Below are 144,179 nucleotides of genomic sequence, written 5' to 3'. Positions count from 1 at the left end.
CTGTTTTCTAAGCACTGGGGTAGATACGTGGTAATCAGGATGTCCCACGTGGGGCTCACAGTCTTCATCCCCATTTTCCAGATGAGGTGACTGAGGCACAGAGAAGTTCATTCATTCATTCAATCATATTTATGGAGCGCTTACTGTGTGCAGAACACTGTACTAAGCACTTGGGAAGTACAAGTTGGCAACATATAGAGACGGTCCCTACCCAACAGTGGGCTCACAGTCTAGGGGGGAAGACAGAGAACAAAACAAAACATATTAACAGAATAAAATAAATAGAATAAATATGTACAAATAAAATAAATAGAGTAATAAATACATACAAACATATATACAGGTGCTGTGGGGAGGGGAAGGAGGTAAGGGGGGTGTGGGGAGAGGAAGGAGGGGGCTCAGTCTGGGAAAGCCTCCTAGAAGTTAATTGACTTGCCCAAAGTCACACAGCTGATAAGTGGCGGAGCTGGGATTAGAACCCACGACCTCTGACTCCCAAGCCTGTGCTCTTCCCACTGAGCCATGCTGCTTCTCAAGTGCTGTGCTCTGTGCATAATAAGCACCCAATAAATATGATTGAATCAATGAATGAGTTAAATTCTCACGGTGCAGCTGGGCCAGGGCACGATGGCAAGAGACATCTCACACACACACAGAGACGCACAGAGCCACAATGGGAAGGCAGGAGAGTTCTCGCTGGAATCGCTCAGTCTTCTAGGGTCAATTGACTGAAAGCCTCTCAGGTCAAGAAGCTCTTCATATGACAAATCTAGTAACATTTTAGATTCTGCATCTTTTCTTCCTGTATTCTGATTGGCTTGTGTCAGGCTAAATTATTCGATGTCATCACTGTTGTCAAAGAAAAGTACCTTTTTTTTGGCTTGTTTCTATATTGATTGAATCTAACTGGAAACTTGATATGTCTGATTTAGATTCTGGATGTTTCATTCATTCGTTCATTGGTCATTCGTCTCTGTTATATCATACTCTCCCAAGTGCTTAGTGCAGTGCTCTGCACACAGTAAGTGCTCAATAAATATGACAAATTTATCGACCGTCTTTTAATAATAATAATAATAATAATGATGACACTTGTTAAGCGCTTACTATGTGCAAAGCACTGTTCTAAGCACTGGGGGGATACAAGGTGATAAGGTTGTCCCACGTGGGGCTCACAGTCTTAATCCCCATTTTACAGACGAGGTCACTGAGGCTCAGAGATGTTAAGTGACTTGCCCAAGGTCACACAGCAGACATGTGGTGGAGCCGGGATTTGAACCCATGACCTTTGACTCCAAAGCCTGTGCTCTTTCCACTGAGCCACGCTGCTTCTCCACCATGTACATATGTTGCCAGTGATTTCCCCATCAAAGCTGTCATCTTCATAGATGGGCAGACTCTGTATCGATTTTTGAATCCATCTTGATTGAGAAAGGGTGCTGGCAAAGCTTTAAAGGCATCTGAAAATAATAATAATAATAATAATAATAATAATAATAATAAGAATAATAATGTCGTTCATTAAGTGTTTACTATGTGCACAGCACTATTCTAAGCACTGGGGAGGCTACAAGGTGATCAGGTTGTCCCACGGGTGGCTCAGTCTTAATCCCCATTTTACAGATGAGGTAACTGAGGCACAGAGAAGTGGACTTGCCCAAAGTCACACAGCTGACAATTGGCAGAGCCAGGAGTTGAACCCCTGACCTCTGACTCCAAAGCCTGTGCTCTTTCCACTGAGCCACGCTGCTTCTCAAGTTCACCACCTCTATTCCCCCTGCTTCCAGGAAGCATTTCACTGAAATCTTACCTAAAGGAGACATGTCAGTGAAAATGTCCCAAGAAAGAATCTTCCCCTTACCTTCTTTATGTCATACAAGCCTCTCAGGTCAAGAAGCTCTTCATATGACAAATCTAGTTTTTTCCAGTCTAGTAACATTTTATATTCTAGACTGTGAGCCCGTTGTTGGGTAGGGACCGTCTCTATATGTTGCTGACTTGTACTTCCCAAATGCTTAGAACAGTGCTCTGCACACAGTAAGCGCTCAATAAATACGATTGAATAAATGAATGAATTCAGCAACTTTTCTTCTTGTATTCTGATAGGCTTGTTTAGGGCTAAATTTCTTGATGTCGACTATGTTGTCAAAGAAAAGTGACTTTTTTTGGCTTATTGCTATATTGATTGAATCTAACTGGAAACTTGATATGTCTGGTTCAGATTCTGGATGTTTCAATCAACTTAGTGCTAAGCCCTGAACTCTGCATTTGAGACAGTTCAAAAGATGCAAACTGCACATTTCTTGCCTTCAAAGGATGGAGAAAAAACATTTACAAATCCTGAAAGCATAATGTGGCTCAGTGGAAAGAGCCTGGGCTTTGGAGTCAGAGTTCATGGGTTCAAATCCCAGCTCTGCCACTTGTCAGCTGTGTGACTTTGGGCAAGTCACTTAACTTCTCTGGGCCTCATTTGCCTCATCTGAAAAATGGGAATTAAGACTGTGATGCCCCTGTGGGACAACTTGATCACCTTGTAACCTCCCCAGTGCTTAGAACAGTGCATTGCACATAGTAAGCACTTAATAAATGTGAAATGTCTGAATAAATAATTGAATGTGCAATTAAAATTGAATTGAAGCAGCCTGACCTTGTGGAAAGAGCACAAGTCTGGGAGTTCAAGGACGCAAGTTTTAATCCCGGCTCCACCGCATTTCTGCTGTGTGACCTTGGGCAAGTCATTTAACTTCTCCATGCCTCAGTTGCCTCATCTGTAAAATGAGGATTAAGACTGTAGCCCCATGTGGGACAGGGACCTTGTCCAACCTGATTACATTGTATCTAACCTGGTGCTTAGATCAGTGCTTGGTACTCAGTAAGTACTTAATGAATATCATTATTATTAGTATCACTATTATTGATCATAACAATATACATGTGCAAATAAGTAAAGAGGACAGGAATGAAATTAGTCAGAGCTAAGAATGGTTAATAGGTTAATTCATTTCATTCATTCATTCATTCAATCGTATTTCTTGAGCCCTTACTGTGTGTAGAGCACTGTACTAAGCGCTTGGGAAGTACAAGTTGGCAACATATAGAGATGGTCCCTGACCAACAACGGGCTCACAGTCTTGAAGTGGGAGACATACAACAAAACAAAACATGTGGACAGGTTAATCTTATGCGGGTGTTGTGAATTAACATGTAAAGCTTCCTAAAGAAGCATTGCCTTCATACTTAAATTTTTCTGCTGGTCCCCAATGAATCGAATCTAAAATCTTTTTATTATTGTTATCATCAAATTTTTTAAGTGGTTATTTTGTGTCAAGCACTGTTCTGAGTGCTGGGGTAAGCACAAGTTAATTTGGTTGGACGCAGGCCCTGTCCCACATGGGGGTCACAGTATAAGTAGGAGGAAGCAGGATTTAATTCCCTTTTTACAGTTGAGGAAACCTAGGTACTGAGAAGTTAAGTGACTTGTTCAAGGTCACACAGGAATGGATTGGCCATCACAGGATTAGAACCTATGTTTTATGACTCAGTCATTCATTGGAGAAGCAGCGTGGCTCAATGGAAAGAGCACGGGTTTTGGAGTCAGAGGTCAGGGGTTCAAATCCCGGCTCCAGCACTTGTCAGCTATGTGACTTTGGGCAGGTCACTTAACTTCTCTGGGCCTCAGTTCCCTCATCTGTAAAATGGAGATTAAGACTGTGAGCCCCTTGGGACAACCTGATAACCTTGTAACCTCCCCAGCGCTTAGAACAGTGCTTTGCACATAGTAAGCACTTAAAAAATGTCATTATTATTATTATTATTATTATTCATTCAATCGTATTTATTGAGCGCTTACTGTGTGCAGAGCACTACACTAAGCACTTGGGAAGTACAAGTCGGCAACATATAGAGACAGTCCCTACCCAACAACAGGCTCACAGTCTAGAGGGGGAGACAGACAACAAAACAAAACATGGAGACAGGTGTCAAAATCGTCAGAACAAATAGAATTATGGCTAGATGCACATCATTAACAAAATAAATAGAATGGTAAATATGTACAAGTAAAACAAATAGAGTAATAAATCTGTACAAATATATACAAGTGCTGTGGGGAGGGGAAGGAGGTAGGGCAGGGGGGATGGGGAGGAGGAAAGGAAAATGGGGGCTCACTGTGGGAAGGCCTCCTGGAGGAGGTGAGCTCTCAGTAGGGCTTTGAAGGGAGGAAGAGAGCTAATTTGGTGGATGTGCGGAGGGAGGGCATTTCAGGCCAGGGGAAGAACGTGGGCCGGGGGTCGACGGCAGGACAGGTGAGAACAGGCAGGACAGACTCCCAGGCTCCTGTTCTTTCCACTAGGCCAAGCTGCGTCTTAATGACCCTGTTCATGCCTTTCCTTGTCCGGTCTTTTGAAACAATTCTTGAGTAAACTACTGTGCTAGTGGAATAACCCATTGCTGTAGAAAAGGAGTGTTTCTGAAATGGAAAACTCAGTGTTAGCCACCTTGAAACTATGGGAATTACCTATTATAAGTGGTTTCCCTGTGCTGACAACTGGAATATTACTAGGAATAAATAGCAAGATTGAACCAGTAGTAGTATCATAGTATTTATTAGGGACTTTGAGTTTTGGCTAGTCACAAATCTAGACTTTACCCAATTGCTGATTATAGTGCCAGTTTCAAACCTAGGTTGAGTATTGGTCTGTACTGGGAAGCAGAGGGAACTAGTGGAAAGGCCACTGGTTTGGGAATCGGAGGAGCTGGGTCCTAATTCCAGCTCTGTCACTAGCCTCTAGTATGACCCTGGACAAGTCACGACTTCTTTGTGCCTCTGTTTCCTCATCTTTAAAATAGGGATTAACTACCTATTCTCCCTTCTCCCTAGACTGTGATCCCCATGTGGGACAGGAACTGTATCGAAGCAGATTATATTGCATCTACCCCAGAGTTTAGCAAATTGAGTATTTAACAAATACCATTATTATGATTATTAATTATTATTATCATTATTATTAGCCTGTTGGATCATAACACTGGAGCATGTCCTAGAGTTAATAGTCTTCTCCCTCTTGTGATTACCATAGACCCCTGGGCAAAATCCTAATCCTAATCCTCCTCTACCTCTCAGCTGCCTTTGAAACTGTGGACCACCGCTTCTCCTTGTGAGAGCAGCATGGCTTAAGTGGAAAGAACACGGGTCATGGATTCTAATCCCAGTTTCTCCACTTATCAGCTGTGTGACTCTGGGCAAGTCACTTAACTTCTCTGCACCTCAGTCACCTCATCTGTAAAATGGGGATTGACTGTGCTTAGAACAGTTCTTGGCACAAAATAAGCACTTAACAAATACCATCATCATCATTCTCATGGAAACATTAATCAACCTTGCCTTCACTGGCTCTGTCCTCTCCTGGTTCTCCTCATCTCTCTGGCCTTTCATTCTCAGTCTTCTTTGCGGGCTCCTCCTCCCCCTTCCATCCCCTAACTGTGGGGTCCCTCAAGGTTCAGTTCTGGGTCCCCTTCTATTCTCCATCTACACCCACTCCCTTGGAGAACTCATTCACTCCCTTGGCTTCAACTACCACATCTATGCTGATGATATCCAAATCTATAACTCCAGCCCTGATCTCTTTCCCTCTCTGCAGTCTCATATATCCTCTTGCCTTCAAGACATTTCTACTTGAATGTCCTCCTGTCACCTCAAGCTTAACACGTCCAAAACAGAACTCCTTATATTCCACCCAAACTCTCTCTCTCCCTCCCCCCTTACTTTCTCATCACTGTAAATGGCACTACCACCCTTCGTCTCCTCTCTCTCTTTCAACCCACATATTCAATCTGTCTCTAAGTCCTGTCTGTCCCACCTTCACAGCATCATTAAAATCCGCCCTTTCCTCTCCACCCAAACTGCTACCACATTAATGCAATCACTCATCCTATCCCACCTGGATTACTGCATCAGCCTCCTTGCTCACCTCCCAGCCTCCTATCTCGCCTCACTCCAGACCATACTTCACTCTGCTGCCCAGCTCATTTTTCTACAAAAACATTCAGGACATGTCACCTCACTCCTCAGAAAACTCCAGTGGTTGCTCATCCTCCTCCGCAACAATCAAAATCTCTTCACATTTGGCTTTAAAGCACTCCATCATACTGCCCCTCAAAATTCTCCTTGATTCTCTCCTATTACAACCCAATCCACACTCTTTGATCCTCTAATGCTAAGCTTCTCACTATGCCGTGATCTCACCAATCTCACCACCGACCCCTCACCCATGTCCTACCTCTGGCCTGGAATGCTTTCCCTCCTCAAATCCGACAATTACTCTCCCTTTCTTCTAAGCCTTATTTAAGGCCCACCTCTTCCAGGATGCCTTTTCTGACTAAGCCCCCCACCCCCTTCTTTTTCCTCTTCTCCCACACTCTTCTGTGTCATCCTGACTTGTTCCCTTTGTTCTTCCCCCTTCCCAATCCCACAGCATTTATGTATATATCTGTAATTTATTTCTTTATATTAACGACTGTCTTACCCCCCTCTAAATTATAAACTCACCATGGGGAGGGAATGTGTCTGTTTATTGTTGTAATGTATTCTCCCAAGCATTTGGGGTAAGCAGCGTGGCTCAGTGGAAAGAGCCCAGGCTTGGAGTCAGAGGTCATGGGTTCAAATCCCGGCTCTGCCAAATGTCAGCTGTGTGACTTTGGGCAAGTCACTTCACTTCTCTGGGCCTCAGATACCTCATCTGTAAAATGGGGATGAAGACTGTGAGCCCTCCGTGGGACAACCTGATCACCTTGTAACCTCCCCAGTGCTTAGAACACTGCTTTGCACATAGTAAGTGCTTAATAAATGCCATTATTATTATTATTATTTAGAAAAGTGCTCTGCACATTAAGTACTCAATAAATTTGACTGAACAAATAATAATAATAATGGCATTTGTTAAGCACTGTTCTAAGCTCTGGGGAGGATACAAGGTGATCAGGTTGTCCCACGGGGCACTCACATTCTTAATCCCCTTTTTACAAATGAGCGATCAGTGGCACAGAGAAGTGCAGTGACTTGCCCAAAGTCACACAGCTGACAAGCAGTGGAGCAGGGATTTGAACCCATGACCTCTGACTCCCAAGCCCATGCTCTTTCCATTGAGCCACGCTGCTTCTCTCCATCTCTGACCACGGAATGTTAATTTATTTTATTCTCCACTGTTTGACTTCCTGGCAGCAGGGGTCTTGGATAAGGATGAAGGTTCATGGGTTTACCCTGGGTCATGGGTTCTAATCTCGGCTCCGCCGCTTGTCAGCTGTGTCACCTTGGGCAAGTCACTTAACTCTTCTGGGCCTCAGTTACCTCATCTGTAAAATGGGGATGAAGACTGTGAGCCCCATGTGGGACAACCTGATTACCTTATATCTACCCCAGCACTTAGAACAGTGCTTGACACATAGTAAGTGCTTAACAAATACCTACATTATGATTATTATTATTATCATTATTATTATGAAAGAGCAGTGGCCGGGATGGGGCCCTAAGACCCCTACCACACCCCCAGTGTTGCCTCTGTGAAGATGGGGGATGCAGATAATAATAATAATAGTAATAATAATAATAATAGCATTTATTAAGTGCTTACTATGTGCAAAGCACTGTTCTAAGCACTGGGGAGGTTACAAGGTGATCAGGTTGTCCCACGGGGGGCTCACAGTCTTAATCCCCATTTTACAGATGAGGGAACTGAGGCCCAGAGAAGTTAAGTGACTTGCCCAAAGTCACAAATCTGACTATTGGCGGAGCCAGAGTTTGAACCCATGACCTCTGACTCCAAAGCCCGGGTATTTTCCACTGAGCCACGCTGCTTCTAGAGCAAAGTGCTTGATGATAAGACCTTATTTACTATTCAGAAGAGCAGAACTCTGCACTTTTAAAAACAGTGATTGCACGCTGTTATTCCCTCACCATTTAAGTCTCAAAGTTACAAAATTGGTTTGGGATTTTGGGTGTGGGTGAGCCACCCTCCTGAAAGCAAATTAATAACTAAAGCATCGGATTTATTGACTTCTGAAGCTTAAAGTTGCATTTTGATCAGTGGAAGGAAACCTGTGGGCTGATTTGCTTTGAATACAGAGAAAGAAATACCATATTCCGTACAGTGTAAGCTCCTTAATAATAATAATAATAATAATAATAATAATAATAATAATAATGATAGTATTTGTTAAGTGCTATGTGCAAAGCACTGTTCTAAGCGCTGGGGGAGTACAAGTTGATCAGGTTGTCCCACGGGGGGCTCACAGTCTTCATCCCTATTTGACAGATGAGGGAACTGAGGCACAGAGAGATGAAGTGACTTGCCCAAAGTCACGCAGCTGACAATTGGTGGAGCCAGAATTTGAACCCATGACCTCCGGCTCCAAAGCCCGTGCTCTTTCCACTGAGCCACGCTGCTTCTCCTTGTGGGCAGGGGGTGTGTTGACTAACTCTATTGCATTGTACTTTCTCACATTCTTAGTACAGTGCTCTGCATACAGTCTTGTCTTATATTATGCCGTCGAGTTACTGTACCTGTTTTGTTTTGTTGTCTATCTCCCCCTTCTAGACTATGAGCCCATTGTTGGGTAGGAACCGTCTCTATATGTTGCCAACTTGTACTTCCCAAGTGCTTAGTACAGTGCTCTGCACACAGTAAACGCTCAATAAATACAAATGAATGAATGAACCCATAACAACACCAAGGACACATCTCTCCCAGAACGACCCACTCTCCATCTGCAATCGTTCTGGTAATGTATCCTTAGGGGGCTGCATACAATAAGCACCCAATAAATGCCATTGATTGATTGATATCCAGTAACACAAGTTTTCACATCCCATCCTAGGTATGGATACCTGAACTTTTTCCGTATAGATTCTCTGAGGAACTTTCTAATGAATAACTGATATCTTCTATGGGTGGCTTGACCACCTCCGTTTGGAAAATGCATATTTGTCACGTATAGGGAATGTATTCTCCAACCTATTCTGGGCTATCAGGATTATATGTGCTCTACTAAGGACAGACTAATCCAGCAGAGGAGAGAGGTCTGAAGTTCATTTTGGTTTATTGGGCACTTTTACCAAAAGAGAATTTGTTGAGTAAACAATTTTAGAAGATTTTAGTTGCAGTACCTCACCGGTCATTTTGTGCTCTGGAGAAAACAGACCTCTGACCCATTTGGAAGAATTAAGCGGGAAAGAGAAAAGAAAAATCAAGGCTCTATGTCGGATTCTATTTTCAGGCATTTAGCCTGCATCAGCATTGAAATTTCCCACTCCACATGCATGTGTAAGCACAAATCTGAACTTTTCAAGGTACCAAGCGGTACATATTCTACCTCTGAGACTACAATCTGGCTTTCTGCTTACCTGAGACACTCCTGAGTGATGTACACCAAGCTCTCTGCCATATGTTCCCTTTTGTAATGTTGAAAAAAGGGGCCAAAAAGGAAATCTCCCAAATCTGCATTGCTAATGAACCTGGAGGTCTAGTGGGGGGTGCATTTGGGGAGTGGAAAGCCTAATTAAGAAAGAAACGGGAGGAAGGGTGAATGAAGAGCACAGGGGTGGGGAAGAAGCTGGAATGCTACAAGACTGAAGACCCCTGCCTAGGCACTGGGAATTCACGGAGCAAATGGAGTTGGTGGGTATTGGGCTTGGGATCAATCAATGTGTATTTCTGTAGCATTTACCGTGTGCAGAGCACTGTACTAAGTGCTTGGGAGAGTGTCCCCTTTCCCACGATGAGCTTACAGTTCAGACGGATCATAGTCATGAGATGATGTCTCTGTAAAAGACTGTCCTCTAGAATGTAAGCAAATTAATTCACTCAATTGTATTTACTGAGGGCTTACTGTGTGCAGAGCACTGTGCTAAGTGCTTGGGAGAGTGTCCCCTGCCCACGATAAGTTTACAGTCTAGACGGATCATAGTCATGAGATGATGTCACTGGAACAGACTGTTCTCTAGACTGTAAGCTCATTCATTCATTCAATTGTAATTATTGAACTCTTACTGTGTGCAGAGCACTGTACTAAGTGCTTGGGAAGTACAATTCAGCAACAAATAGAGACAATGTTTGCCCACATGGGCTCACAGTCTAGAAGCTCATTGTGGACAGCTAATGTGCCTGTTATATTGTTATATGCGTCCAAGCACTTAGCATCTTAATAATAATGGTATTTGTTAAGTGCTCACTCTGCGCCAGTCATTGCACTAAGCACTAGACTACTATATCAGCCTCCTCTCAGATCTCCCATCCTCTTGTCTCTCCCCACTTCAATCCATACTTCACGCCACTGCCCGGATTGTCTTTGTCCAGAAATGCTCTGGGCATGTTACTCCCCTCCTCAAAAATCTCCAGTGGCTACCAATCAATCTGCACATCAAGCAGAAACTCCTCACCCTGGGCTTCAAGGCTGTCCATCACCTCGCCCCTCCTACCTCACCTCCCTTCTCTCCTTCTCCAGCCCAGCCCGCACCCTCCACTCCTCTGCCATTGCTAACCTCCTCACTGTGCCTCGTTCTCACCTGTCCCACCGTCGACCCCTGGCCCACATCATCCCCCTGGCCTGGAATGCCCTCCCTCTGCCCATTCGCCAAGCTAGCTCTCTTCCTCCCTTCAAGGCCCTACTGAGAGCTCACTTCCTCCAGGAAGCCTTCCCAGACTGAGCCCCCTCCTTCCTCCCCCCCTCCTCCCCCACCTTACCTCCTTCCCTTCCCCACAGCACCTGTATATATGTATACATGATTGTACATATTTATTACTCTATTTTACTTGTACATATCTATTCTATTTTATTTTGTTAATATGTTTTGTTTTGTTCTCTGTCTCCCCCTTCTAGACTGTGAGCCCACTGTTGGGTAGGGACCGTCTCTATATGTTGCCAACTTGTACTTTCCAAGCACTTAGTGCAGTGCTCTGCACACAGTAAGTGCTCAATAAATGCGATTGATTGATTGATTGGGGTGGATATAGGCAAATCGAGTTGGACACAGTCCCTGTCCCACATGGGGCTCACCATCTCAATCCCCATTTTACGGGTGAAGTAACTGAGGCCCAAAGAAGTGACGTGACTTGCCTAAGGTCACAGAGCAGACAAGTGGTGGACGGGATTAGAACCCATGACCTTCTGACTCCCAAGCCTATGCTCTGTCCATTACAACGTGCTGCTTCTTTGCTCAGTAAGCAGTCAGCACTCAATAAATACAATTGACTGACTTACAGTAGGTTTGTTTCACTCCTCCAAGGTGGGTTCATGCATCAAAAGAGATACAAAAACGCCCACCTTTCAAAACCTGTGTTTACAGTGAAGCAGTTTGCTCTGGTTAAAAGTGAATGTGCTTAGTACAGTGCTTTATACACAGGAAGTGCTCAATAAATACCGTCAATCGATTGACTGGTGGTCTGGGAATAGATGGATGACTACCCACTATGGAAATACTGCAGTTTGGGACGCATCACCCTTTTACATGATGATGAATTCTTCTCATCCCTGTCTCAGCCAACGTCATTCAGTCAATCAATGGTATTTATTGTGCGCTTACTATGTGTGGAGCATTGTACTAAGCACTTGGGAGAGTACAGTACAATGGATTTAGCAGATACGTTCCCTGACCAGAACAGGCTTAGTTGCTCACCTCCTGTATCCTCCTTCTCTTCACATCTCCAAATCAAGGGAGCCAACTTGAGATCTTCAGCCTTGAAGAACTTTTCACCACTCATATCTTCTCTTGGCAAGCTTCTTAACAGAAGTACCAAGTAAACACAAGCATGTACTTTTAAGGAATATGTGTCTTCTCTGGATAGAAGTTGTCCTCATAGTAGTAGTAATGTACATTGAGCTTCACGTTCATTCATTCAATCGTATTTATTGAGCACTTACTGTGTGCAGAGCACTGTACTAAGCGCTTGGGAAGTACAAGTCGGCAACATACAGAGACGGTCCCTACCCAACAACGGGCTCACAGTCTGTGGCATGAAGCTGTATACTAGGTACTTGAGAAGTACCAAAAAGTAGAATGATAATGTCCCCTGCCCATAAGGAACTTTACAGTTCAGTGGGAGAAAAATATTGAATGATTTACAACTTAAGCAGCCAGAAATTCTATCGCCGGTAAGCAGAAGTCACTCAAAGCAAGAGTGAATTAATCAAGCCAAGATACATACTCGAAACCTTTCACCAAGATCCTATCATATTTATTTTTTAGCCTTCTTTTGGAAACAACTCTCTGGTCCATCTTTACAGCTCAAATCTTAGACTAGATGCTCATTAATCACACCTGGACTACTGTAATGTCCTTCCAAAGGGGTTCAATCTTTAAGGTCTTTCTCCTCATCAATCAGCACATGCTGCTGCAGTGAGCACCTGAATAATAATGGTAATAATTATGCTATTTCTCAAGCACGTACCATATGCTAACCACTGTGCTCTGTAATGGGAGAGATACAACACAATCTAATCAGACACAGTCTCTGTCCACCTTTAATCTTAAGGGGAGGGAAAATGGGCATTTAATCACCATTTTCAGATGAGGAAATTGAGGCACAGATAAGTGATTTTCCCAGATCTACGGATTCCCATTACTGAGCTCCTTCCCCTAGGCTGGGAAAACCCTTTCTCCCTTAGCACAGTGTTTTGCACCCAGTAGCATCCCAGACTGAGCTTTCTCCTTCCTCTCCCCCTCCCCATCCCCCCGCCTTACCTCCTTCCCCTCCCTACAGCACCTGTAGATATGTTCGTACAGATTTAATACTCTATTTATTATACCTGTACATATTTACTATTCCATTTATTTTATTTTGTTAATATGTTTTGTAGTCCGTCTTCCCCTTCTTGACTGTGAACCCATTGTTCGGTAAATACCATCTCTATATGTTGCCAACTTCTACTTCCCAAAGCAGTTAGTACAGTGCTCTGCACACAGTAAGTGCTCAATAAATACGATTCAATGAATGAATGAATGACTAGAATTGATTGATTGCTCTGGTACTTGCTGTTTAGCAGTTATTTCAGAACAAACTCTCAGTGGGAGTTTCCATGTTTAACACAACATTACAATCTCCCTAATTATACAGTCCTAGCCAGAAGTTGAAAGAGCTAGTTTCCCCCTCTTCACATCCCAGGTACTAAACTAAACCTATTCTACTCTAAACCTTAGTGTTCAAGAGGGATTGATGGAGCGCAGGACTGCTACATATCGAAAAAGACCCTTGGGGGGATTGGGCGGGGGGGGAGGTCAACGTTGGGAAGTAGCATAATGTAGTGGATGTAAGTGCTCAATAAATACTATTGAATGAATGAATTGAATGAATAGAACACCAGCCTGGAAGTCAGAAGGTCATAAGTACTAATCCCAGCTCCACCACTTGTCTGCTGGGTGACCTCGGTCAGTTCACTTCCCTACTCTGGTCCTCGGTTACCTCATCTGGAAAATGGGGATTGAGACTGTGAACCCCATGTGGGACAGGGACACTGTCCAACCCAATTTGCTTGTATCCGCCCCAGTGCTTAGGACAGTGCTTGGCACATAGTAAGTGCTTAACAAATACAGTTATTATAACCCTCTCACTGTGCCTTGTTCTCGCTTGTCCCACCATCGACCCCTGTACCACATCCTACCTCTGGCCTGGAATGCCTTCCCTCCTCAAATCCTCCAAACAATCACACTTCCACCCTTCAAAGCCCTACTGAAGGCTCACCTCCTCCAAGAGGCCTTCCCGGACTTAGCTCACTTTTCTTCAGCCCTTTCCCCATCACCCCAACTCACCCCCTTTGATTTACCCCACCTCCCCCAACACTGTACTTGTGAATATATTCATTCATTAATTAAATCGCATTTATTGAGCACTTACTGTGTGCAGAGCACTATACTAAGCGCTTGGGAAGTACAAGTCGGCAACATAATAGATATATATGCATATCTATAATTCTGTTTATATTAATACCTGTTTACTTGTTTTGATGTGATATATCTATAATCCTTTTTATTTATATTGATGCCATTGATGCCTGTTTACCTGTTTTGATGTCTGTCTCCCGCCTTCTAGACTGTAAGCCCATTGTGGGTAGGGATTGTCTCTCTTTATTGCTGAATTATAGTTTCCAAGTGCATAGTACAGTGTTTTGCACACAGAAAGCGCTCAATAAACATGACTGAATGAATGAACCAAGGCACTAGGGAGATGAGTCATTTGGACTTCAGCCAGTGGGAAAATTTGGATTGAGTCCGGCCTGTGGGTCATTCTGAGTGGAATGCCAACCAAAGCCTATTGGCAACGATCCCAATTTCCTTGAGGGAGATGGAGAAATGGTGGAGGGGAGGGGGGTGTCAGATTCTCCAGGGTTCCCGAGATTGGAGACTTCTGGCATTGGTTCCCAGGGATTTTGCTCCCCTCTTTCCCTTCCTCCCCATCTTCCCTTCCAAATGCCCCACACATGCTCCTCCAACCCATCAAATGAAGCCCTTTTTCAATTGTTTCGCATCCCAGATGATGTCATCTTTAGGATAAAGAAGCAAGTAAGGGGTTGACAAAGTGGGAATTTCCCTCACAGTCTCCTCTTTCCTTCACCTCTGACTCTTTACTAAAGTTTGCTACACCAACCACTGGCTCTAATCAATTCTTCTGTCAGGGTCTTAGTCCTGAGGTTTCCTGAGTGGATCTTGCCCATCTCAAGTTACAAGAGATTCCACCTTCTTTATTTAATAAATCCCTGTATTAATAATAATAATAATAATAATAATAATAATAGTGGCATTTATTAAGCACTTACTATGTGCAAAGCACTGTTCTAAGTGCTGGGGGGATACAAGGTGATGAGGTTGTCCCACGTGGGGCTCACAGTCTTCATCCCCATTTTACAGATGAGGGAACTGAGGCCCAGAGAAGTTAAGTGACTTGCCCAAAGTCACACAGCTGACAAGTGGCGGAGCCGGGATTTGAACCCATGACCTCTGACTCCAAAGCCCGTGCTCTTTCCCACTGAGCCACGCTGCTTCTCTGTTAATAATAATAATATATTATTAATAATAATTATAATTATAATGGTATTTGTTAGGAGCTTACTATGTGCCAAGCACTGTTCGAAGCCCTGGGGGAGATACAAGGTTATCAGGTTCTCCCAGGTGGGGCTCACAGTCCTAATCCCCATTTTACAGATGAGGTAACTGAGGCACAGAGAAGTCATGTGACTTGCCCAAAGTCACACAGCTGACAAGTGGCAGAGCCGGAATTAGAACCCACAACCTCTGACTCCCAAGCTCGTGCTCTTTCCACTAAGCAAATCTGTCATCTTCCCAGAAAGGAGCTGATCTACTGGGGACATCTACAGCATAATCTCTTAATGAAGATTTAAATGAATTAGTTATATTTTTGTGAGTGGCAACTGTGAGTTTGATCATTTTGATTCCTCTACATAGTGTTGATTTCATGAGGGAAGAATAGTAGGGCATCTCAGCTCTCAGAAAACTGACCAAAGGCAATTTTTATGATAATTTAATCCTTCAGAAAGGCAGCAAACTGACAGAGGTGAAGACCAAAGTCTTTTATTTTCTAGTTCAAGTGGAGTCCAAGCTGCCATCCTTCCCTTCCTTTCATTGTTTGGTGGTGGACAAAGCTCCCTTGGGAAAGGGACAGCCGTGTGAAATGCCTGCAAGCTCCACTCTAATGCCGACTGCTCACTGTACTTTGGTCTTGTCTATCTCAACACCAATCCTCTGTCCATACCCCACCTCTGGCCTGCAGCTCCCTCCCCTTTCATATAATAATAATAACGATGGCATTTGTTAAGCCCTTACTATGTGCAGGGCACTGTTCTAAGCGCTGGAGACAAGGTGATCAAGTTGTCCCACATGGGGCTCACAGTCTTAATCCCCATTTTACAGATGAGGTAACTGAGGCTCAGAGAAGTTAAGTGACTTGCCCGAGGTCACACAGCAGACATGTGGCAGAGTCGGTATTCGAACCCATGACCTCTGACTCCAAAGCCCGTGCTCTTTTCCACTGAGCCACACCAGATGGGTCCTCACCCCCCCACCATCAAAGCCTAATTAAAATCACCTCTTCCAACTTCTCCAACATCTCTTCCATCTTCTCCAACTGAGCCCTCATTTTCTCTATTCATTAATTTGATCGTATTTATTGAGTGCTTACTGTGTGTAGAGCACTGTACTAATCAATCAATCAATAAATCGTATTTATTGAGTGCTTACTGTGTGCAGAGCACTGTACTAAGCACTTGGGAAGTACAAGTTGGCAACATATAGAGACAGTCCCTACCCAACAATGGGCTCACAGTCTAGAAGGGGGACAGACAACAAAATAAAACACATAGACAGGTGCCAAAACCCTACTCCCTCTCCCTTCTGCATTGTCTATGCACTTGAATCTTTACCCTGTATTCATCTGCCCGCCTCAGCCCCACAGCACTTATGTACGTAACTGTAATTTATTTTAATCTCTGTCTCCCCCTATAAACTAGAAACACTTAGTGAGTATGGTATGCAACTATCAACTCTGCTGTATTGTATTCTCCCAATCACTTCCTATAGTGCTCTGCACAAAGTAAATGCTCAGTAAATACCACTGATTGATTCTAAGAGGGAATTTCAGACAGATGTGGTTTTTCCAAGCCATAGTTGATTTGCATATACCTTTTATCAAGTATGCGTCATTTGAGGCTTGCCTATTGAAATTATATCTCCTCCAAGAAATCATCCCTAACTAATCTCTCATTCTATCTACCCACTGAATTGCACTCTCTCAAACACTTAGTACGGTGCTCTGCACAAACTATGTGTTCAGTAAATACCATTGATGAATTGATTGTGAGCCCCCCTTCTACACTGTGAGCCCGTTGTTGGGTAGGGACCGTCTCTATATGTTGCTGACTTGTACTTTCCAAGCGCTTAGTATAGTGCTCTGCACACAGTAAGTGCTCAATAAATACGACTGAATGAATGAATGAGTGATTGACATGCATTCATTCATTCAATCGTATTTATTTGACACCTGTCAACATGTTTTGTTTTGTTGTCTGTCTTCTGCTTCTAGACTGTGAGCACATTGTTGGGTAGGGACCGCCTCTATATGTTGCCGACTTGTACTTCCCAAGTGCTTAGTACAGTGCTCTGCACACAGTAAGCGCTCAATAAATACGATTGAATCAATGAATGAGTGATTGACCTATGCATTCATTCATTCAATCCTATTTATTTGACACCTGTCCATATGTTTTGTTTTGTTGTCTGTCTCCCCCTTCTAGACTGTGAGCCTGTTGTTGGGTAGGGACCGTCTCTATATGTTGCCAACTTGTACTTCCAGAGCGCTTAATACAGTGCTCTGCACACAGTAAGCGCTCAATAAATATGATTGAATGAATGAATGAATGCATTGAGCGCTTACTGTGTGCAGAGCATGGCAAACCATTCATCATAAACTAATTCTTTCTCTTACCACAAGCGCTCTTACTTTTTCCATCAACTCTGGGTGAGCCTGTGTGAATCATCCGCTTCTTCACTTCTGGTTCTCTTTCCTCCTGCCTCATTTTTAACCCGTCTATTCCTCATTAGCAATCAGCCAGTAAATCTTATTTATTGACTGCTTTCTCTGTGCAGAGTGCTGTACTAAGCCCTTGGAAAAGTATAATATAACAATGAAGACACATTCTCTGCTCATAGTAAGCTGGCCTCAACTAAGTGTTATGGAGATGGCAGGGAGAGGAAAAGGGAAAAAATGGAAGTGAATCCATTTAGCTTCTTGCTAAAAGATCTGCTATGCCACCGAACAAACTGATATCTGTGGAACTTGAGGTTAATCTATAGATTTCACTTGTCCTACCTTCCATTTTTCATTCCACTGACCACTGAATTGCCAATAGACAAGTCTGTTGGGTCTTTGATGAAAGGGACCGTGTTTTTTTACTTGCATTGGACACTTCTGATCACAGAGTACAGTCCTCTGAACCGAATAAGTGCTTGACTATTACTGATTTTTTTTTAAGATTAGATAAACTTTGTTGCAAGATTTGTCTTTCAGCACGTTAAGAACTCTGGAAAGAGCATTTGCAAAATTTATAGAATAGCCTTTGGGACTGTGATCAGCGCAGTGCTACTCCATGGAATATATTTAAATTACTAGCTAAAGTTCAATTGTTGTATGTGCTAAATTTTTAATAATATGCTATAATATGCTGAATCATTATTTTAACCTATTTCTGATGCTTAAAGAGAACGAAGCTATACTTTGAAATGCATTAATCCAATCCTGGTGTCATTTCTTTAGTTGAAAAGATTTTGCTTATTGCTCAAATCTAGCCAATTTCCTATATGTGTGTGAATGTGTGCGTGTGTGTGTTGAAGCATCCTCTTTCGAATCTCTCTACTTCTGGTTTCTCAGAATAAAATGATAGAAATCATCCACATGGTTAATAGTGAAGGTGAATAATAATAATAATAATAATGATGATGGCATTTGTTAAGCGCTTACAGTGTGTGATGCATTGTTCTAAGTTCTGGGGGGGGCTACAAGGTGATCATGTTGTCCCACGGGGGGCTCACAGTCTTAATCCCCATTTTACAGATGAGGTCACTGAGGCTCAGAGAAGTTAAGTGGTTTGCCCAAAGTCACACAGCTGACAAGTGGCAGAGCCAGAATTAGAACCCATGACCTCTGACTCCCAAGTCCTGGCTCTTTCCACTGAGCCACGCTGCTTCTCTAAATCAGTCCAGATTAATGGTGGAGGATCCATAGGAAAAAAAAAAATCCAGTAACACTCAAATCACTTGAAGTGACAGGAATTTAGTTTTTATTGAAGAAAGAGAAAAAAGAGAGAAATTAGAGTTTATTTTTTTTGTTCCAGTAGTTACACAAGGTCAATAATTTCATAGCTTTTATTCTTTTCACCACACAGGCTTTCTAGGGCCTAAACACATAACAAGTTTTTATTGAATCCACATGTACAGAGTTGGATGCCAGATGCTTGGCGAATGTACAAAAGAAGTAAAAGACATGATTCCTTTTTGTTTGTTTGTTTTTATGGTATTTGTTAAGCGCTTACTATGTGCTCCCAGAAGGCAGTGTGGTCTAATGGATAGAGCATGGGCCTCGGGGGCAGAAGGACCTGGGTTCTAATACTGGCTCTGCCACTTGTCTGCTTGGTGACCTTGGGCAAGTCATTTCCCCTTTTTGTGCCCCAGTTACCTCATCTGTCAAATGGGGATTGAGACTGTGAGCCCCATGCGGGATGGGGACTGTGTCTAATCTGATTACTTTGCATCTACCCCAGCACTTAGAACAGTACTTAGTACATAGTAAGCATTTAATAAACATTATTATTATTATTATTATTATTATTATTATTATTATTATTATTATTATTATTATTATTATTATCATTTCAATAGAATAGGATTAGGAGACATGATCCTGGCCTTCAAAGAGCTTTCATTCATTCATTCATTCATTCATTCATTCAATCGAATTTATTGAGTGCTTACTGTGTGCAGAGCACTGTACTAAGCGCTTGGGAGGTACAAGTTAGCAACATATAGAGACGGTCCTTATCTAACAGTGGGCTTACAGTCTAGAAGGGGTTGTGGGGGGGGACTGGGTTTGGAGGAGTAATGTGGGATTTTTTTGTTGTTTTTTAAAGAACTCTCAAACCAGCTCATCTTCCTTTCCCCCCTAAACCAACCAGACTCCAACCCTTTCTACCTTCAGAGCCCTTCTTCAATCCCATCTCCTCGACCAAGTCTTTCCCTCCTAAATATCTGTACCTCAGTCCTTCAGCCACCTTATAAAATTATATAATTATCTCTCAACCAGACTCCAACCATTTCTACCTTCAGAGCCCTTCTTCAATCCCATCTCCTCGACCAAGTCTTTCCCCCCTAAATATCTGTACCTCAGTCCTTCAGCCACCTTATAAAATTATATAATTATCTCTCTCCTCAGCATTTGTGAGGACATATTTATTTCAGCCAATCAATTGTATGTATTGAGTGCTTACTGTGTGAAGAACACTGATCTATGGGCTTGAATGTTCAGTTTCCATTGCTGCTAATAGATCGTGAACTCCGTGTAGGCGGGAAACAAGTCTTTTAATAATAAAAGTATCTGAGTACCCACTGGATAGAATGCACTGTACTCAGGTCTAGGGAAAGTACAAAGAAGCATGACAAATATTCCCTGCCCACAAGGAACTTAACTGCACTTCCCCTATAATTTTCAAGCACTTAGTGCCACACATTACACATATTCATTCAATCATATTCATTCAATCATATTTATTGAGTGTTTACTGTGTGCAGAGCACTGTACTAAGCGCTTACACTTATTCATTCAATCATATTCATTCAATCATATTCATTCAATCATATTTATTGAGTGTTTACTGTGTGCAGAGCACTGTACTAAGCGCTTACACTCAATAGACAGTAATAAATACTGTTACTACAGTGAACAGCAAATTGACCAGCTCACTGGTGTGCAATCAGGAGATAAGTAGCCCTCCCTCAGCAAAGGCTTCAGGAAGATTGAGAGTTCAGTAAGCAGACTCACCATGCAAATTCAACAGGCGTCAAATGCCAACATTTTAAAAGGGAATGCACATAGTTGTGTTGGTTTGGCTTTTGTTCATCCACACAAGCCCATTAATAGGACCTTAACAGTAAGGTTTTCTTGCTGGATGATGTACTCATTCTCTCTCTCTCTCTCTGAATATGTATGTTATGAATATATATAAAAGTGGTATATAGTGTCTGTAGACATACCTATACACATGAACAATCTGTTCTATCCAGGAATCAAAAATGAAACTAGTAGACTAACTCTGATTTACTTATTGGGAAGCAGCATGGAGTAGAGGATAGAGCACAGGCTGGGAGTCAGGTCATGAGTTTTAATCCCAGCTCCACCACTTTTCTGCTGTGTGACCTTGGGCAAGTCACTTCACTTCTCTGGGCCTCAGTGACCTCATCTGTAAAATGGAGACTGGGACTGTGAGCCCCATGTGGGACAGGAGACTGTGTCCAGCTAGATTTGCTTGTAAACACCCCAGCACTTAGTGCAGTGCCTGGCACACTGTAAGCACTGAACAAATGTTATTATTATTATTATTATTATTTATCTTTGCCACTTCTCCCCCAGGGTCAATTGCTTTCTTCTCTAAGTGAACTTTCACCAAAGAGCTGATTTAGTGGATTGTGAGTACTTAACAAATACCATTAGAGGATACTTCACAATCTCATCTGGTCTTGGGATATTTCATTCCTTTCATTACCCTGTTCCATTATACAATCTCTTCTGCCCCAAACAGTTCTCCCTCACACTGGACCCTGGAGGACAAAGCATCGATTCTCCTAGCTAGGTCGTTTTTTTTTTTTAATATACTGATTCAGGCCCGTGGTGGTGTTCAGCTTCTCAGAAGCCTGCTGTGGAAGTTCAGCAGTGTTAATATACTAAGCAAGCAATTGTGATGAGATCTGACCTCTGTCCTGCTGGGCTTGTCGTTCGTGTGTGATGAATTGGCCACGGTGGTTTCCAAAGATGTCCCAAACTTTCTAAACCGAGTTTGCAACTCCACAGTGCATTGAAAACATTGTTAAAGAAAATAGCAAAACGGGCCCCTCTACCCATCATATTAACATAGATGTGTGTTACCTCATTGACATCAACACATCAAAATTCTGTTTTCAATCCATCTGCACCAGAATCCTGAAAGATGTAGCCAGCAAAAGCGATTCATTGCCCCTACGCATTGAACAGCTTACCGTGGATCAGCTTCTCTCTGAAGTTTATAAAGGGGAAAGAATGCAGAGAAAGGAATGTTAAAATGCTCTCTCCTTCACAATTGCCGCATAAAACGAAGAGGCTGTTGAAATGGGTAATTTTAGCAAATCGCGGTGGATTAAATAGAGGCAATCACAGAGTAAGTGCCTCTCCTTTGTGTATGTGAAACTCTGACAACAATTTGGAGTTAAAGATTGCATTCTTATGGAAGTCGTTTTTAGCTCTTAAACCCAGCTAATTTATTAAGAAGCTTTCAGATCATCATCTTCATAACCATCTGAAAGATGAGGCGTTGGTAGGGGCTTTACAAAGCCTTGACAATATATCTGAGGATTCTTACAACCTTAGGTTTTTCTTTTAAATATAAGAAAATACATTCCTAAACACTAATTGTACAGTAGAAACAACGCCAACAGATTTAACCCACCATCTGGTGTAATTATTCATGCCTGCTAAAAATAGGGGGCTCACGAATGTGCAGAGACACTTCCCAATAAATATCAAAAGTTTGAATGAATTTTACCCCTAAACAAACCTACAAAATAGATTTTAAAAATCAGCTTGTTTTCATATAGACCACTGGGCAAATCACTTAACTTCTCTGCGCCTCAAGTACCTGCACTGAAAAATGAGGATTAAACCTGTGAACCCCATGTGGGACAGGGACTGTGTCCAATACAACAGGCTTGTATTTGCCCCAGTGCTTAGAACAGTGCTTAGCATACAGTAAGCCCCTAACATATACCCCAAATGTCATTATTGTTATTATTATTATTTTTATGTGACTTTAAAAGTGAGCGAAGTCCTTTATGTTTGAATTGGTTCTCAAGTCCTGAGGGCATAATTCCATTAAATGTACCTCTGGTGAGCTGAAAGAGCTAATACCCCTTCTAAAGTTATTGACTGGCACGCTGTCAAAAAATAACTAGGCACCTGATGTGTTTCAGAGAAAATGTTTGATTTACAGCAGATATGTCAATAAATCTTCCCCGGGAACGATAACCATTTCTTATTGATGCAATTTCACCTGAATTTTTTTAAAACTACTTCTAAGTAGATGCAGTTGGGATTTGATTTTAGCTTAGTCATTCTTGGTTCCAAGCAAACCTTTCGCTCCCGCCAAAAGTTTGTGGCACCTATAATCATGTAATAAAATGCCAATGTCCCCAGATAAGACACACTGTCAAAAAGTGAACAGTGACATCACTGAGTGGCACCCCATGAATAACAATTATAAATTAGTTTATTTAAAACGCATTAATATAGATGTCCTAGAATTTCATGAATATGGGGGAAGACTCAATCTATCCATCAATGGTATTTACTGAGTGCTTACTATGTGCAGAGCACTGTACTAAATGTTTGGCAGAGTACAATGCGTAGCTCAGTGGAAAGAGCCCGGGCTTTGGAGTCAGAGGTCATGGGTTCAAATCCTGACTCTGCCAATTGCCTGCTGTGTGACCTTGGGCAAGTCACTTAACTTCTCTGTGCCTCAGTTCCTTCATATGTAAAATGGGGGTTAAGACTGTGAGCCCCCCATGGGATAACCTGATCACCTTGTAACCTCCCCAGCACTTAGAACAGTGCTTTGCACATAGTAAGCACTTAATAAATGTCATTATTATTATTATTATTACTATTATTATTATTATTATTATTACAATGCAACTAGCAAAAATGTTCCCTGCCCACAACGAGCTTACACATTCATTCATGCAATGAATGAATTACATTCATTACATTACAATGAATTACATTCATTCATAAGCAGCATGGCTCAGTGGAAAGAGCATTGGCTTTGGAGTCAGAGGTCATGGGTTCAAATCCCGGCTCCGCCAATTGTCAGCTGTGTGACTTTGGGCAAGTCACTTAACTTCTTTGTGCCTCAGTGACCTCAACTGTAAAGTGGGGATTAAGACTGTGAGTCCCCTGTGGGATAACCTGATCACCTTGTAACCTCCCCAGAGCTTAGAACAGTGCTTTGCACATAGTAAGTGCTTAATAAATGCCATCATTATTATTATTATTATTATTCATTCAGTCAATCATATTTATTGAGCACTTACTGTGTGCAGAGCACACAATGCAACAGAATGTTTCCTGCCCACAATGAGCATACACATTCATTCATTCAATCATATTTATCAAGCGCTTACTGTGTGCAGAGCACTGTACTAAGCACTTGGGAAGCACATCATCTGAGCTATGGAACTACCTGAAAAGGAGGGCTTCCAGTTATATGAGAAACAGTCAGGATCTTGCCTGAGGTAGTTTGAAATTATCAGAGTTGTGGAATTTCCATCCACACTTTGGGATTATGATTCTAGAATCCAATAATCATTTTTCTCAGTTTTTTACCAGTCCTCAGTTTGAGATCTCCCATTCATTCAGAAATGGATTCTGTTATTTCTAGTTCATAACCATTTGGAGTATCTCTTAGAGTCTTCTTTCATTCTTGAGATTTACAAGAGTTATCTGAAACAATCATGGCCAAAACTGTTTTGTTCTGGGTTTTTTTCTGTACAGATTGGATAACTTTATTGCTGTGGGTATCATCCACCTCTTGACCATGTTTCTTGTGGAACAGGCAAGAGTTCAATATGACTCAATTAATGGATCCCTTTCATACATATTAAGTAAATTGTAACCGCTTTAGAGTTAAACTTAATAGACACAGTTTTTGCAAACAACCTTTGAATGACTCAGCTTATTCTTTTCTAGGAATTGAAGTAGGACCAGTCAGATCAGTCACGGTCCCTGTCCCACAGTCTGAGGGAGATAGAACAGGTATTTGATGATGAGGAAACTGAGGCACAGAGATGTTGGTGACTTGCCCAGAGTCACACAGCAGGCAAGTTGTGAGTCAGAATTAGAGCTCAGGTTCTCTGACTTCCAATCATGTGGTCTTTCTACCAGACCAGCTATTTCAACTACAGTGCTTATGTATTTTAATGCTATATCAGAACTTATATACATGTGTAGATGTATATAATAAGGATGGCACTTATTAAGCGCTTACTATGTGCAAAGCACTGTTCTAAGCGCTGGGGAGGTTATAAGGTGATCAGGTTGTCCCACGGGGGGCTCATAGTCTTCATCCCCATTTTACAGATGAGGTCACTGAGGCACAGAGAAGTTAAGTGACATGCCCAGAGTCACACAGCTGACAATTGGCAGAGCTGGGATTTGAAACCATGACCTCTGACTCCAAAGCCCGTGCTCTTTTCACTGAGCCATGCTTGTATATAAAAGCCCTTGTAGAATTAAAATATAAAAGTTCTATATATCATATCCTATACCATATATATCATGTCACACATACACACACACAGTGCTTTGCACCCAGTAAGTGCTCAATAAATATGGTTGAATGAATATACATTCTATATATATATAGTTCATTAAGACTCTCATTTTAATTGTTTACATATTCTATTTCACCCTAATACAGTTGAAATGTTTCCAGTTATATTTGTCAGTAATCTTTGTTTTATTAGATCATTAACTCCTTGAAGGCAGGGAATGTGTGTTTTACCACTGTTGCATTTTCATTAGTGTGTTCTGTCTCCTCCTTCTAGACCGTGAGTCCGTTGTTGGGTAGGGACCGTTTCTATATGTTGCCAACTTGTACTTCCCAAGTGCTTAGTACAGTGCTCTGCACACAGTCAGCGCTCAATAAATACGATTGAATGAATGAATGAATTATCACTTAGTATGGTGCTTTGCATTCAGTGATACCACTTACTGATTAATTTCACACTTTAGCTAATAACAAGCTTATCAGTAAAGGTTAAATTCAAGTGGTGTTATTCCACTGTGAAATTCCATTTAAAATTTCCCTTCCCCTCTTTGCTTCCTTTTACAGTTTGAGTTAATCCCTTCATTATCCATCCCCTGCATGGATCATACCTCCACTTTGGTACTTTGCGTGCTTTTGGACTTTCTAAGCTCTATATAGGTCTTAGCTTGCGCCCCTATGGAAGAGGAAGCTCTTTAAGGTTAAGCGTGAAGAACATGGGTGATAGAAATACATGGAGAAGTGATTTTTTTTTTTCAAAGATACTCCAGGTGTCTGTTTAAATGCAAGGAATGTGGTCAGGGCCCGGGGTGCTCAGCAAAAAATGTGTTTCCTCGGCCGTTGAAATCTAGTAGTCCAGAAAAGCACTGTTTCTTAGCTCTGCATCCCTTTAGAGAGCTAAACTGTAATAAAGAGGTCATTTCTATTTTGAAGTAGTTCCTCAGGTCTAAAAGTAAACAGGGTCCCTTTGGGAATGGAGGATTTGGAAGGAAATGAAGGGCAGCTTCCATTTGGCATAGTGAAATATTGTAGAGGGTGTAAAGAGTTGGACAAACGAAAGGGCCACATGAATGACAAGTTTATGCTTTTAGTCATCTCCCCACAAAATGACAGGGGAAAACTAGAAGATCATATCTTAGGCAAAGATGATTAAACGTAATGTTTGCAATCCCTGAGGGACTTGGAGGTCCCCATTTAAGTACATACTACCACCTGACCCTATCTACTTCACAGGAGTGTTTCTAAAATGTGAGGCTCTGAATTTCAGTGCTTAGAACAGTGCTTGGCACATAGTAAGCGATAAACAAAAACCATCATTATTATTTCCCCTTTTTGAAGACAGGCACAGCATAGTATAAGATGACAATGCTGGATGAGGTCATTGAGCAGTGACTTCAGTTTTGAGTTCTACAACAGACAAGTTACACAGACCTCCGGGGCCTTTTAAGAACAATTATAATGGAGATACCTATGCTTGCTATTATGCCAATAACTATTCCTCACACTGGGGTAGAGGTGAGATAGATTGGACAGAGTCCATGTCCCACATGGGTACACAGTCTCAAGGGAAGGGACAGCAGGTGTTTCATTCTCATTTTACAGAAGAGGACACAGAGGCATGGACATTTTAAATGACTTGTCCAAGGTCACAGGGCAGACAAGTGGCAGAGCTAGGATTAGAACTCGGGTCCCCTGACTCCCACTCAATCAACCAATGTTATTTATTTAGTGTTTTCTGTGTGCAGTCTCGCCTTTTATTCATTCATTCATTCATTCATTCAATCGTATTTATTGAATGCTTACTGTGTGCAGAGCACTGGACTAAGTGCTTGGGAAGTACAAGTTGGCAAAATATAGAGACAGTTCCTACCCAACAGTGGGCTCACAGTCTAGAAGGGGGTGACAGAGAACAAAACAAAAAGTATTAACAAAATAAAATAAGTAGAATAAATACGTACAAGTAGAATAAATAAATAAATAGGGTAATAAATATGTACAAACATATATACATTTATACAGGTGCTTTGGGGAGGGGAAGGAGGTAAGGCGGGGGGATGGAAAGGGGGTTTGCCATTGGCATTGAATGTGTGTGCCAACTCTGTTATATTGTACTCCCTCAAACGCTTAGTACGGTGCTCTTCCAGACTGTGAGCCCACTGTTGGGTAGGGACCATCTCTATATGTTGCCGACTTGTACTTCCTAAGTGCTTTGTACAGTGCTCTGCACACAGCAGGTGCTCAATAAATGCAATTGAATGAATGAGTGAATGCTCTGCACACAATAAGTGATTGATAAATACGATTGACTGATTGCAGAGTCCTGGGACTTGGACTTGGGACAGTCCAATACAACCTGTTCCAGATCTCCAGGGAGCTGACCTTCTCGAGACAGTACAATCTCTACAGTCTAGTCCTTTGTTCTTTCTACTGAGTGGTGGAAACGTGATTTCCCAAGGTATTTGTTAATGTCCATCCAAGTTGCGGGAAAATATTACTGCCAGTGGCCCCTTTACCATTATGTGACCTCATTTTCTGCCATTACTCTGGGCTGAGCTAATCTTATTCTTGCAATTTTGCATCCGAGGTTTTTTGGCACAATTTCAAATTGTCCATCGTGGAATTAATGACAAATATGAGAGGAGCCACTGCTCCTCTTTGATGGTGGTTAATCCTGAATATGCCTTCTAGACTGTGGGCCCGCTGTGGACAGGGATTGTTGCTATCTGTTGCTGAATTGTACTTCCCAAGAGCTTAGTACAGTGCTCCGCACAGAGTAAGTGCTCAATAAACACAATTGAATGAATAATCATATGTTTGCATGGTTTTCTGTGTGGCTGAGTGGGTATGATACATATATATGTGTACATAAATTATATAATTATGTGTATGTGTCTGTGTAGTAGTGCAGGGATAGTAGAGAAGCATTGTGGTTTAGTGGCTAGAGCAAAGGCCTAGGAATGAGAAGGACATGGGTTCTAATCCCAGCTCTGCCACTTGTCTGCTGTGTCCTTGGGCAAATCACTTTACTTCTCTGTGCCTCAGTGACCTCATCTGGAAAATGGGGATTAAGGCTGCGATCCCCTTGTGGGGCAGGGACTGTGTCCAATTGGATGAGCTTGTATCCACCCCGAAGCTTAGTACAGGACCTGGCACATAGTAAACCCTTAACAAATACCACAGTTATTATTATTCTTACTACTGCATTCAAAAACTGATCTAAGCTCTCGAGAGATTTCATGAGAAGCAAAAAACGCAGGCCCTGCCCTTTAGTGACTTGTTACGTAACTGGAGGGGCTTGCAACAGAAAATACTATTTGACAATTCAGAAAATGGAAAAGATTTGGTCAAGATAGAAAAATGTGAGCCATCATAAGAAAAATAAACAGTGCTTGACGCATAGTTAACACGATCCATATCAGAATACATAACGAACAATAGTCTGCAACTTGTTTCAGAGATGATGCTACAATGGTGAAAAACTATCTGTGGGTCAGGAAGGGCTCTGGGAAATTGATAATAATAATGATAATAATTGTGGTATTTGTTAAGCATTTAATACACGCCAGACACTGTACTGAACACTGGGGTAGATACAGATAATCATTCATTCATTCAATCGTATTTCAATCATATTTCTGATGTCCAATAATCCGATTGGACACAGTCCCTGGCCCACATACGGCTCAAGTGTTCATTCCCATTTTACAGATGAGGGAACTGAGGCATAGAGAAGTTGAATGATTTACCCAAGGTAACAGAGCAAACCAATCATAGAGCTGGGATTAGAACACAGGTCTTTTAGGCCATGTTGCTTCATATTTTCCTTCCCTCCCTCGAGGTGGCCTTTCCTGATGAATTTCTCCTCTTCCCATCCTGTTTCACCCCCTAATGACACCTCGGCATGTCCACATCTCCTGACCACTTAGCTACTTCCATTTAATAATAAATATAGTACCTGTTAAGCGCTTCCTATGGGTGAAGAACTCTTCTCAGTGTGGGGTCAACAGAGGATAATCAAGTTGGACACAGTCCCCATCCCACATAGGGCTCACAGACTAAATAGGAAGGAGTAGGATGTAATCCCCATTTTGCAGATGAGGAAACTGAGGCACAGAGAAGTTAAGTAACTTGCCCAAGGTCACACAGCAGACATGTGGTGGAGCAAGGATTAGACCCAGGTCCTCTGATTCCCATTAGGCCACTCTGCTCCTCCTGCTGCACTTACATGATTTTTATGGTATTTGTAAGGTACTTACTAATTGCTAAATACTGGGGTACTACTAATAATGATGGCCTTTATTAAGCGCTTACTATGTTCAAAGCACTGTTCTATGCGCTGGGGAGGTTACAAGGTGATCAGGTTGTCCCACAGGAGATCACAGTCTAATCCCCATTTTCCAGATGAGGTAACTGAGGCCCAGAGAAGTTAAGTGATTTGCCCAAAGTCCCACAGCTGACAACTGGTGGGGCCAGGATTTGAACCCATGACCTCTGACTCCAAAGCCCCTGCTCTTTCCACTGAGCCACATAATCAGCGTGAACACAGTCCCCGTCCCAAATGGTTTTAATCTCCATTTTACAGTTGAGGGAACTGAGGCACCGATGAGTTAAATGACTTGCCCAATGTCACAAAGCAGAAGAGTGGCAGAGACAGGATTAGAACCCAGGTCCTTCAGACTCCCAGGCCTGTCCTCTCCACTAGGCCATGCTGCCCTCAGCTGTATTCCATTTGAAAGTCAATCTCCCCTTCTAGATTGTAAACTGCTGGAGGACGGGGATCACATCTATTTGAGAAGCACCATGGCTCAGTGGAAAGAGCTCGGGCTTGGGTGTCTGAGATCATGAGTTTTAATTCTGGCTCTGCCGCTTGTCAGCTGTGTGACTTTGGTCAAGTCACTTCACTTCTCTGGGCCTCAGTTACCTCACCTGTAAAATGGGGATTGACTGTGAGCCCCACGTGGGACAACCTGATCACCTTGTATACCCCCCGAGCGCTTAGAACAGTGTTTTGCACATAGCAAGCACTTAACAAATGCCATTATTACTATTATTATTATCATTATTATTATTATTATTATTATCATTATTATCCATTAACTTTATTGACCTTGCCCAAGCACTTAGGGATCTGCACATATTAGGTACTCAGTGTCATGGATTGACTGTAATGGCAACCTAATCTTCCTGATCATGAGACCATGGGATCAGGGAAGCAGTGTCTGGACGTCAGAAGGTCATAGCTTCTAATCCAGCCACTTATCTGCTCTGTGATCTTGGGTAAGTCACTATTTTCCTCTGTGCCTCAGTTAACTCATCTGTAAAATGGGGATTGAGGCTGTGAGCCCTTCTAAACATGAGGCCGATCTTGTCCATTTCGTTTGTTCTTTCCTGCCTTAACTCCGCCCACTTCTCTGCCCAGAGAAACTATTTCTCTTGCCTTATTGACACATATGCCCATCACCCTCACCAGTTGTTCCAGATATTTAACTCCCTCCTCAGGCTCCCTGTCTCTCCCTGCCCTGCCCGCCAAACAATCTGGCCATCTACTTTATTAAGAAAATCAACACCATCAAGTGCGAGCTTCCCCCAAACACCCTACCCCCTCCTCAGTCCCCCTCCTCTCAGTCCCCTCTTCAGCTTTCCCCTCCTTCCCAGCAGTATCTCCAGAGGAGCTTTCCTGCCTCCTCTCAAGGGCCACTCCTTCCACATGCACAACGGACCCCATTCCTTAGCACCTTATAAAAACTCTCATCCCTTCCCTCCTTAACTGCTATCTTCAACCACTCACTCTCCAATGGCTTCTTCCCCACTGCCTTCAAACATGCCCAAATCTCCCCCAACCTAAAATAAAAAATCCCTTGACACTACAGCCCCCTCCAGTTATCACTCTGACTCTCTCTTACCCTTCCTCTCCAAACTCCTTGAGTGAGTCTAAACTCACTGCCTCAAATTCCTCTCCTCCACCTCTCTCCTGGTCCCCTGTCCAATCTAGCTTTCATCCCCTTCACTCTACTGAAACCACCCTCTCAAAGGTCACCAGTGACCTCCTTCTTGCCAAATTCAATGGCTCCTTCTCCATCCTAATCCTCCTCGACCTCTCAGCTGCCTTTGACACTGTGGACCATCCCCTTCCCCTGGAAACATTATTCAACCTTGGCTTCACTGATTCTGTCCACTCCTGATTCTCCTCTTAACACTCTGGCTGTTCATTCTCAGTCTCCTTCACGGGCTCCTCCTCCCCCTCCTATCCCCTTACTGTAGGGGTTCCTCAAGGGTCAGTTCTTGGTCCCCTTCTATTCTCCATCTATACTCTCTTGGAGAACTCATTCACTCTCATGGTTTCAACTATCATATGTATGCAGATGACACCCAAATCTCTATCTCCTCCCCTGTTCTCTCACCCTCCCTCCAGGCTCACATCTCCTCCTGCCTTCAGGGTATCTCTTCATGGATGTCCTCCCACTACCTCAAACTCAGCATGTCCACGATTGAACTCCTTACCTTCCCTCTCAACTCCTGTCCTCTCCCAAACTTTCCCGTCACTGTAGACGGCACAACCATTCTTCCCATCTCTCAAGCCTGCAACCTTGGTGTCACCCTTGACTCTGCCCTCTCCTTCACCCACATAGCCAATCTGTGACCAAATCCTGTCACTCTCACCTTCACAACATCACCAAGATCCGCCCTTTCCTCTCCATCCAAACCACTACCACGTTAGTATAATCACTCATCCTATCCCGACTGGATTACTGCATCAGCCTCCTTGCTGACCTCCCAGCCTCCAGCCTCTCCCCACTTCAGTCCATACTTCACTCCGCTGCCCAGATTATCTTTCTCCAGAAAGGTTAAAGGCACATCACCCTCCCTCCTAAAAAATCTCCAGTGGTTGCCTATCCACCTCCATATCATTCATTCATTCATTCAATCATATTTATTGAGTGCTTACTGTGTGTAGAGCACTGTATTAAGCGCTTGGACAGTACAATTCAGAAACAGAGACAATCCCTACCCAACAACAGGCTCACAATCTAGAAGTGGGGAGACAAACATCAAAACAAAACATGTAAACAGGCATCAATAGCATCAAAATAGACAAATAGAATTATACATATATATACGTCATTAATAAAATAGAGTAATAAATACGTACATGTATACACAAGTGCTGTGGGGTGGAGGGGTGGAGCAGAGGGAGGGAGTAGGGGCGATGGGGAGGGGAGGAGGAGCAGAGGAAAAGGGGGGCTCAGTCTGGGAAGGCCTCCTGGAGGAGGTGAGCTCTCAGTAGGGCTTTGAAGGAGGGAAGTGTGCTAGTTTGGTGGATGTGAGGAGGGAGGGCATTCCTGGTCAGAGGTAGGACGTGGACCAGGGGTCGACAGTGGGACAGGCGAGAACGAGGCACAGTGAGGCAGAGGAGCGGAGTGTGCGGGCTGGGCTGTAGAAGGAGAGAAGGGAGGTGAGGTAGAAGGAGGCGAGATGATGGAGAACTTTGAAGCCAATAGTGAGGAGTTTATGCTTGATACGGAGGTTGAAAGGCAACCACTGGAGATTTTTGAGGAGGGGGCTGACATGCAAAGAACGTTTCAGTAGAAAGATAATCCAGGCAGCAGAGTGAAGTATAGAATGAAGTGAGGAGAGGCAGGAGGTTGGAAGATCAGAAAGGAGGCTGATGCAGTAACAAAAACCCCTCACGATCGGCTTTATAGCTCTCCATCACCTTGCCCCTTTTTTACCTCACCTCCCTTCTCTCCTTCTCCATCCCAGCCCACTCACTCCCCTCTTCTGGTGTCGTTAGCCTTCTCTCCGTGCTTCGATCTCACCTGTCCTGCTGTCAACCCCTGGCCCACGTCCTACCTCTGGCCTGGAACACCCTCCCTCCTCAATTCTGCCAGATAATCATTCTTCCCCCCTTCAAAGCCCTACTAAAGGCACACCTCCTCCAAACGGTCTTCCCAGTCTAAGCCCCACTTTTCCTCAGCTCCCCCTCCCTTCTATGTCACCACAACTCGCTCCCTTTGCTCTCCCCCCTCACCACCCCACAGCACTGATGTATATATTTATATATCTATAATTCTATTTATTTATATCAATGCCTGTTTACTTATATTGATGTTTGTCTCCCCCACCAGACTGTGAGCCCATTGCGGTCAGGGATTGTCTCTATCCGTTGCTGAATTATACTTTACAAACGCTTAGTAAGTGCTCTGCGTACAGTAAGTGCTCAATAAATATGATTAAATAATAATAATAACGATGGTATTTGTTAAGCACTTACTATGTGCAAAGCACTGTTCTAAGCACCGGGGACGTTACAAGGTGATCAGGTTGTCCCACGTGGAGCTTACAGTCTTAATCCCCATTTTACAGATGAGGTAACTGAGGCCCAGAGAAGTTAAGTGGCTTGCTCAAGGTCACATAGCTGACAAGTGGCTGAGCAGGGATTTGAACCCATGACCTCTGACTCTCAAGCCCACGCTGTTTCCACTGAGCCATGCTAAATTGAATGAATAAGTAAACTGAATAAATTGGACTTGCTTATATCCACACTAGCAAGTAGTACAGTGCCTGGCATGTAGTAAGCATTTAACAAATAGCATAATCATTATTATTATGACACTAACACTTTTTTATCCATCTATTTACTACTCATTCATCTACTTTTCTTTTTATCTCTTGCATCTGTGCTCTAACTCTTTTCCCTACGTGTGTTTGGATATTTTCATCTTTCCATGTGTCTAGTAGACCGTTTGACAGGTTTGTGCTCAATAAACGCTGTTGACAGTGATGACCGTTGATGTTCCCTGACAGTCACTCAGCGTTCTTTCTGAGGAGGAATTGCCGTTCCATATCCCTATCGATTAGGTTCCCATCTTGCCTCCAGTTTTCCACGGGAATGCCAAGAGATCATAGTGCTTTCTCATTTGCCATGCTGTTGAATGTGGAAGTTACCTCCTCACACTTAGCATTAAGGTCATGCTAGACCATTTTAACTGATTTTCTATGCTTTGAGGGATCTCTGTCTCAATGGAGGAGAGCAGGTTTGGCTGTAAATAGAATCAGAAGCAAAACAAATGGCTGTGGGAGAAAAAGAAGAAGAGATGTAGAGGGTACTGAAGAGTCAGAGTCAATCGTATCTAGGGAGCACTTAAAGTTTACAGAGCACAGTACTAAGCACTTGGGAAAGTGCAATATAACAATAAACAGACGCATTCCCTGTCCACAGTGAGCATACAGTCTATAGGGGGGAGACAGGCATTAATATAAATGATAAATGACAGCTATGTACATTAGTGTTGTAGGGCTGGGAGCTGCTCTGACACCCCCCCCACCCCGTCCCACAGCACTTATTTATATAAGTACATATTTATTATTTTATTATTCTATTTATTTTATTAATGATGTGTATATATCTCTAATTCTATTTATATTGACGCTATTGATGCCTGTCTACTTGTTTTGTTTGTTTGTCTGACTTCCCCTTTCTAGATTGTGAGACCGTTGTTGGATAGGGATTGTCTCTATTTGTTGCCAAATTGTGCTTTCCACGTGCTTAGTACACAGTGAGTGCTCAATAAATACAATTGAATGAATGAATGAATAAAGGGAGCAAGTTAGGTCGAAGACGAAAGGAGGGCTCAGTCAGGGAAGACCACTTGGAGGAGATGCGACTTCAATAAGACTCTGAAGTAGGGGAGAGTTGGGATTATATAGTTTGTGGGTTCGTTCTACCCACATTTGTGATTGTCAGATTCCTTTTCTGTCTTTATGAAGAATGTTTAAGAAACTCAGGGATTAGATGTATCATGCTTGCAATTTGATTTTACTAAGAATGGAGGAACGTTGTTCTGTTCAGCAGTACTATTAAATCGTTAATATTATTAAAGCATGAGACTTGTCATTTGAATAGATTGTATGCTCCCTCACTAAATTGTAAACCCCATCATTACACTGTAAGATCCTTGAGGGCAAGAATCGTGTCCATGCCCTCTATATTCTCTCCCCAAGCTATTAGTAGAGTGTCCCACACACATTAATTGTTCCATAAATTCCATCAGTGGATAAACTAGCCTTTATGTGTTTGAAGAGGGTTCTAATTATTAATCTTACCACCCTTTCTACTATCTCTGCTTCACAAATGGGGTATTCGACTGTTTTTGATAAAATCCAAATGTATTTGGTTTTACCAGTGGAGATGTGTTTGAACTCCAACTTTTAAATTTTTCAATGAAAGTCTGTTTGTCTCTCATGCGTGTTTACTTTGAGTATAGGGCGAATGGTTTATTAATTTACTTCTAGCTGGGGATTTGAAGGGCTCCCAGATTATATTTCTACCTTGGAATTCACCATTTCTCTTTCAGGCTCTGAGCCAAATTTAGTATCTTGAAGTAAATTAGAATTGAGCTTCTTTCTCCTGGCAGGTGTTCTAGATATCCCTAAACATATAAATTTAGGGAACAGTGGGCCCAATCCATAATCAGAAAGTAACCTAAATGGTAATGATTTGGAGGCCGAGAAAGATCAGGGTGGTTGATCTCAAAACCTAGAGGAGTACTTACTTCTTTTAGGCAAAACTCTGCAAATTTGGAAAGGCTTTGAACTCATGGAGTCAAAAAGTTGTATTTTGGAAGAATTGGAATTTTGACTGGAGTTGTGACCTCAGAAGCCAACAATTTCTTCTTTACACATTTATTGAATCCTGTAGGCTTTGTATTGCTCTGTACTAATCACTGAAGAAAAGAAACATTTGAGCCCGAAGCTTCAACATCTAACCATAGAATTCCCATAATTAAGTATTCTGCACTACCACCCATGACGGTGTTGTAGATCAGGTACTACTACAATTATTCTGATCATCTTTCAGTGGAATAAAGGGTATCAGCCACATTCCAGCTGTAACAGTAAGAACACTACAATAGTAGATATAAAGCATTATTTCCATCTTTTGTGTCTACAGCAGGTGAACCAAGTCTTCAGAGAAATGATCCTTGGCTGACTTTCAAGACTTTGAAGTGCATAGATCGAATTTCTTACCAGACAGTGGACATTTTTCTATTCTTTTAAAGTAAGTGAAATTATTTTCTCCTAGAACCGAAGCCACAAATCCCACGTGTTTCAATCCACAATCTCCTTTCCACCCCCTACACATTATTTTAAAACTTTATTTAGATGAATTATACCAATATCAGAAATTGTGCCTAGAAGCCTGATATAGAGAAACAGTATTATTATTTTCTTGTTTGTGTCCCCAGTGCAATATCCATCATCGTTTGTCTCTATCAGAAAATGTGTAGTGTGTGCAAGAAAGCTTTGAAATCTGAGAATATCATTTCTTTCCACTAAAATATTATGGCCAGGATTAACATTTTTCTTTTATGCTAATAATCTTGCATTTCAAAGAAATCTTTCAGCACCATAGGACAGGAGGAATAACACAACACTAAAAGGAGCAAGAATGAATGACTTTACCACTGGGTTCAGTTAAATAACAAATCAGCCAGCAGAACAAGGACAGTTCATTGTAATACTCCCCTGGCTGTATAAGAAAGCCAAAATGCTGTGAAGCCCCTTCCACATAATTTAGATCCATGTTAGAGTGCTGACATGTAATGGGCAGAGAGATATAAAACAAGGTAATAACAAGGGATCACTAACAATAAACGAGTCTGGGGAAATATCTTTGGAAAGCTTGTCAGGCCACTTTTCAGCTCAATACTAAGTGATTTCCTTGGATGTAATTTCAAGGGCTTTTAAAGAAAACAAGTCTCAAATCACAGAGCCTGAGGAGATGGGTTGATGGGAGGGAGATACCCGACTACGGACATTTGCTTAAATGAGGAAACTGCTTCGTGACACTAGGTTGAAAGTTTAAATCTCTGCACATTCAGTCCCGCTTGGCGTTTTCCAATACTCTGATACCAAATGGAGAAATGGCATCTAGAGATCTCAGAGAAAGGTCAGAGTCCTACAACCCAACGCCAACCTGCTTATGATACTTTGAAATCCATCTGCCCTTCACCTATGGTTAGTAAATGTCGGTCATACCACTGGAGGTCAATGTGAGGGAAGACAATGGAATCGCCAGTCACCGTCTCTGGTTCAGGGATGTCTCGACCTCCATATCAGCTCTGTTTCGGGGCCACAAATCCCCACAGTCCATAACCCAACTGGGATTTGCCATTCTACTGGTTCGTGGTAAATGTTTCCATATTTAATGCAAATGTCCTAGAAGCTGAAAGCCGGATATCTTGTTGGGGGCTCATCACTGATTTGCCCACTGATCTCTGCTTAAATCATTTTATCTTTCCGTGTTTCAGGTGGTCTAGTTATAAAAAGGTCATATGTTTTATACTTGGCAGTAGGAATGAAATGCTTTTACAATCTGTGCAAGAAGAAAGTTGATATATTGAATGACTTAATTACCCGCTGGCTCTCACGCTAACGTTTTTCATAAAACTTCTTTAAAACACTTGGTTTGGACAAATAACCTCCTCTTTATAAATGTTAAGCTGCTTCCTCTTTGATGACTTAATGCTCCTCAAGTAGAATGAAGAGACCTGGAACTGAAATTATGGTAAATGTGACAAGCAAGGTATAATTAACTGATAATCTGAAACATAGACCTGAGTCCATTAAGAATCTGACTCTTTCCTTTGGAAATGTACTTAAAGAGATATTTGATAATTACCTAGCAGAAAGAACATGGGCCTGTGATTCAGAGGCCTGTATCCAAATGTGGCTTCCCTAGGAAAGCTTTAATTATTTTAAATTACTATGAGGAAGGACACAGTTAATTTGAGTAGATACATCAGAAGATTTTACAGCTCTTAAAACTCAGCCAAACTGTCTAAAGTGAATGAATGAGCATTCATATTTAGAAAAGTCCTAATATTTGAAGGGATAAATATTCAATTCAGAAATTACTCTTTAGGGTTGAGCTGGGATTGAGTTTTTAAGACCATTATTGTATTTTTGGAAGGGTCAAGTGAGGATTCTTGGTCCAGACACCAGACAGTCAATCAGTCAGTCGGGTATATCTAATGAGCATGTACTGTGTGCAGAGCACTGTACAAAGTGCTACAATCAATCAATCAATCAATCAATCAATCGTATTTATTGAGCGCTTACTATGTGCAGAGCACTGTACTAAGCGCTTGGGAAGTACAAATTGGCAACACATAGAGACAGTCCCTACCCAACAGTGGGCTCACAGTCTAAAAGGGGGAGACAGAGAACAGAACCAAACATACCAACAAAATAAGATAGGATAGAAATGTACAAGTAAAATAAATAAATAAATAAATAAATAGAGTAATAAATATGTACAACCATCAAGGGAGAGCTACAGAGAGTACGACGCACGACAGAGACATTCCCTGCCCACAACAAGCTTACAGTCAGAGAGGAGGCATGGTGGGGACACAGTAGTTCCATGTAAACACAGATTACACCTACCAACAATGTTATATTGTGCTTTTCTAAGAGTTTAGTATAGTGTTCTGCATACAGTAAACACTCAGTAAATACCACTGATTGATGAATTGATTCTAAGGAGCGAGACAGGCAATTTCAGGAACTTCAGTCACATTCATTCATTCATTCATTCAATTGTCTTTATTGAGCGCTTACTGTGTGCAGAGCACTGTACTAAGCGCTTGGAAAGTACAAGTTGGCGACATATAGAGATGGTCCCTACCCAACAACAGGCTCACAGTCTAGAAGGGGGAGACAGACAACAAAACAAAACATATTAACAAGATAAAATGAATAGAATAGTAAATTCATTCATTCATTCAATCATATTGAGCGCTTACTGTGTGCAGAGCACTGTACTAAGCCCTTGGGAAGTACAAGTTGGAGACATATAAAGACGGCCCCTACCCAACAACGGGCTCACAGTCTAGAAGGGGAAGACAGACAACAAAACAAAACATATTAAGAAGATAAAATAAATAGAATAGTAAATGCATTCATTCAGTCGTATTTATTGAGCCTCACTTTGGGATGTATGTATGTGGGACAGCAGCATTAGCCCAGTTTCTTCTTTCCTGGACCGTCGTTTGTAGTGACCCCCTATTTTGAGATGACCCCCTTCTCCGACAGCTATGGATCAGGGATCTTGTCTTAATCCCACCCTAGTACTCTTCCCCAGTTCTATGCATAAAGCCAGTATTTTTTTTAAAGCCTGAAATAAACCAAGAAAAATAACAGACTGTGGGAAATGGGTTGCCAAAGATGACAAAATAAAATTCACGGAAACTGGGAAAAGAAATCCAGAAAAAAGTTGTTCTGACAGGTTGTTTCCTGGCTCAGAGTTGTGCTGGACAAATTCTCCTCCAGCTAACCGGACTCTGGGTTTTCTCTTGTTTAGAGGCAAGCAGGGTAGTCTAATGGAAAAATCATGACCATGAGATTCAGAATAATAATAATAATAATAATAATGATGGTATTTGTGCCAAGCACTGTTCTAAGCACTGGCGTAGATACAAGGTAATCAGATTGCCCTACATGGGGCTCACAGTCTTAATCCCCATTTTACAGATGAGGTCACTGAGGCACAGAGAAGTTAAGCAGCTTGCCCAAGCTCACACAGCAGACAAGTGGTTGGGTCAGTATTAGAACTCACATCTTCTGATTCCCAAGCCCCTGTTCTTGCCACTAAGCCACGCTGCTTCTCCAGGTCAGAAGATCTGGGCTCTAATCCTGGCTCTGCCACTTGTCTGCTGTGTGGCCTTGAGCAAGGCCCTGCACTACTCTGTGCCTCAGTTTTCTCATACTGCAAAATGGGCGTTCACTACCTGTTCTCCCTCCTAGTCAGACTGTGAGCTTCATGTGGGACCTAACTTATATCTACCCTAGCGTAAGACAGAGTAAGTGCTTAGTAAATACCACTATGATGATGCCGATGATCAGATGGACAGCTGGTTTAGTTAAAACATGGAGGAGTGGGTGGAATCTCAAAAATCTCCAGTGGCTACCAATCAACCTACGCATCAGGAAAAAACTCCTCACCCTCAGCTTCAAGGCTGTCCATCCCCTCACCCCCTCCTACCTCACCTCCCTTCTCTCCTTCTCCAGCCCAGCCCGCACCCTCCGCTCCTCTGCCACCGCTAATCTCCTCTCCTCTCCTCCTCACCTGTCCTGCCACCGACCCCCGGCCCACGTCCTCCTGCTGGCCTGGAATGCCCTCCCTCCGCACATCCTCCAAGCTAGCTCTCTTCCTCCCTTCAAGGCCCTACTGAAAGCTCACCTCCCCCAGGAGGCCTTCCCACACTGTGCCCCCTCCTTCCTCTCCCTCTCCTCCCCTCTCCATCCCCCCGTCTTACCTCCTTCCCCTCCCCACAGCACCTGTATATATGTATATATGTTTGTACGTATTTATTACTCTATTTACTTATTTACTTTATTTGTACATATTTATTCTATTTATTTTTTTTTGTTAATATGTTTTGTTTTGTTCTCTGTCTCCCCCTTCTAGACTGTGAGCCCACTGTTGGGTAGGGACTGTCTCTATGTGTTGCCAACTTGTACTTCCCAAGCACTTAGTACAGCACTCTGCACACAGTAAGCACTCAATAAATGTGATTGAATGAATGAATGAATCTGTGAGAAACATCTGTTGGGATGTTTCATAGTTTCAACGTCTTCTCCTTGGCCTCTCCTCTCAAATCTCGTAGCTGTGTGCTCAATCCAGTCTTCCATTCTACCTCATCTGTTCACGTCCTTCCCATCTCCACTTCTCTTCACTCTCTCTCTCACCTCCAAATGGTAACTTCAGTCATCCTCAATCGAGTGGATAGACTATGGTCCTGGGAGTCAGAAGGTCATGGGTTCTAATCCCGGCTCTGCCACTTGCCTGCTGTGTGACCTTGGGCAAGTCATTTCACTTCTCTGTGCCTCAGTTACCTCATCTGTAAAGTGGGGATTAAGACTCTGTGCCCAGTGCAGGACAGAGACTTGCCTTATAGACTGTGAGTCCGCTGTTGGGTAGGGACCATCTCTATATGTTGCCAACTTGTACCTCCCAGGTGCTTAGTACGGTGCTCTGCACACAGTAAGTGCTCAATAAATACGATTGAGTGAATGAATGAATGACAGGTACCGGGTCCATCCCAATTTGCTTGTGTCCACCCCAGCATTTAGCATAGTGCCGGCACATAGTAAGCACATAACAAATGCCCCAATTATTATTATTATCAGTGTAATGTATTCATGCTGCTTCATGTACTGAACTTGTCTGAAGGTTTTTTTTTTTATTATCATCAATTAATATTTATTCCTGGAATGGAAATAAATTGTTACTGGTCTACCATTTAACTAAATATGTTTTCTACTGTCCTTATGGGTTTGGGAGGTGATTCATTTTTTTTTTTTTTATCCAGAAATATAAAAATAAGGAGAGGCCTTTCTGGAGAGTTAGTCTTCCTCCTCACATTACTGTAAGTAAAGGCAAAGGGTGGATTTTTAAAATGATTGTGAAGAGGATGGGAGGATTCTTTCACTGCAGAGCTTCAGGAAATCTGTGACAAGAGATAAAAAGCCTCTGCACATTCATGCCCACTTAACATGTACAAATATTTTGATAGCAAATTGGGTCTCTGTTTGTTCCTTATAAGTTTATGTTAGGCCCACCCAGGGTTATCTCTTTTCAATGAATTTGTCTCACAGAACTCAGAATTCCTCCCCCATTTCCTCCAGAACATGACACCTAGCAAGCAACATGATGCCAAGAGAAGCCAAATCGGGCACTCCCACAGAAATTCAGTGAGGGCTTGTCCTTCCTTCTTGCACACAAAGGGGACTGTGAGCCCATTGTTGGGTAGGGACTCTCTCTATATGTTGCCAACTTATACTTCCCAAGCACTTAGTACAGTGCTGAGCACACAGTAAGCGCTCAATAAATATGATTGATTGATTGATTGAGAGAATCTAGCAAGAAACAGCCCTTTCTGGACCAGGAGGAATGTCACATTTGCCTTTCCAATGTCAGCCAAGCATGAGAGAATCTGGCTGAACTTCACAGCTTCCTTACAGCTTTGCTTTGCACCCTTTATTCACACTTCCCTCAGCCCCACCACACTTATGTTCATAGCTGTATAGAGCATTCATTCATTCATTCAATCATATTTATTGAGCGCTTACTGTGTGCAGAGCACTGTACTAAGCGCTTGGGAAGTACAAGTTGGCAACATATAGAGACGGTCCCTACCCAACAGTGGGCTTACAGTCTAGAAGGGGGAGCCAGAGAACACAACAAAACATATTAACAAAATAAAATAAATAGAATGAATATGTACAAATAAAATAGTAGCAGCATGGTGTAATAAATAATAATAATGTTGGTATTTGTTAAGTGCTGACTATGTGCTCAGCACTGTTCTAAGCGTTGGGGAGGTTACAAGGTGATCAGGTTGTCCCACGGGGGGCTCACAGTCTTCATCCCCATTTTAAAGATGAGGTCACTGAGGCCTAGAGAAGTGAAGTGACTTGCCCAAAGTCACACAGCTGACAGCTGGCAGAGCTGGGATTTGAACCCATGACCTCTGACTCCAAAGCCCGGGCTCTTTCCACTGAGCCAGAGCATGGTCCTAGGAGTCAACAAGGTCATCCGTTCTAATCCCAGCTCTGCCACTTGTCTGCTGTGTCACTTCACTTTCCTGTGTCTCAGTTCCCTCATCTGTAAAATGGGGATTGAAACTGTGAGTCCAATATGGGACAAGGACTGTGTTCAACCCGATTTGCTTGTGTCCACCTCAGCATGTAGTACAATCAATCAATCAATCAGTACAGTGCCTGACACACAGTAAGCGCTTAGCAAATACCACTATTATCATTGCTGTTATTATTGTCTGTCTTCCCCTCTAGACTGTAATAATAATAATAATAATAGCATTTATTAGGCACTTACTATGGGCAAAGCACTGTTCTAAGCGCTGGGAAGGTTACAAGGTGATCAGGTTGTCCCACGGAGGGCTCAAAGTCTTAATCCCCATTTTCCAGATGAGGTAACAGAGGCGCAGAGAAGTTAAGTGACTTGCCCAAAGTCACACAGCTGACAAGTGGCTGAGCCTGGATTTGAACCCATGACCTCTGTCTCCAAAACCCGGGCTTTATCCATTGAGCCACGCTGCTTCTCTCATAGTGGCTTATAGTGGGCAGGAAATATGTCTATTATATTGTTATATTGAACTCTCCCAAGTGCTTAGTATGTTGCCAACTTGTACTTCCCAAGCGCTTAGTACAGTGCTCTGCACACAGTAAGAGATCAATAAATACGACTGATTGATTGATTGATTGATAATGCAGTGCTCTACAGACAAGTGCTCAATAAATATGATCGATCGGTTGTTGCGAAAAACTGAACCAGAGAAATGATGATTCAGTTTGGACAGTGAATTTATAATTGTACAATTATAATACAGTTATAATATAATTGTATAATTGTACATATTTACTATTCTATTTATTTTGTTGATGATGTGCATTTAGCTTTAATTCTATTTGTTCTGACGACTTGACACCTGTCCACATGTTTTGTTTTGTTGTCTGCCTCCCCCTTCTAGACTGTGAGCCCGTTGTTAGGCAGGGACCGTCTCTATATGTTGCCGACTTGTACTTCCCAAGCACATAGAACAGTGCTCTACACACAGTAAGCGCTCAATAAATATGATTGAATGAATGAATGAATGAATTTCAAGTGAAATTTTAGCTTTGGATCTATAGCTGCTCCATTCTTTTGAAGGATATTTGGGTAGCATATCAATGTTATGTACAGTGTTCTGCACACAGCAGTAGTTCAATAAATGCTATTGATTGATTGAAATAAGGAGAGCCTATATTTAGAATGAAAGAACCGAGGTGTACCTGTAACTGCGTATATTCATTCATCCAATCACATTTAATTGAGCACTTACTGTGTGCAGAGCACTGTACTAAGTGCTTGGAAAGTACAATTCAGCAACAGCTATGGAAAGCCACCTGATAAAAACTGGTTGGAGTCTTCAGATCTTGCTAGAGCCAGAAGAATTGAATAACGATACAAACTGAGCGGATTAGTCATGCCGCGAAACGTGTGCTTTAATTCCTAGCATTCCAGAGATGAGGGGCAAGGAGGGAATGATTAGAATTCCTTGGGTGGAATTTTGCTTCTCTTGGTACTGATTTTTAGGAGACTGTGACCCCTCCAAAACTACCCCTCCTCAGTGTGTTTCAATGGAAAGAACACAAAGTTAGTAGTCATAAGACATGGGTTTGAATGCCTGATTTCCCCCTTGCATGCTGTTTGCTCTTAACCTCTCTGTGCCTCAGCTTCCTTCCCTGTAAAATGGGGGACAGTGATCCTCATTCTCCCACCTCACAGAGATACTATGATGATGATAATTCTGGTATTTGTCAAGCTTTCTATGTGCCAAAGACTGCATTAACCACTAGGATACATACAAGATAATAAGGCCAATAATCAAGCGCTTAGTACAGTGCTCTGCACACAGTAAGCACTCAATAAATATGATTGAATGAATAAGGCTGGACACAGATTCTGTCCTTCAAAGTCCTTACCATCTCAATATATGGAAAAACAGGTAATAATAATAATTATGATATTTAAGTGCTTACTATGTGCCAGGTACTGTACTAAGCCCTGGGGTGGATACAAGCAAATTGGGTTGGACACAGTCCCTGTCCCATGTGGGGCTCACAATCTTAATCCCAGGTATTGAATCCCCATTTTACAGATGAAGAAACTGAAGCAAAGAGTGTCTTGTCCTAGATCACTCAAAAGGAAGATAGCAGTCAGAACTAGAACTCAGGGCACCATCTTCCAGGCCAGTGGTCTTTCCACTAGGCCATGCTGATCCTCATTAACATTAATGAGACGGTTGAAGTAACAGTGCTTAGGAAATATAAACATCCCATCCAAAAAGAGCCAATTCAGTTTTGTTGTGTTGTTTTTATTGTTGTTTTATGGCATTTGTTCGGCACTTATTTTAGTGCCAGGCACTGTACTAAGCTCTGGGGTAGTGACAAGAGAATCGGGTTTGATACCGTCATTGTCCCACATAGGGTTCAGAGTCTTAATCCCCATTTTACAGATGAGGTAACTGAGGCATGGAGAAGTTAAGTGAATTGCCCAAGTTCCCACGCTGACAAGTGACAAGTAGCAGAGCCGGCATTAGAACCCAGGTTCTCTGACTCTCGGGCTTGTGCTAGTCTACACTGCTTCCCTGTGGTCTTCACTTCACTACCACTAGGAAGGGGAATCTCATGGCCTAAATTCTACTTTCCGTTTTATCCTCCTACTCTCACTTCCCTCATGAACAACTTAATAATAATAATAATAATAATAACAATAATAATAATAATAATAACGGCATTTGTTAAGTGCTTACTATGTGCAATGCACTGTCTAAGAGCTGGGGAGGATACAAGGTGATCAGGTTGTCCCAAGTGGGGCTCACAGTCTTAATCCCCATTTTACAGATGAGGTCACTGAGGCCCAGAGAAGTTAAGTGACTTGCCCAAGGTCACCCAGCTGACAATTGGCAGAGCCGGAATTTGAACTCATGACCTCTGGCTCCCAAGCCCGTGCTCTTTCTATTGAGCCACGCTGCTTCTCTGCCTTCCTGCAGCTTGGATTTTTAGACTGTCAACTCCTTCAGGCAGGGGTATGTGTTACTATTTTTTTTATGGTATTTGTTGAGCACTTACTAAGTTCCAGGCACTCTGTGCAAAGCACTGTTATGGTCTTCCAGGCTCTTAGTACAGTACATTGGGTGCTCAATAAATGCCACTGCTCCTTCTGGGGAGTGGGTACTTCCACAGAAAACAGGAAAGTCAGTGACTCCAAGAATGTTAGGAATTGATTGATAAAAATTCATTTAGGTCTCAGTGCATAAGAAAGTCTTTGGCCAAGTGGGTTTTGAATAACTCTGTTTCATTTCCCTTTACACATGACTTTGGAAATGGATACTGTTACTTTAACATGTTTTTCCATGCAAATAAATAGCCAGTTCCTTTGTCTTCCTGCCCTAGGCAAAGAGACCTTTTTCAAAGTGCGCCTTTGAAGGCTTTCAAAACCATTAAAAGTTCTTCAAGACAGGTTTCTGAATCTGGTATTTGTTAGTCCCCAGATAGGGATAAAAGGATACTTTTTTGAAAGTGGTTACGTTAGTGATTAGCATATGATTGTCCTCAACAATTCTGAAAAGCCTGGCTCCTTTATTTGGGTTCCTCTAATTCAGTGCTAGGGGGTCAATTTGAGTTTGCACAACACTGACTGTGTTTACCATGGACACTCATTCATTCATTCATTCATTCAATCGTATTTATTGAGCACTTACTGTGTGCTGAGCATTGTACTAAACGCTTGGGAAGTACAAGTGGGAAACACATGGAGATGGTCCCTACCCAACAGTGGGCTCACAGACTAGAAGGGGGAGACAGACAACAAAACAAAACATTAACAAAATAAAATAAATAGAATAAATATGTACAAATAAAATAGAGTAATAAATACGTACAAACATATAGACATATACATGGCATACTTGTTTCCACATGTCTTTGGGGGTTAGGGAGAGGGAAAAGGCTGTCATACTAGTTATTCTTTAATCTGATTGTTCTTAATGTTAACTATTTACAGAATACACATTGGTATCCTGGAGAAATACATTGTCCTGATTAAAGGGTTGCCATTGTTTAATCTTCTGATTTGCCTTAGTATTGTAAACTGTTTTCCATTCATTCTTTCAATTACATTTATTGAGCGCTTCCTGTGTGCAGGCTGCTGTCCTAAGCGCTTGGAAGAATACAATACAACAATAAATAATTGGAGAAGCAGCGTGGCTCAGTGGAAAGAGCACGGGCTTTGGAGTCAGAGGTCATGGGTTCAAATTTCGACTCTGCCAATTGTCAGCTGTGTGATTTTGGGCAACTCACTTAACTTCTCTGGGTCTCAGTTACCTCATCTGGAAAATGGGGATGAAGAGTGTGAGGCCCACATGGGACAACCTGATCAACTTGTATCCCCCCCAGCACTTAGAACAGTGCTTTGCACATAGTAAGCGCTTAATAAATACCATTATAGTATTATTATTATTATCATTATTATTATAATGGAATGCCCTCCCTCTGCCCATCCACCAAGCTAGCTCTCTTCCTCCCTTCAAGGCCCTGCTGAGAGCTCACCTCCTCCAGGAGGCCTTCCCACACTGAACCCCTTCCTTCCTCTCCCCTTCGTCCCCCTCTCCATCTCCCCCATCTTACCTCCTTCCCTTCCCCACAGCACCTGTATATATGTATATATTTTTGTACATGTTTCATTCATTCAATCATATTTATTGAGCGCTTACTGTGTGCAGAGCACTGTACTAAGCACTTGGGAAGTACAAGATGGCAACATATAGAGACGGTCCCTACCCAACAGTGGTCTCACAGTCTAGAAGACAAGGCTCCTCGCCGGCGTCAACTGGGTGACTTTGGAGGAAAGCCCACGTTAAGCCATCGGGAAAACATTCATTCATTCAATCATATTTATTGAGCGCTCAGTGTGTGCAGAGCACTGCACCAAGCGCTTGGGAAGTACAAGTCGGCAACATATAGAGACAGTCCCTACCCAACAGTGGGCTAACAGTCTAGAAGGGGGAGAAAGAGAACAAAACCAAACATACTAACAAAATAAAATAAATAGAATAGATATGTACACGTAAGATAAAGAAATAGAGTAATAAATATGTACAAACATACATACATATATACAGGTGCTGTCGGGAAGGGAAGGAGGTAAGATGCGGGGGATGGAGAGGGGGACGAGGGGGAGAGGAAGGAAGGGGCTCAGTCTGGGAAGGCCTCCTGAAGGACTGGGGTAGATACAAGGCTGTCAAATTGAACACAGTCCCTGTCCCTAATGGGGCTCACAGTCACAGAGAAGCAGTGTGGCTCAGTGGAAAAAGCCCGGGCTTTGGAGTCAGAGGTCATGGGTTCGAATTCCAGCTCTGCCAATTCTCAGCTGTGTGACTTTGGGCAAGTCACTTCACTTCTCTGTCCCTCAGTTATCTCATCTGTAAAATGGAGATGAAGACTGTAAGCCCCACGTGGGACAACCTGAACACCTTGTATCCCCCAGCATTTAGAACAGTGCTTTGTACATAGTAAGTGGTTAATAGATGCCATTATTGTTATTATTATTAATCTCTATTTTACAGATGAGGGAACTGAAGCACAGTTAAGTGACTGGTCATGCAGCAAACTAGTACTGTGTGTTTATGTTACTGTGCCAAGCACTGTGCTGAACACAGGGATAGGTGCAAGATAATCAATCTGTTTGGACACAGTTCCAGGCCCTCGTAGAGCTCACGGCCTAAGCATTAAGGAGAACAGGAATTTAATTTCCATTTTCTCATCTCATCTGATTGTCTCGACTCTTTTCCGACCCATAGCAACTCCATGGACTCATCTCTCCCTGAACGCCCCACCTCCATCTGCAATTGTTCTGGTAGTGTATCTGTAGAGTTTTCTTGGTAAAACTACAGAAGTGGTTTACCATTGCCTTCTTCCACTCGGTCAACTTGAGTCTCTGCCCTTGACTCTCTTCCGTGCCATTATTGCCCTCCACATGTGAGTTTTGACTTGTAGCAGATGGTCTGCCACTCGCTAACCACTGACCAAGCTGAGAATGGAATGGGTAGGCCTCTGCTTGACTCGTCCTCAATCAATCAATCAATCAATCGTATTTATTGAGTGCTTACTGTGTGCAGAGCACTGTACTAAGTGCTTGGGAAGTACAAGTTGGCAACATATAGAGATGGTCCCTACCCAACAGTGGGCTCACCATAGCCGAGACTGGTAGGGGACTGGAAACCCTCCAGGTGCGTTTCTAAGGGGGGAATTTCCATTTTACACATGAAGAAATTGAGATACAAAGAGGGTAAGTGACTTGTCCGAGGTCACACGATGGGCAGAGCTGGGATTAGAACACAGCTCTTCTGATTACGAGGCCCGTGCTCTTTCTACTAGGAAATGCCACTTCTTGTTTTCTTATTTACATGTACTGACCACATTATTAATAATAATAATGATAATAAATGGTATTTGTTAAGCACTTACTATGTGCCAAGCACTGTTCTAAGTGCTGGGATAGTTACAAGGTGATCAGGTTGTCCCACGTGGGGCTCACAGCCTTCAACCCCATTTTACAGGTGAGGTAACTGAGGCACAGAGAAGTTAAGCGACTCGCCCAAAGTCACACATTGCCAGTGGTCTCAACGTAGAGGGTGACCTCTACAGAAATTGGGAATAACCAAAAGAGTGTCATACTCAATTCTCAGGGTGGCAGTTGCTGGCATGTAGGACTGGCAGACATTTTAATGAGTTCTGCCTAACTGAATTCATTCATTCAATCGTATTTATTGAGCGCTTACTGTGTGCATAACTCTGTACTAAGGGCTTGGGAAGTACAAGTTGGCAACATATAGAGACGGTCCCTACCCAACAACGGGCTCAACTGAATGCCAGCAGCAAAAATGAGCAAAGGGATTGCCATGTTTTTCCATGTCAAACTGCTCAAAAATTGAAGTGCTAAAATGGCCTATTTCATATTCCAGGCTCTTCCAAAACCACTTCCTCAAGGACTTGAAAACATGTTTACCTGGCAGAAGAATTTGAGAAAACTTTCCAACATTTTCATCTAATTGCATAAGCAAAACGGGTCATTTTCATTTTTTTTTTCTCTTCTTCCAAAAGCTTGTCGTCATCTTTTGTCTCAGCTTCATTCAATCTCATCCCTATGTTAGTTGAGTTTAGTTGCGTTCAGAGGTGAATTTGGGAATAAAGTAATTTGATTCTATTAAGGAAAGCTCAATTCTTATTAAAATGCGCAAACAACATCGCAGGGATTAGTGGGGAAAGAAGTAGAGCGGGAATTTAGTTGTGAGTGTAAGAATTGCTGCGAAAACTACACCCGCTGAAATTCTGAAATAACACACCCTGAAATAAACAATGATACAATGACCCAGCTGGACTCTCTGTCATTGTTGGCCCAGCATAGAGAGCCTCCTGGTTATTTTCTGGGAAAAGGAAAATTAGCTGATTCATCGGCATGATTAGAACAGAAAGGCTAAATTCCCCAATGTTCTGAAGTATCAGTTGACTCTTATTGTAAAGGTACAAGCTGTACCATAAAGGTTTGGAAGAGGAAGACTCGAATTATTGTTTGTAGGATCCTGGGCATTGCTTTTGTTGTTTGTAAGTTTCATAAATTTGTAAGTCTCCTGTAGATTGTAAACTCACTGTGTTCAGGGAACAAGTCTACCTTCTCCATTGTACTCTCCCAAGTGTTTAGTACAGTGCTCTGCCCAAAGTCACTATTCAGTAAATATCATCGATTGATCATACATATAAATTCATTCATTCATTCATTCAATCGTATTTATTGAGCGCTTACTGTGTGCAGAGCACTGTACTAAGCGTTTGGGAAGTACAAGTTGGCAACATATAGAGACGGTCCCTACCCAACAGCGGGCTCACAGTCTAGAAGGGGGAGACAGAGAACAAAACATATTAATAAAATAAATAGAATAAGTATGTACAATTAAAATAGAGTAATAAATACATACAAATAAGATAAATGAATCTTTCATCAGGTAAATGTTAATAGGCAACTGGTGTTCTTCCTAAGGAGAAGTCCGGCTTTTCGGATTTATGCTCGAGTTTCCAATGTCTAAGAAGGAATACGGTACAACAGTGGACTTAAAAGTTAATGAAAGCTGCTATGCCCATTTTTTGATGTGCCTGAAAAAACAAAGGAAAATATTATTTTGCCTACACTACTCGGTTTCCCTTAATCTACTTCCTCTCCTTTGTATCACAGATCATACTCCAGTCCCAGATTAATAGGGGAAAATTAAACAGCATTCGTCCTTGGCGGGAAACATAATCAAACAGCAGATTGATGAATTAGGCTGTAATTAAGATATTATTTTGACATTTAAATCTCTTTGCGGATGTGCTCCCAATTAACTTAGTGAACTCTTGGCATCTTAGATAATTTCACCATTTTTGGTTGTATCTAAGGTTTGTGCAGGGCTGGAAGGATGACTGTGCTTTTCTGACGTCTGTCTGTGCAGACCTAGATATTTGGAACATTTTACCACCTAGGGTTGGAGGGTCAGGAATTTGGTCCCTAGAAAATAGCCTTAAAACAGCTATGCATTTGGTCGAGTTTTCAGTCCTTAATTCTCTTTGAACAATTTTGTTCAGGGATTGTAAATACCATTGTAGAAGGGAAGCCTAAAATCAATGGCAGGTGGGTGCCAATTTTAGCCATGTTGCCACTATTGCTGTTCAGACCAGTTATGGGTTTTTTTTTGTTTGTTTGCTTTTTTTTGTTGTAATGGTATTTAGCTCTTTACTATGTGCCAGGCATTGTTCTAAACACTGGGGTAGATACAAACTAATCAGGTTGGACACAGTTCATGTCCCACAAGGGACTCACAGTCTCTATCCTCATTTTATGGATGAGTAACTGAGGCAATTTTAGCCATGTTGCCACTATTGCTGTTCAGACCCGTTCTGGTTGTTTTTTTTTTTTTGTTTGCTTTTTTTTGGTAATGGTATTTGTTAAGCTCTTTACTATGTGCCAGGCATTGTTCTAAACACTGGGGTAGATATAAACTAATCAAGTTGGACACAGTTCACGTCCCACAAGGGACTCACAGTGTTCATCCTCATTTTACGGATGAGTAACTGAGGCACAGAGAAGTAAAGCGATCTGCCTAAGGTCACACGGCAAACAAGTGGCAGAGCTGGAATTAGAACCCAGGTCCTTCTGATTTCTGGGCCCTTGCTTTATCCAGCAAGCCATGCTGCTTCCCCAGGCTGTTGGCATCGCTCCATTTTGCGTCCGTCCCTATTTACGCGTATCCACCCCAGCGCTTAGTACAGTGCCTGGCACATAGTAAGCACTTAACAAAAACCACAATTATTATTATTACCCTTGTTATTATTAGAATGAGAAGTCCTGATCAAGGCCGTGAACCTGAGTTAGAGAAAGGTTGGATACCTGGGATGAAATTCTGTCCAATGTGTAGATGGCCTCCTCAAAGCCAGGTGGATAGCACTTGCTTGGACAGGTCATGAACATCAAAAAAGTCAAAATGCCAGGAACTGAGACCTTGAAGTGGGCCTCTTGGCTTCAGGGCAAGATCCTCACCTTCAGCCCCTGTACTTGGCTCGAGTTGAGGGGCTGTAGGGGTTCTGTGGTGGATTGGAGCACTTGGCCCTGTGACAAGTTCATCAGGAGAAATACCCCAAGATGATGCTCTGTTAAACAAACCGTTCGTAGTATCTCCTGTTGACCCATCTTCGTAGAGTGAATTTTGAAACTGACCCTCTCCCAGGTACCAGGATGCAATCCCTTCAGAGCAGCCCAAGAAGGGCTATGAATTAGGGAGAAGTCTGTCCCCAGGGGATGGGTGTTGTGTGTGTGATTCCACTAGTTATGATTTAAGTGGGCCTTTGAAGATGGGGAGAGTGGTGGTCTGCTGGATATCATCATCATCAATCGTATTTATTGAGAGCTTACTATGTGCAGAGCACTGTACTAAGCGCTTGGGAAGTACAAATTGGCAACATATAGAGACAGACCCTACCCAACAGTGGGCTCACAGTCTAAAGGGGGGAGACAGAGAACAAAACCAAAGATATTAACAAAATAAAATAAATAGAATAGATATGTACAAGTAAAATAAATAAATAAATAGAGTAATCAATATGTACAAACATATATACATATATACAGGTGCTGTGGGGAAGGGAAGGAGGTAAGATGGGAGGATGGAGGGGGGACGAGAGGGAGAGGAAGGAAGGGGCTCAGTCTGGGAAGGCCTCCTGGAGGATATGAAGCGGGAGGGAGTTCCAGGAAAGAGAGATGGTGTGAACAAGGTTGTGGATGAAGAGATTGATGCACGTTAAGTAGTTTGGGGTTAGAGGAGTGACATACGCAGGCTGGGTTGTATTGGGAACAGAATACAGGTAGGTAGGAGGGAAAGAGTCTGTTGTGAGCAGTTTCTGTTTGATGAGGAGATGGACAGCCATTGGAGTTTTTTTGAGGAGTGGGCAGATGTGCAGGGTGATTCTTTAAGAAAATGATCCAGGCAACAAAGGGAAGTATGGACTAGAGAGAGGAGAGGTTGGAGATACGTAAATCTGGGAAGAAGTTGATGCAGAAGCAGAGGTGGGGTATGGAGAGTTCTTGGACCGATGTGGTGGCAATTTGAATGAAGATTAAAGGAAGGATTCTAGACACGTGGCGTGGGTAGAACTGAAAGGATTTGGTGACTGAATAAGTATGTTCAAGGAGAGATTAGTCAAGGTTAATGCTGTGTTTGTGGGTTTATGGGATGGAGGTTCGTGAGAGAAAAGTCAGGGGGAAGGGAGGGTTTGGGTGGGAAGATGAGGAGTTCTGTTTTGGACAGGTTAAATTTGAGGTGGTGTTGGGACATCCAAGGAGAGATGATCAGAAAGGAGGGAAAAATGCAAGATCGAGAAAAAGGAGAGGTCAGGGATGGAGAGGTAGATTTGGGAATCATCCACATAGAGATGGTAGTTAAAGCTAAGTAGTGAAGGAGGTCCTCTACTCTCTTCCCAACTTCTCATCCTATAAATCCACCTGTTCTTGTTGCTTCCTTAACATCATCTCTATCAACATTATGTAATACATTCCTTAGATTGCAGCCCTCTTGATCTTGGCTATCTTTGTTGGAGAAGTTAAAATAGTTATATGCATAATCCATTTTTCTGTTTAGTCACTTTCAGGATCCCTCCTCCTGTTTCCTTTACACCTGTCTCCACAGCTGGAAAAACACAATTGGCCAAATATTTCAGTGCCTCCTCACATACCTACCATTCCTACCACCTGGAGCCGTGAGTGAATCATGGAGAATTAGGGGATCTCTGTCCTTTAGACTTACAGAGGGCACCCAGAGACATCTCAGTGGAAGAGGTCTGTCCTGTTTAAAACTCTAAATTTTATCTGTAATTTTATTTGTGTTGATGTCTCCCCACCCCCCACTTTCCTAGACTGTGAGCTTGCTGTGGGCAGGGAATGTCACTGTTTATTGTTGTACTGTATTTTCACAAGCACTTAATACAGTGCTCTGCACAGAATATGTGCTTAATAAATATGATTGAATGAATAGTTCTGGAAGAGAACTCACTGAATGGGAAATTTGTCAGTCTCCAGTGATCAAACCTAAGGGAAGGCAATCAATCGGTTCTATTTATTGAGCATTCACTGTGTGCAGGGCAATGTACTAAGTGCTTGGGCGAGTGAGAAGCAGCATGGCTCAGTGGAAAGAGCACGGGCTTGGGAACCAGAGGTCATGGGTTCTAATCCCGGCTCCCCCACATGTCTGCTGTGTGACCTTGGGCAAGTCACTTAACTTCTCTGAGCCTCCGTTAGCTCATCTGTAAAATGGGGATGAAGACTGTGAGCCCCACATGGGACACCGTGATCACCTTGTATCACCCCCAGCGCTTAGAACAGTGCTTGGCACATAGCAAGCACTTAACAAATGCCATTATTATCATTATTATTATTATTATTACTATTATTATTATTACAACACAACAATCCCACAACAGGTTTACAGTCTAGAGGCCTAGACTGGAATCTCCCTTTTAATCATTGAGATGTGACCCCAGAAAGTCCTGGCCTAGATTAAAGGAAAAACATGGGAATGCTAACATCTAACCTAGCCTGAAAATTCCGATTCCAATTGAGGTAAGTTTTCATCTACTGACAGATCACACCCCAAAACATGCCTTCTCCTGAAGAAAGACATTGCTACTACATTTCCTGAATTACTTTCTAGCGGATGGAGCAAAAAAACAGAACATGATGTGAGATTTTAGGGTCTGTTTGCTTGACTAATTGAAGAGGAAGAGCTTAAATTAGAACCAACAAGCAGGTAAACAGAAGGAAATGTTCAATACAAAACATAGAGGTTTCAGGCTGTATTTCCTTTTGGGATGACATTGAGATATGCTATAGAGAGGGAGTATTATGAGGGTGATAACATACACATTAAACAGAATGGGTGTTTGGAGAGTGAGGGTTATAATGCCAGGGATGTTTCTTACTGCACTACTCACAGTTTGAAAGGTAATATGTTCTCATTCCAGCGTTGTGTGATGAATGCCCGCTGTGAGCACAAATGTGAAATGACAGCCTTTGGATGCAAGTGCCAGTCTAAAGTGCATTCTCTCACAGAGATGCCAATAATAGTCATGGGCAAATTTGGGAACAGACCATTTTACAGTCTGGTTTCTGGAGGTGTGACTATCTTGAATGCATCTAACTTAATTATGCATCGACAGAGATCTCGTTATGGATGAGTCTTTGCCTGGGAGCGGGATCTGTTCTTTTCTTTTAGCATTAACACAGTCAAAGGAATCCTTGAAATCAGTTGTCTCCAATTAAATCTCCAGGTCAGCTGGGTGGGATCATGAAGGGGGCCCGATTAGAGAACCCGTAATTTTTATGTTGTTTTTATGGTATTTATAAAGTGCTTACTGTGTGCTAAGTGCTGAAAATGAACTCTAGGGTAGATACAAGTTCAATAGATTGGTCATGGTCCATGTCCCCTATGGGGCTCACAGTCTTAATCCCCACTTAACAGATTCATTCATTCATTCATTCAATCGTATTTATTGAGCGCTTACTGTGTGCAGAGCACTGTATTAAGCACTTGGGAAGTACAAGTTGGTAACATATAGAGACGGTCCCTACCCAACAGTGGGCTCACAGTCTAGAAGGGGGAGACAGAGACCAAAGCAAAACATATTAACAAAATAAAATAAATAGAATAAATATGTACAAATAAAATAAATACATAGAGTAATAAATACGTACAAACATATACACATATATACAGGTGCTGTGGGGAGAGGAAGGAGGTACGGCGGGGGAGATGGGAAGGGGGAGGAGGGGATGTAACCGAGTCAAAGTTAATAATAATAATTATTATTATAATTATGAAAATAATGACATTTAAGCACTTTGTGCTGAGCACTGTTTTAAGCACTAGGGTAGATACAAGATAATAAGATTGTCCCATGTGGGGCCCACAGTCTTAATCCCCATTTTGCAGATAAGGTAACTGAGGCATAGAGAAGTCAAGTGACTTGCCCAAAGTCACACAGCTGATCAGTGGCAGAGCCAGGATTAGAACCCATTACCCCTGACTCCCAAACCCGGGCTCTTGACAATAAGCCACTTGCTCAAGTTCACACAGCAAGAAAGGGTCAGGGTTTGGATTAGGACCCAAGTCTTTTGACTCCAAGCCTGGGATCTTTCCAGCTGGCCAGGCTGCTTTCCTACTGCTTCCCATTTCTGTTCTCTGCTTTCTTGGTTAAATGCAGAAGGCTATGAGAAAAAGCGTGGGCAGAGCACAGGATGCCAGAGGACCCTCGTTCTAACCTTGGTTTTGCCGCCTGATTGCCATGTGACTTGACAAGTCACTTAACTTGCCCGTGCCTCCATTCTCCATCTGTGAAATGGGGATTCAATTCCTGTTGGCCTTCCCCTTTAGACTGTGAGAGCTGTGTGGAACAGGTCTTGCATCCCATCTGATTAACTTGTATCTAACTGTAGCGCAGGAGCTTAGCTCCAATCAATCAATTGTATTTATTGAACGCTTACTGTGTGCAGAGCACTGTACTAAGCGCTTGGGAAGTACAAGTTGGCAACATATAGAGACAGTCCCTACCCAACAGTGGGCTCCAAGCAGATTCATTCCAGATTCGGCGAGACCGAAGGAAGAGAGAGGAGCCTTTGCAATGGGGTTCATATCAATTTTAATGTCGCGGCGGATGGTCATGGTCCTGGTGCAAGGACAGCCCCCTTCCAAGGGACATCCGTGGAGCATCCGCACCGCCACAGGTGTGGGATGGGCTTTTCGACAGAACCGGACAGAGGTGGCCGCTTGCCAAAGGCTTATCTGAGGCCTACAAAAGTGTGGCATAGTTAGAAATATACGGCGCATGAGCAGAAAGCAGAGCAAGGAATTCTAGGTATCATAACAAAGCGAGGGATCCTGGATATCACAACAAAGCGAGGGATTCTGGGTATCGCGGTATTTGTGGACATGCACTAACCGAGCACCTAGTACAGTGCTTGGCACATTGTAAGCATTCAATAAATAATAGTAATAATAATAATAATATAATGGCATTTATTAAACACTTACTATGTGCAAAGCACTGTTCTAAGCGCTGGGGCAGATACAAGGCAATCAAGTTGTCCCACGTGGGGCTCACAGACTTAATCCCTATTTTACAGGTGAGGGAACTGAGGCCCAGAGAAGTCGTGACTTGCCAAGAGTCACACAGCTGACAAGTGGCGGAGCTGGGATTCGAACTCATGACCTCTGACTCCAAAGCCCGGGCTCTTTCCACTGAGCCACGCTGCTTCTCGCAACTGCTCTTAATTGCCTCTCCAATTGCCCCTCCTTCCTCACCCCCTCCTCTCCCTCTCCATCCCCCCACCTTACCTCCTTCCCTTCCCCACAGCATCTGTATATATGTATATATGTTTGTCCATATTTATTACTCCATTTATTTATTTATTTTTATTTTGTTAATATGTTTTGTTTTGTTCTCTGTCTCCCCCTTCTAGACTGTGAGCCCACTGTTGGGTAGGGACCGCCTCTATATGTTGCCAACTTGTACTTTCCAAGTGCTTAGTACAGTGCTCTGCACACAGTAAGCGCTCAATAAATACGATTGATTGATTGATTACATACCCTTGTGGAAAGAGCACAGGACTGGGAGTCTGAGAAGGTGGGTTCTAATAATAATAATAATGGCATTTATTAAGCACTTACCATGTTCAGAGCACTGTTCTAAGCGCTGGGGAGGTTACAAGGCAATCAGGTTGTCCCAGGGGGCTCACAGTCTTAATCCCCATTTTACAGATGAGGTAACTGGGGCACAGAGAAGTTAATAATAATACTAATAATAATAATAATGATGGCATTCATTAAGCCCTTACTATGTGCAAAGTACTGTTCTAAGCACTGGGGTAGATACAAGGTAATCAAGTTGACCCACGTGGGGCTCACAGACTTCATCCCCATTTTCCAGATGCGGTAACTGAGGCACAGGGAAGTTAAGCGACTTGCCCAAAGTCACACAGCTGACAAGTGGCAGAGCTGGGATTTGAACCCATGATCTATGACTCCAAAGCCCAGGCTCTTTCCACTGAACCACGCTGCTTCTCTAATCCTAGCTCTGCCACTTGTCTGCTGTGCCACCTTGGGCAAGTCGCTTCACTTTCTCTGTGCCTCAGTTACCTCATCTGAGTAATGGGGATTCAATATCTGTTAATAATAATAATAATGACATTTATTAAGTGCTTACTATGTGCAAAGCACTGTCCTAAGTGCTGGGGAGAGTACAAGGTGATCCCACTGTTGGGTAGAGACCATCTCTATATGTTGCCAACTTGTACTTCCCAAGTGCTTAATACAGTGCTCTGCACACAGTAAGCACTCAATAAATACAATTGAATGAAAGGTGATCAGGTTGTCCCACAGGGGGCTCACAGTCTTAATCCCCATTTTACTGATGAGGTCACTGGGGCACAGAGAAGTTAAGTGACTTGCCCAAAGTCACACAGCTGACAATTGGCAGAGCCGGGATTTGAACCCATGACCTTTGACTCCAAAACCCAGGCTCTTTCCACTGAGCCACGCTTCTTCTCTAATCCTGGCTCTGCCACTTGTCTGCTGTGTCACCTTGGGCAAGTCACTTCACTTTCTCTGTGCCTTAGTTACCTCATCTGAGTAATGGGGATTCAGTATCTGTTAATAATAATAATAATAATGATAATAATAATGGCATTTATTAAGTGCTTACTATGTGCAAAGCACTGTTTTAAGTGCTGGGGAGATTACAAGGTGATCCCACTGTTGGGTAGGGACCGTCTCTATATGTTGCCAACTTGTACTTCCCAAGTGCTTAGTACAGTGCTCTGCACACAGTAAGCACTCAATAAATACGATTGATTGATTGATGATCTTAAATCTACTTCAGTGTTTAGTGTAGTGCTTTGCACATAACAAGAACTTCACAAACACCCGAATTGTTATTATTATCATCATCCTCATTATTACTAGCCCTTCTATTTTGTTCAGCCTGACAATTTTGGCCAGCTCTGGTCATCCTGGAGTGGAGTCTCACTTAGCTGGTTTCCTCCATTGGCTTCTCCGAAATTTTCTCAGAAAACACTGTCAGGGATGCTAGTGTTTGTGCTTAAAGCTACTCAGTTCAATTTGTTTTTGAACTGACGGCAGATGAATTGGCTGCTGGAGGTTGGCTGGAACATTTAATTAGATGTCCTACACACTGGCCCACAGCTGCCAATGTGTTTAGGAATGCAGGTGATCTTTTGGGAGTGGGATAGGTAATTTCTCACACCTTATCAACATTGAAGAAGTGCTAACTACAGGCGAGTGACACTTCAGAGGCTTAAGGGAATGGAATTCTTTATTCCTTATCAACACTTGAGAATGGACATTTAACAGTTTGGCTCTCCGGAAAGGGATTTCCCTAACATTAGTGAGACACTAGAACTGTGACTGAATGGAGGGATCTTTTAAAAATTCCCTGCCCTGTTCTAAATGATTTAGCAGCTGTTTATGCAATCACCTGGCATGCTCCCTCTCGAGATCTGGCCATTTCTTCACCTCATTTGCCTTCTCTTCTGCATCACCTAATCACTTGGTTCTGGACCCCTTAATAATAATAATAATAATAATAACGATGGCATTTATTAAGCGCTTACTATGTGTGAAGCACTGTTCTAAGCCCTGGGAAGGTTACAAGGTGATCAGGTTGTCCCACGGGGGGCTCACAGTCTTAATCCCCATTTTACAGATGAGGTAACTGAGGCCCAGAGAAGTTAAGTGACTTGCCCAAAGTCACACAGCTGACAATCAATCAATCAATCGTATTTATTGAGTGCTTACTGTGTGCAGAGCACTGTACTAAGCGCTTGGGAAGTACAAGTTGGCAACATATAGAGACAGTCCCTACCCAACAGTGGGCTCACAGTCTAGAAGGGGGAGCCGGGATTTGAACCCATGACCTCTGACTCCAAAGCCCGGGCTCTTTCCACTGAGCCACGCTGCTTCTCAGTTTGATAACTTACTCCACCCAGCCCTTCAGCACCAATGTTTACATCAGTCAATCATATTTATTAAGCACTTACTGTGTTCAGAGCACTGTACTAAGCATTTGGGAGAGTATAATACAATAAACAGACACATTCCCTGTCCACAATGAGCTTACAGTCCTCTACTCTGCCATTTCCCCTATCAGAATGCATTTTACTGTCTCCCAACCCAATTACAATCTCTTCAACAGCAAGGATCGGGTCTACCTGCTCTATTACATTGTATTTTCCCAAGTGCTTAGTACAGTTAACTGCCCACAGTAACCCTCAGTAAATACCATTGATTGGTGAAGATTTGGGAGACAAGATAGGGTAACCATTCAAACATTTGGCACTCCTTGTGACAAGCGCTGTTCTCCTCTCCCATCTTCTCCCTTCCCTGCAGTTCTCAACTTCTCCATTCTTCCCAAGCAGATTTGTTAATCAAATAATCAGTGGCATTTACTGAGTGCTTACTATATGCAGAAACCTGTACTAAATGCTTGGGAGAGTACATTGCAACAGAATTTGCAGACACGCTGTCCGTAATGATCTTACAGTCTAAAAAGGGAGATGGACATTTATATAAATAAGTAATGGTCGCTAGAGCACCGGCTTGGGAGTCAGAAGGACCTGAGTTCTAATTCCACTTCACCTCTTGTCTGCAGTGTGACCTTAGGTAAATCATTTCACTTCTCTGTGCCTCAGTTACCTTATCTGTAAAATGAGACTTAAGAGTGTGAGCTCTAACCTGATTTACTTATATCTACCCTAGTTCATTCATTCAATTGTATTTATTGAGCGCTTACTGTGTGCCGAGCACTGTACTAAGCGCTTGGGAAGTACAAGTTGGCAACATATAGAGACGGTCCCTACCCAACAGAGGGCTCACAGTCTAGAAGGGGGAGACAGAGAACAAAACATATTAACAAAATAAAGCCTAGTGCATAGAACAGTGCTTTGCACATAGTATGTGCTTAACTAGTACTGTAATTATTATGTTCAAATATCCTTAAAAAATGGATGAGATTTCACTGCCAATAGCTAAAGTAATAGTCTTGAGGATTTGAAATGATCCTAAAATAATCGTAATAATAATGATAACAATAGTTGCGGTATTTGTTAAGCACTTACTATGTGCCAGGTGCAGTTCTAAATGCTGGGGTAAATACAAGGTAGTTGGGTTGGACAAACTCCCTGTTTCACATAGGGCTCATGATCTTAATCCCCATTTTCTAACTGAGGTAACTGAGGCCCAGAGAAGTGAAGCAACTTGCCCAAGATCACACAGCAGACATATAGTGGATCTGGGGTTAGAACCCAGGTCCTTCTGAATCCCAGACCCTTGGCTCTATCCATTAAACCATGGCACTTCTCCTAATAGATCCTGCCATAGTGAATGCATGTCATCTTTCCCAGGAAGCCTGCTCGTTGCAATCGCATCTCCTTCAGGAAGTCTACCCAAATAATATGTCATCTTTTACGGCATTCTTTAAGCACTTGCTGTGTGTTGAACACTGTTCTATGCCCTGGGTAGTCAAGTCAGATTCAGTCCCTGTCCGTCTAGGTCGAAGAGTCTTAGAGTCTAAGTAGGTGGGAGAACAGGTATTGAATCCTTATTTTGTCATTGAGGAAACTGAGGCACAGAGAAATTCTGACTCGCCCAAGGTAACAGGGCAGGCAAAGTGCAGAAATGGTATTAGATCCTAGGCCCTTTGACTCGCCGGTTCGCGATTCATCCCCTAAGCCACATTGCTCCACTTATTCCCCCATTCTCTTTTCCCTCCATACCCATGAGTTGAAATCCATAACCCCTAAATACTCAGACACTTGAGCCACTCCACAACGCTTATGGTCATAAATTTATACTTGTTTTATTCCCCTACATGCAATTTATTTCAGTATCTGTCTTCTCTTGAGTTTTGTGTTTATTTACCTGATTGTACTCCTCCAAGGGCTTAGTAAACTGCTCTGTACACAGTAAGTGCTCAATAAATACCATTCATTGCTTGATTGAGGGTAAAAAGCCTGGTTCCCAAGCCTCCCCTTGTACTTGACAACCTGCTAGTAGCTCTCAGCTGGTGCTTAAGACTGGCCATATACCCGCTGAAGCCAGGGAATGGGGAACACAGACATGCCTTGAAGAGAGAAGGATTAAGCCACCCCATTATTGCATGGAAAAAGCTGTTATCCATCCCAGACAATTCAAAAAAGATATTACCCTCATTCCCCCTAAAAAATCAAGCATTGCCCTGGATTACCTACAGGAGTTTGGTCACCAAACTTCATCTATTGTGAAGGACCATTATTTGAAAGGCACTGATTTAGAATGACGAACTAATATCTGTCACCTACTTGGCAAATGTTATTTAAGGATATGGTTTCTCAATTTCTTAAAAGTGACCATTAAAAAACAGGACAACCACCTCTTTTTGAAACTCTATGATTTGATTTTCTACCAGGATGTAACAAATCTCTCATTCAAGTTTTCATTCATTTTGTTTTTAAACGTGATCTAGTGGAAAGAGCATGAGATTGAAAGTCAAGATTTTTGGAATCTATCTGTCACTTTCCCCTCATCTGATCTTGGGCAGGTCACTTCTGTTTGGCTCGGTTTCTTCAAAATGGTCATGAAATGTCTTTTCTCCCGACTTCTTGAGGTTATGATTTCCATCTGGGACAGCAAGGGTGCTTATTCAGTGGTATTTATTGTCATATTTACTGAGCGCTTACTGTGTGTAAAGCACTTTACTAAACACTTAAGCAGTGTCTAATCTGATTATACTGTATCACTTTCAATGCATTCTGTAGTGGTTGACACAAAAGTGCTTAATAAACATCATAAATATCATCATTATTAAATCACGGAATAGAGCTTTAGCACAAACCAACATTTCCTTTCCTCAACCCACTCACTTCCATCTACTCTAATCAATTGTTTGAAGAGCTCTCGACGTCCATTTCTAAAAATTATGGGTGACTATATTGTGGTTATAGTCATATCTTCATGTCAAGCAGCAGTTTCTGTCATTTAAAGGAAGAGAGAATGCACCATAGCATGGCTAAAGATGAAATGATTCAATTTTAGCTCTCAGGTGTAACTGCCACCACAGTATGGAGTGTCCTTTTTCATTCGACAGCCTTTGATCTTCTCAACTAGAGGAAAATAAGAAAATCACTCTCTTCATTTGCTGAAGAGACACAAGTATAAGCAATCCAAGTCCATTCTTCAACCAAGAGAATTGAGATGAAAATCACAGAGCACTTAGGGGAAAAAAAATCCTCAGAGTACCTATGGCACACTTCCTTTGTTTGAAATGTGGTCCGTAGATCTTTCTTCTCTTGCCTTACAAAGCCTGAGCTCAGCTTGGAGAAAGTTATAGTTCAACTTTTTTCTTTACTGTTTCACATTTAGTTAGTGGGGCACCTTGGGAATGGCCACCCTATGGGAAACATAGGAGGTTTGGCACCATTTCTAGCTGTATTTCGGACGCAGGTTCTTTTCGAGAAGAATAGTATTGCTGTTCTTCCAAGTTCGAGTCTTTGATCATATTTGATGGTTAACAATGGACATTCCTCTAAGGTAGTTTTAGGAATAATATTCATTGCCCTTCATCTGGGAAAGATACAGTATAACTGAGTGGAAAGGGTACAGCAGTGGGAATCAGGAGCCATAGGTTCAAATCCTGGATTCAGCTGTTGTGTGACCTTAGGAAAGTCACCTAACTTCAGTGCTTTGGTTTTTTTTTCGCCTGCAAAATGAAGACTAAATATGTGCACTCCCCCTTAGACTCCCCCATGTGAGAGAGGGACTGTGGCCAATCTGATTGTATTGTCTCTACCCCAGTGCATATCACAGTAAGCACTTACACATCACAATAATTATTCAATATCAAACCTTTTTCATATGCATGTTTGCCTTGTCTTAGCTGAACCTTGAAATAGTTGCATAAATGAAGCATTTCACTCAAGCTTTGTGTAGTCTCCAAGGTTTTTCTCACCTTCATTCCTCAGGTTGAAATAAAAGGATTAATCATTTTTTTCCTCACTATAACTTCCCTGCTTCCATTTCTCATCTCCCTTCTCATCATCATCATCATCATCATCATCATCATCATCATCAAAGATGTTGAGCACTTACTAAGTGTAGAGCACTGTACTAAGCACTTGGAAGAATACAATAGAGGACACAGTGAATTTACAGTCTAAAGGAGGAGAAAGACATTAATGTAAATAAATTAAGATATATAATTTAAAGATATGTACATAAATGCTGTAGAATTGAGGGTGGGGTGCATAGCAATTTCCCAAAGGATACAGATCCAAGTGCATAGGTGTTGCAAATGAGAGAGGAAGCCAGCAACGTGGCTCAGTGGAAAGAGCCCGGGCTTTGGAGTCAGAGGTCATGGGTTCAAATCCCAGCTCCACCAATTGTCAGCTGTGTGACTTTGGGCAAGTCACTTCACTTCACTTCTCTGGACCTCAGTTCCCTCACCTGTAAAATGGGGATAAAGACTGTGAGCCCCCCATGGGACAAGTTGATCACTTCGTAAGCTCCCCAGCGCTTTGCACATATTAAGTGCTTAATGAATGCCATCATCATTATTGTTATTATTTTTATTAAAAGAAGGCTTAGTCGAGAAAGGCCTCTTGAAGGAGTTGTGACCTTAATAATGCTTTGATGGCAGACAGAGTGATAGTCTCATGTATATGGAGGGGAAGGGAACTCCAGGCTAGGGGGAGGATGTGGGAATGGTGTTGGCCAAGAGATAGATGAGATTGGGGCGCAGCAAGTAAACTGGAGCTACAGGAGTGGAGTGTGCGGGCTGGCTATAGTAGGATATCATTGAGGTGAGGTAGGAGGGGGCAGGCTGATTGATGGCTTTAAAGTCAATGAAAAGGAGTTTCTGTTAGATGTGGTGGTGGATGGACAACCATTAGAGGTTCATTCATTCATTCAATCATATTTATTGAGCACTTACTGTGTGCAGAGCACTGTACTAAGCACTTGGGAAGTACAAGTTGGCCACCTATACAAGTTGGCAGGTTCTGGAAGAGTGTGGTAGTGTGGACTGAACTTTTTCTTTTTTTTAGAAAAATGATGCATACGGCAAAGTGAAGTATGGATTGGAGGGGGAGAGACGAGGCAGGGAGGTCCTTGAGGAGGCAGGTGAAATAATCAAGGCAGGAGAGGATAAGTGCTTGAATCAGCATGGCAGTGGTTTGGATGGAGAGGAAAGAGTGGATTTTAGTGATGTGAAGGTAGAACCGACAGGATATGGGGGTGGATTAAATATGTGGGTTGAAAGAGAGAGATGAGTCCAAGACAGAGCCAAGATTATGGGCTTGTGAGATAGGGAGGATAGCGGTATTGTCTATGGGGATGTGAAAGATGGGGAGGACAAGGTTTAGGCGGGAAGACAAAGAGTTGTGCTTGGAAGCAATCAATTAGTGGGATTTATTGCCACTTGCTCTCTCCCTTTTTCCCTCCCCAACAGCCATCTTCAACTGTTTACTCTCCAATGACTTCCTCCCCACTGCTTTCAAACATGTTTATGTCTCTCCTCTTCCAAAAAAAGTCCCTTGACCCTATGGCTCCTGACAGTTGTCACCCCTTCGGTAAGATTAGTGATGTAATAATAATTGTGGCAGCAGCATGGCATAGTGGATACAGCACGATCCTGAGATTCAGCAGGTCATGGATTCTAAATCTGGCTCCGTCACTTGTCTGCTGTGTGGCCTTGGGCAAGTCCCTTCACTTCTCTGGACCTAGTTACTTCATCTGTGAAAAGAGGATTAAGACTGTGAGCCCTATGGGGGACAGGGACTGTGACCAACCTGATTTGCTTGTATCCACCCCAGTGGTTAGTACGGTCTCTGGAACATAGTAAAACACTTTAAAAATACCATTATTATTATTATAGTTATAATTTGTTAGGCCCTTACTTTGTGCCAAGCATTCTCCTAAGAGTTGGGGTAGATACAAATGAATCAAATGGGACACAAACCCTGCCCCACCTGGGACTCAGTCGAAGTAGGAGGGACAGCAGGTATTCAATCCCCATTGAACAGATGAGGAAACTGAGGCACAGAGAAATTAAGTAACTTGCCTGAAATCACGCAGCAGGCCAGTGTCATGGTAGAGTTGGTGATTTGTAGTTATATTTATATCTGTTATTGTGCTGAAAGCTCACTTCCCTCTTCAAATCCCTGCTGAAAGCTCCACCTCCTCCAGGATGCCTTCCCAGACTGAGCCCCCCTTTCCCTCTGCTCCTCCTCTCCTCCCCATCGCCCCTCCTCCCGCCCTCTGCTATACCCCACTTCCCACCCCAGAGCACTTGTGTATATATATGTACATTTTTATTACTCTATTAATGATGTGTATATATCTATAATTCTATTTATCTATTTTGATGCTATTGATGCCTGTTCACTTGCTTTGTTTTTTGTCTATCCCCCCCACTTCCAGACTGTGAGCCCATTCTTGGGCAGGAATGGTCTCTATTGCTTGCCAAATTGAACTTTCCAAGCATTCAGTACAGTGCTCTGCACACAGTAAGTGCTCAATAAATCCTATTAAATGAATTGATTGAATGGAAGTTCACTGCAGGTGGGACCCAATATGCTCCCAAGCACGGCGGTAACTGTACAGAGCAGGTGCTCAATAATTATAGATGATGCCCTTTTTCCCAGTTTGTTGGCAACAGTACATTGAGCTGGAGCTTGCTAAACTCAAAACCTACTGTCACTGTTGCAATTTGACCTTTTTTCCTTATGTTTCTTATGGTGGGATAGAGAGCACGTGCAGAAAGCCTGAAGCTGACTCCAAGCTGAGACGGGCCATTAACCCCATGACTAAAATTCAAAATGACCTTGATAAATGAGAGAAGTGGTCACAAAGCAAATGGGTAAAGGTTTGGGAAAAACTAATGTTCCTTGGGAAGAGAAAATGAACCACAGAAATGGAAAATGGAAAGTAGAGATCTGGGCAAACAGATAAAACTCTACAATGGGCCTTAGAATAGATTTGTTGCCCCATTCATCGAAGAAAGCAGCCTGCAGGTAACAGGAACCATTAGGGCATATGGAGTCGATCCATGGATACTAGAAAAGACTTGCTGAATAATAATTATTGTACTGAAAGTACAATAATTGCGCTTTGTAATAACTGTATTGTATTGAAAGTGTTAAAGTGTTTTCTATGTGCCAAGCGCTGTCCTAAGCGGCGGGGTAGATACAAGGGAAACATGGGACAACCTGATTAGCTTGTGTGTCCCCCTACAGTGCTTATAATAATGCTTGGCACATAGTAAACGCTTAACAAGTACCATCATTATTATACACATTAATCAGGGTGGACACAGTTCCTGTCCCACATGGGGCTCACACGCTTATCCCCATTTTACAGCTGAGTTAACTGAGGCACAGAGAAGTGAAGTGACTTGCCCAAGATCACACAACAGACACTTGGTGGAGCTGGGATTAGAACCCACATCCTTCCGACTTCAAGGCCTGTGCTCTAGCCACTAAGCCACACTGTTAAATCAATCAATCAATCAATCGTATTTATTGAGCGCTTACTGTGTGCAGAGCACTGTACTAAGCGCTTGGGAAGTACAAGTTGGCAACACATAGAGACGGTCCCTACCCAACAGTGGGCTCACAGTCTAGAAGACTGTGACTGTTAAAGACAGCGCAGTTCTTCTTAAGGAAGTATAATTCTCAGAAAAATCTAATTTAGTTTAAACATCTGTTAGCATTTCCTAACTATTAGAACAAGTTACCCAAATAAATGGAGTCACATTTTGCAAGTTTAGTCGTAGTTTTTATTATTTTTTGGCTGTAGAACACTGTACTAAGCACTGAGAAAGAATACACAGATGGGATTTAGACACAGTTTCTGACCCTTGGGGGATTTAGTGTTCCCTCATTCATTCATTCAGTCATATTTACTGAGTGCTTACTGTGCAAAAAGCACTGTACTAAGTGCTTAGAAGAGTACAATATAACAATAAACAGACAGATTCCCAGCCCACAACAAGTGTTTTATTGTAATCTTTCCTGAGACTCTTTACAGGGAATAGATAGAGGAGTATCACGTACCCTGTGATAATTAATTTTGTTTTCACAGTCATGAGCTGGGTCATAGCATTTGAAGGGCTTCTCTCAAGTAAATGGTGGAGAGAACATGGGCCTGGGAATCAGAAAGCCTGAGTTCTAATCCCTGCTCCACCATTTGCCTACTGTGTGATCTTGGGAAAGTCAGTTAACTTCTCTGTGCCTCTGTTTCTTCAACTGTAAAATGGGCATTAAATCCTACTCCCTCCTACTTAGACTGTGAGCCTCATGTGGGACAGGGACTCTCTCTGATCAGATAATCTTGTATCTACTTCAGTGCTTAGTACAGTGCTTGTCATGTACACACTTGAGAAATACCACTATTAATATTAGTATTAGTATTCCCAAATCTAACCTGTAAACTCCTTGTGGGCCAGGATCCTCTAAACTTACTCTATTGTATTGTACTCTCCCAAGCATTTGACACAGTGCTCTGCACACGGTAAACACTCAATAAAGGACACTGGTTGACTGCAAGACTGAAAATGATTCCTGCAGGTATTTTTATCCCCCAGATGATGATGATGCCGATGGTATTTGTTAAGCACTTACTATGTGCCAAGCTCCGTTCTAAGCGCTGGAGTAGATACAAGCTAAACAGATTGTCCCATGCAGAGCTCGCAGTCTTAATCCCCATTTTACAGATGAGGTAACTGAAGCATAGAGAAGTTAAGTGACTTGCCCGAAGTCACATAGCTAAGTGGCAGAGGCGGAATTAGAACCCAAGACATCTGACTCTCAAGCCCGTGCTCTTTCCACTAAGCCATACTTCTTCTCCAAAAAAGGACTTAATTTTTGCAAACCTTTTAGTTTATGGAGGAATACTGCTGAGCATATTTTCTACATTTCAAGGTTTGAACCCATTCAAAATGTTAGGGAGGGAAGGATGAGCAGAGGCTATCTTTTGACTAAAAAGCTTTATTTGGATTTCTCTCTAAGCTGCCTTCAGCTGAAAACAAAGACCAAAAATCTGACATCGAAATATATCTTCCCAATCTTATTTCCTTCCCTTCTATCCTCTCCCTTTCTCCACCCCATCCCAAGCCAGATCTGCCCTCTGATGAACCTGCCCTTAATAAAGTTGATCCTTTTCTTCTACAGAAAACCCACAGACTCTCTGCATGTGGCTGTAAAGTCAGCTCTCTAACAAAGCCAAGTTTCCTCAGTTTATCTCTGTTGCCTTGGTTACCACTTCTTGCAATCTGGGTAGTTACATCCTGCTTTCACAGACAATGTTCCTTCACCCCTTTGCCCTCTTCCTTTGTCCTCATAACCTCAAGACTTTTGGCTTGCGTAGCTCGATGCTATCCAATTCAAACATCTTCCCAAGTCTGCAGAGAGTGAAGTAGATTACTAATGAAAATAATAATTATAATGATATTTATGAAGCACTTACTATATGCCAGGCAAAGTAACAAGCACTGGTGTGGATGCAAGATAATCAGGTCTGACACAATCCACATGGTTTAAAGGGAAGGGAAAGTGGGTCTTGAATCCTCATTTTACGGATGAGGAAAGTGAGGCACTGTGATGTGTCCAAAATCACACAGCAGGCAAGGAGCAGAGCTGGGATTAGAACAACCCATAGTTTAGAAGTACCTTCTTCTCAGATGGAGTAAATGATAAGTGCACAGGATCCAACCGCCAAACAAAAATCCATTACCGGGTTTCCAAGAGAAAATGAGTCTGTCGTCGGGAACTCTGCAATGTTTGCCGATGTTCATGAACTTGGAGCATCCCTTGACTCTGCCAGCCACTAACTGGGCCACAGTACAGTGTTCTGCAGTCTGCTGTGTGACCTTGGGCAAGTCACTTAACTTCTCGGAGCCTCAGTTACCTCATCTGTAAAATGGGGATGATGACTGTGAGCCCCACACGGGACAACCTGATCATCTTGTATCCCCTCAGTGCTTAGAACAGTGCTTTGCACATAGCGCTTAACAAATGCCATTATTATTATTATTATTATTATTATTATTAATAAGCACTCAATAGATGCGATTTATGGATTGAATGATTCTAACAGGTCCTGGGGATTACCTCTTGGGTAATCTCCCATGAAGATTTGGAAACGGATTTACATTAGCATTACATTAGCATTTAGATTTTGACGATGTTGTCGCTATTGTTGTTGATTTAGCCCCACTGCTGATGGAAGCGTATTTGTCAAAGACTGAATTTCTCACAGTGAATCAGCTGTCTACTGGTAGCTGAATTTCAGAAGTTAAAGTATCCCTCCAGCTGCTCTCATGCCTTACCCATGCGATGTCCTGGCATGCCTTGGGAAGAGGAAACCATTTTATTATCAACTCAGACAATGAATGTTAAGAAGCCACTTCATAGATGTTGTCTTTCTGAATTTAGCCTTTGCTTGCCCTCTGAGAATATACAGCAATATCACCATGATTGTGGAACTTGTTTTGCTGTTCTGCAGAGTGGTATTTACATGTTATTCATGCATTCATTCATTCAACCAACCATATTTATTATCACCATCATCATCATCATGTTATCATCATCTCCTTCCCTCTTTCTAAACAAAACCAGATTTGGCTCAGATGGAGGAACTGAGGTGTCTTCCTTCTTGATATGAGGGGGCTCCCACATAATAGTTATGATGATAAAAATAATGGTGCTATTGGTTAAGCTCTTACTAAGTGCTGAGCACTCTTCTAAGTGCTGGGGTAGATTCAAGGTAATCAGCTTGGACACAGTCCCTATTTCCATTGAGGCTCATAGTCCCCTATTTTGCAGATGAGGGAAACTGAGGCACGAGAAGTGAAGTGACTTGCCTAAGGTCACACAGCGGACATGTGGCAGAGCCGGGATTAGAACCCACGTCCTCTGAGTCCTGTGGTCTTTCCACTAGACCATGCTGCTTCAGCGCTTAGAACAGTGCGTGGCACATAGTACTGGCTTAATGAATACCATCATTATTGTTATTATTCCCTAATAATTGTGGTATTTCAATCATATTTATTGAGCACTTACTGTGTGCAGAGCACTGTACTAAGCGCTTGGGAAGTACAAGTTGGCAACATACAGAGATGGTCCCTACCGAACAACGGGCTCACAGTCTAGAAGGGGGAGACAATTTGTTAAGCATTTACTCTATGCCAAGCAGGGGAAAATACAGGATAATCAGGTCCCACATGGGGCTCACATTCTAAGTAGGAGGGAGAACAGGTTTTGACTCCCCATTTTAAAGATGAGGGAACTGGAGCCCAGAGAAGTTATGAGACTTGCCCAAGTGAAAGAGTTGGAATTTAGATGGAGGTCCTCAGATTCCCAGGCCCGGCCTCTTTCCTCTAGCCCGTGCTGCTTCCCACTCTTGTCAGGAGATGCTTTGGAGGGTTTTGGTGCCTGGGCTTTCACTAACATGGTAATTGAGCCATCAGCGATGCCTAGCCCGGCCCGCTGCTCCACCACCACTGAGAGGTTGCAGCTAAATCAATCAATCAATCGTATTTATTGAGCGCTTACTATGTGCAGAGCACTGTACTAAGTGCTTGGGAAGTACAAATTGGCATCACAGAAAATATGGCATCATAAAAATATGCTGAGCTCTCTCCCAGCTTGAGATCTGATTATTGCACCCACCCACCAGCATCGACGGAAGCCGAGTGACTTAGGGAGTTGAGTGCTGAGTGGTGTCTTTAGGAAGCAGCAGACGGGAACTGTGGCACCAGGAGCCCAGCCTGGGAAGGTTTTGGAGTTGCTAAATTGAGAGCCGCCTCACCCTGCCCTAGAAAGCGCCTCTGGCAGGGCCACGCTCTGATACCAGAGCTCCTTGGGGCTCTGTTTTTGGTGCTTGTATTTTATCGGGTATCTTCCCTAGACTGAACAAATCCTCTAGGTCCTATTGGAGACCAGGTAGATTTTACTTGTACATATCTATTCTATTTATTTTATTTTGTTAATATGTTTTGTTTTGTTCTCTGTCTCCCCCTTCTAGACTGTGAGCCCACTGGTGGGTAGGGACCGTCTCTATATGTTGCCAACTTGTACTTCCCAAGCACTTAGTACAGTGTTCTGCACACAGTAAGTGCTCAATAAATACGATTGATTGATTGATTAATGGCCCAGGGGAAAGAGCATAGGCCAGGTCTGCTAGACAGTTGCTCTGTTTCCCTGCAAGGTAAACATGGACAAGTCACTTAAGTTTTCTGGGCCTTAATTTCCTCATTGGTAAAATGGGGATAAAATTCCTGTCCTCCATCTCTTATAATAATAATGGCATTTATTAAGCGCTTACTATGTGCACAACACTGTTCTAAGTGCTGGGGAGGTTACAAGGTGATCAGGTTGTCCCACGGAGGGCTCACAGTCTTCATCCCCATTTTACAGATGAGGTAACTGAGGTACAGAGAAGTTAAGTGACTTGCCCAAAGTCACACAGCAGACAATTGGCAGAGCCAGGATTTGAGCCCATGACCTCTGACTCCAAAGCCCGGGCTCTTTTCCACTGAGCCACACTGCTTCTCTTAGTAATGATGATAACAATAATGGTAACTGGGGTATTCGTTAAGCACTTACTAAGTGCTAAGCACTGGGACAGACAGGATGTAATCAGGCCAACACAGGCCTTATCCTACAGAGGGGCCACACAGAGAAGCAGCATGGCTCAGTGGAAAGAGCACGGCCTTGGGAATCAGAGGTCATGAGTTCAAATCCCCACTCTGCCACTTGTCACCTGGGTGACCTTGGGCAAGCCACTTAACTTCTCTGTGCCTCAGTTACCTCGTCTGTAAAATGACTGTGAGCCCTAAGTGGGACAACCTGATCACCTTCTATCCCCCAAGCTCTTAGAACAGTGCTTTGCATATAGTAAGCACTTAACAAATACCATTATTATTATTGTTATTATAAGGAGGGATCTATTTTGATGTCTGTCTCCCCCCTTTTAGCCATTTGTTGGGCAGGGATTGTCTTTCTTTGTTGCTGAATTGTACTTTCCAAATGCTTAGTACAATGCTCTGTACACAGTAAGTGCTCAATCAATACGATTGAATGAATGATTCTGGGGGGTTCTTGAAGATTATTATGGTATTCAGTAAACACTCCCTGGTTTCCAAAGCCCAGTCCTAAGAAGCACTAGTTTGAATCAGTCAGTCAGTCCAATTTATTGAACACTTACTATGTGCAGAGCACTGTGTAAAGTGCTTGGGAGAGTATAATATAACAAAATTGGTAGACACGTTCCCTATCCACAGTGAGCTTAAAGTCTGGACAGGAGGAGGAGGGAGGACGGACAGGTTACAAACTACCCTGCTCAAAACAGGGCTCATAATCTAAATGTTACGCACACAGTGCTCAAAACAAATCACACTGATTGATCGATCGATGAGAGTGAAAAGACTGGGGATAAGACACGTTAAATGAGGTTACAAATGCTAGCCAATGGCCTGACATGTTTAGCTTTAGCACATAAAGTTGTCTGTCAGCCCCAAAGCAATATTCCAACAGGCACACAACAAAATGAAAACGTTATTATTGGTTAAGCACTGGGGTAGATACAAGATAATCAGGTTGGACACAGTGGCCGACCCACATGGGGCTCAGTATCCGAATTGGATGGAGGAAGATTTAATCCCCATTTTACAGATGAGGTAATTGAGGCACAGAGAAGTTAAGTGACTTGCCCAACTTGACACAGCAGACAAGTGGAGGAGCCAGAATTAGAACCCATATCCTCTGACTACCAAGTCTGTTCTCTTTCCTCTAGGCCATGCTGCTTCTCTCCTCAGTTCTCTCATCCATCCTCATCACAACTCTTAGAAGTGGAAATCTTAGCGCTCTCAGCTTGAGTCCCAAGAACTTTCCTGGAAAAAGGAAGTTGGAGAAAGGCTCTAAAAAATGATCAGTCAGTGGTATTTATTATGTTTACTCTGTGCAGAGCATTGCAGTAAGTTCTTGAGAGAGCTCATTAGCATATAGGTATAAAGAATAATGATGATGGCATTTGTAAGTGCTTACTAAGTGCTAAGCACTATTCTAAGCACTGGGTTAGATACCAGGTAATCAGGTTGTCCTACCTGGGGCTCACAATCTTAATCTTCACTTTACAGATGAGGTAACTAAGGCACAGAGAAGTTAAGTGATTTGCCCAAAGTCCCATAGCTGACAAGCTATTTATAGCTATTATATATATAATATATATGTAATATATGTTATATATATATAGCTATTATTATATGGCTATTTATTTATTTTATTAGTACATATTTATTCTATGTATTTTATTTTGTTACTATGTTTTGTTTTGTTCTCTGTCTTCCCCTTCTAGGCTGTAAGCCTGCTGTTGGGTAGGGACCGTCTCTATATGTTGCCAACTTGTACTTCCCAAGCGCTTAGTACAGTGCTCTACACACAGTAAGCGCTCAATAAATATGATTGAAAGTGGCAAAGTTGGGTTTAGAACCCATGACCTCTGATTCCCAAGCCCAGGCTCTTTCCACTAAGCCACGCTGCTCCTCCATATTTAAACATGTAAGATTAGCATGGCCTAGTGGAAAGAGCCTGGGTTTGGGAATCAGAGGACGAGGGTTCTAATCCAAACGTTACCAACTGTCTGCTGTGTGACCTTGGTCAAGTCACTGAATTTCTCTGTGCCTCAGTTACCACATCTGTTAAATGGGAATTGAGACTGTAAGTCCCGTGTGGGAAATAGACCGTGTCCAATCTGCTTATCTTGTATCTACCCAAGTGCTTAGTCCAGTGCCTGGCACATAGTAAGTGCTTAACAAATACAATAAAAACCAAACCAAAACAAAAAACACTAGATGTGGCTGACGGGAAGGCTTGTTGGAGCAGAAGGTATTTTGGGATGTATTTGAGAGTTGGGAGGGCTGTGGTCTGGAGGAATTGGGGGATGGGGAAGAGTTCCAGGCTGGAGCATAGAGGAAGCTAAGGCTAAGCTAAGCTAAAATGAAAGAGGGAAGGGTTCAACTAGGAAGCGAGCTTGCGAAGGTTGGAGCGTGGAGCTGGGGAACTCCTGGTGAGGAGAACTGAAATAATAACAATAATAATAATAATAATAATAATGGCATTTGTTAAGCGCTTACTATGTGCAAAGCACTGTTCTAAGCGCTGGGGATCTTACAAGGTGATCAGGTTGTCCCACGTGGGGCTCACAGCCTTTATCCCCATTTTAAAGATGAGGTAACTGAGGCCCAGAGAAGTGAAGTGACTTGCCCAAAGTCACACAGCTGACAAGTGGCGGAGCCATGATTTGAACTCATGACCTCTGACTCCAAAGCCTGTGCTCTTTCCACTGAGCCACACTGAAATGTTAAGTGGAGTGGGATGCTCGGCATCTTTCAAACTGAAACCTCTATTTAAAAGCAATAAATGCCTTTCACTGTACGTGCATCTTTAAGATAATCTATGCCGCAGATTCTGGGGCTGACTAGGTTACCTGGTTTGAATGGTAGTGCATGTTTCTCATGATGATTTTTGGAATGGGGTCAACCCATTTCACCCTTTAATGGGAAATTCAGGGAAGTGCTTTATATTTTTGGTACTGTGGATCACTGCAAGTGAACTGTAGCAAAGAGGAGAGAAACTTCAGGCACAGCCCAATCTCAAATCTAGTAGTATAGTTATGAATAATTCTTTCTTCTCTTCTATTACGTTCACTCTCATCCCTAGCAGTATTCAGGATTATTTGGGCTTCATTTTTTTATTTTTTTTTTTAATCCAAACCATACCCCTCCTCTAATTATTCCACTCAGCCATCACTTAAAATTTGATCCCGTGTTCCAGTCAGGACTGCACCAAAATGCTTTTGAGAGGCCCTGTAGTCTGAAGGATAAAGCATGGATCTAGGAATCAGGAGAATTGGATTCTGTTCAGAGAACCTCCCCTAACCCACAAGGTGACCTTGAACAATTCTTTTGACCTCTTTGTCCTGGTATCTCTAAAGGTATGCTTTTGTAAGATGAGATATAGTAATACCAACTACGATATTGGTCAAAATCCTTTGAGATTTAGGGTGGTAGCGTCGACACAAAACTTGATTTTTAGAAAGTTAAAGGAGTCTTGTTCTCCAGTGACATAAGCCCTCCTCCTCTCACAGAGCAAATTTGTTCTTTAAAGCAGAACAACTTTGAATTTCAATGAATAGTTAAATAGTTGATAGTTTGAAGCTATTATCCTTTGCCAAGAGCCTCTTTTACCCATGGGGGGATGAACACTAAGGAATTCAGCACAAAAGTCCTTTGAGGATAAAAAGGATCTGTCTTGCCCTTTCTGTTTTCAATACTGATTTTGATAATGAAAAAATAATGAAAATATTATTACGTATGGGTATAGTCTCGTCTTGTCTTATGCCGTCGAGTTGTCTCCTACCCAGAGAGACGCCATGGATACCTCAATCAATCAATCAATCATATTTATTGAGTGCTTACTGTGTGCAGAGCACTGTACTAAGTGCTTGGGAAGTACAAGTTGGCAACATCATACATACATCTCTCCCAGAACGTCCCACCTCCATCTGCAATCGTTCTGATAGTGTGTCCATTGAGTTTTCTTGGTAAAAATACAAAAGTGGTTTACCATTTCCTCCTTCCTCACAGTAAACATGTGTCTCTGCCCTCGACTCTCTCCCCTGCTGCTACTGCCCAGCCCAGGTGAGTTTTGAATTGTAGGTATGGTAGTTCAGCCAAAAAATCTGTTAACGATTCAGAAAATTAAGGGGAAAAAACCAACTTCTATTCTGAAAATGCCAGGACAAAACAATATATAATTCTTGCAGAGTTGAGCTACAAACATGCCACAAACATTTACTAGATTGTAAACTCTTAGACCCCTCTCAGGGATCACACCTAGAGAGTTTCCAGTGCTCTATCAGTCTAGGCTACAGGAGGGAGAGTCAAGTAGGGGCATTTCCATTCCACTCCTAGCTTGGGCAGGGGTTAGAAAGTGGAATCAGGTCTGATGCTATTCCTACCCCATTTGGGGCTCAAAGTCTAAGTAGAAGGGAAACTAGGGATTGAATCTCCATTTCACAGATGAGGAAACTAAGGCACTGAGAAATTGACTTGCTCAAACCAGTGGAGGAATGGACCTGGGATTGGCACCCTGTTCCTTCGATTCCCAGGCCTGTGCATTTTCTACTAGGCAGCACTGTGTCTCAGTGTCTGCTCTGCTTCCTCTTGGGCAGGTGATTTTAGGGTGGGAGAGGTTGGGGGGAAGAGGTGAGGGGGCTGGAACACAGGGAAAAACTTTTTGCCTCAGGCATTTCAGCCCTAAAATCTCAGCTCTTCTGTTTCTCAAAGCTATGGTTTCCGTGAACATCACTATCCAAAGCGATGTGGCCGACCTCGTCCCTGAGATAACACTGCAGAGGCCAAACTAAATGTAATTCTTTCAATCCTAAACAGACCTGCCTCCTCCTTAGCTCCCACGGTGAGTAATGCTGATTGGGGATTTTAGTGAGGACGGTGTTATAAAGCAGACCTGAAGAAACTCTGCTAAATGGGATGAATTAAAGCCAATGGCCTACAAATTAGTGAATTAGACTTCGCCATTCAACTCCCTTGCCTGAGCATTAGCATTTAATCTGCTAACCTGATCATTCTAACATTGACTCCTGCACAAAGAAGTCAGTTTAATTTTTAATGTTTTGAGAGAGGAAACTTTTAAAAGTGAACATGTAAATGGATCAAATATGTGACTTTTTCCAAAGTGATTTTTTAGTTCTCCTTTAAGACTGTGAATTTGCAGCCCTGAAGATGTTTGAAAGCGCTTCTGTCAACCCAGGCAGCAGGAGAGCAAGTTTCCCCCCTTGGGAGAGCTTTTGAAGATCATTTTAAAGGTCTCCCTTACTGCGGGCTTTCTGAAGCATTTTCACTTGGCCATGTGGAGGATCTGAGTAACCGTCCTCCAAGTGGAGAAAGTAGATCAACTCCAGCCCCAGTTGCAAAAAGGGAAATGTGGCTATATCTCAGTGCTTTCTGGAGCAGGAGAGGAGAGTCAAGGTCTGGGGGAAGACAGCTGAGGTCGGGGACAAATCTGACCCAAGATCCTTTGGCGTTTGGGCCACTGTTGGTGTGGGCAACATTTATCCTGCATTATTTACTCAGGTGACTGCAGCAGATTTGTTTCTAAAGCTTACAAGATGGAGGCAATGGCAGCAGGCCTGTGGAAGGCAGGAGCTATGGTGCTGGAAGTCTGAGGTGGGGGAACCCCTCCAGAGACATGTACAAAGGGGAAAGGTCGCCTATCCCTCCTTGTGCCCATTCCCCATTTGTGGGCTGGATCTAGACCTGTGGCAGAAGGAGATCGCCTCCCTCTTCCCCACCGCCCCCCAACCCTCTCACCGCAGCAAAGAGAGGGGCTGTGGACGACCCCAGCATCCTCTCGGAAAGCCAGGGGCCATAAACTGAGCCCAGGCAAGAGTTTCTGCCATCCCTCATGTCTTCCCACGTGACAGGAGACTAGGATGGCTCCGGTGGAAGAAACGCTCAGCACTACAAACCCTTCCCCTCACACAGTAGCCTAGCATCACATCTGAGGGAGGGTTCTTTGGCCACCCCAGTGCCCATTCAGCAAGCCAGGGGCCAAAACAATGAGTCAAGGGGAGGGTCTCCACCACCCCCTCTCCCAACTTGCGGAGGACCTAGGGTGGTCCTTCTTCTAGGCTGTGAGCCTGTTGTTGGGTAGAGACCATCTCTATATGTTGTCCACTGGTACTTCCCAAGCGCTTAGTACAGTGCTCTGTGCACAGTAAGCGCTCAATAAATATGATTGAATGAATGAATGATGGTGGAAGAGAGAAGAGATGCCAAGGCCTCCGGCCTCTTCCCCTCACACAGGAGGTCAAGGATCACGCCTGATGAGAGGATTGATCTCTGCTCTTGGGTGACTGACAACTGAATAAAGGGGAGGGTTGAGAAGCAGCGTGGTTCAGTGGATAGAGTACAGGCTTTGGAGTCAGAGGTCACGGGTTCACAACCTGACTCTGCCAATTGTCAGCTGTGTGACTTCGGGCAAGCAGCTTAACTTCTCTGAGCCTCAGTTACCTCATCTGTGAAATGGGGATGAAGACTGTGAGCCCCACATGGAACAACCTGATCACCTTGTAACCTCCCCAGTGCTTAGAACAGTGCTTTTCACACAGTAAGCACTTAATAAAATGCCATTATTATTATTATTGTCCCCCTAGCCCGGCCTACAGGGGGCTTAATCACTGGACATACTCAGGCATTTAGGTTGCACACGCACACCATCTGACCAAGAATGAGCTACTTACATCCGATTTCATCCCATTCATTGAATAGTCACAAGGATTGGACATTGTAGCATCAATGACAGAACCTGGTATCAGGTCACCAATTCCACTCACCTGCAAAAAAAAAGTCAAATGCACACATATGAAAGGATCTCTATAAATAGTTCCTATTTCTATATTACATACAATCCCAGGTAGAGAGGTCGTGTCAGCACCAAGTGAAAAGAAATGTTCTTTCAATGGCATTTATTGAGCACTAGCCCTCGGCCCCTTCCCAAATGGGCACCAGGGGCCTAGGAGTACTCAGTGGAAGGAGACATGCGCACCCTCATTCCTCCCTCCCCCCATCCATGCACTGGGGGATTTGTACCACACAAGTTCCTTAGTAACTTGTGACAAATAACATGTCTATGGACTCTATTAGTAATAATAATAAAAAATGATAAAATAAAATAATAATAAAATAATAATAATAATGGTATTTGTTAAGCACTTACTATGAGCCAAGCACTGTTCTAAACACTGGGGTAGATACAAGGCAATCAGGTTGTCCCACATGGGACTCACAGTCTTAATTCCCATTTTGCCGATGAGGGAACTGTAGCTCAGAGAAGGTAAGTGACTAGCCCAAAGTTACACGGCTGACAAATGATGGAACTGGGGTTAGAACCCATGACTCTGATTACCAAGCCCGTGCTCTTTCCACAGGCCCCACTTGGGACAACCGGAAAACCTAGAATAGAGCCAAGACTCTATTCTTCTCCCCCAAGAATCTATTGATTAATCGACTGATTGATTTTTCTGTGTCTGTCTCCAGTCCCCTCCTTGCAAAACTGTTGGCTTGTGAACTCATTGAGGACAAGGGATCAACACCTAAATATCCTTGCCCGATGCTTAGCAATACTTAATAAATACTATTCCTACTGCTGCCACTGCTCCCGCGTGCTATGGGGAGAGACCCAGGAAAAGGATAACAGTCTCTTCCATCAGAGGAATTCTGATTTTCAGGCCAGCCCAGAGTAAAAATCACAGATGGAATGATGGTTTTGGAGAGTGGGGGGACAACTGTGGTGTGAAAATCGAGTGTGCCACAGTGAGGGACCGACAGTGTTTCATAATAATAATAATAATAATAGTATTTGTTAAGTGGGACAACCTGTTCACCTTGTTACCTCCCCAGAGCTTAGAACAGTGCTTTGCACATAGTAAGCACTTAATAAATGTTATTATTATTATTATTACTACTACTACTATGTGCTGAGCACTGTTCTAAGTGCTGGGGTAGATACAATGTTTTCAGGTCCCAAGTGGGGCTCGCAGTCTCAATCCCCATTTTACAGATGAGGTAACTGAGGCACAGAGAAATGAAGTGGCTTGCCCAAGGTCACACAGCAGACAAATGGCAGAGCCGGAATTAGAACGCGCATCCTCTGACTCCTAAGCCCTTTCTCTTTCCACTGAGCCACTCTGCTTCTCTAATAATAATGATGGTATTTGTTAGGCACTTACTATGTGCCAAGCGCTGTTCTAAGTGCTGGGGTAGATACAAGGTGCTCAGGTTGTCCCACGTGAGGCTCACAGTCTTAATCCCCATTTGACAGACGAGGTCACTGAGGCCCAGAGAAGTGAAGTGACTTGCCCAAGTTCACACATCTGATAAGGGGCAGAGGTGGGATTAGAACCCACGACCTCCGACTCCCAAGCTCGGACTCTTTCCACTAAGCCACGCAATTTTGCGGCAGTGAAATGAGGGTGCAGCGTCAACCCTATTTCCATTGAAAGAGCACATTTCCTGCCTGCCCGCCTGCCATGTGTTTAATTGAGTGTTGGTGGGGTGCAGCGTGCTCTGCGCAATGTGCTCTGGGCAAGTCGCTTAACTTCTCTGATGAAGACTGTGAGCCTCCCGTGGGACAACCTGATCACCTTGTAACCTTCCCAGTGCTTAGAACAGTGCTTTGCACATAGTAAGCACTTAATAAATGCTATTATTATTATTATTATTGTTATTATTATTATTATTATTACAATACAACAAAGTTGGCAGGCATGTTCCCTGCACACAATGAGCTGACGGTCTAGTGAGGGGAGAGAATGGGGAGGGATGTGGTTTGACAGGTCTGAAGGGGGAAAAAGTTCCAAATAAGAGGAAAGGCCTGAGCAATGAGTCAGAGACCGGAGCATGGATGGTCAGGTACAGCTTGGAAAGTCAGAGAAGCAGCACGGGAAATAGCACAGGCCTGGGAATCAGAGGACCTGGGTCCTAATCCCGGCTCCTTGCCCTTTCCTGCTCTGTCACCATGGGCAAATCACCTAACTTTTCTGTGCCTCAGTTACCTCATCTGTAAAATGGGGATTGAGACTGTGAGCCCCATATGGGACAGGGACTGTGTTCAACCTGATTAGCTTGTATCTATCCCAGTGCTTAGAATGGTTCTTGACACATAGTAAGCCTGACAAACACCACTGAAAGAAAATGAAGTGTTTCATTCAATGCAATTCAATTCAATCTCATTTATTGAGTGCTTACTGTGTGCAGAGGACTGTACTAAGCACTCGGGAAGTACAAGTTGGCAACATATAGAGATGGTCCCTACCCAACAGTGGGCTCACAGTCGAGAAGGGGGAGACAGAGAACAAAAAAAAACCATATTAACAAAATAAAATGAATAGAATATGTACAAGTAAAATAAATAAATAGATTAATAAATACATACAAACATATATACAGATATACAGGTGCTGTGGTGAAGGGAAGGAGGTAAGGCAGGGGGGTGGAGAGGGGGAGGAGGGGGAGAGGAAGGAAGGGGCTCTCTTCATCTGAAGGGAGGAGTTGGGAAGACAGTGAAAAGAGACAATGGGGTAGGAAAAGACGGCTAGGGAAGTGCATAAAACCAAATGATTAGGATTTTTTATCTAATGTCGAGAGATATTAGTATCTTTTGAACTGGTGAGAGTGATGTACCCTGAGGGGAATTTTAGGAAACGGCTCAGAGCAGCTGGCTGTGGGATAGATTGGAGACTGGAGAGGTTGGACCAAGCCCAGGTGGAGCAGAAAAAAACGAAGCAGGAAATGTGGGTGATGAAAGGCAGAGAAAGCATCTGAGACAGGGAGGAAAGTGGTGTTCTCAACAGTCATAACAATTATAATAATAATTATGGTATTTGTTCATTCACTCACTCAATCGTATTTATTGAGTGCTTACTGTGTGCAGAGCACTGGACTAAGCGCTTGGTAAGTACAAGTTGGTAACATATAGAGACGGTCCCTACCCAACAGCAGGCTCACGGTCTAGAAGGGGGAGACAGGGCACAAAACCAAACATATTAACAAAATAAAATAAATAGAATAAATATGTACAAGTAAAATGAATCAATAGGGTAATAAATCTGTACAAACATATATGCAGGTGCTGTGGGGAGGGGAAGGAGGTAAGGCGGGGGGGGGAGGGGGAGGAGGGGGCTCAGTCTGGGGAGAAGGAGAAGTAGCGTGGCTTAATCAATCAATCAATCGTATTTATTGAGCACTTACTGTGTGCAGAGCACTGTACTAAGCGCTTGGGAAGAACAAGTTGGCAACATATAGAGACAGTCCCTACCCAACAGTGGGCTCACAGTCTAAAATGGAAAGAGCACCAGCTTGAGAGTCAGAGGATGTGGGTTCTAATTCCGCCTCCGCCACTTGTCAACTGGGTGGTCTTGGGCAAGCCACTTAACTTCTCTGTGTCTCAGTTACCTCATCTGTAAAATGGGATTAAAACTGTAAGCCCCAAGTGGGACAACCTGATTACCTTGTATCTACCCCACTGCTTAGAACAGTACTTGGTACATAGTAAACGCTTAACAAATAGCATTATTATTATTACTGTTATGATTAAGTGCTTTCTATGTGCCAAACACTGTACTAAGCATTGGGATGGGTATAAGCAAATTGGGTTGGAAACAGCCCCTGTCCCACGTGAGGACTCACAGACTCGATCCCCATTTTACAGATGAGTTAAATGGGGCATAGAGAAATGAAAAGACTTGCCTAATGTCACACGGCAGACAAATAGCGGAGTCAGGAACCCTTGACCTTCTGATTCCCAGGCCTGTGCTCAATCCACTAGTCCATGCTGCTTCTCAAATGCAGAAGATTTAGGAGGGAACATGAGGAGTTCAGGTTTTTCTAAATCAAGTTTAAAGTGTTGGTAGGTCCTCTGTTTGGTGATGTCCTGGAGGTGGGAAAAGGTGTGATCGTCAATAAGGGAGAGATCAGTTGGTGGGAGGGAAGGGTGAGGCTCTGAGCCACTAAATAAGTCCCAGAAAGACAGCACTGGTCAGTTCTAATGCTGAACTTATAAATAACATTTTAAATGTAGCCCCATCTTCTACACATTTGTGACCCAAGCCCCTGTGAACGTTTAATAAATTGTGGTATTTTTTTAAGCTCTTACAAAGTGCCAATGAATCAATCAATTGTATTTATTGAGCACTTACTGTGTGCGGAGCACTGAACTAAGCGCTCGTGACTGTACAGTATAACAAAATATCAGACGCATTCCCTGCCCATAATGAGCTTGCAGTCTAAAGCACTGAACTAAAACCTTGGATAGATGCAAGTTAATCAGATCACATCTGGAAAGTTGAGCATTTCTGTCTGCTTCCCTTATGGGCCCTACTCAAATCAGGAGGCCGGCTTCCCTTGTCATCATCTTCCCACTCTCCTTCCCTCCTCCTGATCAGGATTGATTAAACCCTTACCTGTACTAGAGGGAGAAAACATCCCACATGGAATGGATATATTTGGGGAGCAGAAGCAGACACAAATTATGCACAGGGTACTCAACAGAAATACAGGATCAGTTGATAACTAAAGCCAGCAAACAATAATCACATTCATTCATTCAATCGTATTTATTGAGCGCTTGCTATGTGCAAAGCACTGTTCTAAGCGCTGGGGGGGATACAAGGGGATCAGGTTGTCCCACGTGGGGCTCACAGTCTTCATCCCCATTTTACAGATGAGGTAACTGAGGCCCAGAGAAGTGAAATGTACGTAGACAAGTGACATTGCCTAGTGGAAAGCAGCATGGCCTAATGGTTAGAGCCCGAGCCTGGGACTCAGAAGGTCATGGGTTCTAATCCCTGCTCTGCCACTTGTCTACTGTGGGAACTTGGGTAAGTCCCTTCACTTCTCTGAGCCTCAGTTGCCTCATCTGTAAAATGGGGATTGAGACTGTGAGCCCCATGTTGGACAGGGACTATGTCCAACCCTATCTCCTTGTATCCACCTCAGCGATTAGCACAGTGCCTGACACATAGTAAGTGCTTTACAAATACGACAATTATTATTAGTGAATAGAGCGTGAACCTGGAATTCTAAAGGACCTGGCTTCTAATCCTGGTCATGCTACTTGTCTGCTGTGTGACCTTGGACGTGTCACTTAACTTTTCGATGCCTCATTTACATCATCTGTAAAATAGAGATTAACACTGTGAGCCCCATGTGGGAGAATAATAACAATAATAATAATAATGGTTTTTGTTAAGCGCTTACTATGTGTCAGGCACTGTATTAAGTGCTGGGGGGGATACAAGTAAATCCGGTTGGGCACAGTCCCTGTCCCATTTGGGCTCACAGCCTCAATCCCCATTTTCCAGATGAGGTAGCTGAAGCCCAGAGAAGTGAAGTGACTATCCCAAGGCCACACAGCAGACAGAAGGGGACGGAATTAAAACCCGTGACCTTTTGACTCCTGGGCCCATGCTCTATCTGCTCCACCATGCTGCATCCCATTGATAACGCGATGTCACAATTGAAGTTTGGGAGACGGCTAAGCAAACTAGACTGGCATTTAGCCAAAGTTTCAAGACAATCCTCAATCGAAACCAGAAAGCACCCCAGATCTTGTGATCAGGGCCACAATTATCTATTTATTCTGGAGGTTCATCCTGCACCCCAGATTATGTGATCAGGGTCACAATTATCCATTTACTTGGGGGGGGTTCATCCTGCACTCACCTTTGCCTCTTCACAGTCACTCAGGGGCAATTTGCTGGCAATTTCCCCCTCCTCCCCCTTTCCATCCCCCCCACCTTACCTCCTTCCCTTCCCCACAGCACCTGTATATATGTATATATGTTTGTACATATTTATTACACTATTTATTTATTTATTTTACTTGTACATATCTATTCTATTGATTTTATTTTCTTAATATGTTTGATTTTGTTCTCTGTCTCCCCCTTCTAGACTGTGAGCCCACTGTTGGGTAGGGACCGTCTCTATATGTTGCCAACTTGTACTTCCCAAGTGCTTAGTACAGTGCTCTGCACACAGTAAGTACTCAATAAATACAATTGATTGATTGATTGAAGAGCTACAGCATGGTGTAATGGAAAGAGCGTCAGTCAATCAATCAATAGTTTTCATCGAATGTTCACTGTGCACAGTGTACCGTACAAAGCACTTAGGGGAGCACGGTACAACAGGATTGATAGATGTGTTAGAAGCAGCATGGCTGAGTGGAAAGATCCCGGGCTTTGGAGTCAGAGGTCATGGGTTCAAATCCTGGCTCTGCCAATTGTCAGCTGTGTGACTTTGGGCAAGTCACTTAACTTCTCTGGGCCTCAGTTCCCTCATCTGTAAAATGGGGATTAAGACTGAGAGCCCCAGTGGGACAACCTGATCACCTTGTAATCTCCCCAGCGCTTAGAACAGTGCTTTGCACATAGTAAGTGCTCAATAAATGCTATTATTATTATTATTATTATTATTATTATTATTATTATTATTATTATGTTCCCTCCGGACAAGGAATTTACAATCTTTGAAGTCAGGAGGCCTGGGGTATAAGCTCAGATTGTCCTCTGGTCTGCTGTGTGACCTTGGGTGAGGCAATCAACCACCACTCTGGAACTCCATTTCCTTAACTGTAGCAAGGGGATAAAGATACGTGCCTCTTCCTGCCTTAGAGAATATAATAAGTAATTGTCTTGTTGTCATAAGACTGTAGACTGTTGATTCACTGTGGGCAGGGAACGTGTCTACCAACTCCATTATATTATAATAATAATAATGGCTTTTGTTAAGTGCTTACTATGTCCCACATGGTGCTCACAGTCTTAATCCCCATTTTATAGATGAGGTAGCTGAGGCCCAGAGAAGTTAAGTGACTTGCCCAAAGTCACACAGCAGACAAGCGGCAGAGCTGGGATTAGAACCCATGACCGCTGGCTCTTAATGATAATAATAATGATGGCATTTATTAAGCACTTACTATGTGCAAAGCACCGTTCTAGGCGCTGGGAAGGCTACAAGGTGATCAGGTTGTCCCACAGGGGGCTCACATTATTAATCCCCATTTTACAGTTGAGGCAACTGAGGCCCAGAGAAGTTAAGTGACTTGCCCAAGGTCACACAGCTGACAGTTGGAGGAGCTGGGATTTGAACCCCTGACCTCTGACTCCAAAGCCCAGGCTCTTTCCAGGGAGCCATGCTGCTTCTCTATTCTATTCTCCCAGGCACTCAACACAGTGCTCTGCACACAGTAAATGCTAAATATATACCATCAATTGTTTGATTGATAGATAAGTAATATGAAAGCAACTTGGGAAAATCAAAGTGCTGTACTAATTCAAGATATCTGAGGTACACTCACATACAGTTGATTCTCGGTTAAAGAGAAATCGGGTTCACAGGTGGAGACTTTTGAACTTGCTAAGGTTTGAAGAGGGTACAAATTGCTGCCATTTTTCAGCTCTACGTCTATGCTTCGAAAAGGTTATGAATCTCTCTGCTCTCAAAGAGCTTTATTCTGTCATTAGTTTTTGTGCATAATTATATGCTAATGGACATTACCTCATGTAGAAAGAGGAGACTGTGGCCTTTGGCATTTCGGAGCTGAAAGTTTCTGATTCTTGAAATGTTTTGGCATTATTCTTCCAATGACAAGAGCGGTTGTCAGCCTCTTTACTAACCAAGTGGTTTTGATCTCCCTTGCCTAACTGCTTCTTACTAATATGGTTTTATCTTAAATCTGCCACGGAGCTGGTTTAGGCAAGACATTATCATTTATCACAGCACGCATTATTGGTCACAAATTATGATCCATTAACCATGTAATTGTGCCTGTAGTTTTGTGTCATTCTTAATGTTTGTTTTAAGGCTCTAGGGCCCTGTTTAGTTTAATAAGTTGAATCTCTAATAAGCTACCACACTTGTAGAGAAGGGAAGATTCTGGAGGACGGAGAAGTTGCTTAAGAATGACTTTGATCTCTCTCAAATGAGGATCACAAAGATGAGTTTCCATTTGGCCGTTTGTGTTGATTTGCTGAAAGGCCTGAATTTCAAGCCAAAAATAATCCATTTTCACAGATAATGGCCACATGAAGATTAGGCGTCTGCATGATTTTCCAGTTAAAAGAATAATCCTATAAGCCTAAATTGTTGCTAATGACACTGGAGACGCTAGGTTTTGCGAAGGAAAGTAGTTTGCGAAGAAGGGAATCTATTTTCTATTTATGAATTGCAGTATTCAAGTTCTAAATGTTTTATACAGTGGTATGGAGAAACTGCAAGACAACCTTCTCCACAGCTGGACAATTGGAGTCTCTTAACACTAATTTGCTTAAAAGAATGAAAATGTCCATTTAGTTAATTTCCCAACGTTCATAGCAATCCCCCGGCTGTGTTCCTTTTCTCCAGAGCTATTTTCTTCCAAGTACAGTCTGGCTTCCATCTTCCTCTAAAAAGGCTCAACATGAGGATGACAATAATAATAATAATTGTGGTATTTGTTAAGCCCTTACTATGTGTCGGGCACTGTACTAAATGCTGGGGTAGACACATGTAAATCTGGTGGGACACCTTCCCTGTCCCACATGGGGCTCACCGTCTTAATCCCCATTTTACAGATGAGGCAACAGAGGCCCAGAGGACTTACCCAAGGTAACACAACAAGCAACGCACAACTATCCACTGGGCCATGCTGTTTTATGATCTAGTGGAAAGGGCACAGGCCTGGAAATCAAAGGACCTGGGTTCTAATCCCAGCTCTGCCATTTAGATGCTCGGTGCTCTTGGGCAAGTCACTTCTCTGTACCTCTGTTACCTCATCTGTTCTCCCTCCTACTAGGACTGTGAGCCGCATGTGAGACAGGCACTGTGTCTGACCCAATTAGAATATTTCTACCTCAGAGTTCAGAACAGTGCTTGACACATATTAAACACTTAACAAATACCATGCAAAAACAAACAAAAGAAATGCATTGCAGGCATCTCGTTCATTTGATCACATTTATTGAGTGCTTACTGAGTGCAGAGCACTATATTAAGCGCTTGGAAAATACAGCAAAAAAAGAGAGGCAATCTTTGCCCACAACAGGCTTACTCTCTGTGAGGGGAGAGAGACATCAAAACAAGAAAACAGGCATCAATATTAATGAGTAGAATATATATATACATAAGTGCTGTGGGGCTGGGAGTGATCCGCTAAATCCAGCAAGTAGCCTCTGTGTATCCCCAAAGCCATTTAATCAATCAGTCACATTTATTGAGCATTTCCTGTGTGCAGGACATTGTAGTATGCACTTGGAAGAGTATCTTATAACCGAGTTGATGGATAAGTTCCCTGTTCACACAACGAGCTTAGAGGCAATCAATCAGTGGTACCCAATGAGAAGTTATTGTATGCAGAACACTGCTAAGGACTTGGAAAAGTACAATACGATGGAATTTGGTATGCACAGCCCTCCCCACAAGGAGCTTACAGACTTAGGAGAAAGAAAGACATTAAAATAAATTACAGCTGGGGAAGTAATATAGTATAGGGACACACGTAAGTGCTGCGGTGGTGGGGTACTTATCACCTTCATTCATTCATTCAATCATATTTATTGAGTGCTTACTGTGTGCAGAGCACTGAACTAAGTTGATGATGATGATGATGGTATTTGTTAAGTGCTTACTATGTGCAAAGCACTGTTCTAAGCACTGGGTTCTTGGAAAGTACAATTCAGCAACGGAGAGAGACAATCCCTGCCCACAACGGGCTCGCAGTCTAGAAGGTGTTCAAGGAGTGAACAGCTAAGTGCAAAGGTAATAATAATAATAATAATAATAATAATGGTATTTGTTAAGCACTTACTATGTGCAAAGCACTGTTCTAAGTCCTAGGGGATTACAAGGTGATCAGGTTGTCCCACGTGGGGCTCACAATCTTAATCCTCATTTTACAGATGAGGGAACTGAGGCACAGAGAAGTGAAATGACTTGCCCAAAGTCACACAGCTTACAAGTGGAGGAGCCAGGATTTGAACCCATGACCTCTGACTCCAAAGCCTGTGCTCTTTCCACTGAGCCATGCTGCTTCTTCTTAAAGGTGACACAGAGGGGAGAAGGGATAGGGGAAATGATGTCTCAGACAAGAATCAGTCAAACCATTCAATTGCATTTAATGAGTACTTCCTGTGTCAGAGCCCTGTACTAAACGCTTGGAAAAATACAATATAACAGAGTTGGTAGACACGTTCCTGCCAACAAAGAGTTTATAGTTTAGAGTGAGGAGTAGATGTTATTAGAAATTTAAAAAACTATGGCTATGAACATAATAATAATAATACTGGTATTTGTTCAGTGCTTACTATAAGCAAAGCACTGTTCTAAGTGCTGGGGGGATACAAGGTGATCAGGTTGTCCCACGTGGGGCCTACAGTCTTAATCCCCATTTTACAGATAAGGGAACTGAGGCACAGAGAAGTTAAGTGACTTGCCTAAAGTCACATAGCTGACACTTGGCAGAGCTGGGATTTGAACCCATGACCTCTGACTCCAAAGCCTGTGCTCTTTCCACTGAGCCATGCTGCTTATGTATGCACTTATGAGGTTGTGGTAAATAAAAGATACAAATCCAAGTGCAAGGATAATGCAGAAGAGCTTGGGAAAAGAGGAAATGAGCGCTTAGTCGGGGGAGGCCTCTTGAAGGAGAAGTACTTTTAATAAGGCTTTGGTGGTAGGGAGAGTGATCATCTGTCTATACTGGTGCTGTGGGGAAGGGAAGGTGGTAGGGCGGGGGGGATGGTGAGGAGGAGAGGAAAAAGGGGGCTCAGTGTGGGAAGGCCTCCTGGAGGAGGTGAGCTCTCAGTAGGGCTTTGAAGGGAGGAAGAGAGCTAGCTTGGCGGATGTGCGGAGGGAGGGCATTCCAGGCCAGGGGGACGACGTGGGCCGGGGGTCGATGTCAGGACAAGTGAGAACAAGGCCCAGTGAGGAGGTTAGCGGCAGAGGAGTGGAGGGTGCGGGCTGGGCTGGAGAAAGAGAGAAGGGAGGTGATTTAGGAGCGGGCGAGGTGATGGAGAGCCTTGAAGCTGAGAGTGAGGAGTTTTTGCTTGATGTTGTCTGATATCAGACAACAGTGGCTATCAGTGGTTGTCTGATAGCCACTGGAGATTTTTGAAGACGGGAGAAACATGCCCAGAGTGGTAAGATAAATGAGGCTGAGGTAAGAGTGAGGAGGTTGGCATTAGAGGAGTAAAGTGTGTTGGCTGGATTGTAGTAGGAACCTAGAAGGTTAAGTTAGGAAGGGGCAAGTTGACCTAGTGCTTTAAAGCCATTGATAAGGAGATTCTGTTTGATGCAGAGATGGATGGGCAACCACTGGAGGTTCTTGAGGAGAGGGGAAACAGGGACTGAATGGTTTGTAGAAAAAATCATCTGGGCGGCAGAGTTAAGTATGGTGAAGGTCAGCAAGAATCAAGGTGGAATAGGATAAGTACTTGGATTCACATTGTAGCAGTTTGGCTGGCAGCTAAGATGTAGATTTTATCAATATTGTGAAAGCTGAACTGGCTTAATTTGGTGACAGATTGAATATGTGGGCTAAATGGATGAGATGAGTCAGAGATAATGCCTGGGATCCCCTCAACAGAGTCAGTGAAATCAGATTCCCTCCAAGAAGTCTTCCTTGCTTTATCTTTCTCCTCCTCCCACTCACTTTTCCTTCCCTATTCTGTCACGTATGGATCTGAGCTGTATGTGTCCCCTCCCCTCTGCCCCCAAAGGCTTTTGATACTCACTCCCAGGACCCTCCCTGGGATAATAATAATGTTGGTATTTGTTAAGCGCTTACTATGTGCAAAGCACTGTTCTAAGCGCTGAGGGGAACATAAGGAGATGAGGTTGTCCCATATGGGGCTCACAGTCTTAATCCCCATTTTACAGATGAGGGAACTGAGGCACAGAGAAGTGAAGTGACTTGCCCAAGGTCACACAGCAGACATATGTGGGAGGCGGTATTCGAACACATGACCTCCGACTCCCAAGCCCGCGCTCTTTCCACTGAGCCACGGGATAGTAACTCCTTCCCTATTCCGCACTTATGTACTTGAGCCATATGTCCCCTGCCTAAGGCTGTTGATATTCACTCCAGGCCCCTCCCTGGGATATTAACTTCTGTCACCTTCTCTAGACTTTAAGCTCCTTGTGGGCAGGGAATATGTCTGTCATATTGTTATAGTATACTCTCCCAAGTGCTTAGGACAGTGCTTCGCACACAGTAAGCGCTCAATAAACACGATCGACTGACTGACACCCCCACAGCCCTTGTGTTCGTATACTTACCTTTGATTGCTTACTGTGATTTCATTCATTCAATTGTATTTATTGAGCACTTACTGTGTGCAGAGCACTGTACTAAGCACTTGGGAAGTACAAGTTGGCAACATATAGAGATGGTCCCTACCCAACAACGGGCTCACAGTCTGTGATTTCTTTTAATACCTGACTTCCCTGATGGATTATACACTCCATGTGAACAGGGATCCGGCCTATACTCCCAAGTGCTTACCGATGGTTGAATGATAATAATAATCGTATTTATTGAGCTCTTACTGTGTGCAAAGCACTTTACTGAGTGCTTTGATGAGTCCTCGCTAGGTCCTAAGCTGCTTGCTTCCTCTCATGTGAAAGGAAGGAAACAAGATGTGCCTTCAGTAAGGCTTTGAAGGTGGGGGGAGTCATTGCCTGTTGCATATGAGGAAGAGTGTTCCAGGCCAGAAGCAGGATGTGGGCAACAGGTCAGTGACAAAATCGAGGTAGAATGAGTAAAATGGATGATATCAAGGTACAGTGAGACTTCCTGCAGCAACTCCAGCCTGTGGGACGTTATGTTTGAAAACCAAAGGCACCTGGTCAAATCCAGTTTATTTTTTTCCCCCTCTGAACTGTCTTTGCTGCCATTCTCTCTACTGATACAAAAACGAACAAGGTTCAAAACCATGGGCCACTAAAGACCTCTCCCGAACAGATGGAGACCAGCCGTATTCCCTCCCCTACTTAGTTCCATGGTGCTCCACACCCCATCGGTGTCATCTTGCTTTCCCGGTTCCCATCCGAGACCCATACTGTTTTGGAGTTCTGTTTTAGCATCTCTTGGTTGTCATTGCACCTGGCTGAGAACCAGTAGTTTCATTACATTCTCCGCTGCTCCTGGTGAGAGAACTTTATAGACCCTCAGTGGGTCTTCCGTTCTTGCAGCAGGGAGTCCGTGCCCAGAGAGCAGCCAGGAGCAGGAATTTGAATCTGTTTTTGGCTCCTTGACTGAGGAGAAGAGGAGCAGAGGGAGGGTGTGGAGTTGGAAGAAAGAGTTTGAGAGCTTGGCATTTGTCTTTTTTAATTAAAAAAAAAATAGTATTTGTTGAACGCCTACTATGTGCCGGGCGTTGTACTAAAAACTGGGGTAGATACAAGATAATCGGGTTGGATTATCATTCATCCAATGGTATTTATTGAGCACTTACTGTGTGCAGAACACTGTACTAAGCACTTGGAAAGTACAAGTCGGCAACAGATAGAGACAATCCCTACCCAACAATGGGCTCACAGTCTAAAAAGGGGGGAGACAGACAACAGAATGAAGCAAACAGAGAGGCATCAAAAGCATCAAAATAGATAAATAGAATTATAGATCTATACACATCATTAATAAAATAAATATCATATTCATTCATTCAATCATATTTATTGAGTGCTTACTGTGTGCACAGCACTGTACTAAGTGCTTGGGAAGTACAAATGGGCAGCATATAGAGACGGTCCCTACCCATCAATGGGCTCACAGTCTAGAAGGGGGAGACAGACCACAAAACAAAGCAAGTAGACAGGTGTCAATACCATCAGAATGAATAGAGTTATAGCTATATACACATCATTAATAAAATAAATATAGTAAATATGTACAAATAAAATAGATTAATAAATATGGACACATATACACAAGTGCGGTGGGGCGGAAAGGGGGTAGAACAGAGGGAGGGAGTGGGGAAGATGGGGAGGGGAGGAGCAGAGGAAAAGGGGGGCTAAATCTGGGAAGAGCTCTCGAGGAGGTGAGTTCTCAGTAGGGCTTTGAAGGGGGGAAGAGAGTTAGTTTGGCGGATATGAGGAGGGAGGGCATTCCAGGCCAGAGGTAGGACGTGGACCAGGGGTTGATGGCGGGACAGGCGAGAACAAGGCCCATCATCATCATCATCATCAATCATATTTATTGAGCGCTTACTGTGTGCAGATCACTGTACTAAGCGCTTGGGAAGTACAAGTTGGCAACATATAGAGACAGTCCCTACCCAACAGTGGGCTCACAGTCTAAAAGGGGGTGGGGGGCCAGTGAGGAGCTTAGCGGCGGCTGAGGAGCGGAGTGTGCGGGCTGGGTTGTAGAAGGAGAAAAGGGAGGTGAGGTAGGAGGGGGTGAGGTGATGGAGCGCTTTGAAGCCGATAATGAGAAGTTTTTGCTTCATATGGAGGTTGATAGTCGACCACTGGAGATTTTTGAGGAAGGGAGTTACATGCCCAGAACATTTCTGTAGAAAGATAATCGGGGCAGCAGAGTGAAGTATAGACTGAAGTGGGGAGAGACAGGAGGGTGGGATATAGAAAGGAGCATCCCACATCGGGCTCACAGTCTTAACCCAAATTTTGCAGGCAAGGCAACAGAGGCGTAGAGAAGTGAAGCCACTTGCATGAGGTCACACAGCAGATAATCCTACTGATGCCTGTCTACTTGTTTTGTTTTGCTTTGTTGTCTGTCTCCTCCCTTCTAGACTGTGAGCCTGTTGTTGGGTAGGGATTATCTCTATTTGTTGCCAAGTTGTACTTTCCAAGCTCTGCACACAGTAAGCACACAATAAATATGATTGAATGAATGAACGTATGAATGAATGAAAAAGTGGCAGAGCAGGGAGTAGAACCGAGGTCTTCTGAATCGTAGGCCGGGGCTCTTTCCACCAGGCCCGGCTCCTTCTCTTGGGAAGATGCAAGCAAAAGCCTGGCATTTTGTGCAATATGAATCTTAAACCTCATGCATCATAAATCCAAGTAAGATTTTCAAAAATAACGCTGGCACAACTCTAGGATGTATTTTCAGTTATGTTCTAGGCTCTCATAACATATATATGTGAAATATATTCCAGAGACAAACAAATCAAAGGAAATGAATGAGCATCAACATTGTTTTAGAACAAAATAGTATTCTTATTTGCTCTTCTCACACACTATATTTCTTTCCTGTGACAGTGTCATTAAGGTGCAGACAGCTCTCAAAAACAGAAGAATAAGCCACAATTTCATCCTTATCAAAACCCCAAATAACATTTCCATTGATCTCCTCTATCTCCACCCATCTCACCGCTGTAATGGTGCTGCTCTCCTCCCACACCTAGCTTTAAGGTTTTCATCTCATCATTGCAGGATGGCGTAGTGGACAGAGCCTGGGCCTAGGAGTATAGGTTCTAATCTTGGCTCTGCCACATGTATGCTACTTGACCTTGGGCAAGTCACTTTACTTCTCTGGGCTTCAGTTACCTCATCTGTAAAATGGGGATTGAGACTGTGAGCCCCCTGTGGGACTGGGAATTTGTAATTTGTCCAGCCCGATTTATTTATATCCACTCCAGTGCTTAGTACAGTGCCTGGCACATAGTAAGCACTTAACAAATACCACAATTATTATTATTATTATTATTATTATTATTATTATTATTATTATTATTATTATTATTAATCTCCTCCCTGGGACTGAGGGTCATGGGAAGCCTTTCCCATGTCCTGCCTCATATTATCTTTATTCCCTCCTCTTCCCACTGGCCTTTTGAATATCAAATAGCACCCCAGATATTCCAAAAGAGAGGGCCCGACTGTCCCTGTTGTGGATTAAAAATATCCATAGGCCAATTCACCAGATTCCATCAGGAGAATCCACAGACGGGCTCTACCCCAGAAAAAAGAAAAGCACGTGGGTACTTCCCTAGATATTCCTCTCTCATCTTTAGTGGGGGCTTTCAGGGAGGCTTTTGGAAAATACTTTCTCCATTTCATCTGGATTTCTTTGAATTCAAGAGGAAATGTGAGAGCAGAGCAGGAGAGGGGTCAGGGTTTTGGAGAGGTAGATTTAGGAATCATCTGCAGAGAGGTGGTAGTTGAAGCCACTGGAGTGAATGGGTTCTCCAGGGGAGTGGGTGGAGATGGAGAATAGTAGGGGGACTTAAAATTGAGCCTTATGGGACCCCCACTATCAGAGGGTGGGAAGCAGAAGAAGGGCCAGTAAAAGAGGCTCTCTGTCCAAACTGGGAAGCAACATGGCCAGAGGGAAAGAACCAGGCCCTGGGGATCAGTGGATGAAGAGGTTCCACAATGTCCCTGCAGTGTGACCTAGGACGAGCCACTTCATTTTCCTAGGCTTCAGTTTCCTCATCTGTAAAATGAGGAGTCAATGCCTTTTCTCCCTCCTACTTAGAGTGTGATCCCTGTTAGGAGCAGGGACTTTGTCCCACCTGATTAACTTGTATCGACCCCAATGCTTCGAACGGTTCTTGACACATAGTGAGAACTGAACAAGTTATTATTATTGTTAAGCTCTGTCGAGTTGTTTCTATTCATAGCGACTCCATGGATATGCTTTCTCCAGAACATCCTGTCCGCTGAGATCATTCGCAACCTTTCTAATGGTTCTTCTGGTATCATTGTTATGGTCTCTAAACATCTAGCTGCAGGTCTGCCTCTTCCATGTTTTCCTTGGTCTTTTCTTAGCATTAGTGTCTTCTCCAGAGAATGAGTCCTCCTGATTATGGGTCCAAAATATGCTAATCTAAGTCGAGTTATTTGGGCTCCCAAAGACCACTTTAATTTAATTTGTTCCACAATCCATTTGTTTGTCTTTCAGGCAGTCCATGGTATTCGTAGAAGCCTTCTCCAACACCACATTTCCAAAGAATTGATGTTCTTTCTATCCTGTTCTTTCACTGTCCAGCCTTCGGGTCCAAACGTTGTCATTGGAAACACCACAGGGTTGACAATTTGTATTTTTGTGGCGATAGTTACATCACCACATTTCATGACTTTCTTCAGGCTCTTCAAAGCCAGTTTTCCTAACATTAATCTTCAGAGTATTTCTTGGCTACTATTTCCTTTATTACTGATTATCGATCACAGGAGAACGAATACCTGAACGAATATCATTAAGGAAAAGCAAGAGACAGAGAAGGAGCCACCAGAGAGATAGGAGGAGAATCAGAAATTGCTTCTTCTCTCTCTTCAAATTCCAATATTCAGTCAGTCCCAAAATCATGTCAGTTCTATTTTCACAACTTCTTTCGACTCTATATCCTTTACTCTCCATCCAAACTGCCATGATGCTGATAATAATAATGATAATGGTGGCATTTATTAAGCACTCACTATGTGCAAAGCACTGTTCTAAGCACTGGGGAGGGTACAAGGTGACGAGGTTGTCCCACGGGGGGCTCACAGTCTTAATCCCCATTTTACAGATGAGGTAACTGAGGCACAGAGAAGTTGAGTGACTTGCCCAAAGTCACACAGCTGACAATTGGCAGAGCCAGGATTTGAACCCATGACCTCTGACTCCAAAGCCCGGGCTCTTTCCACTGAGCCACGCTGCTGATCCAAGTTCATTCATTCATTCATTCAATCATATTTATTGAGCGCTTACTGTGTGCAGAGCACTGTACTAAGTGCTTGGGAAGTACAAGTTGGCAACATATAGAGACGGTCCCTACCCAACAACGGGCTCACAGTCTAGAAGTTCTCATCCTACCTTGACTACTGCATCAGCCCTGGCTCCATCCTTTCTCCTTTCTAGTCAATGTTTCTATCTGCTATTCAGATCATTTTTGAGATTGTTTTGAGAAAGATCACAGGCCTGAGAGTCAGAGGACCCAGATTCTCATCTCACCTCTACCATTTGCCAGCTGTGAGACCTTGGACATATCTCTTACCTTCCCTGGGCCTCTCTTTTCTCATCTGAAAAATGGGGAATCAATCCCTGTTTTCTCTCGCCCTTAGAATGTGAGCCACATGTGGAACAGGGACTGTGTCTAAACTGATTATCTTATATCTACCTCAGAGCTTTGGACAGTGCTTGACACATAGTAAGTGTTTAAGTTTTATTGTTATTATTATCATTATTACAGTTCTTGGCACCTAGTAATCGTTTGATGAATAACATTATACCCATCATCATAGTATCCTCCTAATCCATGCATTCGTGTTTGTGCACTTTAGCATTTTTAGAGTCACAACCCTTAGCTTGTGGAATACTTGTGTAAATAGTCACATATTTTGTTGTTTCTAAGAGCTGTAAAATATTTTAATGCCTATCTTCCCTTCCAGACTTTGAGCTCCTCGTGGGCAGGAGTCATGTCTACCAACCCTACTGAACTCTCCCAAGTGGTTAGTACAGAGCTCTGCACACAAGAGTGCTCAATAAATACCATTGACTGATTGATTCTCATGACCTTAATGATCATGTGATTCTCTGCTCATTTAATAACAATAATGATAGTTGTGTATTTGTTAAGTGCACCCTATGTGCTAAGCACTGTTCTAAGCGCCGGGGCAGATACAAGGTAATCAGGTTGGACACAGTCCCCGTCCCTCATGGGGCACACAGTCTTAATCCTCATTTTACAGATGAGGTAAATCAGGCCCAGGGAAGTGAAGTGACTTGCCCAAGCTCACACAGCAGACAAGTGGCAGAGGCAGGATTAGAACCCACATCCTCAGACTCTTTCCACCAGGGCACCCTGTTTCCCAAATTTAAAATGATGTACTGGTTCAACAGCAATAGAACATATGGGGGAAAGGTGTTGTAAACCCACAAAAAAATTACTGCTTGCCCTGCCCTTCTTTCAACCCAAACCCACTATTTTTCCTTCACTACCAGGAGAAATTTTCCCCTAGCAGTGCTTCAATTGAGATGCACTTAAAGCACTGAATAGTAAAGCAATGTAGACTTCCTCTCAGGTTTCAAATGAAGTGAAAACATTGTAAACTGCAGTAAATAATACCTTTGAGAAGTGCAAGATGAATCCAAGTTGGACCGAAGACCCTCAATTGTTACACGTTTGGGGAATAATGATAACCCTGTCAACAATGTGAAAACTCAGTTGCTTAAGTAATAATGGTGATCTTTAAGGGACTTTTTTTCTCTGTAAAAAAAAAAAAAGAAGAAAACCCAGCAACAAAGTAACCAGGGTAAGTCAAAGAATTTAATTATTTAATTATAATTTATAATTTAATTATAAAGCTTTTACTATGTGTGTATAAAAACATTGGTTTTTTATACTTGCACGTGTGTGTGTTACACATATCTATGTATATAAACATAAACACATATATACATATATAAAGAAAGAAAAAGGATTAAGTTTTCTGTTATCCTGAAGTGATTTTCTCTGTCATCTCAATGATCCTGGTCTCTATGTACAGCAGTAATAAGCACAACTCATTAACCAGTTGAAGTACCAAGAAGTCCCATTTCTGATAATGCTATCTTGAAAGCTAATGCCTGATAGTATCCTGACGATTCACACTGCCAACTATTTTTTTTCTTCTGAATCTCTTAAGGGTCTTAAATCTGAAAGAGTTGGCATCAGAATTTCACCCACTGAGAATGAAACAAAAGAGCAAAAGAGAGTTTTTGTTGCTGTAATTTCTGCTGGAAACTCCCAGGCACACAAAAGTAGTTCAGTTGCCCATGGATTTGGCATCGAGGCACAGACAGATTTTCCATAGGACGAAACATTCATTTGTTCATTCAGTTGCCTTTAATGAGTGCAGAGCACTGTACTAAGCGCTTGGGAGACTACAATATAACAATGAACAGACACATCCCGTGGCTCAGTGGAAAGAGCCCCCCTTCTAGACTGTAAGCCCACTGTTGAGTAGGGAACGTCTCTATATGTGGCCAACTTGTACTTCCCAAGCGCTTAGTACAGTGCTCTGCACACTGTAAGCGCTCAGTAAATACGATTGAATGAATGAATGAATGAATGAATGAAAGAGCCCGGACTTTGGAGTCAGAGTTCATGGGTTCGAATCCCGGCTCCGCCAATTGTCAGCTGTGTGACTTTGGGCAAGTCACTTACCTTCTCTGTGCCTCGGTTACCTCATCTGTAAAATGGGGATTAAGATTGTGAGACCCCCGTGGGACAACCTGATCACCTTGTAACCTCCCCAGTGCTTAAAACAGTGCTTTACACATAGTAAGCACTTAATAAATGCTATTATTATTATTATTATTATTATTATTATTATTATTATTATTATTATTATTATCCCCTGCCCACAGTGAGTTTACAGGCTTACAGGCTAGACTGAGCCCCCTTTTTCCTCTCCTCCTCCCCATCCCCCCCGCCCTACCTCCTTCCCCTCCCCACAGCACCTGTATAGATGTTTGTACAGATTGATTACTCTATTTGTTTTACTTGTACATATTTGATATTCTATTTATTTTGTTAATGATGTGCATCTAGCTTTAATTCTATTTGTTCTGTCGACTTGACACCTGTCCACATGTTTTGTTTTGTTGTCTGTCTCCCCCTTCTAGATGTGGGCCCGTTGTTGGGTAGGGACCATCTCTATATGTTGCTAACCTGTACTTCCCAATCTCTGCATACAGTAAGCGCTCAATAAATACGATTGAATGAATGAATGAATAGACGGGGGGAAGCTATGCACCCTTCCATTTGCATGGGGGAGCTGATGTGCTGAGTGGACTTGGAGGTCCCCATTGCCTCCCCAGTGCTTAGTACAGTGTTCTGCACATGGTAAGCGCACAATAAATACAAGTACAACCAGACACCAGGTTCTAACAGATATGTTTAGCAGAGAGTCAGGAGGAAGGTGGAGAGGCATAAGAGCAGCAGAGTCAGGCAACAGGGAGAGCCTTGACTTTGGTTTGTCAATACGTGAAACATCAGGTTGGATCAGATCCAAACATTTCAAGATAGATTTTCAGATTCTCTATGCATAACTGAAAACCCAGCTAGTTTTATTGTCACATTTTTAATGGATTTGCCCTATTATCAAATAAAAACTGTTTGATGACATATCAGGGAAGGCCATGTACAGTACTTTTATAATGCGTATTCTCACCTGAATGCTTCATCTTCTCTCCAAAATCCATTCCTCTTCCTAAGTGCTTAGAACAGTGCCCAGCACACAGTAAGTGCTCAATAAATACCATCGAATGAATGGATAACTTTCCCATGATAATTGCTGACCTCCCTGCCTCTCGCGACTTTCCACTCCAGCCTGTACTTCACTCTGCTGCCTGGATCATTTTTCTATATCAAAACATTCAGTTCATGTTTCCCCACTCCTTGAGAAACTCCAGTGGGTGCCCATCCACCTCCACTTTAAGCAGAAATTCCTTAACATCACTTTAAAAAAAACTCAATCTCATATTAATACCTATCTCTCCCTCTAGACTGTACATTTACTGTGGGCAGGGAACATGTCTATCAACTGTTATATTGTACTCTCCCAAGCACTTAGTTCAGTGCTCTGCAGACAGGAAGCACACATTCCCTTCCCACTTAGTATTTGTTCAGTGCTTACAACTACTTGCCAAGCGATGTAGTAAGTGCTGGGGTATATATAACCTAATCAGGTCTAATCGGGAGGAGTGGGTAGGGAATGTATCTGTTATTTTGTTATATCATATTCTCTCAAGAACTTAAAGCAGTGCTCCGTGCACAGTAAGCTCTCAATAAATACACTTGATTGATTGATTGAGGGAGGACTGGTATTGAATCCCCATTTTGTAGATGAGGGAACTGAGGTGCAGAGACGTGAAGTGACTTCCCTCAGCTGTAAGTGGCGGAGCTGGGATTAGAACCTTGGTTTTGTGATTCCCAGAATTGTGATTTTTCCACTAGGCCACACTGCTTCCAGGAGGCCATCCTTGGTGAATTTCTAATTCCCCAATAACTCTCCCCAGTTTCCATGTCAGCCCTTCCATATCATCTAAATAAAGGTGGGCACACATAACCGGGAGTCTGAGCCCCTGCTGGGTGACCTTGGGCAAGCCAAGTCTCTGAACTCTGTAAAATGGGCTGTGTCCTCTGTGGAACAGGGGACCACGTCCAAACTCCTGATCTTTAATTCACTCCAACCTGCATTTAGCACCTAGTAAGCACTTTAAAAATGACCAAGTTGTTAATATTCATTCACAACTCCAATAGCATTAATGCATATATTCATTCATTCGGTCGTATTTATTGAGTGCTTACTGTGTGCAGAGCACTGTACTAAGAGCTTAGGAAGTACAAATTGGCAACATATAGAGACGGCCCCTACCCAACAATGGGCTCACAGTCTAGAAGGGGGAGATGGAAAAAAAAAAAAAAGAAAACAAGTGGACAGATGCCAATAACAGAAGAAATAGAATTACAGCTATATACACATAATAATAATAATCATGGCATTTATTAAGCACTTACTATGTGCAAAGCACTCTTCAAAGTGCTGGGGAGGTTACAAGGTGTGAGCCACCACGGGGGGCTCACAGTCTTAATCCCCATTTTACAGATGAGGTAACTGAGGCCCAGAGAAGTTAAGTGACTTGCCCACAGTCATACAGCTGACAAGTGGTGGAGCCGGGATTTGAACCCATGACCTCTGACTCCAAAGCCCAGGCTCCTTCCACTTAGCCACGCTGCTTCTCTACACATCATTAATAAAATGAATAGAGTAATAAATATGTACAAATATACACAAGTGCTATGGGGAGGGGAAGGAGAGGAGGAGGAGGAGAGGAAAAAGGGGGGCTCAGTGTGGGAAAGCCTCCTGGAGGAGGTGAGCTCCCAGTAGGGCTTTGAAGGGGGGAAATGGGCTAGTTTGGCGGATGTGTGGAGGGAGGGCATTCCAGGTCAGAGGTAGGACGTGGGCCGGGGGTCAACGGAGGGACAGGCGAGAACGAGGCCCGGTGAGGAGGTTAGTGGCAGAGGAGCAGAGGGTGTGGGCTGGGATGGAGAAGGAGAGAGGGGAGGTGAGGTAGGAGGGGGCGAGGGGATGGACAGCTTTGAAGCCTATAGTGAGGAGTTTTTGCTTCATACGAAGGTTGATAGGCAACCACTGGAGATAGACATGCCCAGAACGTTTCTGTAGAAAGATAATTATCCGGGCAGCAGAGTGAAGTATAGACTGAAGCAGAGAGAGACAGGAGGATGGGAGATCAGAGAAGAGGCTGATCATCATCATCATCATCAATCGTATTTATTGAGCGCTTACTATGTGCAGAGCACTGTACTAAGCGCTTGGGAAGTACAAATTGGCAACACATAGAGACAGTCCCTACCCAACAGTGAGCTCACAGTCTAAAAGGGGGAGACAGAGAACAAAACCAAACATACTAACAAAATAAAATAAATAGGATAGATATGTACAAGTAAAATAAATAAATAAATAAATAGAGTAATAAATATGTACAACCATATATACATATATACAGGTGCTGTGGGGAAGGGAAGGAGGTAAGATGGGGGAGATGGAGAGGGGGATGAGGGGGAGAGGAAGGAAGGGGCTCCATCTGGGAAGGCCTCCTGGAGGAGGTGAGCTCTCAGCAGGACCTTGAAGGGAGGAAGAGAGCTAGCTTGGCGGATGGGCAGAGGGAGGGCATTCTAGGCCCGGGGGATGACGTGGGCCGGGGGTCGATGGTGGGACAGGCGAGAACAAGGTACAGTGAGGAGATTAGCGGCGGAGGAGCGGAGGGTGTGGGCTGGGCAGTAGAAGGAGAGAAGGGAGGTGAGGTAGGAGGGGGCGAGGTGATGGACAGCCTTGAAGCCCAGGGTGAGGAGTTTCTGCCTGATGCGCAGATTGATTGGTAGCCACTGGAGATTTTTGAGGAGGGGAGTGATATGCCCAGAGCGTTTCTGGACAAAGATAATCCGGGCAGCAGCATGAAGTATGGATTGAAGTGGAGAGAGACACGAGGATGGGAGATCAGAGAGAAGGCTGGTGCAGTAGTCCAGACAGGATAGGATGAGAGTTTGAATGAGCAGGGTAGCAATTTGGATGGAGAGGAAAGGGCGGATCTTGGCAATGTTGCGGAGCTGAGACCGGCAGGTTTTGGTGACGGCTTGGATGTGAGGGGTGAATGAGAGAGCGGAGTCGAGGATGACACCAAGTTTGCGGGCTTGTGAGATGGGAAGGATGGTAGTGCCGTCAACAGAGATGGGAAAGTCAGGGAGAGGACAAGGTTTGGGAGGGAAGACAAGGAGTTCAGTCTTCGACATGTTGAGCTTTAGGTGGCGGGCAGACATCCAGATGGAGATGTCCTGAAGGCAGGAGGAGATGCGAGCCTGCAGAGAGGAGGAGAGAGCTGGGGCAGAGATGTAGATCTGGGTGTCATCAGTGTAGAGATGATAGTTGAAGCCGTGGGAGCGAATAAGGTCACCAAGGGAGACCTCATTGAGATTGAACCATCTCCATTGGGATGGAGAGAGAACAGGGGTGGAGATGTAGATTTGGGTGTCATCAGCGTAGAGATGATAGTTGAAGCTATGGGAGCAAATGAGTTCACCAAAGGAGTGAGTATAGATGGATATTTATGTATCTGTATATATGTTTGTATGTATTTGTTACTCTATTTTATTTGTACATATTTATTTTATTTTGTTAATATGTTTTGTTTTGTTGTCTGTCTCCCCCTTCTAGACTGTGAGCCCGCTGTTGGATAGGGACCGTCTGTATATGTTCCCAACTTGTACTTCCCAAGCGCTTAGTACAGTGCTCTGCACACAGTAAGCGCTCAATAAATACGATTGAATGAATGAATGAATCTGTGTGTGCCCTGTCCCTACTCTCCCCCATTCCCTGCCATCAGCTTGTCAGCTCTACAAGGGCTGCAATGGCAGGACTTTTTAAAAAGATTTTCACCTCCACTGCCCTTTGAACAGTGCCCCCCGTGCATCACAGGTACTCTTGAGTTTCTTTCCAGTCATGGAATTGCATAATCAATAGGAATCACATAAAATAAGGTTACAACATTGTCTTTAAAAATGTCCATCCATTTCCAAAATACTTAGCAAAGCAGAATTATGAGAGAACACAATCATGTAAAAAGGAAAACAGAACCATTGATTGAAAATATAGGTCAGAGGCTTTTCTGGGGGGAAATATACAGTACTGTTTCCCACATCAGAGAGATGTGTCCGTGTTTGTGTGGGAAGGGAAGAGGACTGGAGGATGGGAAAGAAAAGGTCAAGTTTAATTTAATAATTGCTCCAGAGGTTATTTTTTGTAGATTCAGACAAAGGACTACAGCAATTATCTTGTCAGGGCTTCTGGTCTCTTGACCTAAAAACACATGCTTCTTTGTATCTTTTTTGTTCCTTTTACTGAAAGGACTGTACATTCATATCATCATGGAAAAATGGCAATGAGAAAATGACTCCATTTGAGGCTGCATAAATGACCACTGTGAAATATCCCATACCTCTCCAAACCAAAGAAGGGGTTGAAAAGTTGATGTCCGTTTTCCCAAAGGGAAAACTATAGTTCTTTGGCTACTGGATGCATGGTAATCAATCAGTCGAAGTAATTATTGACCAATTACTACTGCCCTTAGAGCTCTGAACTAAGCACTTAGGAGAATACAATGGAATTAATAGAAATGATCCCTGCCCTCAAGGATTCCCCTCCTTCCTTTTCCCCTCCTCCCCCTCCCCATCCCCCCCGCCTTACCTCCTTCCCCTTCCCACACCACCTGTATATTTGTATATAGGTTTGTACATATTTATTACTCTATTTCTTCATTTATTTTATCTGTACATATTTATTCTATTTATTTTATTTTGTTAATATATTTTGTCTTGTTGTCTGTCTCCCCATTCTAGACTGTGAGCCCGCTGTTGGGTAGGGACCGACTCTATATGTTGCCAACTTGTACTTCCTACGTGCTTAGTACAGTGCTCTGCAAACAGTAAGCACTCAATAAATACGATTGAATGAATGAAAGAATGAATGAGCTTACCATCTAATGGGGAAAACATCCAATTTACTAATTATGGTAGTTGTTAAGCATTTACTATGTGCAAGCACTGTCCTAGGCACCTGGGTAGATACAAGTTAATCAGGTTGGACACAGTCCCTGTCACTCAATCCTATTTCATTCAATTGTACTGATTGAGCGCTTACTTTGTGCAAAGCATTGTGCCAAGCACTGTCCCACGTGGGGTTCACACTCTTAATCGCCATTGTACAGATGAGGTAATGGAGGCCCAGAGAAGCAGCATGGCCTAGTGGCAAGACCATGGGCTTGGGAGTCAGAGGTGGTGAGTTCTAATCCCACCTACTTGTCTGCTGTGTGACCTGGGGCAACTCATTTAACTTCTCTGTGCCTCAGTTACCTCATCCGCAAAATGGCGATTGCGACTGTGAGCCCCATGTGGGATAACCTGGTTACCTGTATCCACAATATTTTTACCATGATTATTATTTCCGATTCATAGCAACTTCATGGATATACTTTCTCCAGAACGTCCTGTCCTCTGCCGTAATCCCTGCTTCCCACCCCACAGTACTTGTATCTATGTGCACATATTTATTATTCTATTTACTTTATGAATGACGTGTATATATCTGCCAACTTGTACTTCCCAAGGGCTTAGTACTGTGCTCTGCACACAGTAAGCACTCCATAAATATGATTGAATGAATCAATGAATACCCCAGCACTTAGAAAAGTACCTGGCACAAATACCGTAATTATTATTATAAGTTGTGTAACTTGCCCAAGGTCATGCAGCAGACTCGTGGCTGAGCTAGGATTAGAACCCAGGTCCTTCTGATTCTTAGGCCCATTCTCTATCCACTAAGCCACGCTGTTTATCTAACAATGACTTGAGATGAACACAGACTTGGGGGTTTTGAGAGGATAATTTTCCCTTTGAGAGTAATGTATTGGCTGAAGGTTGTAAGCTCCTTGTTGGCATGGTATGTGTCTCCCAAGTCTGTTGCATTGTGCTTTCACAGGAGCTCAGTACAGTGCTCTGCATTTCATTCAATCGTATTTATTGAGCTCTTACTATGTGCAGAGCACTGTACTAAGCGCTTGGGAAGTACAAGTTGGCAACATATAGAGTCGGTCCCTACGCAACAGCGGGTTCACAGTCTAGAAGGGGGAGACAGACAACAAAACAAATTAACAAAATAAAATAAATAGATTTATTGATTGCCCAGTTTCTATATTGTTCCAATCGACATGAAGCGGGCTATCCTATTAGCAGTTCCAGAGTTGTGTAGACCAAATAAACAACCGGGAGACACACAGCCCAGAGTGAAACTCTGCAGCCGAAGTAACAGACCCATCCACTAGTCAGCAATCAACCAATCATATTTATTGAGCGCTTAATGTGTGCAGAGCAGTGTACTAAGCGCTTGGGAGTTTCTTCTAGACTGTGAGCCCACTGTTGGGTAGGGACCGTCTCTATATGTTGCCAACTTGTACTTCCCAAGTGCTTAGTACAGTGCTCTGCACACAGTAAGTGCTCAATAAATACGATTGATTGATTGATTGAAGGTACAACAGAGCTGGTAGACATGTTCCCTTCTCACAACTTAGCAAACGCTAATTCAAGTTGTCCCAATCATATTGTCTCTTTTGGGATGCTTAAAATGAACCCATGACCTCTGACTCCAAAGCCCGTGCTCTTTCCACTGAGCCACGCTGCTTCTCTTTTTGATGTGTATAGATCTATAATTCTATTTATTTATACCTATGCTACTGATGCCTGTTTTACTTGTTTTGATGTCTGTCTCCCCCCTTCTAGACTGTGAGCCCATTGTGGGCAGGGACTGTCTCTCTTTGTTGCTGAATTGTACTTTTCAAGCACTTAGTACAGTGCTCTGCACACAGTAAGAGCTCAATAAATACGATTGAATGAATTAATTCATTGTGGGGAGGGGGGGGATTTATTTTTCTGTTTGTGAAGCCATGCTGCTGTTTCTGTTGTTTCCCTTGACACAGAGGCATGTACCTTCTAGACTGTGAGCCCACTGTAAGGTAGGGACCATCTCTACATGTTGCCAACTTGTACTTCCCAAGCGCTTAGTACAGTGCTCTGCACACAGTAAGCGCTCAATAAATATGATTGATTGATTTATCGAGGGTACAACAGAGCTGGTAGACATGTTCCCTTCTCACAACTTAGCAAACGCTAATTCAAGTTGTCCCAATCATATTGCCTCTTTGGGGATGCTTAAAATGAACCCATGACCTCTGACTCCAAAGCCCGTGCTCTTTCCACTGAGCCACGCTGCTTCTCTTTTTGATGTGTATAGATCTATAATTCTATTTATTTATACCTATGCTATTGATGCCTGTTTTACTTGTTTTGATGTCTGTCTCCCCCCTTCTAGACTGTGAGCCCATTGTGGACAGGGACTGTCTCTCTTTGTTGCTGAATTGTACTTTTCAAGCACTTAGTACAGTGCTCTGCGCACAGTAAGAGCTCAATAAATACGACTGAATGAATTAATTCATTTTGAGGGGGGTATTTATTTTTCTGTTTGTGAAGCCATGCTGTTGTTTCTGTTGTTTCCCTTGACACAGAGGCATGTACCTTCTAGACTGTGAGCCCACTGTAAGGTAGGGACCATCTCTATATGTTGCCAACTTGTACTTCCCAAGCGCTTAGTACAGTGCTCTGCACACAGTAAGCGCTCAATAAATACGATTGAATGAATTAATTCATTCTGTGGGGGGGATTTATTTTTCTGTTTGTGAAGCCATGCTGCTGTTTCTGTTGTTTCCCTTGGCACAGGGGCATGTACCTTCTCGACTGTGCTCACGCTGTTGGGTAGGGACCATCTCTACATGTTTTTTTTTCAATCAATCAATCAATCAATCGTATTTATTGAGCGCTCACTGTGTGCAGAGCACTGTACTAAGTACTTGAAAAGTACAATTCAGCAACAAAGAGAGACAATCCCTGCCCACAATGGGCTCACAGTCTAGAAGGGGGGAGACAGACATCAAAACAAGTAAACTTGTACTTGCCAACTTGTACTTCCCAAGCCATTAGTACAGTGCTCTGCACACAGTAAGTGCTCAATAAATACGATTGAATGAATGAATGAATCCCTTCCCCTCTCAGGATGGCACCTGGAGAGTTTCCAGTATTCTACCAGTCTCGATTAAGGGAAGGCGAGTCAAGCTGAGGCCTACCCATCCCATCTCTATCTTGGGAAGAGGCTAATGAGTGGAAGGTAATCTGCTTTGAGGCAAAACTCACCTGTGCTGGGCAGCAGCAGCCTGGAAGAGAGTCAAGGGAGGAGACTCTTACTGTGTGGAAGAAGACAATGGTAAACCACTTCCGTATTTGATTGTTGAGAAACAGGCCCATACACTGTTCGTTCGTTCATTCATTCAATCGTATTTATTGAGCGCTTCCTGTGTGCAGAGCACTGTACTAAGCACTTGGGAAGTACAAGTTGGCAACATATAGAGATGGTCCCTGCCCAACAGTGGGCTCACAGTCTAGAAGGGGGAGACAGAGAACAAAACAAAACAAAACATATTAACAAAATAAAATAAATAGAATAAATATGTACAAATAAAATAAATAAATAGAGTAATAAATACATACAAACATACATATATGCAGGTGCTGTGGGGAGGGGAAGGAGGTAAGGTGGAGGGATGGAGGGGGGAGGAGGGGGAGAGGAAGGAGGGGGCTTAGTGTGGGAAGGCCTCCTGGAGGAGGTGAGCTCTCAGTAGGGCCTTGAAGGGAGAAAGAGAGCTAGCTTGGTGGATGTGCAGAGGGAGGGCATTCCAGGCCAGGGGGATGACGTGGGCCGGGGGTCAATCAGTCAATCAATCGATCAATCGTATTTATTGAGTGCTTACTGTGTGCAGAACCCTGTACTAAGTGCTTGGGAAGTACAAGTTGGCAACATATAGAGACAGTCCCTACCCAACAGTGGGCTCACAGTCTAGAAGATGAAGGATTTGCTCACAGAAAAGTTTATAGGTCAGTGCTGCAGAGTTGTCCCCTTTCTTCTGCTTCAGATTGGAAAGTATCATTCCCGCCAGTGGAAGGGCAGGAATCCTACCTCCTCTATATTCCTTCTCCGTGGGGACCAATCGCCCCTTTCTTCCAGACTTGACCTTACTTGGGCCAAGTAAGGAAGTGTGAGAGGTGAGAGAGAGGCCAGGCATTCTGTGATTCCCCGTGGGGGCCAGAGAGCGGGTCCGATCTGGAGAGTGCTGAATCTTCTCAAGTGCTTAGCACAGTGCTTGACACATAGTAAGCGCTTAACAGATAGCCCGGATTTTGATGATTATTAGGTGGAAGGGACCAACTGTCCAATGGAGCATGGAGAAGCAGGGCACCTTGTAGCTACCCCAGAGAAGCAGCGCGGCTCAGTGGAAAGAACTCGGGTTTTGGAGTCAGAGGTCACGGGTTCAAATCCCAGCCCCGCCAACTGTCAACTGTGTGACTTTGGGCAAGTCACTTAACTTCTCTGTGCCTCAGTTACCTCATCTGTAAAATGGGGATTAAGACTGTGAGCCCCCCGTGGGACTACCTGATCACCTTGTATCCTCCCCAGCGCTTAGAACAATTCTTTGCACATAGTAAGTGCTTAATAAATGCCATCGTTATTATTATTATTATTATTATTACCCCAGCAGCATGGTATAGTGGATAGACCATGGGCCTGGGAGTAAAAAGGTCATGGGTTCTAATCCTGGCTTTGCCGCTTATCTGCTGTGTGACCTTAGGCAAGTCACTTCACTTCTCTGTACCTCAGTTACCTCCTCTGCAAAATGGGGATTGAGACAGCAAGCCCCACGTGGGAATGGGACTGGGTCCAACCCGATTTGCTTGTATCTACCCTGACGCCTAGTATAGTACCTGGCATGTAGTAAGTACTTAACAAACCAGGAATCATTATTATTATTACCCCAGTTGGTGATCAATAAATGCCATTATCCCTGTGATGATTATTTAGTTGAGGGTCAGTATTAGTCCTCTGTGGCTGATGTGGGCAATCTGACCTCCCCTCTTCATCCCCCCACCTTCGATTGACAACTGGCTCTGAGATGCCCAGAATATTTCCCCAGGTAGTGATATGGCTGAGGAGTTAGGGTACAAGAGGCAGTGTGGTTGAGTAAAAAGAGCCTGGGCTTTGGAGTCAGAGGTCATGGGTTCAAACCCCAGCTCCACCAATTGTCAGCTGTGTGACTTTGGGCAAGTCACTTCACTTCTCTGGGCCTCAGTTCCCTCATCTGTAAAATGGTGATTAGGACCGTGAGCCCCCTGTGGAACAACCTGATCACCTTGTAAGCTCACCAGCGCTTAGAACAGTGTTTTGTACATAGTAAGCACTTAATAAATGCCATTATTATTATTATTATTAAAGCCCTCGTCTCCTCCCTATTTAATATTGTTGCTTGTTAAATGCTACTATGTGCCAGGCACTGTTCTAAGCACTGGGGTACATCATCATCATCAATCGTATTTATTGAGTGCTTACTATGTGCAGAGCACTGTACTAAGCGCTTGGGAAGTACAAATTGGCAACATATAGAGACAGTCCCTACCCAACAGTGGGCTCACAGTCTAAAAGACTGTGCATGCAACGTAATAATGTCATTATTATTATTATTATTATTATTATTATTATTATTATTATTATTATTATTATTTCTCAGACACAAACTCTGCTGCAGATATCTTAGCAACCCCTGGACTGAATTACCAGGCTCTCCTGAAGACTTGACAATTTCAGCTGAAAGAGGAAGCAGCCTGTGCCAGCCTCAGGGCATGGGCTGCAGGAAAGATTCTTCTCTCAGTAGGTTGCAGGGGTGCACTGATGACTGACTGGTTTTTTCCCCTTCTAATTCAAGCTGCAAGCTGCTCTTTTTTTAACCTGTGGAGGTCTGAAAAGATTGAAGCAGCGTGGCTCAGTGGAAGAGAGCCCGGGCTTTGGAGTCAGAGGTCATGGGTTCAAATCCCGGCTCTGCCAATTGTCAGCTGTGTGACTTTGGTAAGTCGCTTAACTTCTCTGTGCCTCAGTTCCCTCATCTGTAAAATGGGGATGAAGACTGTGAGTCCCCTGTGGGACAACCTGATCACCTTGTAACCTCCCCAGTGCTTAGAACAGTGCTTAGCACATAGTAAGCACTTAATAAATGTCATTATTATTATTATTATTAAAGCCCCCGTCTCCTCCCTATTTAATATTGCTGCTTGTTAAATCAATCAATCGATCAATCAATCAATCGTATTTATTGAGGGCTTACTGTGTGCAGAGCACTGTACTAAGCGCTTGGGAAGTACAAGTTGGCAACATATAGAGACAGTCCCTACCCAACAGTGGGCTCACAGTCTAAAAGGGGGAGACAGAGAACAAAACCAAACATACTAACAAAACAAAATAAATAGAATAAATATGTACAAGCAAAATAAATAAATAAATAAATAGAGTAATAAATATGTACAAACATATATACATATATACAGGTGCTGTGGGGAAGGGAAGGAGGTAAGATGGGGGGATGGAGATGGGGACGAGGGGGAGAGGAAGGAAGGGGCTCAGTCTGGGGAGGCCTCCTGGAGGAGGTGAGCTCTCAGTAGGGCCTTGAAGGGAATGCTACTATGTGCCAGGCACTGTTCTAAGCACTGGGGTATATGCAATGTAATTGGGTTGGACACAGTCCCTGTCTCACAAAGGGCTCACTCTACATGGTGCAGTGGCTAGATTATGGGCCTGGGCAGCTAGAAGGTCATGGGTTCTAATCCCTGCTCCACCACTTGTCTGCTGTGTGACCTTGGGCAAGTCACCTAACTTCTCTGGGCCTCAGTTGCTTCATCTGTAAAATGGGAATCGAGACTGTGAACTCCACATGGGGCAGGGACTGTGTCCAACCCGATTCGCTTGGATCCACTCCAGTGCTTAGTACAGTGCCTGACACATGTTCATTCATTCATTCATTCAACCATATTTATTGAGGGCTTACTTTATGCAGAGCACTGTGCTAAGCGCTCAGAAAGTACAATTCAACAACAAAGAGAGACAATCCCTGCCCACAAAGGGCCCACAGTCGAGCGCCCACTTTGTGGCAAGCAGTGCGCTGAGCGTTTAGGAGGTCCATGAGAAGCAGCGTGGCTCAGTGGAAAGAGCTCAGGCTTTGGAGTCAGAGGTCATGGGTTCTAATCCCGGCTCCGCCAATTGTCAGCTGGGTGACTTTGGGCAAGTCACTTCACTTCTCTGGGCCTCAGTTCCCTCATCTGTAAAATGGGGTTGAAGACTGTAAGCCCCCCGTGGGACAACCTGATCACCTTGTAACCTCTCCATCATCATCATCATCAATTGTATTTATTGAGCGCTTACTATGTGCAGAGCACTGTACTAAGCGCTTGGGAAGTACAAATTGGCAACATATAGAGACAGTCCCTACCCAACAGTGGGCTCACAGTCTAAAAGGGGGAGACAGAGAACAAAACCAAACATACTAACAAAATAAAATAAATAGGATAGATATGTACAAGTAAAATAAATAAATAAATAGAGTAATAAATATGTACAAACATATATACATATATACAGGTGCTGTGGGGAAGGGAAGGAGGTAAGATGGGGGGATGGAGAAGGGGACGATGTAAGGGGTATGAGACAGGGGTGTAGGGTGGCCTAGTGAAAACAGCACAAGTTTGGGAGTCAGAGGACCTGGGTTCCAATCCCGACTCTGCCACTTGTCCGCTGTGTGACTTGAGCAAGTCACTTCACTTCTCTTTGCCTCAGCTTCCTCATCTGCAAAATGGGGACTAAGACTGTGAGTCCCATGTGGGACAGGGACTGGATCCAACCCCATTATCTTGTATCTACCCCAGTGCTTAGTACAGTGACTTCCACATAACAAGTGCTTAACAACTACCACAATCATTATTATTTACATAAGAGGTGTTTGACTGGACTATGGGTGAGCCAGTCCAGTCCAGTCTGGTGTAGTTCCGAGCCCCCAAGAATCCCAGGCGCTAGGTGATCTAGCCGGCCTGGTCTCCCCCTATCCCATCTGGCAGAAGAAGATGAGATTCTCCTCCTCTGAGAATGTAGAATAGAATAGAAATAGAATGTACTATTAAGCACATAGTAAGTGCTTAATAAATACCACAATTGTTATTAATCCCCATTTTATAGATGAGGAAGCACAGAGAAGTGAAATGACTTGCCGAAGGTCACACAGCAGACAAGTGAAGGAGCCAGGATTAGAACACAGGTTCTTCTGACTCGTGGGCCTGTGCTTTATCCACTAGACCAAGCTTCTTCTTCCTTGTAAATAATAATAATAATAATGACATTTATTAAGTGCTTACTATGTGCAAAGCACTGTTCTAAGCACTGGGGAGGTTACAAGGTGATCAGGTGGTCCCACAGGGGGCTCATCATCATCATCAATCATATTTATTGAGTGCTTACTATGTGCAGAGCACTGTACTAAGCGCTTGGGAAGTACAAACTGGCAACATATAGAGACAGTCCCTACCCAACAGTGGGCTCACAGTCTAAAAGAGTGGGCTCACAGTCTTAATCCCCATTTTCCAGATGAGGTCACTGAGGCACAGAGAAGTGAAGTGACTTGCCCAAAGTCACACAGCTGACAATTGGTGGACCCGGGATTTGAACCCATGACCTCTGACTCCAAAGCCCGTGCTCTTTCCACTGAGCCACACTGCTTCTTGTACCCACATTGGGATTGACATCAGAAAGAGCCTCCAATTGAAAGGCCCTAGCTTGTGTTCAACCTAGCTTTCCAAGGTGTGCAGATTCACCAAATTCATTTGGTTTTCATTTTCATAATTCCTCTCAGATCCAAGCCTTCCTCTCCAACTGTTACCACGCTGATAACATAGCCCATCATATCCCATCTCGACCACTAAATCAGCTTCCTGGCTGAACTCCCTGTTTCCTGTATCTCCCTACTCCAGCCCATAATTCACTCAGCTATCTGGATAGTTTTCTAAAAAATTACTCTGCTCATGTCTCCCCCACTCTTCAAAAACCTCCAATCGTTGCCCGTATATCCCCACATCAGAAGCAGAAACTCTTACTCCCCCAACACCTAATCAGCTTTAAGACATTCAATCAATAACTGAGTGTTGAGGGTTTAGAGAAGCAGTGTGGCTCAGTGGAAAAGAGCCCGGGCTTTGGAGTCAGAGGTCATGGGTTCAAATCCCGGCTCCGCCACTTATCAGCTGTGTGACTTTGGGCAAGTCACTTCACTTCTCTGGGCCTCAGTTCCCTCATCTGTAAAATGGGGATTAAGGCTGTGAGCCCCCCGTGGGACAACCTGATCACCTTGTAGCCTCCCCAGCTCTTAGAACGGTGCTTTGCACATAGTAAGCGCTTTAATAAATGCCATCGTCATTATTATTATTATTAATGTGTGCAGAGCACCATACTAAGCGTTTGACAGAGAACAATACAATAGATTTTGTAGATGTTTTCCCTGTTCACAACGAGCTTACAGTCTAGAGGTTCAGTCGTCTCTCTGCCCCTTCCTTATCCTTGCTCTTCTTCCAGTCATTCATTCATATATTCAGTTATATTTATTGAGCACTTACTGTGTGCAGAGCACTGTACTAAGCACTTGGAAAGTACAAGTTGGCAACATATAGAGACAGTCCCTACTCAACAGCGGGCTCACAGTCTAGAAAGGGGAGACAGACAACAAAACAAAACATATTAACATAATAAAATGAATAGAATAAATATGTACAAATAAAATAGAGTAATAAATACGTACAAACATATATGCATATATACAAGTGCTGTGGGGAGGGGAAGGAGGTAAGGCGGGGGGATGGGGAGGGGGAGGAGGGGAAGAGGAAGGAGGGTCCCCAGTTTGGGAAGGCCTCCTGAAGGAGGTGAGCTCTCAGTAGGGCTTTGCAGGGAGGAATCAATCAATCAATCAGTGGCATTTATTGAGAACTAACTGCATGCAGAGCACTGTACTGAGCACTTGGGTGAGTGCAACACAATTGGATTGGTAGCCCAGATCGCTCACATCCTTTCTCTCTCCCACTTCATACCTGACAGTCCACCACTCTCCCCGTTTTCACATCCCTTCTAAAATCCCAACTCCTCCAAGAAGCCTTCCCTGACTCACCGCTCATCTCCACATCTCCATCTCCTTGCCTTTCACATCACCTAAATTCATCACTCTTAATTTCATACCCTCCAAGCACTTTGATATTCACCTCAGCCCCATAATTCTCTGTTCTGACGATTTTGACACCTGTCTACATGTTTTGTTTTGTTGTCTGTCTCCCCCTTCTAGATTGTGAGCCCATTGTTGGGTAGGGACCATCTCTACATATTGCCGACTTGTACTTCCCAAGCGCTTAGTCCAGTGCTTTGCACACAGTAAACGCTCAATAAATATGATTGAATGAATGAATGAATGAATGAATACATACCGTTAACTTTGTTGCTTCTCCTATCTACAATTTATTTCGAAGTCTGCTGGATTGTAGACTTCCCCTACTTTGTAAACTAAGTTGGAAAGGACAGCGTAAGCTCCTTGAAATCAGGGATTGCATTTAACACCTGTATTGTATTATATCATCCAATCTGCTTTTTACAGGTCTCCACACACTGTAAACACTCTATAAACACCACTGATGGATGGATTGATCAAATAATTGATTGATTGATCTGTGCTTCTTGCTCTCTCACCCTCCTGGCATTTGTTTTGAGAGAAGAGGTTTGAGAATTTTGCTCTCCAACCCACTGGCCCTGACTCCCCCTTTCCCAGGGGCTGGAGTTGGGGGTGAGCAGTGGAGGAAGTGAGGGCTTTCTGCCCATCAGAGAGAAACGTTCCTTGAATCATTCAATTCATTCATTTGTATTTATTATTATTATTATTATTATTATTATTATTAATAGCATTTATTAAGTGCTTACTATGTGCAAATCACTGTTCTAAGCACTGGGGAGGTTACAAGGTGATCAGGTTGTCCCAAGTGGGGGCTCACAGTCTTCATCCCCGTTTTACAGATGAGGTCACTGAGGCACAGAGAAGTGAAGTGACTTGCCCAAAGCTGGCAATTGGCAGAGCTGGGATTTGAACCCATGACCTCTGACTCCAAAGCCCGGGCTCTTTCCACTGAGCCACGCTGCTTCTCTAATTATTGAGTGCTTACTGCGTGTGGAGCACTGTACTAAGTGCTTGGGACAGTATAATATAACAATAAGCAGACTCATTCATCCAATCATATTTATTGAGCGCTTACTGTGTGCAGAGCACTGTACTAAGCACTTGGGAAGTACAAGTTGGTGACATATAGAGACGGTCCCTACCCAACAGTGGGCTCACAGTCTAGAAGTCCCTGCCCACAGTGAGCTTACAGTTTAGAAGGGGAGACAGAGATTAATATAAATAAATTACAGATACGTACATAAGTGCTGTGGGACTGGGGCAGGGGGATGAATAAAGGGAATAAGTCAGGGCAATGCAGAAGGGAGTGAGAGGAGGAAAGGGGGACTTAATCAGGGAAGGCCTCTTGGAGGAGATGTCATTTCAGTGAGGCTTTGAAGTGGAGGGAGAATAATTATCTGTCAGATTTGAGAAGGAAGGGTATTCCAGGCCAGAGGCAGGATGTTGGCAAGGCGTCGGCGAACAGATGGATGATGATGATGATGATGATAATCACATTTATTAAGCGCTTACTATAGATGAGATTAAGGCACAGCGAGAAGTTTGCATTACAGGAGTGAAATGTGAGGGCTGGGTTAGAGTAGAAGAGTAGTGAGGTAAGGAGTGGGGAGCAAGGTGATTGCTTTGAAGCCAATGGTGAGGCATTTTTGTTTAATGCGGCGTTGAATGGGCAACCACTGAGTTTCTTGAGGAGTGGGGATTCATGTCCTGAACATTTTGGTAGAAAAATGATCCGGGCAGCAGAGTGAAGTATAGACTGGAGTGGGGAGAGCCAGGAGGCAGCGGGGAGAGCAGCCAGGAAGCTGATAACTGGGTGACGAGCAAAACATTTTTGAACTGTGTAATAGGAATTTAGTTTATAAATGCATATTTTCACAGGCAGTTACAAGTTGTTGTTTTTTTAATGAGGTCAGCACAGAGTAATGATGGAAACTAGCTGCTGAAATAATTTTGGCTGCCTTTTCACTCCCACCGCACTTAGGCGGGACCCGACCTTGGGATTCTGGAGGGACTGGTCCACCTTAGCCTGGACTTAACCTGGAGAATATTTCAGAGAGATTTGAAGACCAGATGTGAGATGAGGTATTTTGATTGCTTAATTTGTTTTAGAACAATTTGTCCTACATTCCTTAAGGTAGTGCCTGGACATTAGAAATCTGTGAGGCACTACAGGAGAGTGGATTGCCCGTGAACACGGTGCTTGGAAAATGGTAAACACTTGGGACTACAAGGAGAGGGACAGGGGAGGGATTAGTCTTCCACAGGTCAGAGGGGATCCAGGCTATCACCGGACAGATTAAAACCCAATTGGAGCTACATCCATGTCCTCTGTGCATGGAAATCAATCAATTAATCAATCACATTTATTGAGCCCTTACTGTGTGAGAAGCTGCATGGCATAGTGGCTAGATCTCAGGCTTGGGAATCAGAGGGACCTGGGTTCTAATCCAAGCTCTGCCACTTCTCTGCTGTGTGACCTTGGATAAGTCACTTCACTTTTCTGGGCCTTGATACCCTCATCTGACAAATAGGAATGAAGACTGAGCCCCTTGTGGGATATGGACTGTGTCTAACCTGATTAGCTTGGATCTACGATAGGCTTAGTAGAGTGCCTGGCATAGAGTAAGTGCTTAACAAATAGCATTTATTCATTCATTCAGTAGTATTTATTGAGCACTTACTATGCACACAGCACTGGACTAAGTGCTTGGAAAGTAGAATTTGGCAACAAACAGAGACAACTCCTACCCAACAATGGGCTTACAGTCTAGAAGTGGGGAGATAGACAACAAAACAAAGCAAATAGACAGGCATCAATAGCATCAAAATAAATAGAATTACAGATATATACACAACATTAATAAAATAAATAGAATAATAAATATGTACATATATACACAAGTGCTGTGGGGTGGGAAGGGGGGTAGAGCAGAGGGAGGAAGTTGGGGCAATGGGGTGCGGAGGAGGAGCAGAGGAAAAGGGGGCTCCATCTGGGAAGGCCTCCTGGAAGAGGTGAACTTTCAGTAGGGACAAAAAAAAAACCCAAAACAGAACACTGTAATAAGTGCTTGGAAGAGTAGAAGAAGAGTAGAAGAAGCAGCGTGGCTCAGTGGAAATAATAATGATAATGATGGCATTTATTAAGCACTTACTATGTGCAAAGCACTGTCCTAAGTGCTGGGGAGGTTACAAGGTGATCAGGTTGTCCCACATGGGGCTCACAGTCTTATCCCCCATTTTACAGATGAGGTAACCGAGGCAGAGAGAAGTTAAGTGACTTGCCCAAAGTCACACAGCTGACAATTGGCGGAGCCAGGATTTGAACCCATGAACTCAGACTCCAAAGCCCGGGCTCTTTCCAGTGAGCCAAGCTGCTTCTCCAGAAAGAGCCCAGGCTTGGGAGTGGCCCAGGTCATGGGTTCTAATCCCTGCTCTGCCATTTGTCAGCTGTGTGACTTTGGGCAAGTCACTTAACTTCTCTGGGCCTCAGTTCCCTCATCTGTAAAATAGAGATTAAGCCTGTGAGCCCCACGTGGGACAACCTGATCACCTTGTATCCTCCCCAGTGCTTAGAAAGTGCTTGGCACATAATAAGCACTTAACAAATGCCATTATTATTATTATTATTATCATTATATGATAGTGTTGGTAGACATATTCCAGAGCCAGAATCAACTGTGCTCCTTCCTGTATCTCCCCAACATGAGAAACCTTTGGGTCTGGCATCCCTTGTACCATAGCGGCTGAACCACGCACCCCCAGGGATACTCCAACTTGGAACCCAAGTGGCCTAGGCAGAGTCTACCAAATCCTAACACCAAGGGAGAGAGGCCCATGGTACGGAGTTTTGCAAGGCCTTTGGTTCCAATTCCCAGTAAAAAAGCCAGTCCAGAATCACATCTTCTCTTCCACTAGGGAACATTTAGGGATGCAATGGAGAGTGAATACTGCACACTACTACTACTAGTAATAATCTTGATATTTATTAAAAGCTTACTATGTGCCAGGCACTGTACTAAGCACTGGGGTAGACATAAGGTCTAAGGTATCCCCTTTTAGACTGTGAGCCCACTGTTGGGTAGTGACTGTCTCTATATGTTGCCAATTTGTACTTCCCAAGCGCTTAGTACAGTGCTCTGCACATAGTAAGCGCTCAATAAATACGATTGATGATGATAAGGTCCCCTTTCAGGGTTTCCCCTGCAGCGTTTCCAGTCCTCTACCAGTCTCGACTACAGGAGGGAGAGTCAAGCAGAAGCATATGGGAAGAAGAAGCAGCGAGAAGAAGAAGAAGAAGCAGCGAGAAGCAGCGTGGCTCAGTGGAAAGAGCACGGGCTTTGGAGTCAGACGTCATGGGTTCAAATCCCGACTCCACCAACTGTCAGCTGGGTGACTTTGGGCAAGTCACTTCACTTCTCTGGGCCTCAGATACCTCATTTGGTAAAATGGGGATTGAAACTGTGAGCCCCCCCATGGGACAACCTGATCACCTTGTAACCTCCCCAGCGCTTAGAACAGTGCTTTGCACATATTAAGCGTTTAACAAATACCATTATTATTATTATTATTATATCCATTCCATTCTTAGCTTGGCCAGTGGATAGTGAGTGGAAGACAATCTGCTACAGGTTGAAACTCCCCTGTGAAGGGCAGCAGTGGCATGGGAGAGAGTCCAAGGGGGAGACTCAAGTTTACTGAGCTGAAGGAGGCAGCGGTTAACCACTTCTGAATTTTTACCCAGAAAATTCTACGGATCCACTACCGGCACGATTGCAGATGGAAGTGGGGTGTTCTGGGAGAGATGTGTCCATGGAATCACTATGAGTCAGAGACAACTCAACGACATAAAACAAGATACACGGTAATCAGGTTGGACACAGTCTCTTTTATTCATGGGGCACACAATCTTAATTCCCATTTTACAGATGAGGTAACTGAGGCCCAGAGAAGTGAAGTGACTTGCCCAAGGTCACACAGCAGACATGTGGCAGAGCAGAGATTAGAACCCAGGTCCTTTTGACTCTCAGGCCTGTGCACTATCCACTGGGTCACGCTGCTAGTGATTGAATAGTACGGACAAACCAGCCATTGGTGCCAACACTAAAGGGAAGTGTTAGTTGCCCAACAAGAACAATTGCTTATAGCATTCAAATAATATTCCTTATTATTAATATTTTTATTTTCGAAATTTGTCTGCTGTGTGACCTTGGGCAAGTCACTTCCGCTCTCTGAGCCTCAGAGAATACACCAAGATGGTGTTCAATCATCACTACTATTATCGAAGAAAGTTTTTCTCCCTGGTTGCAAATGTATAGCTTTGTTTATTCATCATGGAATTGAATAAGGCCTTACTGGAGACCCTGGTGGGACATGGACTGCCCCCAACTTCATAACTTTATATCTTTATAACTTTATATCCCAACTCTGCCGATTGTCAGCTGTGTGACTTTGGGCAAGTCACGTCACTTCTCTGGGCCTCAGTTCCCTCATCTGGAAAATGGGGATGAAGACTGTGAGCCCCCCGTGGGACAACTTGATCACCTTGTAACCTCCCCAGAGCTTAGAACGGTGCTTTGCACATAGTAAGCGCTTAATAAATGCCATTATTATTATTATATCTACCCCAGCACAAAAAACAGTGCCTGGCACATAGTAAGCGCTTAACAAATACCATTAAAAAAATGATAAAGTGATTTTAGTCCATGGTTTTACCCATGGAAGTTAGAAAATAGAATGGAAGACCAGGGAAAAAGATGGTGGAAATGGGGGCAGGTTCCAGGGAATGGGGCACTTTATCCCGTTAGGATCAGATGCCTGGCATCATCATCATCATTATCAATCGTATTTATTGAGCGCTTACTGTGTGCAGAGCACTGTACTAAGCGCTTGGGAAGTACAAATTGGCAACATATAGAGACAGTCCCTACCCAACAGTGGGCTCACAGTCTAAAAGGGGGAGACAGAGAACAAAACCAAACATACTAACAAAATAAAATAAATAGAATAGATATGTACAAGTAAAATAAATGAATAAATAGAGTAATAAATATGTACAAACGTATATACATATATACAGGTGCCGTGAGGAAGGGAAGGAGGTAAGATGGAGGGGATGGAGAGGGTGGAGTGTAGAGTGGTATCAGTGCATTATGACTGAGTGGGGCAGCTGGAAGGACTAGAGTCCCTAACCTTTTCCTGATGTTGAAGAGCAGGGAAATCCTGCTGAATGTGCTAAATTGACCTCTTCAACTCTGAAATCTACAATTCAATAGTCAATCCATCAGTGAGAAATAGAGAGAAAATGAGCGAAATCTCTGGAACAAGAACAAAGCAGAGAAGGCTCACAGGATGTAAGTAGGGGAGGCTATTTGGATTTCCTGTGGTACATTTTGTATTCAAGTAAAAGGAAACAATGGGAAAGGTCACTGCTGAGCTAAGACAAAATAGTGGAGGAAATTTCAGAGAGATGTGAAGTCCAGGTGCGAGATGAGGTATCTTGATTACTTGGTTTGTTTTTGAACGATTTGCCTTACGTTCTGTAAGGTAGGGCCTGGACGTTAGATATCTGCATGGCACTAGTCAAGAAAAGAGTGCTTGCCACCCAGTAAGGCCTTATTAAATTCCACGATGAATAAACAAATAAGCGCTTAGTACAGTGCTCTGCACACAGTAAGTGCTCAATAAATACGATTGATTGATTAAACAAAGCAGTCAGCGTGGCTCAGTGGAAAGAGCCCGGGTTTTGGAGTCAGAGGTCACGGGTTCAAATCCCGGCTCCGCCAATTGTCAGCTGTGTGTCTTGAGCAAGTCACTTAACTTCTCTATGCCTCAGTTACCTCATCTGTAAAATGGGGATTAAGTCTGTGAGCCCCACATGGGACAACCTAACCACCTTGTAGTCCCCCCAGCGCTTAGAACAGTGCTTTGCACATAGTAAGCATTTAATAAATGCCATCATTATTATTATTACCATTGGTAACGAGGGACTGTCTCTCTATGTTGCCAACTTGTACTTCCCAAGCGCTTAGTACAGTGCTCTGCACACAGTAAGCACTCAATAAATACAATTGAATGAATGAATGAGAAAACCTTGCTTTTGATAACTGTAGTGATAGCAATACCTGTACTTGATTGGGTATGAAATAGGTGAGCAGTTCACTAATCTACCCCTCTAGATTGTTAGCTTGTCATTGGCAGGGAATGCACTTAATTACATTGTTCCATTGTACTCTCCCAAACACTTAGTACATTGCTCTTTGCACAGTAGGCGCTCAATAAATACAACTGAGGAACCGACCAACTGACTATGACCTCTACAAACAAATGATAATTTCTGGGTGAACATTGCAGCCTGGCACAGAGGCTAAACCATGAGCCTGGGAGTTAGAAGGTCATGGGATCTAATTCCTGCTCCGCCGCTTGTCTGCTGTGTGTGCCCTTCGCTTCTCTGTACTTCAGTTACCTCATCTGTAAAATGGGGATTGAGACCGTGAACCCCAGGTAGGACAGGAACTATGTCCTTTTAGACTGTGAGCCCACTGTTGGGTAGGGACTGTCTCTATGTGTTGCCAATTTGTACTTCCCAAGCGCTTAGTACAGTGCTCTGCACATAGTAAGCACTCAATAAATACGATTGATGATGATGATGATGCTGTCCAACCCAACTCACTTGTCTCCCCCCCAGCGCTTAGTACAGTGCTTGGCACGTAGTAAGCATTTAATAAATACTACTATTGAGAGAAGCAGCGTGGCTCAGCGGAAAGAGCCCGGGCTTTGGAATCAGAGGTCATGGGTACGAATCCCGGCTCCGCCACTTGTCAGCTGTGTGACTTCGGGCAAGTCACTTGACTTCTCTGTGCCTCAGTTACCTCATCTGTAAAATGGGGATTAAGTCTGTGAGCCCCACGTGGGACAACTTGATTACCTTATACCTACCCCAGAACTTAGAACAGGGTTTTGCACATAGTAAGCAATTAATAAATGCCATTATTATTATTATTATTATTATTATTATTGTTCTTTCAATTCCACCAGCTGAAACATTGCTTTACTAATTGTCCTCCTCTGGTTCTTCCAGGTAGGATCTGATCCATGGGCAACTCTAGCTACTTAGTGTTTTCTATGAACTGTTTGGTGGAAATCTGCCCCACTCCACTGACATGAGAGGTGGGAGCAGTTTATAACCGACCAGTCGAGTGTCTGAGCTGAATCATGCTTGATATCACCTGTCCTCGTTGGGAGTCTGGCTCTCCCTTCAGCCCACAGGGCAGGGTGGTGCTTAGTACAGTGCTCTGCACACAGTAAGTGCTCAATAAATATGATTGAATGAATGAATGGTGGGGATAGTGGTAGCCATGGGTAGAGGATGCATTGAGGATGGGGGTGCTTCAGAGGAACAATGCCTGGCACATAGTAAGAGCTTAATAATTACCATAAAAATAATGAGAGGAGAGGAAAGAAAAGGAGAGGAGATGAGAATCCCACTGGAAATGGAATAGACTGCACAGGACACCCAATCACCAGCCCCTAACCTGGTTGGGAAGAAAGTCCACACCCTGCCCTGCTCCTTCCTTCATCCTGCTTAGTGCCAATCAATCAATCAATCAATCATATTTATTGAGCACTTACTGTGTGCAGAGCACTGTACTAAGCACTTGGGAAGTACAAGTTGGCAACATATAGAGACAGTCCCTATCCAACAGTAGGCTCACAGTCTAGAAGACCATGGGCTTGGAAGTCAGAGGACATGGGTTCTAATCCAGGCTCCTCCACTTGTCTGCTCTGTGACCTAGGGCAAGCCGCTAAACTTCTCTGTGCCTCAGTTACCTCATCTGTAAAATGGGGATTAAGAGTGTGAGCCCCATGTGGGACAACCTGATTACCTTGTAGCTATCCCAGTGCTTAGAACAGTACTTTGCACATAGTAAGCGCTTAACAAATGCCAATTATTATTATTATCATTATTATTACTTGGCACATAGTAAGCACTTAAAAATACCATAATTATTTCCCCCTTCTAGACTGGGAGCCCATTGTGGGCAGGGATTGTCTCTATTTGCTCATGAATTGTACTTCCCAAACACTTAGTTCAGTGCTCGGCACACAGTAAGGGCTCAATAAATACGATTGAATGAATGAATCCTAATAGCACATATGTATATAACTGTATATCTGTAATTTATTATTTATTTATATTAATGTCTGTCCCGCTTTTAGACTGTGACCTGGTTGTGGGTAGCAATGGGTCTGTTTGTTGTTATACTGTCCAAAGTGCTTAATACAGTGCTTTGCACACACTAAGCACTCAATAAATAAATATGATTGATTGATTGACTGCCTCTCCTCTGGCCTTGCCCCCGTTGTGTTTGCAATGCCGAAAACAAACCTTAGAGCACTGGGAAAATGAAGAGTTGCTTGGCTAAGTAGGTTGGAAGTCCGCCAATCTTTGAGGAATTTGCCGAATAGGAGGATCGGTATCCATAAAGTCGGACTGGCTTCGTGATGCCAAAAAAATCTGTTTTCCTGAAAGTATTTTTGTCTTATACTTTAAAAACAAGTATTTGACTAGAATCATGAGAAAGGAATAATGACCGCAAGCACTTTCAATTGTTAGATGACTGAGCAACTGAAAATTGGCAGAGAGGAATGGAAAGACAACTTCTGTGGTGCTGTGGTACATTCATTCATTCATTTGATGATGATGATGATGATGATGATTTGATCACATTTATTGAGCGCTTACTGTGTGCAGAACACTATACTAAGTGCTTGGGAAGTACAAATCATAAACACATAGAGACGGTCCCTACCCAACAGTGGGCTCACAGTCGGAAGTGTCTTTGTTCATTATTCCTTTCTAATGACTCTACTTAAAGTAACATTTTTGAAAACATAGGACAAAGTTGTCTTCGGGAAAAAGGTATTTTTTTCCCTCCATTCTCTCAGAATTGAAAATGGTCAGATGTTTTCCTGAAACCTATATTCAATCAATCAGTCAGTGGTATTTATTGAATGCTTACTATTTTCAGAGTACTGTACTAAGCGCTTGGGAGAGTGTAATATCCGGCAGAATTAGCGGTCACATCCCCTGCCCGTAACAAGTTTAAAGTCTATTCCTGAAACCTATATTCAATCAATCAGTCAGTGGTATTTATTGACTGCTTAGTATTTTCAGAGTACTGTACTAAGCGCTTGGGAGAGTGTAATATCCGGCAGAATTGGCAGTCACATTCCCTGCCCATAACAAGTTTAAAGTCTAGAGGGGGGGAGATAGACATTAATCTGAATAAAGCAGCAATTTCTAATATATTAGTTGAAGATACCTACATAAGTGCTCTGGAGTTGGGGTTGGGGTGAATATCAAATGTCCTAAAGTCACAGGTAAAAGTGCATAGACAATGCAGATAGGAGAAGGAGCCAGGGAAAAGAAGGTTTAATCAGGAAGGCCTCTTGGAGGAGAGGTGACCTCAACAATGGTTTGAACTGGGAATGTCCCATAAACTGCAATGGGAACCTTTCTGGACCCTAGAGTAGGTCAGCCCATCCGGACCAATGGAGCCCTGACACATAGCTGGAAAGCCAATAATCTCTCATAATCATTCATTCATTCACTCAATCGTATTTATCGAGCACTTACTGTGTGCAGAGCACTGGACTAAGCGCTTGGGAAGTCCAAGTTGGCAACATATAGAGACGGTCCCTACCCAACAGCGGGCTCACAGTCTAGAAGGGGGAGACAGACAACCAAACAAAACATAGTAACAAAATAAAATAATGGTATACATTAAGTCCTTATAATGATGATGGCATGTGTTAAGCGCTTCCTATGTGCCAAGCACTGTTCTAAGCGCTGGGGTAGATAGAAGGTAATCAGGTTGTCCCACGTGGGACTCGCAGTCTTAATCCTCATTTTGCAGATGAAGTAACTGAGGCCCAGAGAAGTGAAGTGAGTTGTCAGTTGGTGGAGCTAGGACTTGAACCCATGACCTCTGACTCCCAATAAAAATAATAATAATAATAATAATAATGGCATGTGTTACACGCTTACTATGTGCAAAGCACTGTTCTAAGCTCTGGGGAGGATACAAGGTGATCAGGTTGTCCCACGTGGGGCTCACAGTCTTAATCCCCATTTTACAGATGAGGGAACTGAGGCCCAGAGAAGTGAAGTGACTTGCCCAAAGTCACACAGCTGACAAGTGGCAGAGCCGGTATTAGAACTCATGACCTTTGACTCCCAAGCCTGGGCTCTTTCCACTAAGTCATGCTGCTCCTCTTAAAATAATGATGGCATCAGTTAAGCGCTTACTATGTATCAAACACGCTGGGGAAGCAGCATTACCTCAGTTCCCTCATCTGTAAAATGGGGATTAAGGCTGTGAGCCCCAAGCAGGACAACCTGATCACCTTGTATCCCCCCCAACGCTTAGAACAGTGCTTTGCACATAGTAAATGCTTAACAAATACCACCATTACTATTAAACACTGTTTTAAGTGCTGGGGTGGGCACAGAGTAATCAGGTTGCCTCACATTCATTCATTCATTCAATTGTATTTATTGAGCGCTTACTATGTACAGAGCACTGTACTAAGCGCTTGGGAAGTACAAGTTGGCAACATATAGAGACGGTTCCTACCCAACAGCGGGCTCACAGTCTAGAATCAACACCTGTCTCCATTATTATTATTATAATGGTATTGTTAAGCGCTTACTATATGCAAAGCACTATGTGCTGGAGAGGTTATTCATTCATTCAATCATATTTATTGAGCGCTTGCTGTGTGCAGAGCACTGGACTAAGCGCTTGGGAAGTGCAAGTTGGCAGCATATAGAGATGGTCCCTACCCAACAGTGGGCTCACAGTCTAGAATCACCTGTCTCCATTATTATTATTATAATGGTATTTGTTAAGCTCTTACTATATCAATCAATCAATCAATCAAACAGTCATATTTATTGAGCGCTTACTGTGTGCAGAGCACTGTACTAAGCGCTTGGAAAGTACAAGTTGGCAACATATAGAGACAGTCCCTACCCAACAGTGGGCTCAGTCTAGAAGCAAAGCACTATGCACTGGGGAGGTTATTCATTCATTCAATCGTATTTATTGAGCGCTTGCTGTGTGCAGAGAACTGTACTAAGCGCTTAGGAAGTACAAGTTGGGAACATATAGAGACGATCCCTACCCAACAGCGGGTTGTCTTAATCCTCATGTTACAGGTGAGGGAAATGAGGCCCAGAAAATTTATCATCATCATCATCATCATCAATCATATTTATTGAGCGCTTACTATGTGCAGAGCACTGTACTAAGCACTTGGGAAGTACAAATTGGCAACATATAGAGACAGTCCCTACCCAACAGTAGGAAGCAACCGCCATATCACCGCACTAGGGAATGGGATAGATACCAGAAGATCAGGAGGGATGCATGACTTATACTTTTAGACGAGGGATTGGCAGGCCTATCACCCCAGTTTTACAGTTGAAGAAACTATGTTGCCAACTTGTACTTCCCAAGCGCTTAGTACAGTGCTCTGCACACAGTAAGCCCTCAATAAATACGATTGAATGAATGAATGAATAGTAGGGAGAGGTCAAGTGATTTGCTCTACGTCACACAGCAGGCCAGTGGAAGAGTTAGGATTAGAACCCAGATCACCTGGCCGCCAGAACCTAGCAGCACTAGCCTCTTGGCCTCCTCCGCTTTCCTCCTTTCCTCCCCCTCAAAGTGTTCTCATGCAGGGAATTTGCCATTTCTTTCTGTTGTATTTTCTCAAGTGCTTAGTAGAGAAGCAGCGTGGCTCAGTGGAAAGAGCCCGGGCTTTGGAGTCAGAGGTCATGGGTTCAAATCCCAGCTCCACTGCTTGTTAGCTGTATGACTCTGGGCAAACCACTTCACTTCTCTGGGCCTCAGTTACCTCATCTGGAAAATGGGGATTAAAACCATGAGCCCCCTGTGGGACAATCTGATCACCATGTAACCTCCCCAGTGTTTAGAACAGTGCTTTGCACATAGCAAGCGCTTAACAAATACCATCATTATTATTATTATTATTATTGCATTGCAACTCTGAACTTTCAATAAATACTCCTCCTACTAGCAGCGAGGCTCAGTGGAAAGAGCCCATCTTGGGAGTCAGAGGTCCTAGGCTCTAATCCCGGCTCCGCCGCTTGTCAGCTGTGTGACTTTGGGTAAGTCACTTATCTTCTCTGTGCCTCAGTTACCTCATCTGTAAAATGGGGATAAAGACTGTGAAACCCATGTGGGGCAACCTGATTACCCCATATCTATCCTGGCTCTGTGGAAAGAGCCTGGGCTTTGGAGTCAGAGGTCATGGGTTCAAATCCCTGCTCTGCCATTTGTCAGCTGTGTGACTTTGGGCAAGTCACTTCACTTCTCTGGGCCTCAGTTACCTCATCTGTAAAATGGGGATTGACTGTGAGCCTCCTGTGGGACAACCTGATCACCTTGTAACCTCCCCAGAGCTTAGAACAGTGCTTTGCATGTAGTAAGTGCTTAATAAATGCCATCATTATTTTTATCATTACTCCAGGACTTAGAACAGTGCTTGGCACATAGTAAGTGCTTAACAAGCACCATTATTATTATTATTATTATTATTATTATTATTATTATCATTATGTAAAAAGCAGAGAGCATGTCTTCAAATCTAGTCAGCTTGTTGAGAACCCAAGGGGCTCAGAGCGAAGGCTCCTCATGATCTTAGGACTCATCCACCTGCCTTAATGGAGCCAAGTGGCTGGGTTGCCCTGGGGGGAAATGTGGCTAACAGCTATTATTATTATTATTATTATTATTATTATTATTATTATTAAAAAAGCAAAGAACATGTCTTCCAATCTAGTCAGCATGTTGAGAACATGAGGGGCTCAGAGGGAAGGCTACTCATGATCCTAGGAATCATCCACTTGCCTGTTTAGCAGAGCCAAGTGGCTGGGTTGCCCTGGGGGGAAATGTGGCTAATGGTTATTATTATTATTATTATTATTATTATGATTATTATTATTATTATTTAAAAAGCAGAAAGCATGTCTGCCAATCTAGTCAGTGTGTTGAGAACTCAAGGGGCTCAGAGCGGAGGCTCCTCATGATCCTAGGACTCATCCACCTGGCTGTTTAGCGGAGCCAAGTGGCTGGGTTGTCCTGGGGGGAAATGTGGCTAACAGTTATTCTTATTCTTATTATTATTATTATTATTATTATTATTGTTGTTGTTGTTGTTGTTATTGTTATTATTATTGTTATTATTATTATTAAAAAAGCAGAGAGCATGTCTGCCAATCTAGTCATCCACCTGGCTGTTTAGCAGAGTCAAGTGGCTGGGTTGCCCTGGGGAGAAATGTGGCTATCAGAACCGACTGCAAAATTCATTTAGGAAAGGTACAATTGCCCATCGAGGGCACATTATACCTGTTTGACTCAGCTACAGGTCTACAGAGAGACTTGTAGGACTCTGCAATCTAGTAATGAAGCTTCATGTTGGGAAGCAGCCTTAAGGGAAAGCTCACAGGGCTTGGAAGTCAGGAGACAATGGTTCTAATGCCAGGTTTGCCACCTGCCTGTTGGTTTAACAAATACCATAAAAAATCTTACTACTAATAGTAATAATAATTGTGGTATGTGTTAAGCACTTACTGTGTGCCAGGCACTCTACTAAAAACTGGGCTGGATACAAGCAAATATAGTCAGACATAGTCCCTGTCCCATAGGGGACTATACTAAGCACTTAGTACATTACTTTGAACACGGAAAGTACTCAATAAATATGATTACTACTAATAATTAATAATAGGGCTCACCCTCTTTACCCGCATTTTACAGATGGGGTAACTGAGGCACAGAGAAGTGAAGTAACTTGCCCAAGTCCACCCAGCAGAAAAGTGGCAGGGCCGGAATTAGAACCCATGACTTTCTGCCTCTCAGGCTTGTGCATTATCCACTTGACACCAAGGATAAGAACTGAATTATTTAAAGCTGAAGTTGCCAAAGTTGGGTGAATACCTTCTGCAAGTCACTGTGACCGACAGCTGAAATGGTAATACAGCCATGCAACTGCAATTTGGTACAGTGGACTGTGAACTGTATATGTGTATATATAAGTTATACATATATATATGTGTGTGTGTGTGTGTGTGTGTGTATGTTATATATATATGTAAGTTATATATATATGTAAGTTATATTTATATATATGATTATATATACACATATATATAAGATATATGTGTGTTATATATATAACTGTATATGTGTATATATGTTATATATATATGTGTGTGTAAGTTATATATATGTAAGTTATATATGTAACATAAGATATATATGTGTTATATATATGTTATATATCTATATCTATATATATGTGTGTTATATACATACACACACACACACATATGTAGTTCTATATGCAGTAGATTTGCCTGTGAACAAAATTCCCTGGAAAGGGCTGTATTCCCTTTGTTTTGAAAGAGGATGTTACTGACAGTAAAGGTCACCTAGGATGCTACGTGTAGCTTCAGAATCATAACTTCTTTTTCACATAAATGTAGGGTGAAATTCCAAAATGGTCACAATTCATACGGCTTTTATTATACATTTAATTCAATAATGCTCATTGATACGTTTCTTTATGAAGTTACAGGAAACTGCAAGCCTCACTGAGAAGTGCTGGGGCTCTGTTCCCCTAAAGCTTACCCTGGCCTTTCATGTCACCACCTAAATGGAGAACTCATCTCTGTGATCTCTGGTATTTCAACCCAGCAAAGTTAAAAGGGCCACGTTCCCCCTGGAGGGACTCTAAACTTGGAAATTATAAAAGTGTGACCAACTAATCAGGTCGGACGTTGTCCATGTCCCACACGGGACTTACTGCCTTAATCCTCATTTTACAGATGAGGTAACTGTGGCACAGAGATAAGCCAAGGTCACACAGCAGAGAAGTGACGGAGCTGAGTTTTAAACACCCAGATCCTCCGGCTCCCAGGCCCATAGGCGATGCTGCTTGTCTTTTTCATTGTGAAAATTTTGCCAACAGATTTATTTAGTTGTGCATAAAGGGATCATTGTACTTATTGTTTTTGCAATTTTGCCACGTGGTTGGGCACAGAGTGCCAACACTAAAAGAATGACTGTCTCTCCCTTCTGTGTCAGCTGTGCTCTCAAATCTTTACCTTGGAGGCACTCGATATTCACCCCATCTCTCTGCAACCTGGAGTTCTGGAGCTCTGGGTTAGACAAATGCTAACACAAAGCTGGGATGCTTTTGTGTTTTCCCTCCAACCTTTGGGCAGGGCTTCCAAACGGCCTTGCTCTGTGTGGCGAAATCTTTGCCAAACCACTCAGTGTCTCCAAGAGACTGGTGTCACTGGGAGTGGTGATCCAGAACTCAGAGTTGGAGAGATTACTATGGTCAATCCACAGGTTCATTCATTCAGTAATTCAATCATATTAATTGAGCGCTTACTCTACTACGCACTTGGGAAGTACAAGTTGGCAACATATAGAGACGGTCCTTACCCAACAATGGGCTCACAGTCTAGAAGGGGGAGGTCTTCCCTGGCCCCTTCCAACTTCTGTACCATAGAAATTGGGGCAGTTCAGCTAAACTCCATCAGGTGCCTAATTCTTGATTAGCGTGACCTGGAAATTATTCATTTATATTAATGTCTGTCTTCCCCTCTACACTGTAAACTCACTGTGGGTAGGGAATGTGTCTCTTATATTGTTATATGGTGCTCTCCCAAGTGCTTAGTATAGTGCTCTGCATACAGTGAGCATCCATTTAATATAATTGACTTACTCGACAATGATGAATATTTCTAGAGCTTTTTTCTCTTCCTGTAGAAGAGTACACTAAGAAAATAAAATTAATCAGTCCAATAGAGACATTTATTGAGCACTTATTTTGTCCAGAGCACTGTTCTAAGTGCTTGGGAGAGTACAGACTTCTAGACTGCGAGCCCACTGTGGGTAGGGATTGTCTCTGTTGCTGACATGTACTTCCCAAGTGCTTCGTATAGTGCTCTGCACACAGTAAGCGCTCAATAAATACAATTGAATGAATGAATCTGTGTGTGTGTGTGTGTTGTGCTGTATATATGTATATATGTTTGTACATATTTATTACTCTATTTATTTATTTATTTATTTTACTTGTACATATCTATTCTATTTATTTTATTTTGTTAGTATGTTTGGTTTTGTTCTCTGTCTCCCCCTTTTAGACTGTGCGCCCACTGTTGGGTAGGGACTGCCTCTATATGTTGCCAACTTGTACTTCCCAAGCGCTTAGTACAGTGCTCTGCACACAGTAAGTGCTCAATAAATACGATTGATTGATTGATTGATTGATTGATTGTGCTTTTTTCAGGGGAGAAGGGAGGGTGGTTGAAAAACACAAGGAAGGGCTCACCTATATAAGCAGCAGTCAATCAATAGCATTCACTGAGTACTCACTGTGTGCTGTACTAAGCACTTAATAATTATAATGATGCCATTTTTTAAGTGCTTCCTATGTGCAAAGAACTTGGGAGAGTACAGTAAACTGAATTACTAAACACGTCTGCCCTTAAAGAGTTTAAAATGTAAAAGAAAAAAGGTATTCCAAATATTGTTGGTAATAATATTCAAAGCTGGGGAGACAACATGACCTATTTCAAAGAACCTGGGACCAAGAATGAGGAGACAGGTTTGAATCCCATCTTCCCCATTGGTCTATTGGGTGACTTCAATAAAGTCGCTGAATCTCCCTGAGCCTCAGTTACCTCATCTCTAAAATGAGGAGAAGAGAGATTATGAGCCCCGATTTGAGACAGGACTGTCTGACCATTCACACATAGTAAATACTTGAAAAATGCCATAATGAATCAATCATATTTATTGTGCACTTATTGTGGATAGAGTAATAATAATAATAATGGCATTTATTAAGTGCTTACTATGTGCAAAGCACCGTTCTGAGCACTGGGGAGGTTACAAGGTTGTCCCTCGTGGGGCTCACAGTCTTCATCCCCATTTTACAGATGAGGTAACTGAGGCCCAGAGAAGTGAAGTGACTTGCCCAAAGTCACACAGCTGACAAGAGGCAGAGCCGGGGTTTGAACCCATGACCTCTGACTCCAAAGCCCGGGCTCCTTCCATTGAGCCATGCTGCTTCTCTATATTAAGCTCTTGGGAGAGTACAGTATAACAGAGTTGGTAGACACTTTCCCTGCCCACAAAGAGCTTACAGCCCAGAGGAGACAGACATTAGTATAAATACATAAATTAAGGCTATGTCCCTAGGTGCTGGGGGCTAAGGGAGGGGTGAATAAAAGGTGCAAATCCAAGTTCAAGGGTGATGCAATAGACAGTAGTAGAGGAAATGAGAGCTTAGTCAGGGAAGGCCTCTTGGAGGAGAGGTACTTTGAAAAAGGTTTTGACAGTGTGGAGAATGATGTCTGTCTCCCCAACCCCCCTGCCTAACCTCCTTCCCCTCCCCACAGCATCTGTATATATGTTTGTACGTATTTATTACTCTATTTATTTTATTTGTACATATTTATTCTATTTATTTTATTTTGTTAATATGTTTTGTTTTGTTCTCTGTCTCCCCCTTCTAGACTGTGAGCCCATTGTTGGGTAGGGACCATCCCCTGAGCCACGCTGCTTCTCATTATGTTAGGAAAGCATCCAGCTTGGTAGGAGGGGGAGAGGTGATTGAGTGCTTTAAAGGTAAGGAGTATTTAAGGAGCTTCTGGTTGATGTGGAGTTGGATGGGCAACCACTGGAGGTTCTGGAATGAATCTTTTTTAGAAAAATGATCTTGGCCACAGACTGAAGTATAGACTGGACAGGGGAGAGACAGGCAGGGAGGTCAGCAAGGAGGCTGTTGCAGTAATCAAGGCAGGACAGGAAGGGCTTGGATAGTGATAATAATAATAATAATAATAATAATAATAATAATAATAATAATAATAATAATAATAATAATAATGGCATTTATTAAGTGCTTACTATGTGCAAAGCACTGTACTAAGCGCTGGGGAGGTTCCAAGGTGATCAGGTTGTCCCATGAGGGGGCTCACTGTCTTAATCCTCACTTTACAGATACGGTAATTGAGGCCCAGAGAAGTGAAGTGACCTGCCCAAAGTCACACAGCTGACAATTGGTGGAGCCGGGATTTGAACCCATGACCTTTGACTCCAAAGCCCGAGCTCTTTCCCCTGCGCCGTGCTGCTTCTCTTAAAGTGGTAACAATTAGTGGTGACAATTAAAGTGGTAACAATTTGGATGGAGAGAAAAGGGCGGATTTTAGCGATATTGTGAGGGTTGAACCGACAAGATTTGGTGACAGGTTGAATATGTAGGTCGAATGAGTGAGATGAGTCAAGAATACGGGCTTGTGAGACAGCTGTCTACGGGGATGGGATGTCAGAGGGAGGACAGGCTTTGGGTGGAAAGATAAGGAGTTCTGTTTTGGACATGTTAACTTTGAAGTGTTGGCAGGACATCCAAGTAGAGATAGTAAAGCCTGGGTAACTGCATCGTTCCAATTATCTTTTTAGCAAACCTCTGCACTGAGGAGAACTCACGTAGTACTGACCCATTCCAATGCCACACAATGCCCCGAAGCCATTTCTCCCTATACCCTCACACGCCATAGCCAGACAGGCTCGTGTTGTAGAAGAAATCAATCAGTCAATCAATCAATCGTATTTATTGAGCACTTACTGTGTGCAGAGCACTGTACTAAGCGCTTGGGAAGTACAAGTTGGCAACATATAGAGACAGTCCCTACCCAACAGTGGGCTCACAGTCTAGAAGGGGGAGACAGAGAACAAAACCAAACATACTAACAAAATAAATAGAATAGATATGTACAAGTAAGATAAATAAATTAAAAAATAGAGTAATAAATATGGACAAACATATACACATATATACAGGTATATATACAATATACATATTCTTTTATATATAAGAAACGAACCCTAATTCCCTAACAAGGTCTAGACAAAATGATTCATTAAAACCCGTGTTAGGTCAGAACTGGGTGTGAAACTCAACTAACATCTAAGTCATTTGACCCATCATGGCCTAGTAGATAAATCATGGACCTGGGAGTGAGAAGGACCGGGGTTCTAATCCCGGCTCCCCAATTCATCTGCTGTGTGACCTTGGTAAGTCACTTAACTTCTCTGTGTCTCAGTTGCCTCATCTGTGACGTGGGGATTAGGATTGTGAGCCCTTGTGGGGCACAGACTGTGTCCAACCTGATTATCTTGTATCTACCCCAGCACTTAGGACAGTGCTTGGTGCATAGTAAGCACTTAACAAATACCGTTAAAAGAAACAACAACCGAACAACAACAACAACAACTAAAAAACTGCTTGGGGAAAGCATAGAGGGCGAATCTGCATTCAGTGCATGAAGACCAGACTAGTGGGGACAGAAAGGATTTCTTGGAAAATCTTTATTCAAATGTTCCCCATGGTGAAAAGAAGTCAAACCTGCTAATGTTTCAAGGCTTGAAGTCTAGCTAGCCCTCAAGAGATTATTTCTTGTACACCAGAGAAGCTACAGGCCGAAATTGGATTTTTTAAAATAGTAATTTTTCACACATGTAAAACATGAAGGTTGACTGATGAAAATGCTGAAAAATTATTCTAACATGTCAGAGGGACAAATGAATTAGAAGGAATGATGATTTGAACTGTGAAATGTGCTACTGCTTTAAACTCGCTAAATGAAAAAGTTACTTAAAGGGGAGCCCCTTTCTACTTGTCTTCACGCCTAACGAAAGTGTCTTCGGGCTTGGTAAGATCAGGGGAGTTGAAGTGTGTTATAGTCAATTCCAAATCAAGACATCTACTTTTTTTGTCATTCATTTTTTTTGCAAGTTTGGAGTTGCTGTTTATTTTTTTTCCACAAAGGAGGCTGAAGACATTTGATAACATTTTGCAGAGTCAGCAAAATAGAAAATGGTGATTCTGAACTTCTGTTAAGATATTCAAAGGAGGCAAAACTTTTGTGGCCTTCATTCTAATATTCTATGAGGAGAGATTTCAGTGTATAACAAGGGTACCTTTTAATTCATAACAGACTATTATCTGTTAGTTTTGTTGTATGCCAGGCAGTCTAGATCCCGTCTGATGTTGTGTTTGATGGAGGGCATGGAGAGGAGAATGCAGGAGAGGCTTGGTAGAGAAACCTGAGGGCTGTCCCTGGTCATCCTATGCAGGGAGACAAGTGTGAACAACTTTCTTGGGCTGTTGATGAAGTATGTGCCAGTCATAACTGGTATTCAGTTGACAACAACAGACCCACTATTGAGGGAGAAGTCATAGAAACACTTTCCTTTTGAGGAAGTACAGATAATGATTTGGACAAAATCCATCAGGAAGCAGGAGGATGGTTGTTTCGTTGTCTGTCTCCCCCGCCTAGACTGTGAGACCGCTGTTGGGTAGGGACCGTCTCTATATGTTTCCAACTTGTACTTTCCAAGAGCTTAGTACAATGCTCTGCACACAGTAAGTGCTCAATAAATACGATTGAACGAATGAATGAATTAGAGGAGCCAAGTGTGCGGTCTGGGTTGTAGCACACAATTAGTGAGGCAAGTTAGGAAGGGGCAAGGTGATTGAGTGCTTTAAAGCCGATGGTAAGGCATTTCCGTTTGATGCAGAGGTAGAAAGGGAAGCACTGGAAGTGTGTGAGGTGGGGTGAAAAAGGGACAGAATATTTTTGTAGATAAATGATCCAGTCAGAACTATGAACTGGAGCGGAGAGAGAGAGGAGGAAGGGAGGTCATCAAGAAGCCCGATACACTAATCAAGGCATGATAGGATAAGTGCTTAGATCGCCCTGGTAACAATTTAGATGGAAAATCAGTTTGCCTAGTGGATAGAGCACGGGTCTGAAAGTCACAAGGACCTGGGTTCTAATCACAGCTCAGCCACTTGTCTGCCATGGGACCTTGGGCAAATCACTTCAATTTTCTCAGCCTCAGTTCCCTCATCTGTAAAATGGAGATGAGGACTGGGAGCCCCATGTGGGGCAGGGAATGTGTCCAATCTTATTTGCTTGTATTTACCTCAGGGCTTAGTACAGTGCCTGGCACATAGTGCCAATAAATACGATTGAATGAATGAATGAATGAATGAAGTGCTTAACAAATACCACAGTTATTATTATAATTATTATTAATAATAATAATAACCTGACCAGGGTCCAGATACTCTTGACCAGATACACTTGACAAGCAGCATGGCTCAGTGGACAGATCAATCAATCAATCAATCAATCGTATTTATTGAGCGCTTACTGTGTGCAGAGCACTGTACTAGGCGCTTGGGAAGTACAAGTTGGCAACATATAGAGACAGATCACAGGCTTTGGAGTCAGAGGTCATGGGTTCAAATTCATTCATTTATTCATTCATTTAATCATTCATTTAATCGTATTTATTGAGCACTTACAGTGTGCAGAGCACTGTACTAAGCTCTTGGGAAGTACAAGTTGGCAACATATAGAGACGGTCCCTACTCAACAGTGGGCTCACAGTCTAGAAGGGGGAGACAGACAATAAAACAAAACATATTAACAAAATAAAATAAATAGAATAAATATGTACAAGTAAAATAAATAAATGCAGTAGTATATATGTACAAACATATATACATATATACAGGTGCTGTGGGGAGGGGAAGGAGGTAAGGCAGGGGGATGGGAAGGGGGAGGAGGGGGAAAGGAAGAAGGAGGCTCAGTCTGGGAAGGCCTCCTACTCTGCCAATTGTCAGCTGTGTGACTTTGGGCATGTCACTTAACTTCTCTGTGCCTCAGTTCCCTCATCTGTAAAGTGGGGATTAAGACTGTGAGCCCCCTGAGGGACAACCTGATCACCTTGTAACCTCCCCAGCTCTTAGAACAGTGCTTTGCTTAATAAATGACATAATTATTATTATTATACTCCCAAAGAGATTCCCCGGGTTCTTTTGGAGGGGGATTAGAGCTGAAACCTCCCAGTCACGTTACAAGGATATGCAAGACCAGGATCCATCCATCATTCTGAGTGTCATACTGCTTGATTTCATGGTATGTACTTCCTGCCAATGGAAAGAGTGTTCTCACACCCGCCCAGTGCAATCCAAGTTGGCAGAACCCAGAACATCTTTGCCCATCACTGGAAATCAGTTCAGCAGTAATGGCACTCAAAGAAGTCTGGGGCAAAAATAAGCAGCAGAAATCACTGAAAATCCAAATTAAACATTTCATTAAGCACTAATCATACCTTTTGATATTTAACCTAATTTTGCCATTTGTTTCTGCCAAATAAAACCAGTAGGGAGTTACTGAAGAAAGAGGCGATTAGACAGAGATGCTCAAAAGTTTAAGAGAAACAGTGTGGTCAAATGGATAGAAGACATTGGTTTCTAATCCCAGATCTGCCAGTTGTTTGCTCTGTGATCCTGGGCAAGTCACTTCCCTTCTCTTTGCCTCGGTTACTTCATCCGTAAAATGGGGATTGAGACTGTGAGATATAGACTATGTTCAACCTGATTACCTCGTATCTGCCCCATTGCTTGGAACAGCGCTGCACACATAGTAAATGTTTAACAAATACCATAAAAAACCCCAGACATCTTCAAACAATGAGTCAAAGCTCTGTCTAGATCTCCCCTGTAGCGCTGACAAATCTTAACAATCCTGTCTCTCAGACCAAGATGCCAACCATTCTGGGATTTCTTTTTATAGAAAATAATCACGATGCAAACCATTTTTCTGACAGATTTGACTGAAGCACTGCACAGAAGTTGTGAAGTGCTTTAACTTTTTGATGTGAAATTCACTCCTTCAATATGACATTGATCCACTGACCATAACCTGTCAGTGTGAAAGTTACTCTCAGAAAAAAAAAACCAGAGCATTTTGGTAAACAAATTTTTGCCCCATTTAATCAAGCAGGGGTATTTATTGAGCTCCTCTTGTGTGCAGAGCACTGTCCTAAGGAATAGTACCAAGGAATTGGTACAAAAGTAGCATGGCCGAGAGGATAGACCATGGGCCTGGGAATCAGAAGGACCTGGGTTCTAATTCTGGCTCCATCACTTCTGTGCTGTGTGACTTCGGACAAGTCACTCAAATACTCAGTGCCTCAGTTTTATCATCAGTAAAATGGGGATTAAGAGAGGGGGCCCTGGGTGGGAAATGATTGTGTCCAATCTAATCATCTTGTATCTACGCCAGCCCCTAATGCTCACCTTCTCACTGGACTTTGATCTCGTCTATCTCCCCGCCGACCCCACGGCCACATTCTGCCTCTGGTCTAGAATGCCTTCTTTCCTCAAATTCAACAAACAATTCCTCTCCCCAACTTCAAAGCTTTATTAAAGGCACATCTCCTCTAAGAGGCCTTCCCTGACTAAGCCCTCCTTTTCTCCACTCCCACTCCCTTCTGTGTCACCCTGACTTGCTTCCTTTTTTCACACACTTCAGCCTGCCCCAGCCCTACAGCACTTATGTACATAACTTTCATGCATTCATTTATTTATTTATTTATTTGTTTATTTCAGTATGACTGAATGAAGTCCCTGGCATATAGTGAGCGCTTAACAAATACCACAGAAAAATGGGATAATGCAATAAAATTAAAAGACAAGGATCACTCTTCTCTGAGGGCTTCTAGCATGAGTCCTTTCTGATTCTTTGGCTCTGTTCAATGGTCCCTATGTATTCATTATCGTAGAGTGAGAGAGAATTCAATTGGACATGATACGTAAGAGTTGGGTGGAATTGGTTGCCCGTACCAGGATACACTGAAGATCATAAGTGGTGATTTCCTTTTGGAGAAACCGAGTCCTTCCAAGGAAATGCTGTGTCAAAACATTTGCTTCTGTTCTTAATGAGGAAGTGTTTCCTGCTCTGACCTTTAATTAATCAACATGAATTAATGCCTAAATAGAACATTCAAAATAGTCTGTTGGGTCTGAATATTCATTCATTCATTCATTCAATCATATTTATTGAGCGCTTACTGTGCCAGCACTGTACTAAGTGCATCTTGGATTAGTGAAAACCTGAGCAGGTCGATCTATCAATCACAATATTTCTCGAGTGCTTACTGCATGTGGAGCACTGTACTACTAATAATGATGATGATATTTGTTAAGTGCTTACTATGTGACAAGCATTGTTCTAAGCACCAGAGTAGATACAAGACAATCATGTTGTCCTATGTGGGGGCTCACAATCTTAATCCCTATTTTATAGATGAGGTAACTGAGGCTCAGGGAAGTGAAGTGACTTTCCCAAAGTCACACGGCTGACAAATCGCAGAGCCGGGATTAATAATAATAATAATGATGGCATTTATTAAGTGCTTACTATGTGCAAAGCACTGCTCTTAGCACTGGAGAGGTAACAAGGTGATCAGATTGTCCCACGGGGGGCTCACAGTCTTAATCCCCATTTGACAGATGAGGTAACTGAGGCCCAGAGATGTCAAGTAACTTGCCCAAAGTCACACAGCTGACAATTGGCAGAGCTGGGATTTGAACCCATGACCTCTGACTCCAAAGCCCGGGCTCTTTCCACTGAGCCACGCTGCTTTTGGAAGATTACACTAGAGATGTGATCCCTGACTTCAAGAAGCTTACAATCTAAGTATTTCCTGATGGATAGCTAGCAACGATAAGTGGTGCAGATGAAATAATAAAATATTCTCCGAAGCCAAAGCTCCCCAAGGCACTTAGAATTTATGATTATCTTCCTGATTGAGATTATCCTGAAAAATCTCTTCGGGAAGAACCTTCTCCCTGCGGGGGGACCCTTAAGGACAGACTAGAAGTGTAACGAACTGAGTCCTCCTATAATGCAGGGATAATGTCCTCAAATGACCCTACATTAAGGGAGCTCGGGTCATTCGCACGCTTGCTGTAACCAACACCGCACAAAAGCACAGAAGCGTTTCTTCAGAAGGTGCATCATGTGCTACTTCTAACATCATCGGGAGAATTTGCCTTAATTCCTCAACAGCGTTCAGACCTGAGCATGAGGTAAAAATCCTACATTATGGGAGGAATTGTTGTATCTGGGAAGGATTGGTGGAAATGCCGCAATTCCCACCAGCAATTTTCATGTGAGCGGTGTGAGCATTCATATTGGAAATTAAAGAGAATGTAAGTGTAGTGGTCGCCCGCAATGACTCTGGCCTTGAATAGAGCACAGCGGGAAGGAATGGGTCAACGTACTTGATTTCCAAGGTCCCTGGAAGTTACGTGACCTGAATGTGAACTGAGCCAGAGAAGACTGCCAGTGAAGTTCCTGAGTGTTGTGTGTTATAATTGTTTTTAAATGGATTTTTGGAAGGCTGTCCCAAGCCATTTCCAAGGTCAACAGGTGTGCTGTTGGAGGAATCCGACTTCTCTCTGTTATTTTAAGGTCCTAACTGCTCAGTGCCTTTTCAATAAGCGTACCGTTTAATTATTAGTAAAACAATTAAGACATGAAATAGGGAAGTGAGAGGAGAAATCTCTGAAGTGTCAGATTATTTGTTCTGTTTTTCTTTTCAGTTTTCTTTCCATCCTTCTTCTCGTTTTCCCCGCTCCCGGCCCTTTCCTTCCTGGGGGATTTGCATTCAGGGTTGGGCGTCCCTGAAAGGATTTGAGAAAAAAATGAACCTTTTTGGGTATTTTTCCCCTATTCATCTTCTTTCCTCCTCTGAAGCAAATGCTTTTTTCATCTTCAAGTCAACAAGCATTAATCATCCTCAGCTCTCTTTCTTCCCCAACCTTCTTTAGATGCCTCTAAGTGAATTACTTTCATTTTTTTGGACAATAATTAAGAAAAACTATACCATTTAGAAAGGAATCAAGGCAAAACACTATGCCGTGCTCTGGGACAAAAACAAGACGTATTTGATTGCATAGGTGACTGGTCAGAAATGCCTTCATTGCTCTGGGTGACAATTTATATATCCAAAGTATATTATGGAAATAATAATAATGACAACACTGATGATAATGATGGTATTTGTTAAATGCTTACTATGTGCCAAGCATTGTTCTAAGTACTAAGGCAGTTATAAGGTAATCAGTTTGTCCCATATGGGGTTCACAGTCTTAATCCCTGTTTTACAGATGAGGTAACTGAGGCAGAGAGAAGTTAAGTGACTTGCCCAGAGTCACACAGCTTACAAGTGGCAGAGACGGGATTAAAACTTCCAAGCCCGTGCTCTTTCCAATGAGCCACGCTGCTTCACTTTTGTTCACATTCATGTTGTTATTATTCATTCATTCAATCATATTTATTGAGCACTTACTGTGTGCAGAGCACTGTACTAAGCACTTGGGAAGTACAAGTTGGCAATTCTTAATAGTAGTATCTGCTAAGTGCCTACTATGTGACAACTATTACATCCCAAGCGCTTAGTACAGTGCTCTGCACACAGTAAGCACTCAATAAATGCAATTGAATGAATGAATGAATGAATGAACTATTGCAATAAGCCCTGGCGTAAAGTAAAATCAGAGTCAAAGCTTGTGCTGGAATCAATCAATCTCTATAATTCTATTCATATTGATGCCAGTTTACTTGTTTTGATGTCTGTCTCCCCCATTCTAGACTGTAAGCCCGGTGTGGGCAGGGATTGTCTCTCTTTATTGCTGAATTGTACATTCCAAGCACTTAGTACAGTGCTCTGCACACAGTAAGCGCTCAATAAATATGATTGAATCAATTAATCCACGGCTCTTACTGAAGGCAGAGAACTCTACCAAGTCCTTGGGAGAGTACATTAAACAGAGGAGGCAGAACTGATCCCTGCTCTCAAGGAGTTTATAATCTAGACTGTGTACAACTTGATTTGCTTATATCCATCTCAGTGCTTAGTACAGTGCATGGCACATAGTAAGCGTATAACAAATACCACAATGATTATTATTAGAGGGGGAAGAAGGATCATTTAAGGAGACAGTATTTACATCTAAATATATTTGTCCTTTGTAT

Source organism: Tachyglossus aculeatus, chromosome 4, assembly GCF_015852505.1.
Source record: "Tachyglossus aculeatus isolate mTacAcu1 chromosome 4, mTacAcu1.pri, whole genome shotgun sequence".
NCBI classification, from domain to species: domain Eukaryota; kingdom Metazoa; phylum Chordata; class Mammalia; order Monotremata; family Tachyglossidae; genus Tachyglossus; species Tachyglossus aculeatus.
Note: the sequence above shows the minus strand (reverse complement) of the source record.